The sequence below is a fragment of the Pipistrellus hanaki genome, assembly GCF_964339955.1.
Source record: "Pipistrellus hanaki genome assembly, chromosome: 1".
NCBI lineage: Eukaryota > Metazoa > Chordata > Mammalia > Chiroptera > Vespertilionidae > Pipistrellus > Pipistrellus hanaki.
In genome coordinates, this window is record NC_140503.1 from 168,723,453 (window position 1) to 168,830,092 (window position 106,640).

At 39.2% G+C, this 106,640-nt stretch overlaps 1 pseudogene across 1 annotated transcript; it reads right to left on the reverse strand.

Moving 5' to 3' along the window:
- Nucleotides 1-6,530: 6,530 nt before the first annotated feature.
- Nucleotides 6,531-67,043, reverse strand: LOC311621221 (mitochondrial intermembrane space import and assembly protein 40-like; annotated as a pseudogene). The gene is made up of 2 exons: nt 66,802-67,043; nt 6,531-7,035 (listed from the first exon to the last, which is right to left on the reverse strand). The product of its transcript is annotated as a mitochondrial intermembrane space import and assembly protein 40-like (transcript).
- Between the last annotated feature and the right edge of the window lie 39,597 nt (nt 67,044-106,640).

The following is a 106,640-nucleotide window of genomic DNA, read 5'->3' on the forward strand; positions in this document are numbered from 1 at the left end:
TAATGATTGAACAACACTGGCCAGGGCCTACTAGCTCTTTTAAATTTTAATTTAAAAATTTCTCATTATCAACTGGGAATGATTTTGAGTGTGTTGATTGAGAGAAAAGGGAGAATATGCAGTTTTTCTCCATGCTACTACATACCAACCAATGTAGTGCTAAATATTAGTGTTACATAGTATTAGTTTTTTTTCTCATTTTATTTTATTTTATTTTATTTATTTATTTTTCCATTTTGACATAGTATTAGTTTTGAAGTAAAGTGATCATATGATTAAAAATTCCAACAGAATTAAGATAAAACCAGTTAGAACTAAAATAAAAGTTTAGCACAGTTTTGGGTATAAGACCAATTTATAAAGATCAATAGTATTTTCTTGTACCAACAATTACTGACTAAGCCATATACATGAAATAAGATGCAATTTATAATATCATTCAATATAAATACATTTCTAGGAGCCTACCTAAAAAAAGAAATCCAATATCTTTGTGGAGGAATAATTAAAACTTCATTCAAAACATACAAGAAGTTTTGAATAAATGGATAGGCTGACTTAATGTAGTAAAGATGTCAATTTTTCTCAAATGAATCTACAAACTCAATACAATTTTCATCAAAATTCCATTTATATTTTTTGAAGAACTTGAAAAACTCTTTAAAAAATCTGTTTGGAAAAAATAGAAGTCCATGAATAACTAAGCCACATTTGAAAAAGAAAAGAGGATATTAAGACATGACAATTATTTGGGTTAAAAAACATTGTTGGTTATGAAACAAACACATAGATCCATGGATTAGAATAAAGAACTCAGAAATTGACCTGTATATATGGGGAGCTTATAAAAGTGACAATTAAAATATGATGCAAGATTATTTTAGTGGCATTTGGAAAATTCTCACTCATCTCCTTGGTGTCTGGGTACCAAAGGGCAGAAAGCAGTTAAGAATGCTTGACTTTGGGTAGTGAGCACATAGTGCAATATACAGATCTTGTAGCATAGAAACCCACATTGAAACCTATAAGGTCACATTGACCAATGTCACCCCAATAAATTTAATTTAAAAATAATACTATGTAACTCATAATGAAAAATTTATAAAAGAATGCTAGGTCATATATTTGTGGACTTTTTATTCAACAGAATCTTCTATGGCAGGAATAAAAGGATAAGTAAAAGTTGGAACAAAATAGTCTTGGATATTTGGTTTCTGGCCAATGTTAGTGTTGATATTGGTTCTATAACTTTAAATAGCTCTTTTAGCTCTAGCTTTAGTGGAATACTTGGCAGTAAAATACACCTTTTGGGGTTTTTTTTCATCTATAATCTATAATCTATCTTTAAACTATTTAACTGTGTTGCAAGTGACTTGTGCTCATAGAAATGCAAATAAATTTTGTCCAGTGAAGGTGATATTGTTTCTGTCCTATGGAGGTTGCAAATATTTCATCTATTAGCAATTTTTTAAAATTGAAGTAACATTAATTAATAACATTATATAAATTTCAGGTGTACAACGATATAATTCCACCACTGTAAACTCTATTGTGTGCTTACCACCAGCATCTAGCTTTCCCCTGTTACCATTAACAGTGTTTTATTCCTTTATCCATTTCTCCCTCCCTCAACTCCCCTTCTCCTTTGGTTGTCATTATTCTGTTGTCTTTATCTATGAGTTTGTTTTTCTTTTCATTTTGATTTGTTAGTTTGTTACTTTTTTGTTTTGTGTTCCAAATATGAGTGAAAACATAAGTTCGTTGTTCTTTTCCATCTGACTTATTTCACTTAGCATAATAATCTCAAGATCCGTCCATGTTGTCACAAATAGCAATATTTATTTCAGCATTCATAATCAACTGTATGTCTACTTAGAGGCCTGGTGCATGAAATTTGTGCACTTGAGGGGGAGGGGGGAGTTGTTCCTTAGCCCAGCCTGCACCCTCTCCAATCTGGGACCCCTTAGGGGATGTCTGATTGTCAGTTTACGGGGATTGGGCCTAAACTGGCAGTCGGACATCCCTCTCACAATCCGGGACTGCTGGCCTGATCACTCCCTAACTGCTCCCCTGTTGGCTCAATTAACACCTAACTGCTCCCCTGCTGGTCTGATTGCCCCCAACTGCCCTCCCCTTGCAGGCCTGGTCTCCCCCAACTGCCCTCCCCTGCCGGCCTGATGGACCCCAACCTCCCTCCCCTGCAGGCTTTGTCTCCTCCTTATCCCCCACCACTGCCCTCCTCTGCCAGCCTGGTTGCTCCCAACTGCTCTTCTCTGCTGGCTTGATCACCCCAAACTATTCTCCCCTTATGGCCTGATCTTGTCCCCAACTACCCTTTCCTGCTGGCTTGGTCACCCCTAACTGCCTCTGCTTGCCTGATCACCCCTAACTGCTCTCCCCTGCAGGCCTGATCTCACCCCCTACTGCCCTCCTCTGCCAGCCAATTTGGTTCTGATTGGTCAGTTTCTATACTTCCTAGGCAGACATTGGCTCCTCACAGTTCACTCAGATTTGGTTCTGATTGGTCGGTTTCTATGCTAGTCAGTGTCAAAAGCTCTGCCTCCTAGGCAGCCATTGGCTCCTCGCACTTCACCCAAATTTGGTTCTGATTTGTTGGTTTCTATGCCAGTGTCTCTGGGCCTATCAACTGGGCCTGATTAGAAAGGTAGGATTGATTGGCAGCCCTGGTGAAGGCCTGGAGATAAATGGAGGCATGGCTGCTGGCCAGGCCTGGAAAGAGAGAGACAAGTGCTGATCAACAGCTGCCACAGAGGCTATGAATCAGACATTGCTTCTCTCTTCAGGCCTTTCTCTGGGCCTGATTTGCAGCCCCCATCAGCAGTCAGTGCTGGGTCACTGTGCCTGCAGCCATAGCAGTCAGTGATGGGTTGCCACGGCAACCCAGTGCTGACTGCAGGACTGACTTCCAGTTGGTCAAGCCTCTGGTCATTGTGTATGTGATGGACTCAGGGTTTTTATATATTAGGATACTCAAAATTCTGTTAAACAGTTTTGAAGTTCTTCCTACTTCTTTCATTAATTAACAATTTAAATAAAACTCTTTAATACCTGTTCATTTAAATTTAAATGGCAATCATAATTTAGCCTAAAAAATATCCCTTTACTCATGGAGATATCAACTGAATCCACTAGACATAAGCAGAGGGACAGCATTGCAGGGGAAGTAAACCTCATGACCAGCTTTGTATGTCTCGGCCCTTTTGGGGGGGCTTCTGGAATGAATCCAAATGTCAATAGAACTTGAACTTTATGCATTCTCTGTTTCTATAGGGTTTTTCCTTCTTTGCTGATATTGAATTTTGGTTTTATTTTTTTAACAAAGCCAATACAGCCCCCTTATTGTGGTGATAATGATTGGGAATTTGATTTTATCATTTAACTATTTGAAAATCTCTGTATATGGACTGTAGAGATCAATTCATTGTTGGGTGAAAAATAATAGAGAACTCAATTTAGTTTTTGTTTGTCTACTCATCTATTTTGAACTCAAATAAAAAACTTCTATTGGGCTCCTTACTTATTATGGCAATATAGTTATTTGCAAATCAGCTGATAGACCATTAGACAAATTTTGGTGATCACTGTACTAGTTTCCTGAGACTGCTATATAAAAAAAGTAGCACCAACTGGGTAACTTGAAACAACAGAAATTTATTGTCTCACAGTTTTAGAGTCTAGAAGACTGAAATTAAGATGCCAGCAGGGCCGTGTTCTCTCTGGAGATTGGAGATTCCTTCCTTGCTGCTTCTAGCTTCTGTTATTTGCCAGCAGTCCTTGGCATTCCTCAACTTGCAGATGCATTCCTCCTGTCTCCGACTGTTACCAGATGGCTGCCTTTTCCTTGTGTGTCTTCGCCTTCCCTTCCCTCTGGGAATATCTGTATCCAAATCTTTTATTTTCATAAGGGCATCAGTTCTAACAGATTAGAGTCCCACTCTATTCCAGGATGACCTCATCATAACACAAGCTATTACACCTGCGGCAGCCCTGTTTCCAAATAAGGTCACATTGTAAGGTAATGGGAATTAGAACTTCAACATATGAATTTGTACAGGGGATTGGGTGAAAGGACATAATTCAACCCAGAACAAGGAGAAAGTTAGAATTCTAGAGGAAGGCAATTGCTAACTCATACCCAGAACCTTGGTAATTGTGTATGTTCTCTATTTTTGTTCAGGCCCTGAGTCAATAGAAACCTGGGTCTCTGAGTACTTTATTGCTGGCTGGCAGCTGTTTGGAGGGTGGGCAGGTCCATCGAAAGCATAATTCTATTCTCCAGGTGGTTTGGCCTATGAAGCTCACCATAGGTACAGACAGTGGTAATGCGTGGGAGCCAGCAGGAGAAGACCAGTCCAGACACAGGCTGAAAAGAACCTTTCTATTCTGTACTCACTCCCCAGAATGTCACAGAAAGCAGTTCCTACTGGACCCAGGAAAAGCTCATTCTCTTCCAATGGAATGTGACCCTCTCCTTTCAGAATCACAGATTTATGAGTTTCCTGTTGGTTTCTTTATTTTCATCTCCCTAGTTGCTCAGAACAAAATCAGAATAATTCTGACAGTAGAACTTTCAACCTAAGGTCTGGGGTTGTGGTTTTGAATATTACTCATGCATTCACATCCACAAAGTAAGCTTGAGTTTTGCTGAAATGTGGTCATTAATTAATCAACTGATCTAAGTAAAACTTTCCTGCTGGGAATTTCTTGTATCATCTTTATAGTGAGTTCGAAAGCAGGTTTCCAGTAATTTCTGATCAGAAGGATCCTCTGGCTTAGAACTCACAGTAGAAAAGATCATGGAAAGCCTAGGGTGTGAACTTATTTCCTGGCTGTGTACTGGCTGCTTTTAAATCCCTCTGCTTGCTTTGACTTTCTCACATTACCTCTTTATGTGGGTGTTATAGGAACCTTCCTTTCAGTGTCCAATACCCTTCCCACTCCATCTTGCTACAAAAGGTTGGAAAAACCCTATGGTATTCTTACCTTAAAATTAAGGCCAAAGGGTAGACAGAGTAACTAGGAAGGTGGAGTTAGAAGTGGTCATCATTTTTACATGAACTGTGCATCAGAAACAGCCAGGACTGGGCTACACAGATGGGCTGTCCCCGCATCTTGCGCCCCAACACTGCAAACAATTATTCTTGTGTGCAGCTCTGCAAGCAAGCCAACTTCACTTTCTGACCCAATGGCAGACAGTCCAGCTTCTCCCCAGAAATTGGATTTCAGAGAGATCGGGAGCTTGTCTCTCTTCGGGTTGAAGAAAGCAACGCCCCACCGCCAGCTGGAATCTGCTGCCAGCCCATATAGCACACTCCCCCGTATCTCATTTTTCGGCGCTTGTGTCCTAAATTCTCTTTTCTTCTAGTTGTAGAACTTCCACTCAGCCAGCTTTCCTATGGTTCTGGATGATAAACATTTTGTCTTTTAGTTGTAGTTTTGAAGTTGTTGTGCACGGCAGTAGTTTTAGATGTTTACCTACAATGCCATCTTGGATCTCCCCCTGCACTTGCCTTTTTTGTCAAATATTAATTGAGCATACTGGCTTGGGTCAATTTCTGGATTCTCTGTTTTATTCCATTGGTCTATATGTCTGTTCTTGTGCCAGTACCACGCAGTTTTGAAAACAGAGGTTTTGTATTTTAGCTTGATATCTGGTATTGTGATCCATCCAACATTATTCTTCTTTCTCAAGATTGCTGCATCTATTTTGGGTGTTTTTAAACTTAAGATAGAAAGTTTGTTTTAGGTCTGTGAAGTATGCCATTGGTATTTTAATGGAGATTGCATTGAATCTATAGATCACTTTGGGTAGTATGGACATTTTAATGATGTTGATTCTACCAATATATGAACATGGTATTTTCTTCCATTTGTTTATGTCTTCCTCTATTTCTTTTTTCAGTATCTTGTAATTTTATCTCCTTGGTTAATTTTATTCTAGGTATCTTATTTTTTTTGTTGCTATGGTAAATGGGATTGTCTTTTTGGTTTCTCTTTCTGTGAGTTCATTACCAGTGTATAAAAAAGCCATAGATTTCTGGGAGTTAATTTTGTATTCTGCCACATTACTGAATTCATTTATTAGTTCTAGGAATGGTGAAAATGGGCATCCCTGTTATGTTCCTGTTCTTAGGGAAAATGGTTTTATTTATTTATTTATTTTTAATTTTTTAAAAAAGGAAGATGCTTTTATTTCCATTTCATTTCCCAAACGGGTATAAAATCTACTAAAAGGGAGATAATGAATCAGAATAAATCAGGTCACTCACAAGAGACACTCCTAGATAATGATTTTTAGTTGCTGAGAGTATTCAGCACATTATTTCAAAGTGGCAAACTTAGAGGTAATCTCAGAGGAGAATTCGAAAGCAGTAGCCGCAGTCACTGGTAGAGTTATGTGAGATACACAGACATATAACCCCTTGTTTTTCAGTGTATATGATCATCAAAATGAGTTATTTTGTACATTACAGTGCACAGAACCATAGAGGGAAAGACTTCCCTGGAGAGTGACCAAAAGGCATTTGCAAAAGGTTCATGTCACTCTGAGTGGAAGACCCGGAGCCAGGGCTGCAGCACGGCCTTCATTAGCTTGACCCCTTCTCTTCTTTGGTTGCAGTGGCCTCAGCAGGAGCTGCCTTTTCTAAACATTCTGCTGGCTTCTTCTCTTCCTCCACCTCTTCCTCCTCATCTTGGGAATAGAGGTCTGGGTACTTCTGCATGCATTCCTGCATGGCCCGGAACTGGTCTACACAGTCAGATCCCTTGAGATCCTCCGTGCTATAGTGGAAGCAGGAAAAGGCTGACTTGAATTGTTCCCCACAGGGGCCACTAACCATTCCCCCAAGTCATGGGCAGTTCCAGCTAATGTCTCCATTGGGCAGGATCAATCCATGCTCCTCGTATGGATCATTGGGATCGTCAGCCACCAGCTCTACATTGCTTGGAGTTTCATGGTCTTCTTTGGTCACAAATATAATTCGATCCTTCCCTTCCTGCCGGCATAGGCCATGGCTGCAGCCCAGCGCTCAGACCTTGTGGTGGTAGAGGCAGCAGCTGCAGTGGTAGAGGGAGTGGCCGGTTTCACACCGTGACCTCTTCTCTGGTAGGGCAGCAGGCTCCGACAGGGGAAATGGTTTTAGTTTTTGCCCATTGAGTATGATATTGGCTGTAGGTTTGTCATAGAAGGCTTTATTATGTTGAGGTATGACCCCTCTATTCCCACTTTGCTCAGAGTTTTTACCAGGAAAGGGTGTTGGATTTTGTCAAATCCTTTTTTTCTGCATCAATTGATATGATCATGTGATTTTTGTCTCTCAGTTTGTTTATGTGATGTATATCGCATTTATTGATTTGCAGATATTGTATTATCCTTGCATCACTGGAATAAATCCCACTTGGTCATGGTGTATGATCTTTCTAATATAATGCTGGATCAGATTTGCTAGAATTTTGTTGAGGATTTTAGCATTTATGTTTATCAGGGATATTGGCCTGTAATTCTCTTTCTTTGTAGTGACATTATCTGGTTATCGGATTAGGGTAATGCTGGCTTCATAGAAAGAGTTTGGAAGTATGCCTTCCTCTCAAATTTTTTGGAGTAGTCTGGGAAGGATAGATTTTAGTTCTTTAAATGTTTGGTAAAACCCCCCTGTGCAGCCATCTGGCCCCAGGCTTTTGTTTGAAGGAAGCTTTCTGATGACTGCTTCAATTTCCTCCTTATTTATGGACCTGTTGAGATTTTTTAATTCTTCTTGATTGAGTTTAGAAAAGTTATATTTTCCTAGGATTATGTCCATTTCCTCTAGGATATTTAATTTGTGCGAATAGAGTTGTTCATAGTATTTTTTATTATTTTTTATTTAATTTTATAATCCCTTGTATTTCTGTGGGGTCTGTTGTTATTTTGCCTCTTTCATTTCTGATTTTGTTTATTTAGGTCCTCTCTCTTTGCTTTTTGGTGACCCTGGCTAGAGGTTCATCAATCTTGCTTATCCTTTCAAAGAACCAGCTCACCCAAGCTGGTTTGGCTCAGTGGATAGAGAATCGGCTGCTGACTGAAGGGTCCTAGGTTCAATTCTGGTCAGTGGCACATGCCTGGGTTGCAGGCTTGATCCCTAGTAGGGGAAGTGCAAGAGGCAGCTGATCAATGATTCTCTCTCATCATTGATGTTTCTATCTTTCTCTCCCTCTCTCTTCCTCTCTGAAATCAGTAAAAATACATTAAAAAAAAAAAAAAAAAGAACCAGCTTTGGTTTCATTGATCTTTTGTATTTTTTTGTTTCTACATCATTTATTTCTGCTCTGATCTTTATTATCCCCTTCCTTGTGGTCACTCTGGGCTTTTCTTGTTACTCTCTTTCTAATTCTTTAAGTAGTAGAGTTAGATAATTTATTACCAGTTTTAAAAAAATATATATATTTTATTGACTTTTCACAGAGAGAAAGGGAGAGAGACAGAGAGACAGAAACGTCGATGAGAGAGAAACATTGACCAGCTGCCTCCTGCACACCCCCAACCAGGGACGTGCCCGCAACCAACATACATGCCCCTGACCGGAATCGAACCTGGGACCCTTCAGTCTGCAGACCGATGCTCTACCACTGAGCCAAACCGGTTTCGGCTTGTTTTGTTTTTTGTTTTGTTTTTTGAGGTAGGCCTGTAATGCTTTGAACTTTTCTCTCAGGACTGCTTTCACTTTATCCCAGAGATTTTGGATTGTTGTGTTTACATTATCATTCGTTTCCAGGATGTTTTTAATTTATTCTTTAATCTCTTTGGTAACTCAATCATTATTTAATAGAATGCTATTCAGCCTCCAAGTGTTTGAATTTTTTATTGTTTTTATTGTAGTTTATTTATAATATTATGTCACTGTGGTCTGAGAAGATGCTTGATATTATTTCTATCTTCTTGAATTTGGAGAGACTTTGTTTCCCAATATGTGGTCTATCTTGAAAAGGTTGATGTGCACTTGAGAAGAATGTATAGTCTGTATCTTTGGGGCAAAATGTTCTGAAGATGTCAATTAAGTCCATTTGATCTAGTGAGTCATTTAGGATTGCTATTTCTTTGCTGATTTTCTGGTCTAGAGGATTTATCCAGTGATGTTAGTATTGTATGAAAGTCCCCTACTATGATTATATTGTTTTTGATCTCTCCCTTGATATCTTCTAGAAGTATTTTTTAATGTATTTAGGTGCTCCTGCACTGGATGCATATATGTTTACCAGAGTTATATCCTCTTGTTGTATTGATCCCTTTAGTGTTATGAAGTGGCCTTCCTTCTCTCTTGTTATGGCCTTCACTCTGAGGTCAATTTTGTCAGATAGAAGTATTGCTACCTCAGCTTTTTCCCCATTTCCATTTGCCTGAAATGTATTTTTCCATCCTTTCACTTTCAGTCTGTGTGAGTCCCTTGTTCTGAGGTGTGTCTCTTGTAGACATCATATATTTAGGTCATGTTTTCTTATCCATTCAGCCACTTGATGTCTTTTTATTTGAGTACTTATTTAATTTATGTTTAAAATTATTAATAGGTATTTACTTGTAGCCATTTTTATTTTTTTTGTGCCTGTGTTCCTTCTTCCCTTTTTATTTCTTCTTTTTATAACAGTCCGTTTAACGTTTCTTGCATTGTTGGCTTGGTAGTGATAAACTCCCTTATCCTTTTTTTGTTTGTTTGTTTGTTTGTGAAGCTCCTGATTTCCCCTCCAATTCTTGGATTCGATCCCTTCCTTTGCATCACTTTGTATATTTCCTTCCATTCCTTTTTATCCTTATGTGATTCTGTTGAGAAATCATTTGATAATCTAATGGGAGATCCCTTATAGGTAACTTTATGTCTCTCTCTCTTGCAACCTTTAAGATTTTCTCTTTGTCATTAATATTTACTGTCATAATTACAATGTGTCTTGGTGTGGGTCTTTTTGTGTTCATCTTGTTTGGAACTCTCTGTTCTTGTGTGACTTTTTCTTCCCTAATTCAGAGAAGTTTTATGACATTATATTTTCAAATAGGTTTTCTAACCCTTGCTCCACTTCTTGTCATTCTGGCTCCCTTATTATATATATGTTGCTTCGTTTCATATTGTCCCAAAGCTCTGTTAGGCTCTCCTCCTGTCTTTTAATTTTTTTCTCCTCCAATTGCAGTTCAGATTGGGTATGTTTTGCTGCCCTGTCTTTAAATTTGCTAAGTTGGTCCTCTGCTTCTTTTGTCCTACTGTTGAAACCTTCTGTAGTGTTTTATTTTTTATTTTTTATTTTTTATTGTAGCTATATCACTCTTTATTTCCTCTTGATTCTTATATAAGTTGTTGATTTTCTCATTCATCTAGTTTATAAACTGTATGGCCCATATTCTGAATTCTTTTTCTGACATATTGCATCCCCCAATTCATTTAGTTCCCTTTCTGGCAATGCCTCCTTATCTTTTCTTTGGGGGTTGTTTCTTTGTCTCTCTATTTTTGCTCTCACCAAGGGATCTAGGTGTTGTGTTGCTTGGGGTCTGTGTCTGCAGTGGTGTGCTTAGTGGCTACTCCATGGTTGCTGTGCCTGGGGTTTATGTGCCTCAGGCTTAGTGGTGGGTTTCATGGTCACCTGCCTTGGAGTCAAAGCAGCAGGCTTGGCTTGAGCAATGGCGGTAGCTGCTCCTTGTGCCTTTGCTCTTTGGTGGCTACGGTGATGGCTGCTTACATGACTGCTCACATGACCGCTCCTGCAGTGTTCTCGGTGGTGGCTGCAACAACATTGATTTTTTTCTTCTTCTCTCTCTTCCTCTCCTTTCCCTCTCTTAAATATATATTAATCTTGATAAGCACTGAGCACATTCTCTCAAGAGCCCTGGAAACAGGGGTTTCTGTCTCTGTCCTTCCCTTAACTAGTTGGAGGATTGAGTACAATGCCTTAGCCCTGTGAATCTCATTTGTTTTACCTAACCCTCTTTTCACATTAGCTCTGGTTCAGATAACTTTCTCATGGGTCTGTTCTATTGCTTGAAAGCTCTTTTGACCAAAATTTTGTTAAAATGCACATATATGCATTTGGGAGGAATATAATCAATGCTGTTATTAATACTGTTAATGGTATTGTGATTGTGTAATGGGGGGAAATCTGTGATGAGCACCACTATTTGAGTGCTTTATATCTGTTAAATTTTTTTTTAAATCCTTACAATGATCAGAAGAAGAGGTTTCTTTATCATTGACAGCTGGGGGGCTATTAACGTGTCTAAGTGGAAATGGATGGTTAAAAAGCCACACAGTCAGTAAACAGGGTCAGTGGAAAGGGGACTCTGATGGGCTAATGAAATCATAATGTGGGGAAGGCCTCTGGTGAGGGGTGGGCAAGTAGGAGCTCCCTTGTTCAGGAAAGAGGCAGGCTGGGAGGCATTTAGGGGACAGATAAGACTGCTGAGGATCTCTCATTGAAGGACCAAAAATGCAGGAGAAAGAATAGAAAAGGAAAGTGCTAGAAGACAAGATTTTCTTCACTAACTAATTATTTTTATTTCTCTTTTTATAATTTTGAATAACACTTGCACATTGAAGAATAATCATACTAAACACAAAAAAATGAAGGCAGGTGCTGAAAAAAATATATTTTAGACCTTTTGCCACAATTATTTTTATTATTGCATATTACCTTCTAGTTTTTGTCTAATACTGCCACATTCTTCAAGTTGCAATCTGCTTAACATAAAATAATGGACATTTCCCCATGTTGTTTCATAGTCTTTATCATCATTATCACTTTACATGGCAACATACTGGTTAATGACATTATGTTTAATAAACTGTATCCCCATGGTTGGTTACTGAGAGGGATGCTCTTTTATGGGTGACTTGAAATAGATTCTTTACAGGTGGTATTCTGATCCTTTTAGGGGGAATATGGTTTCTAGGAACCACCTTGGGTTCACTAGTCACATGAATTTGTCATAAATAAGAGTTATGATACTGGCCTGGTAGCTCATTTGGTTAGATCATTGTTCTATAAGCCAAGGTTGCAGGTTCAGTCCCTAGTCAGGGCACATATAGGAATCTACCAATGAATGTATAAATAAGTGAAACAATAAAAATAGTTTTTCTCTCTCTCTCCCTAAAATCAATAAATAAAAATTTTAAAAAAGAGAGTTACCCTATATTGATGCCATCAGCCATTTGTAGAAGATGAATACAGTATTAGAAAATTGATAACATGGGATTAGTATTCTAAAAAATAAAAAAAGAACCTATCCCTACAAAAAGAAATGACAAGTACTCTTTGGATGTCAAGGAGATTCAAAGAGAAATCAAAGGCCTTAGTGGAGAGATTAGTTACTGTAATAATGCATTTCTGTGTTCTGGATAAGAGGGCATTCGGCATGGTTTGAGCAAAATGAAGCCAGAATTCCAAGGAGAAATGCAATAACTTTAAGAAAACTTTTCTTGGCACTGTAAGCTCACACATGTACTTTTATATGCTACAAAGATGAAAAAATTAAATTCTGAAGTATCGAGGCCATAGCTATAAAAAATTAAGATTTTAAAGTAGACTTGTGAGTAAGAAAATATGTGTTATGATATGCTAAATGCTAAATGTTATTCTATACAGTATTTTTTCACGCTGGCAAATGTTCTACTTCTAGCAATGTGCACAATTATTTTTGCTGGCAAAAACAGTTCAAATAAAAACAGAAGCAAGCCACCATTTCTTAGCATAGTAAAGTTGAGCGTTCCAAACATTTAATGGAAATTATTTACACATTTATATCATTGTTATTCAAAGGAAGCAGTAGGAATTCCATGAAAGTTTGTATTTATGACAAAAGTAAATTGCTAGTGTAAAGGTATTTTGAGGTTAGAAGTATGATAAATAGGAGATGATTTAGAAAGAAACAAGGGTATCTATTTTTAAAAAATTATTATTCGCTTCAGCCTTCTCTGACCCTTAGACTAGGTAAGAATCTGGAAAAGACAGGGCAAATAGACTACCAAAGATTTATTCAGTTCTTTTTCTTCTTTAACAGAAACCAAATTTTGCTCACTGTGTCCATAGTCCAGTTAAAATACTTTCCCAGACTTGTTTGCAATTAGAGGTAACTCCATGACATTTTCAGCTGATGAAATAATCTAAGAAATCTGCTAGATTCTACTCTTTAACTCTTCCTTCTTCTTCTTCTTCTTTTTTTTTTAAGATATTTTTATTGATTTCAGAGAAGAAAAGAGAAGAAAGGAGAAGAAAGAAAAGAAAAGAAAAGAGAAGAAAAGAGAAGAGAGAGAGAGAGAGAGAGAGAGAGAGAGAGAGAGAGAGAGAGAGAGAGAGAGAGAGAGAAGAGAGAGAGAGAGGGAGAGAAACACCACTGATGAGTGAGAGAGAAACACCACTGATGAGAGAGAGAGAAAATCATCTATTGGCTGCCTTCTGCACACCCCCTACTGGGGATTGAGCCTTCAACCCAGGCATGTGCCATGACCAGGAATCGAACCCCAGACTCTTCATCCACAGGCTGAGGCTTTATCCACTGAGCCAAATTTCCTCCTCCTCCTCCTCCTCCTCCTTTTTTTTAAATGTATTTTTATTTATTTCAGAGAGGAAAGGAGAGGGAGAGAGAAATATCAATGATGAAAAAGAATTGGTGATTGGCTGCCTCCTGCATGCCCTCTACTGGGGATTGAACCCACAACCTGGGCATGTGCCCTTGACTGGAATCAAACCCAGGATCTTTCACTCTGCAGACCGACACTCTATCCACTGAGCAAACCAACTAGGATTACACTTCCTTCTTGTTCTTGCCTAAAGATAGTAGGTAATGAGGTTGAGGGTAACAGCCAATGTGAGAGTATCCCACAGCAACATTGAAGAATTAAGCTACATAATGAGGATGGGAGAGTGAAAGGAGGTAGGATCTTGGGGCACTGATGACTCTCTGGGACCACTGGGCTGCATATCTCTGCACTTTTTTTTAATGTGAAGCAAATTATATGAGGCTACATACTTGGTGAAGCTGCTATCATCAGATTCCTGTTACATTACAGTGCACACAAATTCTTCACGAGGCAGAGCCCTTGATATAGCCTCCTTTTATATCCTGTAATTTTATTTATAAACCAAAGGCCCAAATGCACAAAATTCGTGCAAGAGTAGGCCTTCACAACCACAATGGCTGCCTGGATCCCTCCCTCACAGTTGTTGTGACTGCATCGATTCCAGAAGGATGTCTGGTCTAATTAGCATATTACACTTTTATTATTATAGACTCTCCATTATGATAGTGATATGTTTAATGATTTTCATCCTCAACTTTTCTGAGCTATTAATTATATTGAAGAATTAAGATTTTCAAACATCCCCTCTTGCTCATCATTATATTTAATATCTTGTGTGCACTTAAATAAATATGTATTTTCAGGCAATTTGGAAAGTTCTTTTTTGTTGTTGTTTTTAAAAAAATATATTTTATTGAGTTTTTACAGTGAGGAAGAGAGAGGGATAGAAAGCTAGAAACATCGATGAGAGAGAAACATCAACCAGCTACCTCTAGCACATTCCCTGCTGGGGTTGTGCCTGCAACCAAGGTACATTCCCGTGACCGGAATCGAACCTGGGACCTTTCAGTCCACAGGCCGATGCTCTATCCACTGAGCCAAACCAGTTTCGGCTGGAAAGTTGTTTTAACTATATTCATGTATCTTTATAAAATGCATGTATATGCAAACATTTTATGTATTTACAAATTATATGTTTTAAAATAATTGTATGGCTTTAAAATATTCAGATTTTATTGAATTATCGGGTCTAGTAATAATTAATGTCGTTTTTAAACATTCGTTTAAAATCTTGCTTGGCGTTGACTTGTATTGACATAACCTTCAAACATGTGGTATCTACAGAACGTGTGAAGTGCAATTAACAAGTTTTGCTTGAAAAAGTTTGTGTTTGGTTTGGTTTTTGTTGCAGAACTAAGGCTAAGAAGATGGCGGATGAAGAGCATATTCGGCACTGCATGCTTTACGAGTTCCAATTAGGAAGAGAAGCAAGTGAGGCTGCAAAAAACATCTGTAGTGCTCTTGGTCAAGATGCAGTTAGCGCCAGAAAATGCCAGCGTTGGTTTGAGAAATTTCGCGAGGGAAATTTTTCGTTAGATGACAAGAGTGGTCAAGGCCGTGTGTCCAATTTTGATCAAGAAGCTCTTCAAGCTCTTTTGGTGCAAAATCCTCAAATTACCCAACAAGAGCTTGTGACAACTTTAAATTGTTCACAAAAAAACAATTTCCAATCAATTGCGTGCACTTGGCAAAGTCCAAAAGTTTGGAAAATGGGTTCCTCATGAGTTGACCGACAACAACCGTAATCAGAGTCACAATTTGCAGTTCGCTCCTCTCTCGTCAAAACCGTTTGCCGTTTTTAGAGCAAATTGTTACCGGAGATGAAAAATGGGTGCTGTATGTTAATGTGAAAAGGCGGCCTCAATGGTTGGACAAAAATGAGGCTCTGCAGCCCACGCCAAAACCTGACTTGCATGTGAAAAAAGTGATGTTGTGTGTTTGGTGGAATTTTAAAGGAATTCTTCATTATGAACTTTTACCATCTAACCAAACCATTACAAGTGCAGTGTATAGTGCCCAATTGGAAAGGTTAGCCCAAGCTTTAAGAGAAAAAGAACCCGCGCTGATTAATCGGAAGGGCGTAATTCTTCACCAAGATAACGCACGACCGCATACTGCAAGAATCACTGCTGAAAAACTGCGCCAGTTGGAATGGGAAGTTCTCCCTCAACCTGCATATTCTCCTGATATTGCCCCTTCCGATTGCCATTTGTTTCGTTCTTTGCAAAACTTTCTTCTTGGAAAAAAATTTAATAATGAAGAATGCCTCAAAAATGCATTGACCGAATTTTTTGCATCAAAATCACAAGAATTTTACAACAGAGGGATTAAAATGCTTCCTGAGCGTTGGGCACAAGTAGTAGAAAACAACGGCAACTATATTGTTGATTAAATTTTGTTGTATTGTTTAAATAAATTCGATTTAAAAAAGTATTAGAAAACGACATTAATTATTACTGGACCTATAGTGAATTATTCTATGCAAATAATTGCCACTATTTGTTTCCAATTAGGATTTGTATACTGCTGTAATGATATTTGTGTGTTGTAATGAACTCTAAGGTTTTAGAGAAATTATGAGAACTGATGTGGCTAACAGGGAGTTAAGAAACAGTGACTTCAGCAGTATTTGTCAAACCACTCGAATAAACATTCTGTAAAGACAAAAACTGAATTTTAAACTCAAGTAACTATTGGAAATGCAGCATGCTATACCAACTATTTTCTGATGTTTCATAGCCAACTAAAGTTGCTATAGTAATCTGTTTAACTTTGTTTAATCCAGCATTTTCTAATTTTAGGTGATTATGAAATCCTTTTATTCAAGTTACATCTGTTAATACCCACTGAAAATACTATGTCAGACATATTCTGTAACCCTGCAATATAGGAACCAGAAACATAAAAAATTACCACTATTGTTTAGTATAGACATATAATATCTAGTGCAATCCTATATAATAAATAGGTAATATGCAAATTGACTGTCACATCCTCACACAAGATGACCACCTCCATGTGGTGACAAGATGGCCACTATAAGATGAACTTTAGGGAAGGGAGGGCAGTTTGGGGGCACCAGGCCTTCAGGGAAGGGCAGATGTGGGTGACCAGACCAGCAGGGGAGGGCAGTTAGGGGTGACCAGGCCTGCAGGGAAGGGCAGTTGAGGGGAAAACCAGGCCTGCAGGAGAGAGCAGTTGGGGGCAACTGGGCTGGCAGGGGAGGGCAGTTGGGAGAGACCTGGCTGGCAGGGGAGGGCAGTTGGGGGTGATTGGGCTGGCAGGGGAGCAGTTAGGCATTGATCAGACTGGCAGGGGAGTGGTTAGGGGGTGATCAGGCTGGCAGGCAGAAGTGGTTAGGGGCAATCAGGCAGGCAGGCAGGCAAGTGGTTGGGAGCAAGCAGTCCCAGATTGTGAGAGGGATCCCAGATTGTAGAGGGTGCAGAATTTCATGCACCAGCTCTCTAGTTAGTAATAAGACAGATGGCTTTTGGAAAGAGAAAGAAATATTAAGACTTCCCCCTCCCCCCCCCCCCCCCAGAAGATAGGAATTTCTTTTTACTGTGGGAACAAGAAATTTATTTTGTTCCCCATTTTATCTCTGGTGTACAGAGTACCTATGTATAACATGTAGGTAGGTGCTCAATAAATTCTTGTTTGTTAATGGCAGGAAGGCTTGATAAAGAGAGGTAGGGCATCTTTTAGGAAATCTGTACTTTAGAGAAACACCGTAGGAAAATACTCAACAACTATGGCTTCATAAGCTTTCTGGAGATTTGAACATGCCTTTCATGTTGCTCTTTTTTCCAAATTCACATTGATTGAACTTTGGAGATATTTTTTACTCCAATGATAGAAAACATGTGGACTTGATAGCTATCAATCAGAATCCTGCCCAACATAGTACTCTAGGCAATTACTACCAATTGACTAGAGTAGATGAGAGAGGTAAAACTTGCCTTTTCTAATGTAAGCCTTGCTATTCTTTTCTGGTCAGGTGACTACCTATTTCATAATCACCTCAGCTTTCCAGCATTATCTGAAGACAGATTATTTACTTATTCCCTCCCTCTCCCCACAATGATGTGATTGTTTTCTATACATAAATTTTTAAAAATAATTTTTTTTATTGATTTCAGAGAGGAAGGGATATATATTTATATATATATCAATGATAAGAGAGAATCATTGATCAGTTGCCTCCTGTAAGTCCTACACTGGGGATCGAACCCACAACTTAGGCATGTGCCCTAACTGGGAATTGAACTGTGACCTCCTGATTCATAGGTCTATGCTCAACCACTGATCCACACTAGCTAGGCCTATTGTGATTTTAAAATGACCACACATTCTTTGATATTCCTTTCTTCAATAGCTGAAAGTTAATTCCCCTTACATTGAGTGTGGGTTGGAGTGGACTTAGTGAATCCTTTTCATGAAAGGATTATGATGGACATGACAGTGTGAGGCTTTGACGACTGGGTGTAAAAGGCACTATGATTTCCAAATTATTTATTCTTTCTCTCTCTCTCTCTCTCTCTCTCTCTCTCTCTCTCTCTCTCTCTCTTTCTCTCTCCCTCTCTCTCTCACTGTGGAGAAGCTAGCTGTATGCTAGGAGAAGGCTTATGACAAGGAAGAGGTCTCCTGTAAAAAGACATGTGAGTGAGTCATCTGGAAGGGTCTCCTCCAGCCCCAGTCAGGCCTTCAGATGAGACTGCATCCTAACAAAAACTTTTTGAGAGACTCTGACCAGAGCCATATGGATGAAATATAAGCTGTGTCTGGATTCCTGACCCATAGAAACAGAATAATATATATTTACTATTTAAGCCATCAAGTTTTGGGATAATTGGGATAATATATATATATAGATAACTAATAAGAATATAGATAACTAATAAAGATATATGAAAAATTGTTTTAAAAAATAGAACTTATTTATAGCCCCTTTAAAAACCCATCCTCCTGTATTCCCAATTTCACCACTTTGGTATGGCAAGTTAGTTAGTTGTCCATCAATACTTTTTTTTTTTTTTTCTTCTAAAGCAGAGATCAGAAAACCCTTTTCACACAGGGCCAGGTAGTAAATATTTTAGGCCTGTGGGTCATGTGGTCTGTCACAACTACTCAATTCTGCCCTTATAGCACAAAAATAGCTGTAGAGAATATTTAAATGAATGAGAGTGGCTGTGTTCTAATACAAGTTTATTTATGAACACTGAAATTTTTGAATTTTATATAATTTTCGTATCATGAAATATTATTCTCCTTTTGATTATTTTCAACCAATGAAATATGTAAAAACCATTATTAGTATGTAAGCCACTTAAAACCAGGCAGTGGGCCAGATTTGGCCTATGGCGGTAGTTTGTCAATTCCTGTACTAAGTTGATATAATTCTTGATTTTTAGCTGGCACATGGATGCCCAAAATAAAGATAACATTTCTCAGATAGTAGCTGGTAACCATGTATGGTTAATGTGTTGTAGTCAGGAATAATATGTGCAAATCCCAACTCATGCTCTTAAAGGGAAGTGGTGGGTTTCCCCATACCCCCAATTCCTTTTTTCCCACTTTTCACTGGCTGGAGTGAAGATCATCTTGGATGTGGATGACAGAAATGTCTTTGGGATGGCTAAACAAATAGAAAGAGCCAGAATTATTGCCTCTGGACTGTGCGCAGTCATACTGTTATGAGAGTTGGAAATAGACAGCAATCATGCTTAAACCTCAGTGTTTTAGGTCCCTTTTGCACATTACCAAATCTAACTACAATAATTCAGCTGGTCTTTGGCTGGCATCTCTCAATGTAATGACAGGTTAATGTGTTGTATGTTCAAGAAGCACTGCATTAGCTCTGCGTGGAGTTAAAAAAAACCATTTTTGGTTACTTATTAAGTCAGGATAGTCTGGACATCGGATAGCTTTAACTTTTTTTTTTTTTTTTTTTTTTTTTTTTAAACCAGAGTTTCTAAAAAATTACAGGCATTTGCCTTTTCTTCTGATTGCTGACTTCCTGCAGTTTGTAAGTGAACAAATGTGCCTTTGTAGCCCCACCTTGAACACATGTGTGGCGAAGGGAGGGACATTCTTAATTGGGAGAAACATAAACAATTCACTCCTTATAATCTCTGAAGAGGAATTAATTCACATTGTCTTTTTTGGAGCTAATGCACATAAATGAATGGGTTTGACCACCCCCTCCTCATATCCCATAGTCCTATAGCTTTTCTCAGTCATATGATAAATGAAAGAAATTGTATTCATAACAGACATACCTATTTTTTCATTTATTTTTTTGGCCACAATAGAACCTGGGGGTCTCAGGCTGTGAACAACAGCGGAAAAAGATCCCACAGTCTCGGAGTCTGGAGAGAAAGCGCTAGGAGAATTATGGACCATCACTTGGAAGCACCAGGGCACCGTCACTGTCCAAACACAATTGTTTGAGCTCATGCTGACACATAGTATTTCCCATTCATCTCTCTCCCCCTCTCTCCTTCCTCTCCCCACCAAAACCCCAGCTCGCTTTAAGTAGGCACAGTCTTCCAAGTCCTGGCGGCTAGTGTCCTCAAGAGATTTCAGGGAGAAGCAGTCTTGGCTGAGCGTGCAAGCTGAGGCCGGCCAGGGAAGGGAACAATGTCTGGGTTTTGAGAACAGCTGGAGCTTCGGAGGGGGAAAGCAGCCTGGCGACTGGGGAAAGAATGTGCTTGTCACTTCAAGAGGCAAGAAACTTCGATTTCCCTCCTGCCTCTGCCAGCAAGTGCTTATTGGAAAGGAAAGAGTGGTAGGGGGTGTGGGAGTGGTGATGGCAGGTGACTTTGGTGAGGATTTTAAGGAAATGTTCATGTTTATTTTACCTTTACAAAGAGCAGATACATGTACAAATCCCACAGTATAACTATCCTGAATTCTGTTCGTGTTTTTATTGGATAAGTGAGTGCTGTTCTTCAGAGTTATTTTTAAGAGTGCGGCCCCTGGCCCATTTTGAAGCTCTGCTTGCTTTTTCCTTTCCTGTAAGCTAGTATTTGTTATGGGTTTGTGGAGAAAAGGAGCAGAGGGTATGACACGGAATGTGAAGGGAGAAAAAAGATCTTACTCAGAACAGGAGCTGAATTTACAGTTGAGGGGTTCAGATGGGCCTTTTGAGACAAAATGAGAAAGTCTTATCTGAAACCAAGGTGAGCTTATGAAAAGTTGGTAAAGCTTGGGTGAAAATCGAGTTTTTAAGATGTCATATTCTTTGGTCGTGTTTTGATTTCTCTGTGTGTATTTTTCTTGGATTCTTATGGAAATGGATTGAACAACAGAGACCATTCCCCTATTTTAACTTCCGGTTGTTAGTCTTGGAGAGTGTGACCTGATTTTAAGTATCACTTATGAAGTGGATAAAAAGACAGTCCAATATCCATATTCAAGAGATAACAATCGTTACCATTTTAAGGTCTCTTGCCTCCTCCCTTTCTCAACTTGGAACATTTTTGTCTACTTTAAGGTTTTTCTTTAATTGTACCTGAATGCCTTTTTAAAAAAGAACTTGGCAGTGAGAATGTTATTTAATTGGATCTTGGGGGGGGGGGGGGGCAATAAATGCATTTAAAAGTTAAAATAGGAAATCAGAGACAAGCTTGAAAAGGGAACAGTTATTTCTTGAATTCTGTCCATATGACAGAGTCCTGTATTAGCTTCTTTGCTTATGCCCACTGTAAAGATGGGAGACATCATAACTTGTCTAATATTACATGACCAGAGGTCCGATGTATGAAATTCGTGCAAGAGTAGGCTTTCCTTACCCCGGCTTTCCTTTCCCTCTGCTGCTGGCACTGGCTTCCCTCTGTAACCTGGGACCTGGGCTTCCCCAGAAGCCCTGGCTTTGTCCAGAAAGTGGTCCTGAAGGACTTCTGGCCTAATTAGCATATTATCTTTTTATTAGTATAGATATTCCGTTAAATGGTAAAGTCATGGTATCTGGTTTAAGCATGATTGACTCCAAACACCATGTTCTCTCTACTGCCCTATTTTTGTCTATATAATAAAACCTCATTGATTAGGTTTAAATGGACTAATCATTAAAAATTGATTGATCAGCAGTAACCTCTGTACTGCCTATATTACGCAGTATGTTGTGATTCTAGATCATGAGACATTGTTGCAAGAATTGCAAAGGACCACAGAGTCACACTAAGTCCCCAAATTTCTAAGACTAGCATTAGTAGTTCTCAAGAGAAAAAAAAAATCTGATGTGCTCTGTTTGTTACTAACCACAATGAAGTTGCTGTCCTGTCAAGGTTTATACAAGCCACTTCATTTAAAAGTGGTGACTTGCCTTTAACCTGACCACTCTTCTCTGAGGCCAAAGTAGCAAATTTCACTCAGCATAGATGGTGTGAATTATAGCATCTTTTTTGCAAAAAGTGCCTCTTGAGATGCTACTCTTAAAAGGCTACTGTGAGCAAAACAGGAACTTAGAATTTCATAGACTCCTTCCCAGAACAACATGAAGAGACAAACTGATGGCAAGAAGTCCTTGAACTTCAAGGATTATCCTGGGAGCAATATCTATTGTGGTCTTTATCAACTCACGAAGATCAAGAGCATCTGTAGTGGGTTTACATATTTTTTGAGTGTCTACTTTGTGATAATTATGGTGAGACTATTAACAATTTTTTGAAATTAGAAAAATTCTTAACTCTCAGATTGTTACTTTGCTTTGCTGTGCTTACAAATACAGTAAAGTCTATACAAAAACTGCTAAGGAGCCCAGCCGGCATGGCTCAGTGGTTAAATGTCAACCTATGAACCAGGAGGTCAGGGTTTGATGGGTTGCAGACTTAGTCCCTAGTATGGGGCGTGCCAGAGGCAGCTGATCAATGACTCATCATTGATATTTCTATCTCTCTTTCCCTCTCCCTCTATGAAATCAATCTATATATATAAAAGTCAAGCAACTGGAATGACTGGAATGACCGGAACAACCAGAATGACCAGTAGCTATGATCTAGCACTGTGGCCAGTCAACTAGCCTGATCGGGGGCGGGGAAGGCCAGCCAACCTCCCTTGGCCCTTCTCCCCAGTCAGCCAGCCTGTCCCCAATTGCCCCCTCCCCACCCCCCCCGATTGGGGGCAGGGCTGGCTGGCCAACCTCCCGTGGCCCCTCCTCTTGGCCAGCCTGGTCCCAATTGGCCCTGATTGGGGCGGGCCAGCCAGACCCTACCCATGCACAAATTTGTGCACTGGGCCTCTAGTAAAAATCCTATGTAATAAAAGCCTAAATGGCATCATGCCCTTGTGCGACACCATCACATGACGTTGTCACAAGATGGCCACCCTCACATTGTCATAAGATGGCTGACATCATGTCATCACAAGATGGCCACCACAAGATGGCTGGCAGGGGAGGGCAATTGGGGGTGACCAGGCCTGTAGGGGAGAAAAGTTGGTGACCAGGCCAGCAGGGGAGGGCAGTTGGAAATGATTGGGCCAGGAGGGGAGCAGTTAGGAGCCAGCAGTCCTGGATTGTGAGAGGATTGTCCAACTGCTGGCCCACTCCCCATGGCAGTTGAACATCTCCTGAGGGGTCCCAGATTTGACAGGGTTCAGCTGGGCTAAGGGACACCCCCCAATGCACAAATTTCATGCACTGGGCCTCTAGTCCTATATAATAAAGAGGTAATATGCAAATTGACCCTCATGCCCTTGCACAAGATGGCCACCCCCATGTGGTCAAAGATGGCTGCCACAAGATGGCCAGCAGAGGAGGGTAGTTGGAGGAAACCAGGCCAACAGGGGAAGGCAGTAAGGGTGAAGTTAGGTGTGACCAGGCCAGAAGGGGGAGCAGTTGGGAGTGATCAGGCAAGCATGCAGGTGAGTGGTTAGGAGTCTGTAGTCCTGGATTGTGAAAGGGATGTCCGACTAAACTGGCAGTCGGCCAAGCCCCGAGGGGTCCCAGAGTGGAGAGGTGCAGGCTGAATTTCGTGCACTGGGCCACTATAATAATAATAATAATAATAATAATAATAATAATAATAATAACTGCTAGGGAGTGTGTTAACTATTGTGGAAATGTAGAAGTATTTCTTACAACCCCAAATATTTAATTAATCAGAACTCTCATTTCCTAAGCATTCTGATTGACTGATATTTCCCTTTGTGAGTTTCAGATGAAGGATCATTTGTTTTATGACATATCTGGGCTGTTTAGTACACTTTCTTCTGAATCTTTCTTTAACATTATGTGAAGTATACATTGGAAATGTGCATTTAAATAGTCATAGCAATGATCACAATGAATTCCAAGTGGAGAATGCATGCTCTAATTCTCATGAATTAAGGGGTAATATTTTTATTTTATTTTTTTCTATAATAAGACCGAAAAGCAGCTGCACATGTTTGGCAATTTAAAAGTTTTAATAAACCAATGCTTGATAATAATAGTGACCTATTTCTCCTAAGGATTACATAAATGGAATTTTTATTTTACAACTACTTTTAAAAATATCACCTGGCTGGTGTGGGTCAGTAGTTGAGCATCAACCTATGAACCAGGAGGTCACAGTTCCTGGTCAGGGCACATGTCTGGGTTGCAGGCTCATTTCCAATGGTGGCATTCAGAAGGAAGCTGATCAATGATTCTCTCTCATCAATGTTTCTATCCCTCCCTCTCTTTCTTCCTTTCTCTCTAAAATCAATAAAAACATATTTTAAAAATAGCATGTGTCATATAAAACTGATGCTATGGGTATAATATAATAGAGCTTTGCTGTTAAGTCAATGTGATGAAACATGTAAAATGTTTTCTCTTTTGACCAAAAGTCTTTTATATACAAAGTGGATCAGAATAGGTGTCCAGGGAGATACAACTTTACAGGCCCCATATTACTGTTGTCCTTATGGTGAAACTTAATTCAGGGTGGGGCAAAAGTAGGTTTATAGTTGTCCTTCCAGATATCCTTCCGGATGACTTTCTGGATGAAGCCGGGGCTGTGAGGGAAGCCCGTTCCAGCAGCTGGAAGAAGGAAGGCCTACTCTTGCATAAAATTCATGCACTGGGCCTCAAGTATTTTAATAATTATGTATGATGCAGAGGTGGGTACTAGACTTATTGAGAGAATCACTTTGTAATTATTTAAATGTCTAACCACTATATAGTATCTTACTAATGTAAGATAATATTGAATGTCAACTGTAATTGAATAAAAAAATAAAAAACACCTGACTTATAGATAGAATCAGTGCTCTTGATAACACAGACCCAATTGAAAGGCAGAGGACAAAAATAAACCTCTGTAATATAATGTTAAAAAATGGACTCATAGCCCAGTTGGCATGGCTCAATGGTTGAATGAAAACTTATGAACCAGGAAGTCATGGTTTGATACCTTGTCAGGGCACATGCCCAAGTTGAGGCTCAATCCCTAGTCGGAGGTATGCATGAGGCAACGTATCGATGTTTCTCACATCAATGTCTCTCTCTCTCTCTCTCTCTCTCTCTCTCTCTCTCTCTCTCTCTCTCTCTCTCTCTCTCTCTCTCTCTCTCTCTCCTTCTCCATTCCTCTCTCTTTAAAAATCAATAAAAACATATATTTCAAAAAAACAAACAAAAAAACCCCCTGACTTATAGAAATAGACTTCATAGATGCAGAGAGCATCTGATGGTTGCCAGATGGATCCCAGATGTAATATAGTTATTACAATATTATTGACTATATTTCTTACACTGTACCTCACACAGACACATTGATAGAGTCTACACAGGTTAGTGCTAAGGACACAGAGATGGAAGGAGAAGAGCAGATCTGAAGGGGCTCACTGAGAAAGCCAACATGTGTACCAAGATTCACTCAGGTATTAAGGGGGCAAATAGCTGCATTTCTTACGTTCTTCAGGGCCATGTAAGAATAAATGCCAAGTACCATCTATAATAATAAAAGGGTAATATACTAATTAGACCGGACATCTTCCAGACATCCTTCTGGACATCCTTTCTGATGAAGCTGGGGCTGGAGGGAAGCCAGCCCATGCCCCAGGTGCCTGCCGGTGGCCGGAGGAGGGAAGACCTACTCTTGCATTAATTTTCTTTTAAATATATTTTATTGATTTTTTTTTTTTTACAGAGAAGAAGGGAGAGGGACAGAGAGTTAGAAACATCGATGAGAGAGAAACATTGATCAGTTGCCTCCTGCACACCTCCCACTGGGGATGTGCCTGCAACCAAGGCACATGTCCCTGACCGGAATCAACCCTGGGACCCTTCAGTCCACAGGCTGACGCTCTATCCACTGAGCCAAACTGGCTAGGGCTTACATGAATTTTCTTGCATCAGGCCTTTAGTAGACAATAATACCCTACACTTGTGCCTCTCCTCATTAACTCTCTTCTATTCTAGCTATAATGCAGAGAGTGAAAAATAGAATATTAAAAACTAATGATTTTGATTTGTGTGCAGTTACATGTTTGGAAACTGCTGATGCTTCAGACCCACAGAGTGATAGTAATGCTAAGCTTCAAGAAAAGTTGACACATGATGTATGTCCTATGCCATAGATCTGATTGCAAAGAAGCAAAATGAAATGTACAGAAATTGCCAGTGTAAGGAAAGGAGTCTGGGAAAGAGCCTGTGCTGGAACTCACCACACATTTCCAAACATAAATCAGCTTTACAGTATCATTTTCCTTGAATATAGTGGTTGAAGAATGAATTGTCTCAGTTAGCTTATTTTATGAGCATCATCAGAATACTTTTATCACCATTTGGTTATTCTGAGAATTGTAATTAATTTTCTCTGCTTCAAATTGCCTTTTGTTCTACACGCTGTATTGTTAAAGCTGGGAGTAATTTCATGATGCTTTTATTTTGCTATTTTTAATGCAAGATTTTGCATGAAGGCAGATAGATAATTTTCAACAACAGTTTAGTGATTTATAGATTTGCCAGGAATTAGATGCAGTATGTATACACAGCAGTTTGACATATTTTATTGAAAAATAAAATAGAGAATTAAGAGGTTGGGAGAGAAATACATACAGGAGTAAAAACAAGAAAACAATATATGAGGGATGGCTAAAGAAATGGATAAGCTTAAAGAAGGGGTATTTGAAGAACAATTATATGAGAACTACTGACTAACTGGATCTTTCTCTTTGTTAAGGATTCAGGATAGTGAATGTTATGCATGTAAGTAAAGGATATAAATACTGGATTCAGAGATTTGGGTTAGAGTCCTACGTCCAAACATTCACCAGCAGTCTATAACTTCAGGCAGATTCCTTAACTTATCTGACCCTCAGTTTTCCCACATGGAAAATACAAATAATAACAGTAATTACCTTATGAGATTTTTGAGAGGATTAAATGAGTTCAGCTTTGCACCCTGATGGACACTGAATATCTAATAAATGTAAGCTATTTTCATTGTTTAAATTCAAGGACTTCTAAATATCGTAATGGGTCATCAAAGGAGAAGATCCTTCCCTTAAGAACCCTGAGAATACGACAGGGTCACCTCTGGCTGCAAGCAACGTTCTTCTTCTGATGATCCATTTATGTATCTTTTCAGCCCACCCTAGACCCGTGGTCAGCAAACTGCGGCTCTCAAGCCACATGCGGCTCTTTGGCTCCTCAAGTGTGGCTCTCCCACAAAATACCACGACCTGAGTGAGTCTATTTTGAAGAAGTGGCATTAGAAGTAGTTTAAGTTTAAAAAAATTTGGCTTTCTAAAGAAATTTTAATCGTTGTAATTTTAATTGTTGATATTTGGCTCTGTTGACTAATGAGTTTGCTGACCACTGCCCTAGACCTAAGCTATAAATAAGGAGCAGCTGTTGTAAAAACCCTTTTTACTCTGTCAGTGTTGGCTAGCTATTTCTGAGAAGGGAAGTTTTGCTATTTCAACGTCATGTTTGTCACTGAAAGTGGGTTGTAGTCAGTTCCTTGCTGCCTCGGGGGCTGTACCGCAGCTTCTGTGGGGAGTCGGTGCCTGGGGTGGTGCTGTTTTTGGTGCCCTGCTCTGTCCTTCAGGTGAGACTGGCCAAACCTGACATTTTTCCCAAAGCCATGGGGGCTACTCTGCCCAGGTATGTGTGGCAGGTGGAAGGGCCAGGGAATTGGCACTCACAGCAGCCCTCACAGTGACTCTCTGGAGTTGGTGGGTAAGTTCATAAACTCCTTTACTCCTCAGGTGAGAACATTTTTTCAGGAATCCATTCCAGTCACTTATGTGAGACGGGCTTGATAATTCACCTTTATTGGGTGCTCTCCTTCCTTCTTTCACTTCCCCACTTTCCCTCCAGTGGTTTTGGTATCACCTTTCCAAAAAATTACTTGCATTAAAAAACCTTGTTTCAGAGTCAGTTTTGGGGTGGGAGGAGGGGAGTCAAATTGAGGCAGAGTATTTTTCATGATTTATATATTCATTTTTTTCAACTTTTGGAGGTATACTTGACATGTAACACTGTGTAAGTATAAGGTGTCCAATGTGATGATTGGATACACATATATATTTTGTCTTTCATGTCTTCAGAGTAGTAAACATTGCAAGAGATTATGAAATTTGGAAAGAATGGGATTGGTGGGAGAATTGGGAAGATGGGTATCCATTCATTTAATTACAAGCATCTTGTTGAATACCAAGTTCTGGACACTGGGCTAACCCCTGGTTTAGCATAAGAGATGGGTTCTGATCTGGAGAAACAGACTCACATTGTCCTAGAAAGACAAACATGGCAATTCACACTAAGCTCCAAGGCAATCATGGCTTAAAGAAGTTGAGATGCAATGTGTGATGGCAGTACAGATGAGAGAGAAGCGCAAGGGGAGTATTTCAGATTCACCAAGTAAGTGGTATTTGTGCTAAAGTTGAGTAGGATTTCTTTGAAATAAAGTTGAGAGTCTTCTAGGTGGGAAAAAGTCTGCACAGAGCTTGAAGAAGCATGGATTGTTTAGGTGGACATTTGGAGAAATGGGTCGTTTGGGGCTAAAGAAGGGGCAGTGGATAAAGCTGTGAGAATGGGAAAGGTCTGATATGAAAATTCTTGTCTTCTTACCCTTAGATTGTAGAATAGATAATAGAAAGGTGAAAGGCTTGATGCATCAGAAAAAGCAAGTGCAGGGATTCATCCCAGTATCTTCTTTCTGTATGTCTCCAGGGTCAGGAGAGAAGAGAGAAGAGACTCCGAAGAGAGGCTCTGTATTTTCAGCTGCCCCAGACCCAATACCGCCAGTACACTTGGCCCTTTACAAACCGTATCCCTTTTCAGAGGTAGGACTATCTAGCCTTTGTACTGATGAGGCCATTGAGGCTTAGAAGAGGTCTGGAAAATTGTAAGGTTTGCAGCTCATGTCTGATTCCAAAGCCCTTCTTCATGACATTATAACATTATACAACTTCTCTGTTGGGAGAAGGGAATGGGGAGGGGACAGAAGCTGCTTGATCTTGTTGCCCGGAATGGATGACAGTACGTGGAGGCCACTGAAGGAAGGGGCCCACGGGCTGAGTTCTGCTCCTCTGGGAGCCACTAAAATCAGAAGAAAACAGGAGCAACCATCATGTTAAAGATATTCATTTCTATTATTGACTTCGGGGAAGTCTCCTGGAAGTATTTTGTATTTGGATTATTTGTATTTGAATCAGATTCAACCTTAGCAAGTGCTAAAAGCATCCGACAGAAGAGGAGCAAATCCAACATTACCTCAGCCCCGGCCATGGCAATGACAGTGCTGGACGTTCTGTGGGTTTTGGCCGCCGTCTCCTGGCACCATCATAATTCTGTACCACCTCAAAGTTTACCTTCCTTTTGTAAAAGCCTTGAATGCACAAGATCATAGCTTTTCTGCCATGCTCTCAACATTGCTGAACTATTAAATTTTAAAATATATATATATTTTTATTGATTTTTTACAGAGAGGAAGAGAGCGGGATAGAGAGTTAGAAACATCAATGAGAGAGAAACATTGATCAGCTGCCTCCTGCACACCCCCTACTGGGGATGTGCGTGCAACTAAGGTACATGCCCTTGACCAGAATCGAACCTGGGACCTTTCAGTCTGCAGGCTGATGCTCTATCCACTGAGCCAAACCGGTTTCGGCTTAAATTGTTTTTGAAGTTTAACATTTGTCTTCAGAACCCAGTTGCTTGAATGGCAATATGTGAGTTAATTGTCCATTAACACTTTTGGAGAACTTTGGGCCTAATTAATGGGTATGACTTTAAAATTTTTTTTCTATAAACATCATGGTTTAATTCAGATAGATGCAAAATAAAATGGATCATATCTTTTCATGATGAACAATAAAAAAACCAGACTTTTAGATGCTTAAGCACCTCACATCCTCATGCTACAATAGTGTAAAACAAGGGAGTAGTAGCGCTCAGACCGTCTAGGAAATGTGATGGTACCTTTAAACATGTGAGCAAAGCAGTAATGAAAAAGCTCTGTAAAATCCAGAATAATCAGTTACTCATCTTCTTTTGACCTAATCCTATTTATTACAGAAATCTAACATAATGCAACTTTTAACAGGTTTTTCAAATAAAACACTATTTGAAGCATTTTATTTCTACAATAGATTTTAAAATAGCCCTAAAAGTTACCGCCTTAGACTGATAAGAATATCATAGAATATGGGGAGTGGACATTTTGAGCAGAGGTTGTTTCAGGTAGTAATCTCTTAATAAGCACTTACATTATTTTTCCATCAGTGGCTTGACCCGTCTCCCTTGTAGAACTAGAACAATGTTCACTCTGTATCACAGACTGCCAAAGGTCTCTGAGAAACAAGCTGAAAATGTTAGCTTGATATTCCTGATGATGGTTGAGGTAATTCTTCTTTAGGCTGAAGAAGGAAAAAACCTGATGCATTCACCTATAAACTTTATTTGCTATGGGGATTTGCTTTGACTAATGCTGCTTTTAAGACCTGTTGGTTCACTCAAAGGTCAAGGAACATTTATGTAAGGAATCTTCCATAACATTCTTTCAGCTTGGCGAACAGTTTTCACCTCATTTGAGTATTAAGTTTGTGTATGGCTTCGTTTGAATTCTCACCAGATAGTGAAATTGTTTTCCAACTATGTGGATAACATCATGCAAAGTTAGAGACATTTGTTTTCCTTTCAGTGATTTTCGTTCTTGGTTTATCTAAAGTACTGTTTTAAAAACACTGATCATAACCAAAGCCTACATTATGAAACTTTTTCCCCCCAAAACAAATCAGTCTGCATCATGGATGCTCTCAGGGTCTGTTTATATGCACTTCCTAAAGTATGTTCTATAAACCTGGAGTTCTGAACACTGGTTGCCAGGATAGTAATGGGTGACATTCAGTGGAAGTGCTCTGTCATGTAAAATGTGTGTGATCCTTGGAGTGTGGATCCTACTCCTCCACTTCCAGTTTTAAGCTGCTGGACTCTCCTGAGCCAGATATCCACGGAGCCTGTGGGCCCTGGCTGGTGGGTGAAAATTTAGGCTCTGTGAGGTCCTTTTGGTAAAAACTGGTACAGGGCTTGCTTGGCTTATAGAGCACTTTGTAAGCCCTCGTTTGAAAGCGAGGGCACTTAATCCTGGGATTTCTTGGAGGAACACCCACCTCAATTTCAACAAGTGTGCTAGGTCACCCATCCTTCCACAGACCGAGAGAGATGAAAGGCTAATTTGCATCTGCCTTGCCATTCAGGGTGGGAGATTCAGGGAATTCCTGCAGGCCTGGTGCCCTGCCTGTCTGTCTCAGGACAGATCCTGAGACACTGTACCTCTTATACCTATAAATCCCACTGCCTTTATGCTATATGAACAATCATATATAATAAAAGTCTAATACGTAAATTGTCCCCTCGGGCAGGAGTTCGATTGACCAGGAGTTGATGTGTGCTGACCACTGGGTGGCAGCATGGAACATGGCAGTCATTAGCGACGTGGCACTGGCAGCGGGTGGCAGTGGAGGCAGCTGCTGGCCCCAATGGGCCCTGATAAGAGCAGGATCATAGCGGGATGGTGGAGCAGGTGAGCAGGCAGTGCCAGGCCAAGGTGGGTGTGAGTGGGGGCCCTGTTTGCCTCACTAGTCGCCCCCCAAAATGATGACTGGCAGCAGCGGTGGGGAGCAGGGCCAGCAAGCCGGCGGTGCCAGGCCAAGGCTGGTGTGAGCAGGAGCCCAAATCACCCCACCAGTCACCCCACCAGTCACCCCACAGACAGCAATTGGTGGTGGCAGGGGGCGGGGCTGGCAAGTGGACAGCACCAGGCCAAGGCAGGTGCTAGAAGGGGCCCTGCCTACCCTGCCAGTCTCCCTACAGATCAGCCTTGATCACCGGCCAGGCCCAAACATGAATTTTGTGCACCAGGCCACTAGTATAAGTCCCTAAGAAGCTGCAAAGAAAGATAGTAGCCCAGCTAAAAATGTCTAGGCACCCAAGAGAGAAGGAACAAGCTTAGCCATCAGAACACATGCCATGAAAATACAGAACTAGGAATCCTGGGAAGAGATTTTAGTTCAAGGTGGCAAAGTAGAAGCATCCTGGGTTCTCCTTTTCCCACAGGCACCAAATGTGCAGCTGCAAATGGAACAAACTCCTCTGAAAACAAACAAACAAACAAACAAACAAACAAACCTCCTAAAAGCTGTCTGAGCAACTCCTATGTGTTAGGATGTACTACCCCTGGCTCTCCTGTTTGGACATGTTTTCTGAAATATATTATTATAGCTTGAAGCAATCAGCCTGCAGCTGCTGAAGATAAGATACACTCTCCAACCAACCTGGGTGCTCCCCTCTGCCTGACTTGTGCCCACCAGTATCTTGCTATCTTCCAAGGATGTTCTTTTGTTCAGGCAGTGCCCCCAGCTGGCTGGTGCCATCCTGACCCAGTCCCTATATAAGAAAACATAAACACCCCCTAGGTGCTGACTCTGACACACTAGTTGTGGGAGAATGTAATATAATTTCTTAAACTCTTACAACATCTCTTGGCCTGGCTTCTGTTGGTGCGGACCTAACGAGGTGCACCTGGCAAAGGAGAGCCCACATGAAAGCAGGTAGGGGAGGCTGGGAGACCATCACACTGTAAACCCCATCCTCAGCACTGCAGCCCTCAACAGGAGGGAATTCAAAACTTGGAGCATCTCTCTGAGGAGTGAAAGGCTTGAACTCTACATCAGACATGCCAACTTTTAAGATCAGCACCTGAGAGATGAGTCCCCAAAGGTTTTCTAGCTTTGAAAACCAAGGGGACTCAATGTCTGTGAGATCCACAAGTCTTGAACCATCTGAGAAGTGACGCTAAAAGGGCTTGGGAGCTCAAGTCAGGGAAAAGATGAAGAGAGCAGGAATAAATAACGAGCAATTATTTATTGAACAATGATCCTTGCCATATTTTTGGATTCATTCATTCACTCAATAAATATATACTGTGTGCCTAATACATGCCAACAAAGTTGTCGACAATAAAGATACAATAATGAATAACATAGACAAGAATTAAGTCTCAATGATGAATATAATCATGGAATAATTAACAATGTTAGTTAAAGATGGCTTAACCACAGGGAACACACTATAATACAATAGATATTTAAATAAACACTAAACTATGCCAACAAAGCCCAAGAAAAGTGGGAGGGGAGAAGTGGATGCATTCCAAAAGCCTCATGGGGGACAGGGCAATGCCAGGTGTTGGGGAGGTGGAACTGATAGTCTTCTCAAAGTCTTTTCCCAATGCTGCTTCTTCCACTAAGGATCTAACTTCACATTCTTAAAGACCCAGGAATTCACTGATGTCCCAACCTTTCTGTAATCTCTTTTCCTTTCTAAGTCTCAACTTCCTCTTCCTGCTTATTGTTTTCCTTTTCTTATTCCCCCCATCCTTGTTCATTTGTTGCTATTGTCTTCAGCAAATTTTTAGTATATTGTGGCGTTTTCCAAGAAATAAATGAACATAGTAGTTTATTCTATATACAGGTCATATGTATCTTTTTTTACATTTGTTCATCTACTAACTGTCTTTGATGCAAAAGGAAAGGGCAAGATAACATTCATTTTATGGAGCAATAGACAAATGAAATAGTTGTTCACATTTACTGGTAAACATATTGAGTAATAAAGGTTTTTTTTTTTTTTTTTTTTTTTTTTTTTTTTTTTTTTTTTTACTCTGTGGTCCAAATAAAATTTACATAACTTAGTAAGGTAATATCATAGAATAAAAATTATCTGTGTAGTGCTGTAGCTTCCCTAGAAATAGGCTTTTCCCCAGAGAATAACATTTTATTGCTTATTTAATTATCCTATTTTCTATACCTCAAGAGTTCTAGAGCTGTCCAGATGTTAAATATGCCTTAAAAAAAAAGAAGTGTTTCATTATGAAATGACACACATGGCATATTTGCTTATAATGACACCATCTCCTCAAATTCCCAGAGCAGCAACAACAGAGTTTCTCAAGCCCCTTAACAGCTCATTTGTATTCTTTCACCATGATTCTGCTTATGCATGGCTTTCTTGTGTTGGCCAAGGTTATAACTGATTTATCTACTTTGCAGCCTCAGGTAGAGATAGAAACTTTATCTCCATGAGAAAAAGATCACGAATGAGACTTTCAATAATATTGTTTAAAATTAAAAAGATTTGACATAAAAATTTTAATGCTTCTCAAGTATTTAAATGCAAGAAAAAAAAGCAGTTGGTCCAGGATGAGTGGTGAAGACAACAATCTGATGAGCGCTTGTGCTCCTAAAAAGGAAGTGGCCATGGGGCCAATTCAAAAATAAACTTAAAAAAAAATCCTCACCCAAGAATATCTTTTTCATTCATTTCTAGAGAGAGTGGAAAGGAAATGAGGGAGAGAAAGAGAGAGAAACATCAATGTAAGAGAGACACATCAGTTGGTTGCCTCCCTCACATTGCAGGGGGTTAACCCTGCAACCCAGGTATGTGCCCTTGACCAAGAATCAAACCTGCGACCCTTTGGTCTGCAGGTTGACATTCTAACCACTATGCAAACCAGCCAGGGCTCAAGGATTAACTTTTGAGAAATATTTAATCATCTTTTAACCAATAACTTGAATCGCATTAGAAATGAGAATGGTATGCTCAAAGTTATCTTTGAGATTGTGCTGGGGGAAAATCACTCACCTTTTGCCAGAGGTTGAAGGAGAAAGGAATAGGGTTTTTTTGTTTTGTTTTTTTTTTTAAATTGAATATGGTGCTCTATAGTTGAGTTAGCATTTCTCTCTCCACAGGAACATTTTCTTCCTCCTGCTTCCCCAGCTTCATTAAGACTTGGATTGCATCTTATTTATTGTTGTATCTCCAGTACCTCACATTGGTCTTTGGATAAGATTGAATACTCAAGAAATATATGTTAAATTAAGCAAATTAAGCCGACTTCCTACTATTTATGTGCTATTTATTCTAGTTTTTGCTCATGCTGCTATATTATGGGATCTTAGAATTACTTAGATTGATATTCTTTTTTAAAAAGCAACTAAGCAGCAGTGACATAAATAGTAATGTCATCTGTTTTTATGAATCAGTATAGGAAAGAAGACTGAGAAGAAATTTTCAGATTGAATGTAGAACTTTTATCTCCATAATAAAGTTTAATGATACAGCTGCAGACACCCTGAATCTTTCTAGTGTCTCCCCCCAAAAGATAAAATGTTAATTTCCAATAAGTTCAGTCCACTTTGAACTTCTCAGAATTTCTTTCCTAAGTTTTCTCTTATAGCCGGTCAACAAAGAGCTATGCCCTTCTCTCTGCCTACTTGGACATTAGTGTTCTGCTTTACCACCTGAATTTGATTATTCCTAACATTGGCCTTATTAGGAGTTAGAACTAGAGATCAGAAGTTGCAAACTGAAGGTCTGTACTCAAATATGGTTTATAAAGTTGGTTTGTTTGGTATTTTTAAATTTAGTATCTGTATTTGGAAGCCCCTAAAACTTACCCTTGTGTTCAGTTGTTTGCTAGAAGGACTCACATAACAACAAAAATACCTATTATACTTGTGGTTACAGCTTATTACAGAAAAGTGATAAAGATTGGAATCAGCAATGAAAAAAGATGCATAGTGCAAAGTCCAGGAGACACCAGACACAAGCTTCCATTTGTCCCCTCCCAATATGGGGACAGTGTTTAATTCTCTATGCAGTGATATATGACAGCATGGGTGGAGTATTGCCAATCAGAGAACTCCACCTGAGTGTTGGGCCCAGTGTTTCTCTTAGTCACATAGGTGAGACTGACTGCTCATGTGGCTGACTTTAGGCTCCAGTCCCTCCAGAGGTCAAGCTGATATTGTTACCAGGAAACCCCATTTTGGGCTATTTTTTATCTCTACATAGTATTCCTTTGTGTAAAGTGGATGGTTTTTATACTTTAACTCTTTTGCTGATACTCATTTTGAAACATGCCAGTTTTCTTAACATAAAAATAATAATTAATAAAAAATTAATTATATTACATCGAACATATGGTTATACTGCAATAAACCATAATGAAAAACTAGTGCCCAGAATGTAGAGGTAAAAAAAACTGTTGGCTTATAGCAACTTATTTCACTGGCTTTGAGATTTGTTCTTCATAATAACAGGCAAAACAGTTGTAAAAATCTAAACAATATTGTGTTCATGTTAGTGTAATAATATACAAGTGAGGTCTTTCTCTTGAGTTAGTAATTATGAAGAACTGGAAGTTCCATTTATAGCTATGTCCTTAGAGCCAAATACATATCTATCAACAAATTGAATCTAAAAATCAAATGAACAAAAAAAAAAATCTGATGAACAGAATCAAGGGCATGGAAATAGAACAAACTGATAATTCTCAGAGGGAAGGGAGTGTTGGGGAGGGCAGGAAAGATTAGACAAAGATCTTATATGCATTATGCATTACCTATGGACTCAGACAATAGGGTGGTGAGGGAACCAGGTGGAGGGAAGCAATGGGTGGCGGGGGGGGGGGGGGGGGTGGAGGGGGGGAGAGGGGAGGAAGGAAAGACAGACATCTGTAATAATCTCAACAATAAAGATTAATTTTAAAAAGTCAACTTTATTACTGAAAGTCTTGAAGGAAAACAAAATTTGTTATTAAGACACTGGGATTCTCCAGTCCCCAATCTCTTTTTCCCTTCACTGAAACAATTGATTTTATAGCATGACTTTGGAAAACTAAAGTTTCTTCAAAACATAAGGATCATTTTATAATAGGTGGCACAATGTGACATTAATCCTATATAATAAAGAGGTAATATGCAAATTGACTGTCACTCCAGCATACAATATGGCTGCCCCTATGTGGACACAAGATGGCTGCCACAAGATGGCCAGCAGGGGAGGGCAGTTGTGGGTGATCAGGACTGCAAGGGAGGACAGTTGGGGGGGACCCAAGTCTGCAGGGGAGGGCAGTTGGGAGGGACCAGGCCTGCAAGGTAGGTCAGTTTGCGGGGGGACCCAGGCCTGCAGGGAGGGCAGTGTGGGGGATCAGGCCTTCAGGAGAGGGCAGTTGGGGGCAACCAAGCCTGCAGGGAGGGCAGTTAGGAGGGAAAAGGCCTGCAGAGGAGGACAGTTGAGGGGACTAGGCCTTTAGGGGAGGGTAGTTAGGGGCTACCAGGCTGGGGAGGGCAGTCTGGGGTGACAAGGTTGGCAGGGGAGGGCAGTCTGGGGTGATCAGGCTGGCAGGGGAGTGGTTAGGGGGTCAGCCTGGCAGGCAGAAGTGGTAAGGGGCAATCAGGTAGGCAGGCAGGTGAGCAGTTGGGAGCCAGCAGTCCTGGATTGTGTGAGGGTTGTTCGACTGCCTGTTTAGGCCCTGGAAGTCGGACATACCTCGAGGGATCCCAGATTGGAGAGGGTGCAGGCTGGGCTGAAGGACACCCTCTGCCCGGGCCTTTAGTAGTATATATGAGACTACAAAGGAGGTTTTGTGGTTATTTGAGCCATTTCCACAAAACCACCCACCTATTGACCCTCACTCCAATACACAATATGGCTGCCACCATGTGGTCAAAGATGGCTTACAAGCAGGCTTTTGGCTTATCAACAATTCATTCTTTTTTGATGTTTAAAAACAGAAGGATGATTTTTTTTTGTTGTTGTTTAAAATTTATATTAAGCGCCGAAACCGGTTTGGCTCAGTGGATGGAGTGTCAGTCTGCGGACTGAAAGGTCCCAGGTTCGATTCCGGTCAAGGGCATATACTTTGGTTGCGGGCACATCCCCGGTAGGGGGTGTGCAAGAGGCAACTGGTTGATGTTTCTCTCTCATCGATGTTTCTAGCTCTCTATCTCTCTCCCTTCCTCCTCTCTGTAAAATATCAATAAAATATATTTTTAAAAAAAAATTTATATTAAGCAAAAAATACTTGAGCCTATTTATTGTTACTGACATAAAATTAAATGTTACATTTTGATTACTTGCATATTCCATTGCATCGAATACACATATAATTATACCCCTGCATGGACTCTTACAAATGTTCTTTTCTTCTCTCAAGAGTTCTCCCCTTCACATATCCAAACTGCATTCATCTCAGGGTCCTCCTCTGTCTGCTCACACAGCAGCACTTGCAATGAAAGATACATGTGATAGGGAATGCATATAAAAATACAGTTGGCCAAGGAGCAGGGGCAAAAAAGGAGTGAAGGAAATTCTGTGCCAGGGAAAGGGATGTTTTATGTGCAGGAACTATGGAGGCAATACGATGTGGGGTAGGATTTCTCTGTCATTTGAAGGAATGTCATAAAATGTGTTAATCATTAAGGGAGCCAAAGGCTTTTGGATGCCTCCTTCATGTGTTATCTTTAAGTAAATCTGAAGCCGGTGCTTGTTCTGCTAGTGATTTCCTGTCTACAATGAGGAAAAAAAGAGTTACTATTTTTAATTATGTTATAGTGAAACCCTTGTCAGGAGGCACATTGCTTTCATTTGAGAACCGTTTTGCTGTTTTTATTTCAGGGATGTTAACAGCGTATTTTATCAGTTTTGAAAGGTTTCCAGTGTAAGTTTTAATGAGGGGTGGGGTGAGGCTCAGGGGTGAAAGGGACAAAGTAGAATAGGTTGCAAAATTCTCTTTTTCCTTTGCTGGCCAGAAAGTTCTCTGTACTTTGAATTTTTCCTCTAGACAGAGAATCAGAGGAAATGTGATATGTATCTTTTAAAACATGTATTGAATGAATAGGGAAATAATTCATAAAGTGCCAGTTACTTTTATATATCTATTTAAACAAAAAGAAGCATACTCCCACCATTTAAAGAGAACTGTCAGATCATCTTTAAAGTAAGTCTAATCTGTGTCAATCCATTGCTAGCATTTAAAAATTTTTAAAAATATATATTTTATTGATTTTTTACAGAGAGGAATGGAGAGAGATAGAGAGTTAGAAACATCGATGAGAGAGAAACATTGATCAGCTGCCTCCTGCACACCTCCTATTGGGGATGTGCCTGCAACCAAGTTACATGCCCTTGACCGGAATCAAACCTGAGATCTTTCAGTCTTAAATTTATTTTTCTGGGTATTCCACTGAGGAGCCTAGTAGTTCTCAAGCTTCCATCCAGTTGAGTAATGGTTATGGATAAGAGGACAAAATTGTGAGCTTGAAGAGAACACTAGCTGCATCATCTTCAGTTGTGTATTGCTAGCCCCTGGTGTGATGCCTGGTGTATGAGTATATACCCTGTTTCCCTGAAAATAAGGCAGTGTCTTATATTAATTTTTGCTCCCAAAGATGCACTAGGTCTTATTTTCAGGGAATGTCTTATTTTTCCATGAAGAAGAATATGGTACACATTTATTGTTAAATGAAAATAAAGGGAATTTATTACCTGTATAAGGTACGGTAGTACAGTAGTTGTCAACACAAACCAGATAAACTGTGAATCCTACAGTATCAAGAATTTACTCATTTATTCAATGGCAATCATGTCATCATCTTCTGGAACATCATCATAACAATCCAATTCCTGAATTTCCTGGTGAATTTCTTGTGACTCGATTTCTTTCAGAATCAGTGGACCAAATCTCTCATGTTTAGCAATAGCATTGTCTTTAAATGAGTACTTCTTGTCAAGGTAGCCTGCTTGCAGTGCATTTGCAATGCAACTAACTGTCAGTGATTCTCTCCCATGAATTCTTCACCCAAGTCACACTTATTTATTTATTTATTTATTTATTTATTTATTTATTTATTTTTAAATATATTTTTATTGATTTTGTACAGAGAGGAAGGGAGAGAGATAGAGAGCTAGAAACATTGATGAGAGAGAGTCATCGATCAGCTGCCTCTTGCACACTCCCAACCAGGGATATGCCCACAACCAAGGTACATGCCCTTGACTGGAATTGAATCCAGGACCTCTCAGTCCCCAAGCCAACACTCTATCCATTGAGCCAAACCAGTTTCGGCTCAAGTCACAACTTCTTGCAGTTTATGTTTCACAAAGTTTCCACGATGATTTCTCTCCATTCTATTTTCAATGTAGTCATTAATTTCCATGTGCAAATTGTCTTTGAATGGCTTGTTTATTGCAATATCAAGAGTCTGGAGATAGGCCGTCATTCCTGCGGGAATCATTTTCTGATCTATTTTTCTTTCGTGAAGAAATGTCTTCATGTCTTTAGGGCGGTGAGTGTTGGCTGCATCCCAGACTAGCACACCTCTTTGGCTCCCTCGCAAACAAGCGGCAACATTAAATCAACCCACTTCTTTCTAACTGCTTGTGTGGCCCAGTCTTTTTTAGTTTCAAGAATAAAAACACCCAAAACACGTTCAATCTTTTCCTTCTTGCCCTTAGAAATGATTAAAGGTGGGATTTTAGTGCCATCCAGAAGAATTGCCAAAATGCAGGAAACACATGCACTTTTGTAAACAGTGGAGGGAATGTACACTAAGGAGGCACCCCACTGTTCAATTGTTGTTTGAGATGATTAGCCCATAAACACTGCAGTTTCATCCATAGCAATCATGTTGGAAAGATTGTATTTAGAGAAGTCAGCATCATCAATAAAGAACTTGAATGCAAGTGCTTGCTTAATAACTTGAGTATCTTCCAACCTAAACAATGTTGTAGACCTTCTTAAAGACAGTTTGCTTCGCTGAAGGAAACTATCCAGCCAGTGTTGTGATGCTTTGAAGTCTTCGGGGGCTATGTCAAACTGTGGTGCCATTGCAAGGGCAACTTCTTGAATCTGAGCTCTATTCACAACCAAAGCCTTTGCTCTCCTGTCAACAACCCATTCACAGATCAGGTCTTCCAGCTTGGAAAATAATGGTTGCCGACCTAATCCACACTGTGTTTTTTATTTTTAGCATTTCCCTTGTCCACTTGTTCAATGAGGTTACTACTCTGCTCGCCATTTTCGGACCAATTGGATACTCAACATCTTCTCTTTGCAGAAAGCAGTAAGATTTTGGCCCCAAGAGTCTTCCACGATTCCTTTCTTGTACTCCACGGAGTAGCTTTTACTTTTTGCGCTCATTTCTAGGGGTAAAAAAAAGCAATTGGGGTATCAAGGTGGGGGGAGAGGGATCACTTAAAATGACACAGGGAAGGTCAGAGGGGGGAATCAAAATGGCACAGGAGAATCAGAGGGGGGATTACCATTTTAGTAACCCCTTTTGATCCTCCTGTGTCATTTTGATTGCCCCCTCTTATCCTCCTGTGTCATTTTAAGTGATCCCCCTCCCCCCACTCCTGTGTCACTGAACACCTTCACCAGACATCCCCCTTACCCCTTTATCAGACATTTACCCCTGGGGATTGTCACTGGGCTTGCTGGGGCCTGGATCTGGGCTGGAGCATGGTCTGCCACTGACTGAGAACCTTCAGTCATCATGAGGGCAGCCGCGAGCATCAGGTAGTGTCACCAGAGACAGATCAGCACTCACCACCTTCGCAGAGTCCTCCTGTTCTTCTACAGGCATCTGCAAAAGTCTCCTCCTCTCTCCCACCCTGTGCTCACCGCTCACTCTGACCTCAGCTCCGCCTCCACACAGCAGTGAGGTCAGGACTCCGAGTAATGTCACTGGTTGCTAGATGCCAGTCGGGGCGGCCCTAGCGACCAGTTTACGGTAAATTAATTTTCATTCTGAGACAGAGCCTAGAGGGGTCTTATTTTCAGGGGGATGCCTTATATTTCACTCAGAAGGAAACCTGTAAGTAGGTCTTATTTTCGGGGGAAACGTGGTAGTAGGAGTTTGATAAATGTTTAAGTTTGAATAACTGGAACTGAGGAATGCACAAATACTGTGATTGACATGCACAAAACCTTCTTGCATTTAATCCTCAAACCCCTCAACTAGGTAGCACTTTTATCTCTGGTTTATTAATGGTGAAACCTTGACAGGTGAGTTTTTGTAGTTTGCCCAAGGTCATATAAGTGGTGGAGCTGGAATTTGAAGGCAAATTCTTCAGCTTTCTGCTACATGAACTTACTTTTGCCACAGACTTCTGAATATTTAAACTTTTTTAGAAGGGAAGAAGGATTAATTGACAGAAGTTGCAATAAGCTGCTTTGGCTGCCCCAGCACAGTGATTGGTACATAAAATGTGCCCCAAAGATTTTCAATGTATGTATTAATGCTCCGAGTTTCTGCTTTGGATAGGGGATTTTTTTTTTTTTCAATGCAAACCTTTCCAAATGGGAAAAGGAAGGAAAAATCTTAACATCTATATTCTCTCTTAAAAAGCCTCCTGAGTAGATGGGAAGAAAAATCTCAGCCACGTGAGTCAGAGGCTCAGATGCGGATGCCCAGGGCTTTGAGAGGTCCAATTACACTATTTATTCTAACAATGACACCAACTTATTTTCTTTTCATTTTCTGCTCGCTTTTCTGTTCTAAGTTTAGATTTTTGTAACATTAAACCATTTCTAAAGCAGTTTCTAAGGAAACCTCTCAGGAGAGGCACTTAAGTCAATAATTAGAAAGTTAGTGTGTGCAAATTAAGTGAAGCAGGCTGTGTGCCCTGAGGAACAGATGGGAAGGGGCAGTTTCAGAGAGTTCAGCTAGATTGGCCTACATATTTTCCTCTTTTCCAGAGATCTTTGCAAGGTCCTCAAGGATGTTCAAGGTCAACAATGTTTTAGTTATCAAAATGTGTGTGCCTTCTCGGACCCCCAGTGATCTTACAGGCTCACCTCACCCCAGAACTGCGCCTTCCCCCAATCCCTCTCTTTTTGCAATAGGGAGGGGTGAGAGTACCCCATATTTGGATAGTCTCCAAGTACTCCAGTTCCTGGGATTATTTTGCCTGTTAGATGTAACTGAAATTCATGCAACTCTCTTCCTCTAACCTTGCATCACATCTTCGGTGGGAACTCACAACCAGTCCCAATATTTTGGGCAAAAGATTTTTTTGTGTGCAAGGCGGGAGGGTAGAGATTATTTCCCAGGTTTCTTGTGGCTTTGAATTCCTGCCTTGCCACTCCTGATCTCTCTCTCTCTCCTCCCCCTCTGCATTTGCTTCTTTTTACCCCATGTTTTGCTCATTTGTCTCAAATAAAACAGTAATCCTATTCTGTCACTCAGAGCAATTAAACTTTCTGCAGCCATGCCTGTAAACTTCACTCCAAGCCTATTTTAGTATATTAAAAGCAAGAAAAAGCTTTCTGAGCAAAGTTTCTGTGCTCTGTTAGTGGCGTGAAGCACCCTCAGCTTTGAAATGATAGCTTTCCCTCTATCTTGGGCCAGCTCAAGCTCTTGGGTAGGACTTTCTCCTTTGAAAGGGAGGAGGCTACCTAAGTATTGTTTGTTTTTTGCTAATGTAGAATACTTAATCCCCAGGTTTCTTGTTCCAGGCAGAAGGACAAACATTAAAGTAACATATTTGGTCTCTCCTTGTCCCTTTGTTCCAATTTTTGGTCTACAAACAACTGGGCATGTGTGGCCTATATCCTTCCTCATCAGAACTTGATGTTTGCTGGCTCCAAGGGGGTGAGAACACATACTGCCCTCCCCTCCCATGATGTCACTTTTAGGGGGCAGGTCCTTTCCTTTGAGAAGATGTGATGTTTTGCAGGCTGCCTGTGGCTGGATGGGTAAGTCTAATCCTAGAATTTTATGTATTAAAAGCATGTTTTCCCTGCTGCCCTAAGGCATGTTCTCACATAGCTCCCAAAGTAACACAGAATATTTTGATTTCTACTTATTTTATTTTTACATGTCAATCTCTTAGTTAGGTTCAAACCCATATGGAGAAAGGAGGGGCTATTTGTTGGTTAATGGGCCTTGGAAAGGCTACCTTGGCTTTAACCAGCCATTCAAGCACAGGCGTCTGAAACATGGCATTCTAAATCAGCCCCCCATTTGCTGCTGCTGTTTCTCTTTGTATTAATGTTCCAGTCCCTCTGATTTGCTGAACAGCATCACTGGGTTTGATTCTGGCTTCATCTTTTGTTGCCATTCATGCAGGTCATTCAAGTAAACTGCAGTGATTCTTCTACATCATGGGAGGAAAACTTCATCTCACCACACTCAGTGCTATAAATGGCTAAGTTAAAAAATAAAACAACAACAACAACAACAACAACAACAACAACAAACAGTTAAAGTGGGACACATCCATATTGTTCTGGGATCTCCATGTTATATCTCTTTAACTGGCCGTCACACAGAGCCAATTTTAAAAGGCAAAAATTATCAATAGTATTCCCTTTCACTCTCAAAAACATCTTGATTTGGCTGGTACTTTATAAAGTCACCCTCCTTAAAATTCACCCAACTTAAGTGATAGGGAGAGTGGAGAGAGAATGGATTCTAATTTCAGCCTTTGAAATGCTTAAACCTATCCTCCCTCACCTGAGGTCCTGGCATTGAGGCAAGGTTACAAATCATTGACCATCTCTTTCTGTCCACTTGAGTGACTTTTTCAGAGCACTTGCTATACTTTATAGATAGTTGGCACCTCCTCAGCCCTGCAGAGATATTCTATTTGCATTGAATCCTAAAAGGTGGGAATGAGTCTGTCTTTTTCACAGAGTGAAAATCTTCTAATGTGAATTAAGTGCCATTTCTCTGGTGTGCTTGAATTCTGCATGCCAGGAGTACTGTACTATTCAGCCAGCTCTGGAAACCCCCGCTTTACCTTCTACCTTATATCCCAGGATTAAAATAGTCTAGTGATGAGATTCAGCCAAGAATGAAGATCTGTCCCAGGTTATAGGTCATCATCACTGAGAGACTTAGAAGCAGCTCACAACTTTTGAATGGCAGTTTCTTGAGCTTTTATTCACATACAATATATACATTATTACACATACTCATTCATAGATGTAAGCATAGAAACAAGTCTGGAAGCTTATTTATCAAAAGATACTATAAAAGCTGATTGTTTTCAAATCAGACTAAAGAATAAAAAACACATAATATTCATCATGGTGACATTTTTATCAGCAAATATTTTTTTTGTGTACCAGCTGTTTGCTAGGCACTAATTGAATGGTTGTGATTTTAAGTGACATAAACAATAAAATGATGTAATTTAGGCAAAAGTTGAATCTCTTTTGGTTTTGTAGCTCTCTGATCAAGTTAATTTTACATTTATCTTCCCACGGAGCATCATACTGCCAGTACAGCATATATCACAGTGTAATAGAGCTATTTCCATCTGTTTTTATTGCCTCTGCCAGGTGGTGATATCCTTGAGGGATGTTCCATCTCTTCATCTTTATAATTGAAATGAAATATCCTTATGACTTTGACTAAATTTACTTCTAAATCTTAGCTCTAAAAATCACCTCTCTCTCTCTCCCTCCCTCCCTCCCTCTCTCTCTCTCTCTCTCTCTCTCTCTCTCTCTCTATATATATATATATATATATATATATATATATATATATATATACCCCTCCGTGATGTATCCTTTTCTCTGGATAATCAGCATCCTCCAGACCAATGGTCATACTGCCTGGACTTCTGGCAGGCTAAATATCACATCTTTTCTTTTTTTTTTAAAAAAATAAATCTTTATTGTTCATTTTATTACAAATGTTCTCATTTCCCCCCCTCCATTGCTCCCCTCCACCAGGTTCCCACCCCACCCTCTGCCCTTTCCCCACCCCTAATTGTCCTCATCCATAGGTGCACAGTTTTTGTTCAGGCTCTTCCCACATCCCCAACTCCCCTTTCCCCCGAGAATCATCAGTCCACTGCCCTTCCATACCTCTGATTCTATTATATTCACTAGTTAATATTGTTCATCAGGTTTTTTAATCCCCTTGGCTTTTAGTTTCACTTGTTGATAGTTATGTATTTGTTGATCATAATTTTTATCTATATCTTCTTCCTCTTCCTAAAGAACCCCTTTCAGCAATTCATATAATTCTGGCTTGGCGGTGATGAACTCCTTTAGCTTTTTTTTATTTGTGAAGCTCTTTATCTGGCCTTCGATTCTGAGTGATAGCTTTGCTAGGTAGAGTATTTTTTTAAATAAGTTTTTATTGTTCATATTATTACAAATGTTCCTTCCCCCCCCCCCCACCATTGCTCTCCTCCACCAGGTTCCCACCCCACCCTCTGCCCTTTCCCCACTCCCCATTGTCCTCATCCATAGGTGCACAGTTTATGTTCAGTCTCGTCCCACGCCCCCCTCTCCCCTTTTCCCCAAGAATCGTCAGTTCACTCCTCTTCCATACCTCTGATTCTATTATATTCAACAGTTAATATTGTTCATCAGATTTTTTTAAATTTCCTTGGTTTTTAGATTCACTTGTTGATAGTTACGTATTTGTTGTTCATAATTTTTATCTTTATTTACTTTCTCTTCTGAAAGAACCCCCTTCAGCAATTCATATAATTCTGGTTTGGTGGTGATGAACTCCTTTAGCTTTTTTTTTTTTTTTATTAGTGAAGCTCTTTATCTGACCTTCGATTCTGAGTGATAGCTTTGCTGGATAGATTATCTTTGGCTGTAGGTTCTTACTATTCATCACCTTGAATATTTCTTGCCATTCCCGTCTGGCCTGCATGGTTTCTGTTGAGAAGTCAGCTGACAATCGTATAGGTGCTCCTTTATAGGTAACTACCTTCTTTGCTCTTGCTGCTTGTAATATTCTCTCTTTGTCTTTTGCTCTTGGAATTTTAATTATGATGTGTCTTGGTGTGGTCCTCTTTGGATTCCTTTTGTTTGGAGTTCTGTGCGCTTCCTGGACTTGTAAGTCTAATTCTTTCACCAGGTGGGGGAAGTTTTCTGTCACTATTTCTTTCAGTATGTTTTCGATATCTTGCTCTCTCTCATCTTCTGGGACCCCCATAATTCTGATGTTGTTTTGCTTGAAGTTGTCCCAGAGGTTTCTTACATTATCTTCAATTTTCTGGATTCTCTTGCCTTCTAGCTTCTGCGGAGGAGTGTCTTCTGGTTCTTTATGTTCCAAATCTTTGACTTGATTCTTGCTATCTTCCATTCTGTTTTTAGGACTCTGTATAATATTTTTTATTTCAGACAATGTATTCTTTATTTCTTGTTGATCCCTTATCATTTCTTGTTGACTCCTTATTAATTCTAGTTGATCTCTTTTCATATCCTCATAGGTCTTATCCATCTTTTCTAGGAAATTCTTGAAAAACCTTATAAGTGTAGATTTGAACTCTATATCCAGTTGCTTTTTGTCCTCCATTTCTTTCGTTTGTGATCTATTTCGTTGTCGCATTTCGCAGCTACAGATGGGATGGGGTTTCAGGGTGGAGCCTACAGCCTTGGCTTCCTCAGCCCTGCCCTATTCGGTCTCAGTAATCCCCGGGGTCCTTCAGTACTCGCTGCAAAACATCTCTGAGAGATAGGTGCCCTCGATTTTCGCCTGCTGCCAAACAGTCTATGCTCTCCCCCAATGAGCCCAGTATTGGGGTTCAGTTCAGTTGGAAGTGGAGTTGGAGGTGGCGTTCAGTGCAGACTGGAGCCCCAGTCTCCTTCCGGCCAGGGCAATCCCGCAGCACAGCCGACCATCCCTTTTCTGTGCACAATGTGCACGCCGCTGGGACCTCCTTTCGCCGCTTCCCCGGAGTTCCGCCTTACAACCCAGCTCCCTCTGTGTGAGCCTGGGTCCCCGGGGTCTGGCCTAGAACTGGGGTTCAGAGCAGTCAGAACTGGGGCCCAACACAGTCGGAGTTTTATCTCCTTCCCTCTAGGGAACATCAGCCAGGCACTCGGCCTCCCTCCTCTCCGGCTCTGTCCTCTCCGCGCACCTCGTGTCTCCGTACCTTGGGCTTTTACAGCTCCTCCGCGCTTCCTTCTGGTTATCTCCTTGCTTCTCGTTGTAGAATTTCCAGTCAGTCGACTTCCCTGTAGTTCTGGGTAATGTCCATTTTATATTTTAGTTGTATTTTATTTGAAATTGTTGTGTGCGGCTGCGGCTAGGTGTTTACCTGGGCACAGCCATCTTGGATCCTCTAGGTAGAGTATTTTTGGCTGTAGGTTCTTGCTATTCATCACCTTGAATATTTATTTTTTAAAAAATATATTTTATTGATTTTTTACAGAGAGGATGAGAGAGGGATAGAGAGCTAGAAATGTTGATGAGAGAGAAACATCGATCAGCTGTCTCTTGCACACCCCCTACCAGGGATATGCCCACAACCAATGTACATGCCCTTGACCAGAATTGAACCTGGGACCTTTCAGTCTGCAGACCAACGCTCTACCACTGAGCCAACACGGTTTTGGCTACCTTGAATATTTCTTGCTATTCCCATCTGGCCTGCATGGTTCTGTTGAGAAATCAGCTGACAATTGTATGGGTGCTGTTTTATAGGTAACTACCTGTTTTTCTCTTGCTGCTTTTAATATTCTCTCTGTCTTTTACTCTTAGAATTTTAATTATGATGTGTCTTGGTGTGGTCCTCTTTGGATTCCTTTTGTTTGGGGTTCTGTGCACTTCCTGGACTTGTAAGTCTATTTCTTTCCCCAGGTAAGGGAAGTTTTCTGTCACTATTTCTTCCAGTATTCTTTCGGTATCTTGCTTTTTCTCTTCTTCTGGGACTGCCATAATTCTAATGTTGGTTAGTTTGAAATTGTCCCAGAGGTTTCTTACACTATCTTCAACTTTCTGGATTCTCTTATCTTCTTGCTTCTGTGGAGGAGTGTCCTCTGGCTTTTTGTGTTCCAAATCTTTGACTTGATTCTTGCGATCTTTCATTCTGTTTTTAGGACTCTGTTTAATATTTTTTATTTCGGACAATGTATTCTTTATGTCTAGTTGATCCCTTTTCATATCCTCATAGGTCTCGTTTATTTTATAGGCCTTTTCTAGGAAATTCTTGAAAAACCTTATAAGCATGGTTTTGAACTCTATATCCAGTCGCTTCTTGTCCTCCATTTCTTTTGTGTGTGATCTGTTTTCTTGTCTCGGCATTTTTTACAGCTTCCCTGAGTTGGTAGGGTGGCTTTGTGTGCTAAGGTGTTCTATATGGTACAGTGGGTCAGCCTCCCAGTTACCTGAGGTGGACAGTCTTGGTGTAGCCCTTTGTGGGCTATGTGTGCAGTCTTGTTGTTAAGCCTTGCTTGTTGTTGGTATCACTGGCAAGCGTTGATCTCCAAGCCAATTGGCTATGAGGATCAGCAGTGTCTCAGCTAGGAGGGTTTCTGTATTCCGCTTGGATGGGGCAGAGTCTCAGGGTGGCACAGACAAGCTTTTGTGAATCCCGCAAGATTGGATGCAGGCGCACACACCTCTTTGGTATAGGTGCAGACAAGCTTGATGAGTCCCCTAAGATTGGTTGCAGGTGCGTGCACCTCTTTAGTATATGTGCAGACTAGCTTTGATTCCTGTTTGTCCCTCCCTAGGAGAGTCCTATACATGGCGAACGAGAAAGCTAGCCACTGGAAGGGCTTCTGTGCTTCACTTGGATGGGGAGGAGTCTCGGGGTGGTGCAGACAAGCTTTGGTCAGCCCCTCCCTTCGAGGGTCTGGTTTCTGAGTCCCCCAGTAATGGAAGCTGGTTTCACATACCTCTGAGAGATCTCTGCCCACTGCCTGACAGTCCAGCCTCTCCCTGACTGCGGCCGTCTATCAGAGCAATAGGGTGGTTCTGTTTTCCTCCCAAACAAGAAAGCTAGCCGCTGCACATTAGCTGTCCGCCCTCTCAGCGCGCAGGGAGTAAGCCAGTAGCAAATTCGGCCTGCCCTCTCCGCACTCCGCAAGCAAGCCAGCAGCGAAGTCTGGTGGCTACCTTTTCGCGCGCACAGTTCTTTGCACCTTCACAGTTCCTGAGGTTCAGTGTGCCTTCTCTCTCCTTCCCAGATGGTAGAGCCTCCTCTCATCCAGCTGTCCAGCGCTTCAAGGTGATGTTTCCCCTGTTTTCCAGTTCTAAATTCAAATTTGTTATGGTAGGCTGCACTCAGATGTCTACCCTATGCCGTCATCTTGGTTTCTCTTCTAAAGATCCCATCTTGACCTAAGTTATGTTTCAGCTCCTGAGCCTTAAGGTGGATTGGACCCCTGGCTACTTTCCTATGAGACCAGGCAGAGAAATTCTGGAAAAAACCTGAGAGCTGTACTCAACACCTGAAGGAACGATTCATTACCCTTACCTCACCTCTGACCAATCAGCTCCCAGCAAGACCCTGAACCCTTACCCAGAGTGTCTTATGATTTTGTCCTATAGAATCTGTAACCTATACACTGTCAGGGAGTTGGGTATTAAGAGTATTAGCTCCCTGCCTCCAGGTTGGCCAATTCATATTTTATTTTTCTACACTGCAAACTTTACTCATGCATTTCCTTGGGCCAGGAGATACAGACAGACAGAACCAAGGAAAAACATTGGGGTCCTGGTAACATAATGTCAACTCCTAGCCCAGTTTCTGGTCTATAGTAGGTGTAAAATTTTTCCCCACTTGAAGCTAGTTTCTTAATTTTTCCTTATATAAGCCAATATAGAGCTAAAATAACTGAGCAGAGTTAAAATCTGTGTGGAATGACTTCAGTAGCAGGCTAAGAAAAAAAAATACAATTACAGAAATGGTTTTCTAAGGGAATTGAATTGAAAATAAACTTCCAGGCCTTGATGTAAAATTAGCTTGAAATTAAGAGGACAGTGTGTAAGCTTCAGAATCATGATAGGTGCCAGCAAACTTATCAGAGTTGTCATTTGATGAATTTTAAGTTTATTTTGTATAAGAGTCATGTTTTAACATCTCTGATTTGTCCATAGTAGCTTAGAGCAGGTGCTAAATAAATGCTGATATAATGAATGGATTTACATTTATCATAGAATTTGAATTAAATATTTCATTGGAAATAATATTTGTTTTGATGTTTAATGCTTATCTATTAATAAGGAAAACTATTGCTGATTATAAATAAAGCATATGCTTAGGAGTTAATATTTCCTTGTGAGCACAGCAATTATTGTGTTCAATAAATATTTGGCAAAATAAAAAAATCATGTGACCATAGTTCTCTCCTCTGTCACTGGACTAACAAAATTGGACATTTGCCCTACTGTCTTTCTTAGTCTGTGTCTATTATAGTTCTTATTTTCATGCTGATATTACCTATAGTTATTTACTTACTTGTCACGGGCACCCTTCAAGGATCAGTGTGTGGCAGCCTAGGATTATGGCACAGCCATATTCTGGCTCTGTGTCCTTTGAGTCAGTACTCAACCTCTGAGAGTCTCAGTGTCCACATCTATAATGTGGAGAAAATAATACCGTACCCACCTCATGGGAGGGCTGTGAAGAATTAATGAGATAGTATGTGAATAAGCAACTTTGTGTCACCTACTTTTTCAGCTCTTTACCTTCCATTAACAACAGTAATAATGATAATAAAAATCCTCAAGCTCCATTAGATAAAATGGAAAACCCAGTACCTTACTAATATTTCTGTGGATTCCCAAGGAAGCTTTGGGAGAATTCACATTCTCCTTCTCACATTTGAAATCCCTGGCTCCAAGCTTGTGGCCCAATCTTAATTTGAACTGCTGTTCCCTCATGTTCTCAAAGTTGCTGGTCTCTCTACACCCAGGTGTGAACAGCTCCCCTTTCCTCTGAAGTACCATTCACACATGGTATTGTGAATAGCAGATTTTCAATGGTTTCATTGGTGCCTTTTTTTATTATGGGGCTGGGGTATTAAGTGCCACACAGAGCAGGAAACAGCAAATTCTTAGCCTTGATACCTTTGCCTACCTTAGAAAGTTTTGATAGCCGGTGTATGCTGCATCTTAGGCCTTTATCTCCCACCAGGTCTGCTGAGTCCACAATCATGAATAGGGTGTGTGCAAGCATGTGCTGTGGGAGGGTTGATGGAGGAAAGGATGACTTCTAATGTTTTAATGATCTCAGCCTTGGAATTTAACTCTGCTTTTGAATGACCCTTCCAAGTGCAAATCATTGTTCTTGGATGTGCAGTCTCATATACCAGCGTTTTTCTACCGCTGTTCCGCGGCACACTAGTGTGCCGCGAGATGTTGCCTGGTGTGCCGTAGGTGCAGACAAGACAAGAATTTTATAATTTTTCACTATTTTGTTTACTTAATATTTCATAATAAAGTAATTATAAAATACTTTCTTTGTGTTTATTTGATTCCTATTCAAGAGAATTACTTTATATATAGTCAATATAGGCACAGAGTTAATTTTTTTAACATTTTCTAATGGTGGTGTGCCTCGTGATTTTTTTCATGAAACAAGTGTGCCTTTGCCCAAAAAAGGTTGAAAAACACTGTCATATACTATTCCTTTAATCTTTTTAAGTATTCTGTGAGTTCCCAGTATCTGTTTACAAAAATACTTTCTTGAGGTGTAATTTATATTCAATATAATTTACACATTTTAAGTTCTGAGTTCATGAGTTTTGACAACTATGTACCAGTGTGTAACCACCACCCCTTCTAAAAGTTCTCTTGTGAACCTTTGCAGACAGTCACTCACTCCCCCACCAAGCCCCAGCTCCAGGTAACCACAAATGTGCTTTCTGTCATTATAAATTACATTTCTTTTTTCTAGATATTTATGTGACTAAATTGTTCTGGCTTCTTTCTCTCATCATATTATTTTTGAAATTAATTCATGGTGTTGCATGTACCAGATCATTTTTTTTTATTGTCTAAAGTTTTACATGTCTCATTTTCCTCCAATTGACCTCCCCCCAGTTATTTCCCTTCACCCCCACCCCCTGTAAGCCCCACTTCTTCAGTTTCTATGTCTATTGGTCATGCTAATATGCATGCATACAAGTCCTTTGGTTGTTCTCTAACACCCCCCCCCCCACCCTACCCCACCCCATTTGTCTCTGGATCTATTGTTCATCAAATTATGTTGGTCATTATATCTCACATATGAGTGAGATCATGTGGTATTTATCCTTCTCTGTCTGGCTTATTTTACTTAGCATAATGCTTTCCGCTTCCATCCATGCCGTTGCAAATGGTAAAAGTTCCTTCTTTTTTATAGCGGTATAGTATTCCATTGTATAGATGTACCATAGTTTTTTAATCCACTCATCTGCTGATAGGCACTTAGGCTGTTTCCAAATCTTAGCTATTGTAAATTGTGCTGATATGAATATAGGAGTGCATATGTCCTTTCTGATTGGTATTTCTGGTTTCTTGAGCTATATCAAAATAAAAAGCTTCTGCACATCAAAAGAAACTATCAACAAAACAATAAGAAAGCCCACTGCATGGGAGAACATATTTGCCAATGATATTTTTGATAAGTATTTAATCTCTAAAATTTACAGAGAACTCATACAACTTAAAAAATAAATAAATAAACAATCCAATAAAAAATTGGCAAAGGATCTAAATTAGGGGTGTCGAACTCAATCAGAGAAGGGGCCAAAATCTAAAATCCAGCCTAAATCGCAGGCCGAATAGTTTACTGAACAGTCATAAACTGACAATGTCATAAACTGACAGCGGAGTGCAGTAATGACAGCGCGGTGCGGGCCACATTGCAAGGCCTGGCGGGCTGGATTTGGCCCGCGGGCCTTGTGTTTGACACATGTGATCTAAATAGACACTTTTTGAAAGAGGACATACAGAAAGCCCAAAGACACATGAAAACATACTCAAGGTCACTAATCATCTGAGAGATGTAAATCAAACAACAATGAGATGCCATATCACACCTGTCAGAATGGCTATCATCAACAAATTGACAAAGACAAGTGCTGGCGAAGATTCAGAAAAAAAGGAACCCTCATACACTGCTGGTGGGAATGCAGACTGGTGTGGCCACTATGGAGGACAGTATGGAGTTTCCTCAAAAAGTTAAAAATGAAACTACCATTTGACCCAGATCATTCTTTTTATTGCTTAACTAGAGGCCCAGTGCATGAAATTGTGCACCAGTGGGGTCCCTCAGCCTGGCCTGTGGATGGGGATGAAACCAGCTCTCTGGCATTCCCCTAGGGGTCCTGGATTGCAAGAGGGCACAAGCCAGGCTGAGGGACCCCATCGGATCAGGGCCGGGGAGGGACGTGGGAGGTTGGCCAGCCAGAGAAGGATCTTGGGAGGGCTCCAGGGTGTATCCAGTCCGTCTCACTCAGTCCTGATCAGCTGGATCCCAGCAGCAAGCTAACATACCTGTCAGAGTGCCTTCCCCTGGGCAATCAGTGTATGTCATAGCAAGCAGTTGAGCAACCTTATCATATCATTAGCATATTGCATTTTGATTGGTTGAATGGACAACTGACGACTGGACACTTAGCATTTTAGGCTTTTTTTTTTAATATATTTTATTGATTTTTTACAGAGAGGAAGGGAGAAGGATAGAGAGCTAGAAACATCGATGAGAGAGAAACATCGACCAGCTGCCTCTTGCACACCCCCTACTGGGGATGTGCCCGCAACCAATGCACATGCCCTTGACCGGAATCGAACCCGGGACCTTTCAGTCCGCAGACCAACGCTCTACCACTGAGCCAAACTGGTTTCGGCGCATTTTAGGCTTTTATTATATAGAATGATATTACATTGTACAGATATACTAAATTTTTATACTAGCTGGTGGACATTTGAATTGTTTCCAGTTTTGAACTATTACGAACAAAGATGTTTTGAACATAAATGTACCAGACTTTGAATAGTGATATGTTTTTATTTCTTTGTTAAATATCCGGGAGTAGAATTACTCAACTATATGTTGAGTATATATTAAACTTTATGAAAAACTGGCAGACTTTTCCATAATGGTGATACCATTTTAAATCACCACTAGCAATATATGAGAGTACTACTGGTTCTATATTCTCATTAATTCTCGATATTGTTAGGTATTAAAATTCTAGACATTCCAGTGGGTGTATAGTGGTATACCATTTGGTGGTTTTAATTTGCATTATGCTGACAACCAACGATGTTGAGCACCTTTTCATATGTTTTTTGGCAATTTATGCATCTTCTGTTATGAAGTAGCTACAAAATCTCTCTAAATACAATTGGATCCTTGTTATATATTCTGTTCCTCTTCTCATAATGTTTATGCTTTCCTCTAATCTTCTTGAGCATATGGAGCATATTTAAAATAACTTATAATGTCCTTGTCTGCTAATTCCATTAACTCTGTTATTTCTGGGCTGGTTTCTATCGATTGGCATTTTTCCTGTGTATGCATCATATTTTCCTTTTCTTCTCATACCTAGTAATTTTTGTTTTGATGCCAGACATGAATTTTATGTCGTTGATTGTTGGATTTTGTTGAATTCTTTTAAATATATGTGGGCTTTGTTTTGGCAGGCAGGTAAGTGATTTGGAATGTGCTTGACCTGGTTGAGGCCTGCTTTTAAAGCTTTAAACTAAGGCTATGAAGGTGTACTTCTGAGGACTCTATATCTACTGATCCCTGTATTATCAGATCCTTCCAATCTGGCTTGTGGGACAAAACCCATTCCTCATGCTGAGTGAGCTCTGGGAATTGTTTGATTGTTTGGCACACCACTTTTTGGTGGCTCTAAACCCCACTTTGTGGAGTGTGACTCCTTGCAAGCACAGTTCAGTACTCAGCCAAAGATTTAAGAGGATTCTCCTCCACATATTCTAGGGGCTTTCACCTCCCCTCTTCTTATCTCTGTTTCCTCATCTAGCAGAGATGGCAGGGCTCTATGCTTCTCTTCCCTGTACTGAGATGTGAAAACTTTTCTAGGCAGGAAACTAGGGCTTGTCGCCTTCATTTTCATTTTGTCGGAGATCACAGTCCTATCCTATTTCTTTTTCAAAGGCTGACAGCAATGGCTGACATATTTTGTCTAGGTTCTAGTTTAATGTGGGAGGGTGAATTTAGTTCCTGTTCATTCTTCCTGGCCAGGAGCAGAGTTCATGTATTAAAGTCATTTTAAAAGTTGAGGACTGTAAAAAGATTAAAAACTCTTAATTTACTGATTAAGAAAACAAAAGGAAAAGTTATACTTCTTATCAACTTTATTTCAGAAAAGAGGATATTTAACTGCAAACATTTAAGAAATACTTATTCTTACATAGATAATAATTCCTATTAAATAGATTGAGCTCATGAAATATTTGCATTATTCATTTTCCCCTCATTTTGACACATATGAATGGAGTTTACTTTTGAACCAAATCTAATCTGTTGATTTGTGGTCAGGACCACTGATTGAAGCTATGCTTTCCTTTTCTTTTCCTATGCTGGTTTTATAGATAAATCAATGAGAAATTGATTAATATATACAATATGTAGCCAAGTCTAAAATTTAGATATCCCGACTTTTAGTCAGGATGGCAGAGCAGATACAGGCAGGGAAAAATCAGAAAAGTCATCAGAGAAAAGCAGTTAGTTACATACAAGGGAGTTCCCTTGAGGCTGTCAGCTGATTTCTCAACTGACACTTTACAGGCCAGAAGGAATTGGCATGAAATATTCAAAGTGATGTAAAGCGAGAACCTCCAATCTAGATTTCACTTCCCAGCAAGGCTATCTTCTAGAATCAAAGGAGAGAGAAAGCTTCCCAGAGAAGAAAAAGCTAAAGTAGTTCATCACCACTAGACCAACTTTACAAGAAATGTTAAAGAAGAAGGAAAAAAATAAGATAAAAATATAAATAATAAAACAGCAATATCTACATACCTATCAATAATAACTTTAAATGGAAATAGATTAAATGTCCCAATCAAAAGACATGGTGGCTGGATGAATAAGAAAATATGTGTCTTATTTTCTTATGTACCCACTTCAGATAAAAAGATACACACAGATGGAGAAAGATATTTCATGCAAATATAAATGAAAAAGAATCTGGGGTATCAATATTTGTATAAAAAATAAACTTTAAAACAAAGGCTTTAATGAGATAAAGAAGAACATTTCATATGCAATGGCCAAGATATGGAAACAGCCTAAGCGTGCATTGGTAAATGACGTGGTACATATATGCAATGGAGTATTATCAACCATAAAAAGGATGAAATCTTGCTATTTGCAACAAAGTGGATGGACCTAGATGGTATTATGAGAAGTGAAATAAGTCAGGCAGAGAAAGACAAATACTATATGATTTCACTTATATAAGGAATAAAAAAAAAACACCCTAAAATAAATGAAAAAACAAAACAAAAACAAACTTATGGATACATGGACTATTTTGATGGTTGAGAGATGGAAGGAGGGTTGGGGGATGGGAGTAAGTTGTACACATTGCCAATTATAAAAACAGTCATGGGGATGTAAAATACAGCATAAGATATATAGCCAATTTTTAAATAACTATGGATTATTTCTGAAAGTTATATAAATGTCTAATTACTATATTATACATTCAAAAATAATATATTTTATGTTAATTCTATTTGAAAAATTTTAGAGAAATTAAAATATATTAAATTCAGTATAAAGATCTAAGCAAAAGTAGTTCTGAATTAAGAATACAAGATACTCTAAAATAAGACTTTTTATGTTAATAGTACTTCTTTGTTGGAATTAAAAGTAGTATATGTCCATGTAATGCATTAATCATTATATTGATAAAGGAAAGAAATGTAAATCAAGCTTAAATAAAATCTACATGTACATAACATCTTTAAATAAGATATCCCATTTTTCAGAATTACACCTTATATTTTTTATGTATTTTATGGAAGTGAACATTAATACTATTGAGGATTTAAAAAATATATTTTTTATTGATTTCAGAGAGGAAGGGGGAGAGAGAGAGAGATCAATAATACAAGGGAATCATTGATCAGCTGCCTCCTCCATGTCCCCTACTGGGGATCAAGCCTGCAACCCGGGCATATGCCTGACCTGACTGAATTGAACCATGACCTCCTGGTTCATAGATCAACACTCAACCACTGAACCACACTGGCCGGGTTATTGAGGTATTTTAAGAATTTGTCTTTTTACCATTAATTAACATGGATTTTGCCATTCACTTAACAAGATGGCACTGTGGTTTGGCAGTGCAAGCAATAAGCATTTGCAGCATGGCTTTTATTATTCCCTAGGCAGCCATGAAACCAAATAAAGCAAAAGATGAGACCCAGTGTTTTGAATATTCCCTCTTTTCTGATGTGCAAAATGGTCTGGATTAGTGAGAAAATGTTACCCTGAAATCTTCGAAAATGTTCAGATGGACTGAACCTTAAGGAAAAATAGAGAAGGAAAAAGAAAGATGCATTTTAACAATATGAGTAAAAAAAAGCATAAGTTTAGTTAGTTCTCAACTGGGGCATATTGCATATTTCAATGAATTCTATTATGGCTTTTGAAATAAATTTGGGTAGCTGCCTTGATACGTGAGGAGACAATATTAGTGAAATTGATCATGTAGGTACTAAAACCCAACCTTGGCTTTACCATCTGCGTTGTCTGGGCTTTTCCACCCATCTCAGGTATGCTTGTAATAGCGGGGGATTCTGGGATCGATTTCCTATGCTTCACATAGCCAAAAGCCAAATAGTATTCATATTTCATTCCCAGTTTCACCACAAGTCCAAGCTTTTGCCAAACATCCCAGTATGGAACTCCAGAGTATGTTCCTTTCAGACTTCCTTTTTCATAAGTTTTATTTTTTTATAAGGTTAGACTGACTTGGGTTTGGATCACATGACTTCTAATTCAACCAGAAGGTCATAGCAATACACTCGATGCTACTTGGGAGACTGTCTCTATGAGAACAGTGGTCACTTGAGAAAGAATCAGACAGGCATGTGTAGGAACAGGATGCCAATTCCTCACAATAAACTCAGACTTCTTGGCAAACGAGTTCTGGGTAATATGGAGCTGACAAGGCCTTTTTACTTACAGATCAGAGGGGTCCAGCTGATCTGCTGGCTGACCCACCACAGTCCTTTTGAACAATAAGGGAAATAAATCCAAGAAGGTGATGTGTGGGGGAGACTGTTGTGCTTTCCCCCAAATAGGCAGCAACAAATACCAGTGCCAGTGGGAATGGACAGCTCTGAGAGCTACTTTGGTTTCTTGTCGGGGCTAAGAGAGGAAGGCCGAGTAACATGTTTATGTCAAAGGGTGATGCTTAATAGAATTAGACTAAATCTTATAGAAAAGGGGAAGTGGAGGCTTGTAGTTTCATTTGTTACAGAATTTTTGCCTTGTTTTTAAAGACATGATGATATTCATATGGGGCAAGAAGCAATAGTGAGGGTAAAATAGTAATTTTCCTAAGCTGCTTTCCTCCTTTTTTGTCAAGTTCTTCCCTCCTTCCCCATCATCCCAAGGCTTTATCCTTCCTGTGTCTTTTCCCCTGAGGCTCTTCCAGATTCTAACGATAAAACCAAGATATCTATTTCGGTGATAATGTGGGTGACCAAATATTGATCAGTGCGTTATTCCTCCTAGATCAGTGGTCGGCAAACTCATTCGTCAACAGAGCCAAATATCAACAGTACAATGATTGAAATTTCTTTTAAGAGCCAAATTTTTTAAACTTAAACTATTTAGGTAGGTACATTGTTATTAACTTAATTAGGGTACATGGTATTTTGTGGAAGAGCCAAACTCAAGGAGCCAAAGAGCCACATGTGGCTCTTGAGCCGCAGTTTGCTGACCACTGTCCTAGGTAATATGGGTGATTTAAAAATAGTTTTCTGCACCTCTGTTCAAAGGAACGGCCCACAACCATACCTTGAACCCAAAAAACAGATAGATTGAAATATGTTTCTAGGTCTTAGAATTAATTTAATATTAAATTTAATTATAACCCACTACTTGCCAGGAACTGTTCTAGCATATGAAAACAAGAATAAGTAAAATACACCTCTTGCCCTCAGTGAGCCACGGAAGATGTTACTGGAAGGAAAGTGTGATAGTCGTCTGAGCATCTAAGCACCTCAAGTGTGGAGGAAGTCATTCACTGTGAGAATGTGAAGAAATTAAGTTAGAGGCAAGAGTTGTAAGAACCCATGGGCCGTGTGAATCACTGCTCTGTTTACCACTGCACCACCAACGCCCCACCTCCCCACTGTACTGGGAGGTTCTTGCCCAAGAAGCAAGTCTTACTCATGTCCATACTTTTGGTACTTGCAGTCAGAAAGCCAATCTGACTGTTTAGACTAGGGGTGTCGAACTCAATCAGAGAAGGGGCCAAAATCTAAAATCCAGCCTAAATCGCGGGCCGAATGGTTTACTGAACAGTCACAAACTGACAATGTCATAAACTGACAGCGGAGTGCAGTGATGACAGCGCGGTGCGGGCCACATTGCAATTCCTGGCGGGCTGGATTTGGCCCGCGGGCCTTGTGTTTGACACATGTGGTTTAGACCTTGGCTCTACCGCCTGCCGACTGTGACCTTGAACACATTATTTACCTCCTCAAGACCTAATTTCCTCATTCACGAAAATGATGAAATGATAATCTCTAAAAAAATTCCTTATTGGGGAGGCTTTAATTAGATAAGTCATGCAAAGTATGTAATGCAATTCCCAGCACTTAGTGAGCACTCAAAAAATCTTGGCAAATCTAACATAAATAAAAAGTGATGTATCACTTGGTTCAGTCTTTACACAGAATTAAATAAAAGGAAATAGAAATTCAACTCCAGAAGGCTTGATGAGTTATGTAGGTATCATTTTCTTAAAGTAGCCCAGGGGTTTTACAGTCTTACATGTAAGAAGCTCCCGAGAAATGCTATAGAGTATTTCTAGTCATTTGTTCCGCTGTCTCCCCAAATTTTAATGCATTCATAACAGCTGCTAAAAACCGCTCTCACTTTTTCAGCTAAATTTGTCTTCTCATTAACTCCCTTCTCTCCCCTTCCCTGAAAAGGCAACTCACTGTTCATGTTCATGCTTGTGCTTCCCACGTTCAGGCACTGCCTCCCACCCAAGAGGCATGTCTGTTCCGACCATGCAGTCCTTCAGAAACATAGGTTTTCATTTGGGTTTATTTTCTCTTGAATCAAATGTTATATCTTATTGTATAGTGCTAATAACACTGATGGTTAGTAGATGAATAATTAACACATGACTTTACTGTGGTAGCATGAAAGGAGGTGTAGATAAAATACGTAAATGAATGGGGTGTGCCAAGTAAAACAATATTTCCCCCCAAATTATAGCCTGGCTGGTATTGCTCAGTGGTTGAGCATCAACCCATGCATCAAGAGGTCACAGGTTTGATTCCTGGTCAGGACGCGTGCCCAGGTTGTAGGTTTGGTCCCTGGTGGAGTGTGGTGGCATGTGCAGGAGGCAGCTAATTGATGTTGATGTTTCTCTCTAAGCAATGTTTCTATCTCTCTCCCCTTCTCCCTCTCTCTCTCTTTCAAAATCAATACAAACTTATTAAAACAAACAAATACTCCCCCTCCCCCCGGTAGTTATAATTTGCTGATCCCTGATGTAGAGGCTTATTGGCTATTGTAAGGACTTTGGTTTAGGATGCTGTTAGAGGGTTCAGGGCAAAAGGGGATGTAATCTTACATTCTGAAAGGATCACACTGGGTCTGTGTTGAGAATTTACTATAGGGAAACAAAGGTAGAATGAGGAGAACATGTTGTGGGATTATTGCAACAGAACGATGGCTTGAAGGTGAGCAGTTATGGGATTCTGGAAATATTTTGAAGATACAGTAAATATTTACAGGATTTGCTGATGGATTGTAAAAGTTTGGGAGTAGGACAGTTGGCTAGAAAGCAGCTAGGTACTCCAGATGAAGGGTGACACTGACCTAAAGTAAGGGGGTGGCTTATTGTTTTCATGCAAAAAGCTGGCTTTGTGTAGTTGTGGAGTGTAGGTGGGGCAGGCAATTAGTCCCTGATACTCTTTTTACATGGGGAAATCTATTGATCTACCTCTTCTCATATCTGTTACTTCTGAGCTGCTAAAGCCACTTGAAGAAACTTGAGAGAAAATGTGAGGGATTGCTAATAACATCCCTTCCAGCTAGCTCTGTTGCCTGCAAATTCAAGTATGAGTGATGAGAATCATCTTAGCCTGTAGGGGGTGATGGTTGCATGCCTAATAAAAAGGAAGTAGGCTAACATAGACTTATTTTCAAGTCTTTATTTCACAGTTTAGTATATGGAGAGCTGAACCTTATTTACAGTCCTACGAGATGTAAATTTTGTCAGATTTACAATCCTCTGATTATATAATGCACCTTCATTTTCTACCTACTACAAAAGAAAAAAAAAACTATTGCCAATTAAATTGAAACATAATTCTTCTTATCTTTTCAATTATAAGATACATCCTGACTTTAGAGTTGTCAAAATGTTTAAAAAAATCAATGAAATATAGCACTCTAAGAAACAACAGTGTAAACTGAAAATCACATGGGTATGGTGCTCACAGTGCTCTGATTGCTCTTTGGAAACTCCAGTATTGATCAAACATGGATTTTCAAAACAACTGGTATAATCTAGAAAGCCCAACTACATTGCATTTTAAGGGGATATCTTGTTAAAATATATTATACATTTTAATTAATGCTACCACCTTTTATCAATGACTTTCAGTGATGATTATAAATACCATCTGGTTTCCATACTTGAATTTGCAGACACAGAGCTAGCTGGAAGGGATGTTATTAGCAATCCCTCACATTTTCTCGTAAGTGTCTTCAAGTTGCTTTAGCAGCTCAGAAGAAACAGATATGAGATGAGGGAGATCAGTAGATTTCCCCATGTAAAAATAAAAAGAGTATCAGGGACTAATTGCCTGCTCCACCTGCACTCATTGTTTTACTCTTACTTTAGCGGCTGACCTTCTCTGTCTCCTCTGAGGGTTCCTTCTCATTCTCCAGTTCCTAAACGTTCTGGTGCGCCAGGTTCAGGCCTTGCACACCCAGGCCTCTCTTTCCGCTCCTGGTCCTCAGGTGAGCCTATAACGTAAGAATTTTAAATACTTTGAACATTGCCAGTCAGAACCTTTCTGTGAACTTCTCGCTTACATCCAATTATACAGTTGTCTCTTTCACTTGGATTCCTAATGAGCATCTCAAACCTGACATCTCCAAACAAATCCCTCATTGCCTTCCTAAAAACTCTTCTTCCTGCAGTCATTTTTATTTCAGCAAATGACATTACCATTATTCCAGTTGCTCAGGCAAAAAAAATTTTTTTGAGTTATCTTTGACTCCTTTCTTCCTCTCACTACAGGTATCTGAGCCATCAATAAGTTTTTTTCATTCTATCTTCAAAATATATTCAGAACCCACCATTTCTTACCACCTTCACCATGATCACTATGAACTCTCACTGCTGGATGGTGATGATTTACATACTAGATAAAAAGGGAATAGGCTAATGTTGACTTTGTTTCTTGTCTTTTTTTTTTTTTTTAAATATATTTTATTGATTTTTAACAGAGAGAAAGGGAGAGAGATAGAGAGCTAGAAACGTCAATGAGAGAGAAACATTGACCAGCTGCCTCTTGCACACAGGGATGTGCCCGCAACCAAGATACATGCCCTTGACCAGAATCAAACCTAGGACCTTTCAGTCCGCAGACCGACGCTCTACCACTGAGCCAAACCGGCTTTGACAGTTTCTTGTCTTTATTTCACAGTTTAGTATTGGAATTCAATAGCCTCTCCCTGTTTCCACTCTTGCTTTCCTAGCACCATTCTCTATGTGGTGGTTATAGGGATCCTTTCAAAATGTGATCAGACTATGTCCCTTCTCTGGTCAAACCCTCCAATGGCTTTACAACTCCCTCAGAGTAAAATCCAGAGTTGTTACTATTATCTATAAGGTTTCCCGTGGACTTGGCCTTCACTTTCTCTGTAACTTCATCTATAGAAGTGGTTCTCAACCTCTCTAATGCCACGACCCTTAAATACAGTTCCTCATGCTGTGGTCACCCCCAACCATAAAATTATTTTCGCTGCTAATTCATAACTGTAATTTTGCTACTGTTAATGAATTGTAATGTAAATATCTGTGTTTTCCGATAGTCTTAGGCCCTACAGCAGCGCTTCTCAACCTGAGGGTCACGATTCACAGGTTGAGAACCACTAGCAGGGTTGCCTAAGACCATTGGAAAACACAGATATTTACATTACGATTCATAAAAGTAGCAAAATTACACTTATGAAGTAGCAGCAAAAATAATTTTATAGTTGGGGGTGACCACAGCATGAGGAACTGTATTAATGGGTTGTGGCATTAAAGAGGTTGAGAACCACTGATCTATAGTCTCTCTTTCATTGACTGACTTTGTTTCGTTATTGGTTTCCTCTGTGTGCTTCTAATACATGACTCCAGAATCTTGGCACAATTGGCGTAAGCTTTGTTATGGAGGGGTTGTCCTGTAAATTGTAAGACACCGTATTTTTCGGCGTATAAGACGACTTTTGAACCGAAAAAAAGTCAACTGAAAATCGGGGGCAAAAGACCAAAATTGCACAAAAATTACCTGCAGATTTTGACGGCAAAGTAAGTCTTTTCTTTGAAGTGGGGGGTAGTCTTATACAGGGAATATAGGCCTAAACCTATGTTTTAACTGTAAAATTAGGGGTAGTCTTATACGCCGAAAAATACGGTATTTTGGTAGCATCTCTCTCTACTAGCCACTAGATGACGATAACATTCCTTCCTGTGCAGTGCAATAAAAAAATATCTCCAGACATTGCCAAATGTCCTTTGTGGGTGTGAGTGGGGGTTGGACCCTGCTCAGTAACCACTGCTATAACCATCAAGCATGCTTCTTCCTCAGCATGAGTCTTCTGTTCTCTTTCCTTTCTCCCACCTAACACATGGCTTGCTCTCTTAACTCGGTCAGGTCTCTGTTTCAAGTACCATCTTAACATAAACTAGCCATGCCACTCTCCTTCCGACAACTTTACATGGTTTCATTTTTCTCTGTTCCATTTACTGTTGCCTTGTGCTACATCCAGGTGTTTCCTTTAACATGGAAAGAATACAATTAGGATAACACACTTGGTCTCTTTGTTTACTCCACCCCAGGGAGGTGGGATGACTTATCTGATTGGCATATTGTTAAGAACAAATTGGATGTTTTGGCTCTGTCCTCAAATTTGTTTTTCTCTCGGAGGCATGTTCCTCTGCAAAAGCACTGTGCCCTTCGGTGCTTTCTGTGACTCCGTGGGTGAGTTTGCCTCAATCTGAGGTTCAATGACTTCTGAGCCAGACCTTCTTATTTAGCTTTTATCAGTAACAAAGGTGCTATTGTGGGCTCTGCATGCTTTGTCATCTCAGTTTACTCAGAACTTTGGGTAAAGGAGTGATATTTCCAGAATCTTTGTGACACCAATGTTGAATGCATTGAAAAATAAAGGACTAGAAATTGGGATAAATACTAATTGGGGTAAGTACTAATAGGTGAACAATTGAGGATTCTGGTTTCTCTTCACTTCTTGCTTCTCCAGAGGAGTGTCCTTTGCCTCTTTGTATTCCAAATCTTTGACTTGATTCTTGTGTTCCTTTTCATATCCTCAAGGGTCTCATTAAATTTATTGGCCTTTTCTAGGAAATTCTTGAAAAACCTTATAACCGTGATTTTGAACTCCACATCCAATCTTTTGTTCTCCATTTCTTTTGTTTAAGATCTCTTTCCTTGTCTTGGCATTTTTGCTGCTTCCCTAAGTTGGTAGGGTGGCTTTGTGTGCTTGGTGTCCTATATGGTCTGGTGGGTCAGCCTCCCCAGTTACCTGAGGTAGACACTCTTGGTGTTCCCCTTTGTGTACTGCGTGTACAGCCTTGTTGTAGTTAAGTCTTGATTGTTGTTGGTATCACTGGGAGGAATTGACCTCCAGACCTATTGGATGTATCAGCTGTGACTACACCAGGATACCTTCTGTATTGGAGACAGTCTTATATGATCAGACTTGCAAAAGCCTCTGAGTTCAGCTTGGATGGGGCAGAGACTCAGGGCTGAGCTGCCAGTCTTGGCTTCCCGTCAGTCCTGCCCTTGTGTGCACACCTCAGACCTCTCCTTACACGGATTCCCTGAGTTTCTGCCTGACAGTCCAGATTCCCCTTGTAAGAGTGTGGGTGCCCCAGGGTCTCGCCCTGAACTGGGTTTCAGTGCTCAGTGCGGGGATTCAGGGCAGTTAGGAGCTTCAAACTCCATCCGCTATGTAGTGGCCACAGCAACCTCTGTAATCAGACCTCTCTGCGCACAATCACTCACACGCTGGGGCTCCCAGCTCCCCTGGTCTCCCAGTCTGGTCAGACCTCTCCACGCACTCACTCGCGCGCTATAGCTCCCAGCTCCCCCAAATCTCCCAGTCTCTGAGTCTCCGGATGCCTTTCTCTATAGTCCAGACTCCACCCGTATGAGCCTGGGTCCACGGGGTTTTGGCCGGGGCTGGGTTTCAGTGCAGTTGGAACGGGTTCAGCAAAGTCAGGGGCTTCCTTTCCCCTCCCTCCAGCCTAGCACTTGGCCGCCCTTCCTCTCTGCATGAGCATCTTCCTATCTCAGCACTTTGTAGCTCCAGATCCGATTCGTGAGCCTCTCTCCTTCTTTCTAGTTGTAGATTTCCTGCTCATACAGGTTTTGGATGATGTCAGTTCTGTCTTTCAGTTGTTATTTTGAAATTGTTGTGCGAGGCGGCAGTTTAGGTGCTTACCTAGGCTGCCATCTTGGTTCTCTCCGTCATGGCCTCTGCATTTAGATAACAAGTTCTGCATGACCAGTTTCCTCCTCATCGTCCTTCCCCCCTCCCCCCCAATGCCTTGTCCCACAAGCTTCTTTTAGCCTTGTGGAGCAGCAAGTCTGCAGAGGGTGTTTCTGGTATCCAGGTGTTCAGTCCTGCAACCTTGAGAGCAGTGTGGGTGATGATGATATGAGGTCCTCTCTAGGTAGGAGTCAGTCCTTGGGTGGTCTTTACCCAAGCAGAGTCACCAGGTTAGAAGGGATGGACCTGATCAGAAGTTGTCTCAGAGGTGCTTCTGGATTGCTCTCTGCGTAGAGAGAGTTAATGGATTTCAGCTTTTCCCCACCAGAATTGGTAGAGGCTCCACTGGTTTCTAGGGCAGTCTTCTGGGCCACTTTGTCTGCCTGGTTCCCTCTTGCCTCAATGGAGTCCCCATACCCTGCAACAGCACTCAGCACATGAGCTGTTGCATTCATATATCTGCCACTGATTCTTCTCTTGCCCACCAGAGAGCCTGAATAAGGGCAATCAACTCAGCCTTCTATGCCAAAGTCCTGCGGGCAAGTGCCTGAGATCAGATGGTTTGGTCCAAAGCAACCACCATTGCCCCAGCATACCTGACTCCTCCCTGGACAGAACTGCTCCCGTCCATGAATAGTATCTCATCCGGCAATGCCAGTGGGGTGTCAGTGAGGCCCAGGTGAACTGTCTTTACAAAGTCATCAATTTCTAAGCAGTTATGAAGAGCTTCCTCAGGGTCATCATCAGGAAGGATGCTGGTAGCAGAAGAGCCTGAAACTGGATGACTCGAGCATTTGACATCCAGTGCTAGGTGTGCTCCTGAGCAAAGCTTCAACTGAATAGCTGTGGCCACCACCCCCCAGAGGCAAGCAGGCTAACTGGATGCAACAGGGTCGACAAGTAAGCTACTGGTCTTTTCCAAGGCCCAAAACTTTGGGGGAGGACCCTTTGGCTATGCCCCTTCTCTCACATACACTTCTGGTAGTGCCAGTTGGTCCATCACCCTTGCTCTGCTCATGTCTGTCTTACTGCCTAAAATATTATTACCTCAAGGATCCTGGCTCTGAATTCCTTCAGGGAAAATGGGCATTGAAATTCTCTTCTGTAATTACTTCCATGCCGAGATGGGTCAGAAGTTTCTCTCAGAGCCAAGAGATCCTTGCTGTCTGTCAGAGGGACGATGAGGCCTAGGCACAGAAGGAGGTGGGCTTGCGACCTGGCAGAGACAAACTGTAGCAATTAGAATAGTAAGAGTCACAACATCCTTGTCTCTCCGGAGCCATGTCCATGAAGACAAAGGCATCTTCTAAGTCTATTATACAGTTTTCTGCAGGCCACTGTCAGGGCTGTGCATGGCGTCTGGTTCCTCTTTCCAACCACAAACACAGTTTGTCCTATATGACTGGGCTTGGACCTCTGCCTAGCAATCTGCAGTCTACTAAATTCAATATGCAGCCTCCAGTCCACTCAACCTAACAGGGTCTCAGCCTGTCCCTCAGTCAGACTTCTTCTCTCTTGGCTCCAGGTCCAGGGAGAGCGCCTTTCCTTTGCCCTTTTGTTAACCCTGTTTACTACCCTGTTTCCCCAAAAATAAGACAGTGTCTTATATTAATTTTTGCTCCCAAAGATGCACTAGGTCTTATTTTCAGGGGATGTCTTATTTTTCCATGAAGAAGAATAAGGTACACATTTATTGTTAAATGAAAATAAAGGAAATTTATTACCTGTATACGGTACTGTAGTACGGTAGTTGTCAACACAAACCAGACAAACTGTGAATCCTACAGTATCAAGAATTTACTCATCTATTCAATGACAATCATGTCATTATCTTCTGGAACATCATCATAATAATCCAATTCCTGAATTTCCTGGTGAATTTCTTGTGACTCCATTTCTTTCAGAATCAGTGGACCAAATCTCTCATGTTTAGCAATAGAATTGTCTTTAAATGAGTACTTCTTGTCAAGGTAGCCTGCTTGCAGTGCATTTGCAATGCAACTAACTGTCAGTGATTTTCTCCCATGAATTCTTCACCCAAGTCACAACTTCATGCAGTTAAGGTTCCACAAAGTTTCCACGCTGATTTCTCTCCATTCTATTTTCAATGTAGTAATTAATTTTCATGTGCAAATTGCCTTTGAATGGCTTGTTTATTGCAATATCAAGAGTCTGGAGATAGGCCGTCATTCCTGCAAGAATCATTATCTGATCTATTTTTCTTTCCTGAAGAAATGTCTTCATGTCTTTAGTGCGGTGAGTGCTGGCTGCATCCCAGATAGCAGACCTCTTTGACTCCCTCGCATAACAAGCAGCAGCATTAAATCGACCCACTTCCTTATAACTGCTTGTGTGGCTCAGGCTTTTTCAGTTTCAAGAATAAAAACGTCCAAAACACGTTCAATCTTTTCCTTCTTGCCCTTAGAAATGATTAAAGATGGATTTTAGTGCCATCCAGATGAATTGCCAAAATACAGGAAACATGTGCACTTTCGTAAGCAGTGGAGGGAATGTACACTAAGGAGGCACCCCACTGTTCAATTGTTGTTTGAGATGATTAGCCCATAAACACTGCAGTTTCATCCATAGAAATCATGTTGGAAATATTGTATTTAGAGAAGTCAGCATCATCATTAAAGGACTTGAATGCAAGTAATAACTTTTTTTTTTTTTTTTAAAGAAAAGCTTTCTTTTTTTAAATTTTTTAAAACATTTTTTAAAATATATTTTATTGATTTTTGTACAGAGAGGAAGGGAGAGAGATAGTGAGTTAGAAACATCCATGAGAAAGAGTCATCGATCAGCTGCCTCTTGCACACCCCCTACTGGGGATGTGCCCGCAACCAAGGTACATACCCTTGACCAGAATCGAACCTGGGACCCTTCAGTCCCCAAGCCGATGCTCTATCCACTGAGCCAAACCGGTTTCGGCTCGCTAAATAACCTGAGTATCTTCCAACCTAAACAATGTTATAGATCTTAAAGACAGTTCACTTTGCTGAAGGAAACTATCCAGCCAGTGTTGTGATGCTTTGAAGTCTTCGGGGGCTATGTCAAACTGTGGTGCCATTGGAAGGGCAAATTCTTGAATCTGAGCCCTATTCACAACCAAAGCCTTTGCTCTCCTGTCAACAACCCATTCACAGATCAGGTCTTCCAGCTCTGAAAAATAATGGTTGCCGACCTGATCCACACTTGCGCTTTTTAGCATTTCCCTTGATTGCAGCCTTTTGAGATACCCTCAATTGGAGGGCAGCTGAGCCATGCTTGGATTCCTGACCCATAGAAACTGTGAGCTAATAAATGTGTGCTGTCTTAAGCCTTTTAGTTTTGGGGAACTTTATCACTCACTGATGGGTAACTACATCCTAAGTCTATTATGAAAAATTATATTTAATAATGCATTAACTTACATTTCTTTCAATTTTAGTTAAAAGTAAAGAAAAGGAAATTATTTGACTTGTAAGGATTTGTTGCCCAGTCATTAGAATCATTTCCTTTGTCAGTTTCTGAGAATCATACACAAAAAGGTTTTACCAAAACTTAACAAATAATTATTGGTAATATGTGCTACTTTTCATTTAAAAGTTCCTTGTTTAGTCCAACATATTAAAAATATGGGACATTTGGAATATCTCAAATATTGCATTTTTGTCAATATAATTACATTTTTAATTTAATCTTTTTATCTTTTCACATTGCTTGAAGTATATGTTTTTTTGAAATCTTAAGTTGCAAATTTAACCCATTCAATTTATAGAATATATTTGCCAGAAACATCAAAGTATTTGAAAACTTATCTTTATGTTAACCAAACCACATTTACTTTCTGTTGGAAAAAGCCTGACTATTTATTTAAAAATTTAAACATTTTAAGAATATTACCTAAAACCAACTAAGAAATTGTGTGCTGGGAAAATTGGACAGATACATGCAAAAAAAAATGAAACTAGATACAAAAAAATAAGCTCAAAATGGATAAAGGACTAAAGGTAAGGTTGGAAACCGTAAAAATCCTAGAAGAAGCCATAATTAGCAAAATAGCAGACATTTGTCATAGCAATATCTTTACTGATACTACTCCTAGGGCAATGGACACTCAGGAGAAAATAAACAAATGGGACCACATCAAAATAAAAAGAAATCATCAATAAAACAACAAGAAAGTCCACTGCATGGGAAAACATATTTGCCAATGTTATATCCGATAAGGGTTTAAACTCCAAAATTTATAGGGAACTCATACAACTTAGCAAAAGGAAGATAAATAATCCAATAAAAAAAAATGGCAAAGGACCTAAATAGACACTTTTCGAAAGAAGACTTAAGGAAGGCCAAGAAACATGAAAATAAGCTCAAAGTCACTAATTATCTGAGAGATGCAAATCAAAACAACAATGCCATACCATCTCATACCTGTAAGAATAGCTATCATCAACAAATCAAGAAAGTGTGGAGAGGATGCGGAGAAAAAGGGACTCTTGTGCACTGCTGGTTTTGAATGCAGACTGGTGCAGCCACTGTAGAAAATAGTATAGCATTTCCTCAAAAAGTTTAAAATGGAACTTCCATTTGACCCAGTAATTCCACTTGTAGGAATATATCCCAAGAAAACAGAAACACCAATCAGAAAGATATATGTACCCCTATGTTCATAGCAGCACAATTCACCATAGCTAAGATCTGGAAACAACCTAAGTGCGCATCAGCACATTATTGGATTAGAAGACTGTGGTACATCTATACAACGGAATACTATGCTGCTATTAAAAAGAAGGAATTCTTACCATTTGCAACAGCATGGGTGGAACTGGAGAGCATTATGCCCGAGTGAAATAAGCTAGTCAGAGAAAGATAAATATCACATGATGTCACTCATTTGTGGAATATAATGAACAACATAAATTGATTAATAAAAATAAAAACAGAGTCATAGAAGCATCGAACAGACTGTCCAACCTATGATGGAAGGCAGGGGCTGACAGGGTTAAGAGATCAACCAAAGGACTAGTATGCATGCTAATGAGTATAACCAATGAACACAGATGCGGGGGGAGGGAGCATGTAAGGGTATGTGCTCAGGGGTGGGGGTGGCCAGAGAGAGGTCAATCAGGGGGGAAAAAGAGACTTATGTAATACTTTAAACAATAAGGAATTTAAATTAAAAAAAGAGAAATAAATTGTGGGGCACATGTTGTAAGATCCTATTCAAGAACCAGTTAGAGAGAGTCAGGTTTATTTTTGCCTCAAAAATAAAAAAGACACATTGGTCTCTGATGGAGGAGGGAGAAGAATGTGTATATCAGGAATTTACCTAAGAAATTGAAATCCAGGAAGAATTTCCCTAATGACTACTAGAGAATGTTAACTTTCTTATCACCAGTGTCACAATGTATAAATTTTCTGGTAAAGCTCAAATCTCTTTGGCATTTCTGTCTTTGGGGAAAACAAATTTGTTGTGTAAAAAAAACCTGCTATTCATCTTATTCATAAAAATAAATTATTATAGCTATTCTATGGAGAAAGACTTCCATAAAATAAGGAGGCATCCAGCATGAACATATATAATAATTTATTTTCTCATATTTTAGGAATTAGGTGGTATGTTCTACTTGAAAATGCCTATAGTAAGTATTACTAACACTTTCTAAGTACCTTTTTTTTTTTTTTTTAATGTTTTGATTTAAGACCATTAGTCTGTTTTATCTGAAGGTAAAGTTAATAGCAACAAGGGGTCAGGTTGTCTGGGGATCAGAGATGGGAGCAAAGCTTTGAGGTTGTTCAAGATATTTCAACCTTCGTAGTTTATAATAAAAAAATAACATGATGTTTAAGAGTCTAGATTTCCCTTCTAGAAAGAAAAGAGCATTGGCCCTTAAGATAACAGGGGGAGGAAGCTGGCTGACCTGAGGGCTAAACGTTGGAATGGGCCACTACGTGAGGTTGTGCAATCCCATCCTCTGGCTGCTGACAGGAATATAGTATTTTCTCATCTGTCTGGTATGTAAGACAGAGAAGGGATTGGGGTGCAGGAGAATGGAGATGACCTCTCAAGGTCCATCTAATCCTAAAATTGAAAAATTTTTGCAAAGGAATGCATAGTGTTGGGTAATAGGGAAACAAAAACATCTCTTATCTAGAAGGCATTTTACAAATTAGAATTTGTAATTCTTGGGAATTTCCTCAGGAAGTGATAGTAGGATACAGTCTACTTTTATACCCTTGTACATTTTGATTTGTACACGATCTTACTGTGCATCCTGTTGTAATTAGTGTTTACACAGATCCCCTTTATCTACTAACCTGGGAACTCTTCTACCTGGTACCATGACTTCTTTATCTTTCTATTCCTGGAGTCTGGCACAGTCCTGGAACATAATAGGGGCTTGAGAACTTGCGATGGACCAAACTGGTCTAGACAGACCTAACCTGACCCTGCGCCATTAACATTCTGTACTTTTTCGTGTAGCTTTAATTTACTTAGTTTTGGGTCATTGTCATTCCTGTTTACCTTAACCTTCAATATTAAGCTCTACTCTTATGTGTCTAAGAGAAACAGTGCATTTTAGTGGCCAGAGCATATTCTGTGCCAGACTAAAAATCTGCTTGGGTAATCTGCTGTGTAACCTTGTGCAATTTAGTTAATCTCTCTTAATCTTCGTCAATGTATTCATCTGTAAAATGGGGATAGTTGGCAGTCCTTCATTCGATAGGGTTTTGTGGAGGGCTAAGTGTGATGAAATGTCTAATGAGTTTAACACAGTAACTTGTGGGTGATGTATTCAACAAATGATATCTATTATTAATTTACCTTGTAGGCTCATAAGCACCTAATTCCCTTTAAGTGAGTGGCATGGAGTCCACATTGCATTGAAATGTCAGGATTTGGGATTGAAATGATCAATGGCTGAAGTGGGTGGAGGTTTGTAAGAGATAATTACTAAGTTAATGTTTGACTTAGTATTAAATATATTTTAATTATCATAATTTTATTTATTTTAGAAAAAGATACTCTTATTAAATCCTCATCAAGCCTTTCTATATTCTATAAGATATGTACAAATTCACTTAATAGCAAGTGTTTCCATGTGAGTTTTATGAAATTAGTACCTTATGTATTTATAGAAAACCTGTTCTCACAAGCTATCACAGAATCCAAGGATTTCGTTCAGAGAAGCATAATTAGTATAACATATGGTGCACATTATGATGCTACATAAATAAAAAAATATCTAGTGTAGATTTTCCCATGGCTTCACTCTGGGAGTAGCTTTGAAACAGGTTTTGTTTTGAAGATAGGAATAGTTCATATATAAGTACTGCTACTATTCATACATTAATCTTTAAAAGTTAAACAATTGCAAGTCAATGTAGCCCTTTGCATTTTAATGTCCCAAAAGACATTAAAAACAAAGATGAGGGTGGGAGATGAGATGATTTATACCATGGGAATGTTATCAATGATGAGCTGCTCAGAGTGGCCTATTTGCTTTCAGATTCTTTTCCCATCTCCCCTCCACCCACTCTTACTTTTTGGAATGTCTTGAAAATGCTTCCTGGCCAGGTTTGGCCAATGGAAGGCACTAGTGGGATATTAGAGGACAAGATGCCTGCATATTCTCACCCTCCCTCATTTTCTTGGGTTGGGCTGTGTCTCATTATAGCTTTTGCAGGACTGGCCCTCCATCATTGTTCCAGCTAACCCTGGGCAGTCAACTCATGGACCTAGCTCTTACTGCACAGCTTGGCTTTTGTCATTGATCCTTTCATCTCTGGTTTTAGTTCCTGTAGACCTAGAGGTGGTTAGAGATTTTTGTTGCTAATTCCTGGGTTGCCTCAAAAACCCATCTTTGAATTTCAGCTCTTCCAAACACCTTTCAGATCCTTCTGTTGGATTACCTGACAATGGACTTTGATGTTTACAGTAGGCTATTTAGGGATTTTAGCATCTTGGATAGATAAGCAGAGACTGCATTTTTATCTGTGTGAAGTAGGTACATAGTACTAGGTGTTTCAGTTTGCTACAGCTGCTGTAACAAAATGCCACAGACTGGGTGGCTCATAAACAACAGAAAATGATATCTCACAGTTCTGGAAGCTGTGAAGTCCAAGATCAGGGTATCTGCCTGGTTGCATTCTGGTGCGACCTTCTTCCTGGTCACAGCCAATGTCTTCTCACTTCTTCCTCACATCGTACAGGGGACTAGAGAGCTCTGTGGTCTCTTATTTAAGAGCACTAGTTCCATTTATGAGGGCACCACCTGACCTAAGCACCTAAGCACCTCCCATATACCTCACCTAATAATACCATCACCTTGGGCATTAAGCTTTTAATATATGAATTGGGGGGGGGAGGGTACACAAATATTTCAAAAATGCAGAAGTTTTTGGAACTTGGTTCCTTCGAGTTCAGGGAGTAAAGCTTTGTTTCTCAGATCACTTCTGAGGCCTTAGATGCTTTAGACAAAGATTTATTAGGCTGCAGCTCTTCCCTTATAAAAATTCCTGTATCGCATTTCTGTAGCTGAAATTTTTATAACCTTTTATTTATTTTTTAGTTGATAAGCAACAGGACAGAGGAAAGAGAACATGGAGGCTCTCTTGCCAGTTCAGAAAATTTACTTCAACCTCAGGGTCTTCTGCACTGATCTTAAATTTTCATGGAATAAGGAGTAGCTTTTTTTCCAAAAGGGGTAGGAATATTAGAGAACTGTTTGGTGCTGGTGAGTGTAATGCATTCTAGGAAGGAGGTTCATCATAGGTATGAAAGATCTTTCTCCTCCTGCTCTGATCTTCTCTTTTACACAGAAGAATATTAAAAACACTGATTTATACCATGGGAAAGTTATCAGCAATGAACTGCTTAGTGTTCTGTATATATGCACTAATCTTCAGCAAAGGAAGTACTAGAAGCAAGGTTCAAGAAAACCAAGTAACTGCTTGGCCAAATAATTGTCTTCTTTACTGTTATTAAATTGATGTCGTGCCAGGAATTGGCTTGAGAACATTTGCTGCCTCCAGACTCTAAAAAAAAAAAATTTTTTTAAATTGATTTCAGAGAGGAAGGGAGAGGGAGAGATAGAAACATCAATGATGAGAGAGAATCATTGATCAGCTGCCTCCTGCATGCCCCGCACTGGGGTCTGAGCCACCCAGGCATGTGCCCTGACTGGGAATTGAACCATGACTTCCTGGTTCATAGGTCAGTGATCAACCACTAAGCCATGCTGGTCAGGCTCCAGATTCTACTTTTGATTGCTTTTAATTCTTTTCAGCTCCTTTAAAACAACACAAAGTCAGATAACCACACATGGTGATTTCAACCAGAGAGGGTTAATTTCTTCCATTTAATAATGTCATTCTTGATAAAAGAAAATGCTATTTGGAGACAAAAAGCCAGAGAGAGTGCATCTATTAATTGCCAAGATACTCAAGATTCATAGCCCAGCACATAATTTCTTGTGGAAAAACTCACAACTACTACTAAACAAAATTCTCCTAAGTCTCAATGAGAGAATGTGTCCTGGTAGTAACTTCATGACCCTCACATAACTTTAACTTATGGTTTGAGAATTTTTTTGAAGGGAAAAATAAATTGATACTGAACTCTGGCATTCATCCCATGTTTCATGGACATCTTTTGTAAACATTTTTTTAAAGGCTGTTGGGAAACATTCTTTATAACTAAATTAGCCCAGGGTCAAGAGCTGTCTTTCAGTCTACATTAAAAAAAAAAAAAAAAATTGAGAATCTTATTTGGGAAAGTCATCCAGAACACTTGTGGTGTTTCTATTGAACTAAATGCTTAGAAGTAAAAGTTCAAATCACAAAACATTTGCTTATTACCTACTTTGTGTTAGGCATTTTGGATATAAGATGAGTAAGGCTAGCCTTTTGGACAGCGGGTTCTCAATTTTTTTTTTAATTTTTTTTTTTTGCTTGTCAGAATCACCTGCAGGGCTTGCTGGGTCTCACCTTCAAGTTTCTGATTCAGCAATTGTGAGGCAGGAACCTAAAATGTGCATATCTAAAAAGTCCCCAAGTGATGCTGATGTTGTTTGTCTGTGGACCAAAAAAGGAATACAAAGAAACATGATAAAATGTGATCTGTATGCTGAAGAATTCACAAGAATACATAAGGTGGGGTTGGTGAGAGAATAATTAAGTCTATTGTATGCAGGTTGGAGGGAGGTGGTGATCAGGAATGACATCTGAGCAGGATCTGGTAACATGAATGGGAATTCCAAGAGGAACAAGAGGAAATAGAGAGGAAATTTTTGTAATGTATTACCAACATATAGAAATGTACAGAGGCATGGCAGGGCATAATTTATTCATTCATTAAACACATGTTGCAAATATCTATTACATTCTGAGAATAAAATGGTGAAAAATGATGTGTTACAGAAACAAGTCATTGGCTGATCCCTTGGCTGGAGTATGAGTAGCAGAGTGCTGTGACAGGGGATTGGCCTGGAGAAGGGGGGGCGGGGGGCACTAGTAATTCAAGGATGACATGTGCCATCCTGGAGAGTATTTTGGGAAGATCAGTCTGGCAGCAATGTAGAGAATAGATTAGAGGAAATACAATAGAACAAGACTGGAGTAAGGAAGACCAATAAGAAAGCTTATTGCCATAATCTGGGAAGAGATGATGGAGGACTCAGCAAAATTTTACTTCATTTTTTAGTCATAATACATTCAAACTTAGTTTTTATGAATTTCCCCTTTTTCTCCCCCCCCCCCCCAAACCCACCACCTATCTCCCTCTCCTATTAGAATGTTAATTGTTTAGGGACTAGATGATTAGTTTGTTTGTTTTTTTAATCAAAGGTTGTATGATTACAGATGGGCTCAATTAGAATGCATGAAAGTTTATTCTTGCATAATCACATATGCAAGTAACAGGGAGTAATTGAGACAATAAGGAAAATAAAATTGATTAGGTATTTTTTTGATATCTTAAAAAGCATCCTTAAATAATTTATTTCCCGGTAAGTTCTTGTTTCTAAGTTTAGCATCTGGCTCTATTTTCACTCTAAATTTAAAACTATCTTCTGATATGACAGAAAAGTTTAGGGCATTAGAAAAATTCTATGTAGAGTACAGAACACAAAGCCTGTTATTTCTTCTGCTGGCTCCAAGGAATAACCAAAGTGATGAGACTCACACAGGATACCTTTCTCATACCCAAATTCTTCTAGGCCAATATATGTTTTTGATTATATTTTTAGTTCTTGCTATGCCAAAATAGCTCATTTAGTGAAAACATGGCTTCAATATTTGTGGTAAGCAGAATTTCTAAAATGGCCTTTCAAAAATATTCTGCCCTAATCCCTCGAACCCCTGAGTCTGAATTGTCACCCCCTCGACTATATTAGGTTATATAGCATAGCTGACCATAAGATGAGGATATTTTCTTTCTGGACTGGACCTAATCACACAAGCCCTTAAAAGCAGAGTTTTGTTTTTTTCTTCTTCTTTCTCCCCGCCCCCCCCCCCTCCCCCCCCCCAGCAGATAGCAGAAGGAAAGCCAAAGAGGTTCACAATATAAATATTCAAGACTGGTAGAAGATGAAAGGAGTCATGTGAGAAGGAACATGGGTGTCCTAGGAGCAGTGAGTGGCTCCCTGTTGACAACCATTAAGAAAAAGAGGTTCTCAGTTCTGCAAAGAACTAGATTCATAGTAGACATATGTAGTAATTAAATTAAAATGAGATCATTAAAATTATTAAATTAAAATAATCTGTAACAATAAAAGCGAAACATGCTAATTAGATTGGACAGCTGAACGACCTTTCAGAGGTCATTGCGGACTTCCTTCCTGTTGAAGCTGGGTGGTGGGGGCCGAGCAGAGGCAGTTAGGGGTGATCAGGCAGACAGGCAAGCAGTTAGGGGCAATTCAGGCAGGCAGGATGAGGGGTTAGGGGCAATCAGTCAGCAAGGCAGAGATAGTTCGGGGTGATCAGGCAGGCAGGCAAGTGGTTAAGGGTGATCAGGCAGGCAGGTGAGTGGTTAGAGGCAATCAGGCAGGCAGGGGAGTGGTTAGGGGTGGTCAGGCAGGCATGCAGAGTGGTTAGGGGCAATCAGGCAGGCAGGCAAGCAGTTAGGGGAGATTAGGCAGGCAGGCAGAGTGGTTAGGGGCAATCAGGCAGGCAGGCAAGCAGTTAAGGGAGATCAGGCAGGCAGGCAGAATGGTTAGGGGTGGATGAGGCAGGCAGGCAAGCAGTTAGGGGTGATCAGGCAGGCAGGTGAGTGGTTAGAGGCAATCAGGCAGGCAGGCATGCAGAGTGGTTAGGGGCAATCAGGCAGGCAGGCAAGCAGTTAGGGGAGATTATGCAGGCAGGCAGAGTGGTTAGGGGCAATCAGGCAGGCAGGCAAGTGAGCAGTTAGGGGCAATCAAATAGGCAGGCAGAATGGTTAGGGGTGATCAGGCAGGCAGACAGAGTGGTTAGGGGTGGATGAGGCAGGCAGGCAAAGGGCTAGGAGCTAGCAGTCCCAGATTGCAAGAGCTTTAGGCCTGATTGGGCCTATACCAGCAGTCAGACATCCCCTGAGGGTTCCAGATTGCAAGATGGTGCAGGCTGGGCTAAGGGATCTCCCCTCCCCCAATACATGAATTTTGTGCACTGAGCCTCTAGTTTCCTTATAAGAAGAGGAAATTAGGCCACAGGCATGTACCGAGGGTAAAACCAAGGGAATAAAGGAGAAAATGGCCATCTGCAACCCAAGGAAAGGAGCCTCAGAAGAAACCAGCTCTTCTGACACTGTGATCTTGTACTCGTAGCTTCCAGAATTGTGAAAGAATTAATTTCTGTTGTTTAAACCACTGAGTCTGAGATCTTTGTTATTGCAATCCTAGCAAACTTGGATTTCTCCCCAGCCAGGCTGACACCATGATTTTGGGCTTGGGAGACCATGAACAGAGAACCTAGAGGAGCCCATCTGAACTTCTGACCTATAGAATTTTGGGATAATAAATGGATATTTTAAGTTACTATGTTTGGGGTAACCTGCTATGTAGTAATAAAAAATGAATGCAGTATCCTAAATTATTAATTTGTTAATGTATCACTTAAGTATTTAAAAATTTTTAAATCTTAAAGATGTCAGTAGAAAATATTATTTATTTCTTGTGGAAGTTTAGCTGGTTTTTTATGAGTTTTTTAAAATTAGAAAAATATGACATTTTTCTCTATGGTAAGAATAAATGAACTACTGAGTACATCATACAGTCTTTATTGCTGTAAAACAAGTTTATACCTAGGCTGCAAAATTTAAAAAAAAATAAACATCAGAAATTTATTTCTCACAGTTCTGGCAGCTAGAAGACAGAGATGAGGGTACTAGCCTGGTCAGGTGAGAGCATTCTTCTGAGTCCCAAACTTCTCATTGTGTCCTCATACGGCAGAGGCTTCTTATGGAAGTTAGTGATGCTTATCTGAATCCAGGTTGACTTGAAACAAGTCAGGATTTGAGGTAGAGATTTGTACTAGATAATTGCTAAACTAACATTTAACTCCCCATAAGTCAACATGTTTTAATTATTCTCATCATCTCATTATTACTTTTTAAAGATTAAACTCAGAAATCACAAACTACTGCATTGGATAAATTAAAAAAAAAAATGACATCCTGGAGTGAACATCTCTCCCAGGGTCCATGCATACCAGTTTTGTAAAGTCATACATTGAAGTGTATCATCTATGACATGTAGCTTTCCGAGAATTTCCTTCTATAACCTGTTACAGCCATGAGGATTAGGTGGTTGACCCCGTACACCAAGTTAAAAATAAATTTGTAGTATTAGAAGTGAAAACCAATGATCAAGGAGCACTTTTATTTCCAGAATAAATCACCACTGCAAAAGAGATAAATGGGATCAAGTGCAGAGTTTGTAGGACTTTGGGGAATATTTGAGTTTTTGCCACATATTGCAATTTCCTCTAAATAATTGTGGAGTCCGGTTAAGCAAGTCATAGACATTTATCAAAATAACATGTCTGTCTCATTTTTCCTAAAAAATGAATTATTAGTTTTTGACATATATTTTGGAGTAACTATTTTTTTTTAATTTCTTTTTTTTTACTTCCCAACCATTGTTCACAGAAGGTTGAGAAATTTCATTTAACTATTTTCATATGTTTATACACTTTGTGGATTATTAGGCATAATTGCTCATTTCTCACACTCTGTGTTTGAGTACTTTCTTGGTTATGAACTTTCTCACCAGATTTCAGGCAAGAGAAAATGAGGGTGAAAAATGTAACTGGCCATTCTGAAGAATAACGACAGCTCTAGAAGAGGTTCGAGATGATAGGACCATTAGCATTGGCTTACCTCTGTTCACTGATGTATTATTACCACCTAAAATAGCACATAGAAGGCACATGGTATTTATTGCACAAATGAATGGGAATTCTGAATCACTTGTGGGATTTAAAAAAAAAATCATTGTTCAGTTTGCATAGTTTCTCATATTCATATTGCTCATATTTTCTCTCTTGTGAATTTTATATTCACATCCTTTGTCATTTCACTGATTGATGCTTTTATTATTAATCTGTAAAACATTTTACATATATAGGTGTCCCTCTAAAAATTTATGCACACTTTAACAGCTGATAACTCACTTAATTTTCACTCCTTTTCAGATTTAACTGAGTTGAAATAATGGGGTAAGCCAGACTAAGCTTTGAACAAAGAAAATTTATACTAAACTACCATTAGACTTTTTTTTTTTGATGGGGATACATAAAAGGTAAAATTTACAGTATAAAATGGCAACTGTCAGGGAATTGAGGGCACACAAATATTGAACAAATGATTCTTTTAAAAATATATATATATATTTTATTTACTTTTTTTACAGAGAGGAAAGGAGAGAGATAGAGAGCTAGAAATATCGATGAGAGAGCCAATGATCTCTTTTTTTCTGCTTTTTGGGTTTTCTTCAGGCCCTCAGTGGATTAGTTGATGCTGACATACATTGGGAATGGCTCTGTTGTACTCACTCTGCCATTTCAAATGTTGATCGCATCCAGAAACTCTCTCAAGGACACACTCCCAAATTTTGTTTAACCAAATACGTGGGCTCTCTGTGACCTAGTCAGGTTGACATGAAAGTAATCATCACGATTAGGTTAATCAAGTTAAAGATAGGGAGATGTGTGGGCTCTAATTTTTTGAAATTTTTGCTTCTCCATTTATTCAACAAACATTTGTTGAACACCTGTAGTTACCAAATACTGTTCTCCATGATAGAGATAGGAAGGTAAACATAAACAAGACTTCTGCTGTCAATGGAACTTACATCGTAGCCAGGACGAGCTGACATATGCACCTAAACATCTGTAGTGCAGACAATTAAATGGGCAAATTAGCAGAGCATGACAGGTGGATCCTGAATTGAATGCATGGCCAGGGAAGCTCCTCTAAGAAGCTGACATTTGGCTTGAGCTCTGAATAACAAGAAATGGATGTATGTACTCTTCATGTGACATTTTCCATGTCCAGAGTATCCAAAGTTCTTCAATATTTGCTTAAAAAATCTGAAACTGTAACATGTCCTAAGTGATTTATCAACTTTGAGGCAAATTGACTTATCAAATTATTACTCTAAATAGTAGTAATTTTTATGTATGTATCAGTAATAATGGATTAAGTAATTTATCAACTTCATCTCCCTAAAGTTTACATCACTTTGGTTCTCAACTTTCTTTTATATCCCAGACACATAAAATCTAAAAAGGCACAACTATTTTTCTAAAGAATATTTCAATAAGTGTATAAAGCAAACCATTAGCTTTGTATGAGCATATGTTTACCTGGGAATGGGGGGATACCATGGGGAAATTGATGACTTATCGCCGAAACCGGTTTGGCTTAATGGATAGAGCGTCGGCTTGGGGACTGAAGGGTCCCGGGTTCAATTCTGGTCAAGGGCATGTACCTTGGTTGCGGGCATATCCCCAGTAGGGGATGTGCAAGAGGCAGCTGATCGATGACTCTCTCTCATCGATGTTTCTAACTCTTTATCTCTCTCCCTTCCTCTCTGTACAAAATCAATTATATATATATATATATATATATATATATATATATATATATATATAAAGAAAATTGATGACTTATGAATGGAAAAACATGAAAGTAAATCCAAATTGTGCAACTAAAACCAGCGAGTAATTTTCATTTTTAGTAGCACATCTTCAAAATAAGGCTGATGCTGTTTGGTTTAATGGGGTGGACTTTGACATAGCCATGTATGTCATCTTCAGTCTTGAATTTATTATAAATATTTATGTTTTTTAAGTCAAAATTTCTGGAATTCCTGACTCACAGATGTATATAAAAGCAAGCAGAATCAAAACTCATAAGTTTTTTTTAAAATATATATTTTTTATTGATTTTTTACAGAGAGGAAAGGAGAGGGACAGAGAGTTAGAAACATTGATGAGAGAATCATCAATCAGCTGCTTCTTGCACGCCCCCAACTGGGGATGTGCCTGCAACCCAGGTACATGCCCTTGAGTGGAATCGAACCTGGGACCTTTCAGTCCACAGGCTGACACTCCATCCACTGAGCAAACCGGTTTCGGCAAAACTCATAAGTTTTGCTCAGTTTTTTTTTAAGAGTAAGCTGATGTTGGAGCATGACAATGGAATAAAGTACCTCGTGTTGAATTGAGGTCACCCATTTATTTCATTCTCAAGGCATTAGGGTTATCTTTAATAACATTTGCATTCTTTTTTAAAAACTATATTTTGTTGATACCGGGGATGTGCCTGCAACCAAGGTACATGCCCTTGACCGGAATCGAACCTGGGACCTTTCAGTCCACAGGCCGACGCTCTTTCCACTGAGCCAAACCGGTGCCGGTGACATTTGCATTCTTAATACCATGTCAGCAAGGAGTGGATTACAGATGCCCATTTCAATATGAAGTCTGAAGAAACAGTCTGCAAGGTTTCCAACTCTGCCTACTGAGAAATCGACCATGTCAGTCTCAACTTCACCCTGCGAAGCACTTCCTTGGGCATCTTGGCCAAAAATTGCTCATGAGTTTTCAGCAGCAGGGCCCTGGAGCAGAAGATTTACCTCCTGCCCGTGGCCAAAAATACTTTCCAAGTAAGCCAAGCAATGAATGAATATCTCCCTTTCAAATGGTTCTGAGTGGGCTTTTATTTTTCTCTCTCTCTGAACTTGAAACGCGTGCAGTGACTTTGGCCCCTGGAATGCCAACACGTATCCATAGAGTAGAAAAACTTACAATCTTATTCCACTTTTTGACATAATTTCTTTAAAAAGCGGCGATTCAAGGATCTGGCTCTGATGAAGTTGACCACTGTCACAGCAGCAGAAAGAGCTCCTTTCAGGGTTATTGGCTCAAGTCTTTGATACTAATATGTAGAAGCCAATCCATACAGTAGTTCATTCCAAAGTGATGGGTTGCTTCTCTCTTCACCAAAGCAACATAGCTAGGTGAGTTTCCAAGGATCACAGGTGCTCCGTTTTGCAAAAAAACACCAGCATTTCCTCTCAGTTGAAGTGTTTCTTGACAAAGAAACCATGCTGACTACCCCTGAAGTTTCTAAAAGGGGCTCACAAAACAGGATTTCTTACAAGCGCTCATTTCTCCTTACCAGATATAAGTATAATAGTTTTTTATCTGATTGAGTGCTGAGTAAAAATAATTTTCCACCCTGATTGGAAACACTGGAAGACATGTCAGTGGTTTTTTTATTGGATGATAGGATTTTATAGCGACACACTTGATTTTAATTCTTTGTTTACATATCAGCTCAACAGTATGTGTGTCAACACGGCCTCTCTAATCACTCTGTGCTGCCTGCCTACCAGTGCAATTGGTAACCTTGTAGGTTACTTCAGGAAAAGCCTTGAGTGTAGAGGCCAAGTGATGCTGCAGAAAAACTGTATCTTTTTCAAGTTGAGCCTTCTTTTCATGATGAAAATCCACTCTGCCCTGTGAATTTTCAGAATGAAGTTCATGAAGAATTATTTAAACTTCTTTGGCTAAATACCACCATTGGTAAGAACCTTGGCATGTAGTACCACTGAAAATTTATGTTTCATCAAGTTAAAAGCTGAAAGTAAACCAAAGGGTATATAAACACCCCCTTCTTCCCCTCTCCCTCCCATCCTTCCTTTCCCTCCTTCTCTCCCTTTCTATTTTTAGTTAGGCCTAGTCATCATCATAATTATGCAAATAGAAATGAATATTTCATGAGTGCCCACTCTATCGGGTTAGGTACTGTTATCATTCTCACTTTACAGATGAGGAACATGAAGCACAGAGGTCAAGTAACTTGACATAGTGACCTATGATTTCATACCTGTTGAAATCACACAGGTAGTGAATGATCAGGTTGGTATTCCAATACAGTAGACTGGCTCCTATCCTCTCTGCCCATGGCTAAAAATACTTTCCAAGTAAGCCAAGCAATGAATGAATATCTATATAATAGCATCACTATTATCTTGCCATGTATAGGAGCAACCTCTGCCACCCTATGCACGTTGGAATAAACATGATCTTAGTAGTGTAGTTTCCTTTAAAATCTTTTTTTAACAAAACCATTTCAAAGTAACATCAGGGGGAAAGAAAACATTTTTTTATTCCTTGTGGACCACAGATTAAAAATTTAGGCCATAGAATTTTCTTTCCAGAATAGCCTTCCTTGGTAATTGGCTGATGCTGAGGCACTGGAACCATATTCTGTTTGGGGATTATAGCTATGAACTTCCAAAAATCATGGTTGATTACAAGTGCATTCCCATAGTTTGCAATCGATGTTTTGTAATATTGGCTACACTATTGCCTTTCTGACAGCCAGCAAGTCTCTTTGAAATGTTTTCATTTTAAAACAGAGTCCTAGAATTCCTAGGGAGAATCCAGACCTATCTCCGTCCTAAGTGAGACAGCGTATCATCCAGTTTGATTAGCATAAACACATACAGCAGTCTTTGGCTCTTGCTGATGAATAAAAAATGCCAGTGTATTTTTGCAGCCCTTTCGAATTTTTATCATAGTTTCCACTGTTAATTTGACACAACCTGGAATAGAACCTTACAAATAAGTGATTACACTGGAAATTTGTTTGTTTTCTTGTAACGATGACAGTATGCATTCATTTTAGGTTTTTAAATAAGTCCTCATAAATAAATTACTTCTACATTTAGAGAGGCTTAAAGATCTCCTGCCTTTTCTAAATTTCTTTAAATCAGCTAATGCTAAACTTGATAGTGCTCTTTCATGAGTTTTATCCAGTTTGGTAGACCTATATTTTTTAAAATTCTCATTCAAGGATATGTTCTTATTATATCCTTGAATATAATAAGAGAGAGAGAGGAGAGAGAAAGACATCGATGAAGGAGAGAAACATTGATTGGTTGCCTCCCATGGATCAAACCTGCAATCTAGGTCCTCATATGTGCCCTGACCAGGAATTGAACCTGCAATGTTTTTTTTTGTGTACTAATGCTTCAACCAACTAAGCCACCTGGCCAGGGCTAGAATTGTGTGTGTGTGTGTGTGTGTGTGTGTGTGTGTGTGTGTGTGTATATATATATATATATATATATATATATATATATATATATATATATATATATATATTAGAATTGTATATATTAAAACTGTTTTGTTATTTCCTTTATTACAATTTCTCCATTTAGTAAATTAAATTTCATAGTTTTGATCATTAAATCAGAATAAATAAAAGGTCTAAAACGGAAGTGTTGATTTTGCTGCAGTCTCGGCTCCTCCTGTGATTTTGCCCATCTTAGATGATGGAACTTTCCTTTTGCAGTCTACTTTTCATCCATTATCCAATCCTGCCGCTTCCATGTTTTAAGTTTTATCCAGAATTTGACTGTTTCTGACTATCTTCCATTCCCATCTTGGACTGAGTCACCAACATATTTGCTTGATTTAAGTTATTAAATTCTTAACCGATCTCCATGTTTCCACCTCTGCTCCCCTAATCTGTCCTTCACCCAGCAACAGCATTGTGCTTTAACAAGGTAAGCTGCATCATATCATTCCTTTGGCTTCAGGCCTCATTTAAAATAGGACTGATAGGTGGTTTTGTTCATGGCTACTTTTTAATTTAGTCAGGTTCCCACTGCAATATTGTTGCATAATAAACAACCCCCAAAATATCTGTAGCTCAACAATACGTATTTGCTTCTCTCTGTGGCAGGTTTGCAGGTGAGCTCAGGCAGCTCTCTTGCAGGCTGTGAGGCGAGATTGGCTCCCTCATTCTGGGACCAGTGACTCCCCAGGGCCTGATACTTATGGCAGATAACAGGAGTGCTGGAGGCCACAGCAAGTGTGAAAGCCTTCCAAAGCCTCTGCCTGAGGCATGCTGGCTAACACTCTACCTCTTGACACTTTTCCCTCCTAATTGCCTTATTGCTTCAGTGAATGTAGCTATTATAAGTATTAAAATCAGATTGTGCATTCCACCCACTTAACTCCTTATAGAATGCTTGGGCTACTCTAGTTCCTTTATCTTTTCACATAAACGTTAAGATACATTTTTTTAAAAAAAATAGAAATTGCATAGAAGCTATAGGTCAGTTAAGCGAGAAGTGACATCTTTATTATCTTATATAATATAAGCTGGCTGCCTATGACCAGGCCCACAAGAGGGGTTAGTGAGGAATGACCAAATGACTGAACAAGCAGGCTGAGTGGGGCAACCAGGCTGGCAGGGGGGTTAGTGAGGGATATCAAACGACTCTATGTGGGTTTGACCAGGCTGGCAGGGGAAGTTAGTGAGGGATGACCAAATGACTGAACAGCAGACTACATATGTGGAGTGGCCTGGCCAGCAGGGGGAGCAGTTGGGGTGACCAGGCTGGCAGGAGGGGAAAGTTGGGGGTTGCCAGGCCAGTGGGGGTACAGTTGGGGACAAGCAGGTTGACAGGGAGAGCAGTTGGGGGTGATTAGGCTGGTGGTGGGGGGGGCGGACAGTGAGGGGTGACTAGGCCGGCATGGGGGCAATTGGGGGTGATCAGGCAAGCACACAGAGGCAGTGAGGAGCGATCAGGTGGTGGTGGGGGGGCGGCAGTTAGGGGCGACCAGGCAGGCAGGCAGGCAAGTGATTAGGAGCCAGTGGTCCAGGATTTTGAGAGGGATGTCCGACTGCTAGTTTAGGCCAGGATCGGACCTAAACCAGCAGTCAGACATCTCTCAAGAGGTCCTGGATTCGAGAGGGTGCAGGCTAGGCTGAGGAGACCCTCCCATGCACAAATTTTGTGCGCCAGGCCTCTAGTATATTCAGATGTTATATACTAAGATATTTGATCCATGACAAAGATCTCTGATTTCTTTCATCAGGTTTTGTGGTTTCCATCATACAGATTCTATTCGTTTTTGGTTAGTTTATGTCTAAGGTTTTTTATATATATCCCCCCACTCCCCCCACCCCCCAAATATATATATATATATATATAATAATTATAAAAAAGGCAGTATTTATTAAAATACATTTCATTTTCAAAACTGAGCTACCACCTGTTAAAGTAGGTATGCATTTTTAGGGACATTGTGTATATTATGGAGACATAGTGTTATACTCTCATGGTATACCAGTCATGGTATGACGTTTTTTTCCATGTCTCCTTTCTTAAACATTAATGGTTGTTCAGTTTATGGGGTGATAGCCATGTTTTCTTGTGTGAAGTGACTTCTGAACAAATGGGAAAATGGACCTGGGATGCAGCTAGAAATCAACATACCAGTTTTATTGTGAGAAGTCTGAAATGGACAAGGCAACTGGAGACCACAATTGAATGGCTCACTCTTTCCACAGAATAAGGGGGACTTTTGAATACAGTTGTAGGTATTAAAGTAGGAACCCTCAGACCTTCCCTGCAGGGCAGAGCCTGCCGCTGCAACTTCCTGCAGGAGAAGGAAGACTATGTTCCCATGTTATAACCAACTAGTCTGGAGGTGAAGGAAGATTGGACAATGTGACACTTGTGCAGACACATTTTTTGTTTGTTTTAACAATCTGATAAATCACTGTTTCTTCCTTGAAAAGCTCTCTGAAAGTGTGTGTGTTGTATGTTTTTAACTTTGAAGGTTGTCCATTTTGATGTACACATATCCTCCAAATATGTGTATATTTGGATGATTAATTCTCCTCTTGTTCCACAAAAAATAGTCATCAGTTCTTCATACACCTTTAATGATCATGACTGCCCCAACCCTAACTCCTCATGTTTATATCTAAACCTTGCTGATGGTTCATTTAGATCTTTCCTACTTATGTGGTTCTCATTCCAGTTTTTGTTCATGTGGCAGAAACATTTTAGCAAAAAGAAAATGATTACAAGAATCATAATAAGGAAATATTTTTTTAGGTTTAGAAACATATGATATGAGACTATTTCTTAAACTTAGGAAGCATGCATCCTCTAGACTCTAGAGGAGTTACAGGTATAGTGAGAGGTGCAGTAATGAACTTTTCTTGTAAAACATGCCATACTTTCATACTGACTCTTGTGCTAGGATTTCTAATGGAAATAGAATTTCATCAGGTCTCAGAATATTGGCACTGGTAGGCCTTGTATTTGACAGGAGTCTAAAGCTTATTTTGGGAGGAGTATTCTGAAATCTGAAAAGATTTGTGATTCTGAGTAGAAAGTCTGATAAAAGTAGGGTATTTTTTAGTATTCTCAAATGAATCTCAGCTGAGTTGTGGGAAGGCTTCTGAGACTGAGAAACTGAATTAAGTTTAAACCTTTTTGTTTATAAGACTACTAGCAGCCTGGTGCATGAATTCGTGCACAGGTGGGATCCAGCCAGCCCACCCTGGCCACTCATGGGGAGGGGCCTCAGGAGGTTGGCGAGCAGCTCCACTCACATCGGGCCAGTTAGCCAACCACAGTGTGTGTCATAGTGACTGGTCATTCCAGTCACTTGGCTTTTATATATAGATTTTTAAAAATCCAAACCTGATGTATCCATGCCTGATTAGGACTTTAGCTATAATATTTCTTCTACTTTGAAAATGTCCTCCCCAGTGTGAGATCCTTCTTTTGATATGCAGCAAGGTAGAGAGATCTGGTTTGCAATGGGAAAAAAAGCAAGGGATAATGAGCACTTTATGTCATTTCAGGCCTGGAAGGCAAGAAATTACTGAGTGGATGAATCAAAATAATGAGCTCCTCCTGTTTGCAGAGAACGATTCAAGCCCCAATGGGGAATATAGAATAGTCTATTAGTTCACATTATCTTCTTCTTCAAACACCTATTTTTTTATTGAAAACTCAGCATAAATAGAAAAATTCTTGTATTAGCCTGCTTGGTTATATTCTTAGATGTTGATTGATATTCTAACTTCTGGAATATACTATACATGTCATCTATCCAGTCTTCAACATCACTCAATTTCTTGTAGTAGTTGGGGTTTTCTTATTCTAGATTCACAGATGCTTTCTAGGTGAGCCCTAAGAACATACAATATAACCCATCCGAGTATCTCTTTTACTCTCTCAGTTGGAAAAATATCTACAGTCATTAGGACTGAGTCTGACTTTCCACTGCCTGACCCAAATCCAAAGTCTACATTTCACTCAGTTACTATACTGGTTGTATAACTCCTCTTTCCCAGTCTCACTTGAGGATATTTTTTCCCCTTCACTTGAGGATATTTTTTCCATAGCTTTTCAGAGAGAGTGGAATGGAGGGAAGTAGGGGGAGAGAGAGAGGAACATCAATGTTACAGAGACATATTTTAAATCTATATATAAAAGCCAAGTGACTGGAATGACCAGTCACTATGACACACACTGTGGTTGGCTTGTCTTGCTTCCCACATGAGTCCCAATGTGGCAGGGAGTGAACCCAAAACCCAGGTATGAGATCTTGATGTGAATCAAACTTGAGACCCTTCAGTAATCAAGGCCAACACTCTAACCACTGAGAAACACTGGCCAGTACCTTTTTTCCCCTCAAGAAATCCATCAGAGCATTGACATACATGCTGAACAACTTACCAATTTCTTCATTCATGTGCTCAATAGTATTTATTGAGTACCTTTCATGTCTGAGCATGAGTGGTACAAAGATGAGTAATATAAAGTCTCTTGAAACACCAACTATCTGGTGAGTGGAACAGACATAAGAATGAGCAGTGACAGGACAATTTGATGTGCGAGGTATGTACAAAGAAGGCGTCACCTGCCTTGGTTTTGTCTTAGACCAAACACAGGGTGTATCCCAAGTAGAAGGGGAACCTAGGGAGAGGAATATGTGCTTAGGAATCTTGTTAATTATTTAGCCTTTCAGAGCATTGTTTCTCTGGGGGGTAGATGAACAGCATGTGTTTAATTTAGAAATTCATAAACATTTAACAGCAGGGTTTCTTCCCATTGGAGTGAGGTCCCTGGAGCAAAAGAGAGGAGAATAATGGTTCTTATCTAGCAAAACATTGCAAAATCAAGCAAGCTAAAGACAGTTTCCTATTTATGCATTTGGATACTTGTTTTTCACGTTTAGTTTGTTTACCAAGTTCTAATTTAAAATTACTTCAAGGACCAAATATTTCTTTGGTTGTGCATATGTTATTGAACTGGGACAGTATGACTAGCATAATCTTGTTTGACCATATCTTTATTTGATTTTTCTCTCTTTCCTCCAGGATTATACACAGTGTGTGAGCAGCCAGACCAAAACCTCTGTGTGGCCAAGAACAAGAACTGAGTGAGCCAAGAGTGAAGGGCAAGAGATGTTAGACGGCGGTGTGGTCAAGCCAACAGCACGCTTGGCTGCATTGCCATGAGTGATTGATGAATTCTTTAGAATAGAGGAACTTGGGTAAATGAGTGCTCTTGTACTCAACTGACCACTCTGATGATTTGTGCGGCCACTAGTCCCAACCTATTTTGGATAGACTGAGAACCCTAGGGGACAGAGAAACCTGAAACCTAGTGCTGTTTTTGCTTTCTTAGTGAACTAAGTGCATTGTTGTGGTGGCTTAAATTTGTCTTGAAGCATCTTTCTCATTCCTAAGATTTCCCTTCTCTTTCCTATTAAAACGGAAACTCTTCACATGAGTGTATAGGTCATTGGATGCTGCTGAGTGGAATAGAATGGAAAGCGTACTATTTGTTGTTTATCTTAAAATATAGTTAATATTTTGGGTGGTGAATAGATTGGGTTGGCTAAGACATTGGCATGTGAACATCTTTGCTCGAAATGTGTTAGTTGAGAGGGAACATAACATGTCAGAATATTCATGAGTTGATTTTACTCTGAAAAAAGGTGCTGGTGCATTGAATTGATAATACCAGCAAGAAAAATTTATATCTGAAGTATTTCCACCCCCTTCCCACAACCTCATAGGCACATTCTTGTTTACCCTGACTGATTGTAATGTTACTCCATAATCCCCCTGTATCCATAAGTCACAGGTAAAAGTTGCTCTCAAAACACCAGAGTACTTTTCATTTAATAAATAATAAATTCAGGCTACTTTTTTTCCTCATCTTTATTAGGGCAACTGTCATTTCTACCCCCTGAGGAAAAAAAAAACTAATAAAAAAAATCTATTTACCATCGCAACAAAAAAATTAAGATACCCAGGAATAAACTTAACCGAGGAGGTAAAGGACCTGAACTCAGAAAATTACAGGACATTGAAAAAAAGAGATAGAGTAAGACATAAACAAATGGAAGAATATACTGTATCCATGGATTGCTAGAATCAACATCATTAAAATGTCCAAAGCAATCTATAGATTCAATGCAATCCTCATTAAAATACCAACGGCATATTTCACAGACCTAGTACAAAGTCTCCAAAAATTCATCTGGAATAAAAAAAGACCCAGAATAACCACAGCAATCTTGATAAAGAAGAACAAAGTTGGGAGGATCACAATACCATATATCAAGCTATATAACAAAGCCACTATTCTCAAAACTGCCTGGTACTGGTACTGGCACAAGAACAGACATATAGACCAATGGAACAGAACAGAGAACCCAGAAATGGACCTAAGCCATTACGCTCAATTAATATTTGACAAAAGATGCAAGAGCATACAATGGAGTCAAGACAGATTCTTCAACAAATGGTGTTGGGAAAATTGGACAGATACATGTAAAAAATGAAACTAGCCAACTAACTTACACTATATACAAAAGTGAATATATATATATATCTTTAGAAAACAAGATCACATGACCCACTGTTCAATTCCTATAACAATTTTAACTCTCAAATAACTTTGAGTTTTCCAATGAGGAAACTGAAGCTAAGAGATTTTAAGTAATTTTCCCAAGATCCGTGGAGTTGCTGAAGCTTGAATTCAGTAACTTTGGACTCTCAACCATATGCAATAACCTTTTTTTTTTTTTTTTTTTTAATTCTCACCTGAAGATATTTTTTCCATTGATTTTTTTTTTTAGAGAGAGGGAGGGAGGTGGAAAGGAGAGAGAGAGGAAACATCAGTGTGAGAGACTTACATCGATTTGTTGCCTCCTGCATAGCTGGGCCAGGGATCAACCTGTAACCCAGCTAAATGCCCTTGATGAGGATTCAAACTGGCACATGGGTCAAAACCCAACTAACTGAGCCACACTGGCCAGGGCTGCTACAAATAACTTTTTATTTTAGTGGGGGAGAAAATTACTTTCCTGACTGTGTTTAATTGGAAAACAAAAACACAAAGCAAACAAACAAAAAAACCTTATAAAATTACTTTTATTCTTTTGATTTTATAAAGAAGACTGATTTAAGTGTACTTACAGCTACTGTCCTTACTTTCAAAGACATGAAGTCAGGTAGCTATGGTAAATTAAGCAACTGTATGGAGACTCAAGTGACTAACCTTTGGCTGGACCTCCCATCTGGTCCTGGGCCACAGTAAATATGCCCCCGGCTGAACTCAGAGAGTCAAAACATTCAGTCTTTGCACATTAGCAGATTCCTGCTTTGTACATGCAAGTGTGGATTTTGCAAAACGCACAATGCAAATATGCATTATATTTTTCAGAGGAATATTTTGTATGTTGGGGATATTTTATCTTCAAATTATGTTAAATTGTACAGTGTTAGGTTATTAGGTAGAACAAATGAAAACTTTCAAATACTATGTAAATTAGAAATAAAAAAAATAATATAATAAGAATGGCTATCACAATTCCCATAAAAAGAGAATATTCAATGCTAAATAATAAAAGGTGCTATGTTTTGATGCTTAGTTTATAAGGCCACCTGACACTTACTAGCTATGTGATATTGAATCCATTTAATCTCTCTTTGACTTAGTTACTTCTATAAAAAGACAACAGTGACACCAATATCATGCAGTTATTATGAGTATTAACTTAGATAATATATAAAAAACATGCACAGAGTGCCTGGCTCATAGTAAGACCTCAGTAAAGGTTTGCAATTGTTGCATTTTTGAGAATGTGTATTATAGATAGATACTGTTTGTCCTAATTGGGCCATGAGTGACTTCAACCAATAAGAACTTATTAATGAGTCATTTGTTTATATGAACTATCAATACTCAACCAATTAATTTGAGGTGATAGCTAATATTGTATAGATATCCTTACAGAGTGAATTACCATGGTGGGTGTTTATGATGCAATTAAAAAGTATATTCCCTCACATGAAGTTCTGTGAATAGGTGATTCTATGATAAGGCTAGGAAAAAAATGAATCAGTATGTGCATAGTGGGAAAGTGAGATAACTGGAAAAATACAGTTTGTCTCATGTCAGACATTTGCCTAGAGCCAGGCTAGTCTAGAGTGACCTCTAGCTTTAATAATTTTAGTCTATATTTTGCTGGATAGGCAGACATTTTGAGTTCAAAGATATTTTTGTCTTAGATGATGATAATAATTTATGGGCCTTAAAAATCTTTGCTGAGCTGCCCCAGAAAAATATACTTCCAGTCGTACCTGTAAATGTCAGCAATTTATGAGAAATATTTTTGTATTATATATTTCATATAAATATGTTAAATTCTTTAATTAAAAGTAGAGGTGCCCTGGCTGTTGTGGATCAGTTGATTGTAATCCCTAGGTTGTGGGCTCAGTCCCTGGTCAAGGAATGTACAGGAGGCAAATCTACATTTCTCAAATCTACATTTCCCAAAGTTCTCTTACTTTCCCACTATGCACATACTGATTCATTTTTGAGAAATCTACATTTCTCTCTCTCTCTCTCTCTCTCTCTCTCTCTCTCTCTCTCTCTCTCTCTCTCCAATGGAAAAGCATATCCCCAGGTGAGGATTTAAAAAAAAAAAAGTAGATTGGAGGTGATGATACTAAAAAGGACTGCGAAGTTCCATGTTTTGTGCACTGGTAATCGGTGCACAAAATCACTTCAAAATTTCAGACTAAAATTTAAATGCTGCATATTTTATCTGCTATGCACTAACATTTATAAATGATTACTAACTAAAAATAAATAAATGGATATAGAAGGCAAGAAAGGTTTCTTTCCTATGTCACAAGTGTATTTCAAAAAAAGCTAATTAAGTCTCCCAAAAATTCAGACTACTAATAGAAAGTATAAAAATTAATAAACTTATATAGAATTCTTGCTTTATTACACTGCCATGGCTTTGACTGGAATGGTTGCCACATGCAACTTAGAATCTTTCGGTCTTAGTCTGTGTACTGATTTTCCTCTTGTGTTAGAAAGCTGCACCAACATCCAAGTTAGGGATATAACTCCTGCTTACTTGAATACCCCAGAATTAATTTTATATAACTGTGGATTTATGGCTCCTGGTCACATTATAGGGAAGCATCTGGAATGCAGAAGTAAAGGGACTTCTGTGACAAAGTTGAGCAATATACGGGGATGAGAGTGGGCTGGTCCCTCGGAGGACGTGCTTACAGGGCTTGGAATGTATACCACATGCACTGCCAGGGTGACTTAGACTTCTTTTCCAAACTCTACTGTTGTTGTGTCTGCTCACATCTTAGCTGTTGCCATCTTTTGGGTGTGGTGTACATATGTTAGTTTGGAGAAAAGAGAAACTAAGAACTAAGAAACCATTCACACCATCTAAGCTAATGCTCCATAAACAACATTGTTCTTGAGAGGAGAGATGAGGACTAAGTTGTATCAAGTGGAATCTACAATGGCGGAAGCACCCTGCTCATCCAATTGTGTGTATCCTTTGGTAGACAAAACAGAACAATAAAGACCTTTTTTCAATGCTAAGCCAAAATTAACACGTTAGGCTCAATAGAGCCATCTTTAAAAGGACTGACACCTGGAGGAAGTTTGTGATTCGGTGAAAAGAAAAACCGATTCAGGACTCCCCTTACTCTCAGGGAGTTAGCAGCAACATTACCCAGGCTTCTTTAGTAAATCCATACACGCTGGAAAGGGAGAGTGTCCCTTTGCCCTTAGATAGCATTGCAATGTTTCTTAATGTGTATAATTAATTGTATTTTATTGCTTAGTATACACACTACCAAAATGAGGTGACAAGGATGATCCTACAGTGAAAGACCAAGGAAAGAAAAAATAATCTAACAAATCTGCCTACTTTGTGCTAGGCACGAAGCTAAGTGCTTTTATCTTCTGTTTTAGTGTATCCACAATGTAAAAGGCCCATTCTATTGATATTACTCATAAATCGCTGATGTATTAGCACTTTTGGATCTACTTTTGTTCAGTTTAGAAAACATTTAGTATGGATTAAAAGTTATTATTGTACGCAGTAGTGGCTACTACTAATTAAATTTTACAAATGAAGATGCTGAAGCTAAGAGAGATTGAATAAATTGCTGGAAATTTTATAGCTAGTGTTTGATTCTGAAACTGAATATACCAATTGACAATCACCAGACCATGTATAATAATTAAACTCTGATCCACAGCCTGCAGCAACTAGCCCAGGAAGCCTGCAGTATTGCAGACTCCAGGAAGAGTTACTGTCACATTTTCTTCTAAAAGTTTTTTCTTTTACATTGATATCTATGATACATTTTTGAGTTAATTTTGTGTTTGTTTTAGGAAGGGTTCCAACATTTGTGTGTGTGTGTGTGTGTGTGTGTGTGTGTGTGTATCCAGTTGTCCCAGCAGCAATTGTTGAAAACACTATTTTTCCTCATTGAATTGTCTTAGAACCCTTGTTGAAAATCCATTAACTATAAATATGAGCTTTTTTTTTTTTTTTTTTTTCCTGGACCCTTAATCTATTCCGTTGATCTATATGTCTAACATTGTTCTGGAACCACACTTGTGTGATTATTTTATAATACACAAGTGATTATTTTAGTACATTTTGAAATTGTAGCTTTGTAGTACATTTTGAAATTGGGAAGTGTGTGCAGGAGGCAGCCAATCAATGACTCTCTGTATACAACTAAATATATATATTCATTGATTGGCTGCCTTCTGCATGCCTCACACTGGGGATTGAGCCTGCAACCTGGGCATGTACCCTGACTGGGAATCAAACCTTGACCTCTTAGTTTATAGGTTAATGCTCAACCACTGAGCCACGCTGGTTAGGCATAAGCACAACTAATTATAGAATAAACACCCCTGGGAACAACCTGAAGACTAGCTGAACAGAAATCCTATAACCAAGAATATAAAGAATATATATAATTCGTTGTATTTTAATGTGGTAGTGGGAGGAAGTGAACATAGCATTTATCTACTCTGAAATTTGGGCCCCTTTGAAAGGGAAATTTTTGAGGTTGCTCTTTAAGGTTTGTTTTTGACTCCAGGAAGGCTCTTCCTAACTGTATCTTTCTTTGGTTCTCTTTGGTAAACATCTGATATATGGTTTAGTTAGTTGCTCTGTGGAGCCAATAGCATATTCTTAATTGCTTACCACCAAAGCCCCTATTGTTTTTTTATAGTCCCCACTCCTTTATTCCTAGTAAAGTCAGTTCCTTTAAGGAACAATTGGGAACTCTTCATTCTTAAATCCATAAGTATATTTACCTGTCTCCTGGTCAAAACCTCTGCACCACTGCCCCAGACTTCAGGGAAGAGATAGTGGCCTGCTTTTCAAATAGCTACTAATATTTACAAGTAGCATGCTGGGCATGGGCCATGCCTCTGGGTCTTCAAAGACTACCTTTCCTGTCATGCAGCCTTCGACCTGTGAGTGAACTGGAATAATATTCTTGTTCTGCTAATGTGTGTTGAGTGGAAGAAGAGAGGCTCATACCCCTCTACTGTTTTTACCTGCAATTGGATATTTGAAACATGGACTTAAGGGTGTAGAGAAGAAAACTGCTGGTGGCCTGACTCTCCTGGGGAGATACTGTAATCTTTGGCTGGCAATTTGATAGGAAAAAGAGCCTATATTCATGGCTGCTCCGACTCAGAGTGGCTTTTTCCATCAGACTGAGCTGGGAGGTAGAGATGGAGCAGATTGTGGTTCAAATACTATAGACTCTCATTCTTGTCGTCGAGATTTTCTTCAACAAATGTATGCCCTTAGGGAAATTTCTAGGAAGTTTAAGTGGTATTAAAAATAATTCTTTTTTGCAGGGGGTGAAAAAGTCATGGATCTTTTGCTGGGGATTATATCTGTGGAAGCCTTTATGCTGCTGCCTTTGTAGATGTTATCCACCGTTAGTCCTTTTTGATTTTTCTCTTTACATTTTTGGCAGTCCCATTCTTATTGATTGGCTAGTTTTTCAGATGCAATTCTATTTTAAATGCAATGTAAATTATATTCACTTGGCTTCTCCAAAGATAGTTCATCTAATTGTAAATTGTATCTATAAGAGATTTTTGTAAAGGTTGACAATGTACCTCCATGAAATGAGAATATTAAACATTTAATAATTCAATTGCTATACATTATGTGGTCATTTCTTCTTGAATAATCTAATGTTACAGAGATTAATTGACTTCATTAAAGTTATAACTGAGTAAGATGAAATCATGTTTATTAAAAAGATCTTTAGAGAATAGAAAAGACTTTAAAACCTAAAATGAAACTGGAACTCCGAGTCTAAGGAAATATATATATATATATATATTTTTTTTGCTAATCCAACTTTTTTTAAAAATTTTTTAAAATTTTTTAAAATATATTTTATTGATTTTTTTTTGCCCCCCTCCCTCCCTCCCACACATCCCCTCCCTTCCCAGAGTTTTGTGTCCATTGGTTGTACTTATATGCATGTATAAAAGTCCTTCGGTTGATCTATTATCTCCCCCAGATCTTCCTCCCCTCCCTGCTGTAATTTGACAGTCTACGTGTTGATATACTGTCTCTATATCTATCTTTTGGTTCATCAGTTTATAATGCTCTTTATTATCCACAAATGAGTGAGGTCATGTGGTGTTTCTTTTTCATTGATTGGCTTATTTCACTCAGCATGATGTTCTCCAATTCCATCCAGGTTGCTGCAAATGATGAGAATTCCTTCTTTTTTATGGCAGCATAGTATTCCATTGTGTAGATGTGCCATAGTTTTTGGATCCAATCATCTGCTGACGGACACTTAGGCTGTTTCCAAATTCTGGCTATTGTAGATTGTGCTGCTATAAACATAGGGGTGCATATATCCTTTCTGATTGGTGTTTCTAGTTTCTTGGGATATATTCCTAGAAGTGGGATTACTGGGTCAAATGGGAGTTCCATTTTCAGTTTTTTGAGGAAACTCCACACTGTTCTCCACAGTGGTAAGGAAATATTTTTAAAAAATATATATATTTTATTGATTTTTTACAGAGAGGAAGAGAGAGGGATAGAGAGTTAGAAAGATCGATGAGAGAGAATCATCAATCAGCTGCCTCCTGCACACCCCCTACTGGGGATGTGCCCGAAACCAAGGTACATGCCCTTGATCGGAATCGAACCCGGGACCTTTCAATCCACAGGCTGATGCTCTATCCACTGGCAAAACTGGTTTCAGCAAGGAAATACTTCTTATATTGTTGATACACTTCTATGGATCATGAGCCTGCAAAATGATCAGGAAGGAAATTCAAATAGAAAGGAGAAATGACCAAAAAAGTGTTGGAGGAATATATCAGTTAGGTGTTGTTGTGTAACAAAATTTAATGGCTTAAAACAGTACTTATTTATTATTTTTTCATGATTCTGAAAGTCATCTTACCTAGGCTGAGACCTGATAGACAGTTTTGACACTCTTGGGTGAATATACATTATTGTCTACAGTTGGCTAGGGTTGGCTGTGCTCCATGTATTTCTTATTGTCTTCTTATGACCAGCACCTAGTCCCAAGATGTTCTTCTTAAGATGATGGAAGAGACATAAGAGAGTAATTGGAAACATGCAAGGCCTCTTGAGGTCTAAGTTTGAAACTGGATACCACAATGTCTACTTCATTCTTCTGGCCAAAGCAAATCACATTGGGGGTGGAAATGTGCTTTGCTTTAAGGGGAGGAACTCAAAACTCATGTAATAGAGAAAGTATAGAATTAGGGTTAATAGTGCAATCAGTCTACCTCAAGCAAGTAGGAAGGGAAGAGTTTCCCCTGCTAAGTTAACTTTGTCAAATGGAAGTTAATAGTTCCATTTTTATTAGACTATAAAAGAGGAGCAACCTCCTGCCAAATATACTAATTCTGTCTTGTTGTAGGAATGTGTGCAATATAGAAAAGTACAGAAGCATGAGATGGAGCTCACCAGCTATCTTACAAGTGAGCAGACTGATCCTTACATATGTGTCCTTTCATAGCAAATGCTTATTTTATACTTTCTTATGTTGCCAATTTTTGTATGGGCAGAGTGAAGATTTCTGTGGAAAGCAGATAACTAAGCATTTCTAATTTTTGAGAGGTTTAATCTTTACTTTTCTCAGGAATGTGCCGCATTAGCAGGTTGTTTGTCTTTAAAATGGGGAGGCTCCTAGCGAAGCTGACTATAGTCTCCGCAAATAACTTAAAACTGTGGAACTTTCCCTCTGGAATTATTACATGTGAATGGATTCCTACATTTTACAATGGAAAAGCATGAAATCATAGCCGGTTTGGCTACTGCTATTATTCATTTAGCAGGTTTTATTCTTTTAACAGTTAAACTTCCATTATGTTTTACTATTTGTTACATACCATTTTTATGTGTTTCACAGTTTTATGCATTTTGCAGTTAACTATTTGAAAGGATGTTTGGTATTTGAAAGTGAGAGTAACTTACCATTCTTGTGCTTTTGTCTTTTCTAAATGCTATATGTAGTTTTTAAAAGGATACCAATGAATTCTGCTATTAAAACAAGTCTAATAATACTACTGTTCTTGCAACCTATAGCAAGTCCTAATGTTTTAAATGTGGGGATGTGTATGTGGGGATGTGTGCTTAAGAATATATATATATATATATATATATATATATATATATATATATATATATGTTAGAGGTCTGGTGCACGAAATTTGTGCACAGGCGGGGGCGGGGGGATGTGTCCCTCAACCTGGCCTGCACCCTCTCCAATCTGGTACTCCTCAGGGGATGTCTGACTGCAGGTTTAGGCCCTATCCCACAGTCAGACATCCCTCGCGCAATCCAGGACCACTGGCTCCTAACCATTTACCTGCCTACCGGCTTGATTGCCACCTAACTGCTCCCCTTCTGGCCTGATGGCCCCCAACTGCTCTTCCCTGCTGGCCTGATCCTCCCTAACCACCTCTGCCTCAGCCCCCACCAGTGTGGCTTTGTCTGGAAGGAAGTTGGAGAGTAGGAAGAAGTCTGGTCTCCCAGTCTAATTAGCATATTACCCTTTTATTAGTATGTATATATATCATACATACCTGCAAATGTTAGGTGCTGTATCAAACCATGAGAGAAGGAACGGAAAATTTTGGTAATCATTACTTAGATTTTGGAAAAACACACACATACACATTCAAACAAAAGGCTAAGTTGATAACAATATTCTGTATGCTAAGTATAGCAGAAAGTAAATATAATTTGAGGAAATTCTTATTTACTTACCCGAAGTTTTATTTGCATTTAAAATTAATGACACTGAGTTTTAAGAGCAGATTGATTCAGGTATTAGAAACGACTTGTTTACTTGAAGAATAGATGTGTCTATGCATTGTAACAATGATGTTCAAAATTAAAAGAAAGTAAAATGTTTTCTTCTATTAGATTTATTTTTATATGCTAATATATGTAAAGTGACACCAAAGTAATGAAAATATTACACTTTAAAAAATAACAAACATCTTAGAATGCATACTTCAAAATATGTGTTGCCCATCAGTCCATCAAAGAAAGAAATCAAATCTTTTCTGAAATATATTGTTATGAGAAAATAATATGTGAAAAGAAAATCATTCTAATTTTCTATCTTACCCTTAAATATTACTCAGCCTGTTTTTCACTTTATTCTTCAGTGTTTACTTGAGTTGTAAAAACCTTAATTTTGTTAATGGTAAATACATTCACATGATTTTCAGACCCAGAAGTTACCAAAAATTTCTTTCATAGATATCCTTTTAGACGTATTTTAGCAAATACAAATACAAATGCACCTTTCTTGTATTTTTCAACATAATAGTAATATACTAATGAGCAATTTCTCCAATTTACTTTGTTTTATCAGGGAAATCAAATTATCCATACATGGCTTCCACAATTTTTCCCCATAGCTGTAGAGTACTCAAGTGTGTAAAATGGTCCCCATTAATGGGCAGGTATTAATGAATAATGTTGTATTCAAATGACATGATTATTTTTAAAACCAAATACATTTTCAAGGAACAAGAATTCTCAGCACTGTGGGTATTAAGAAGAATGTATAACATATTCTGAAATGAACTAAAATATTATGAAAAATAGTAACATAACAAAGCCATGTATATAATAATAATAATAATAATAATTATTATTATTATATGCTAATAATAATTATTATTATAATTATTATTATATATCTAGCATGTATTTTAAAAATAATTATCCTAATTTTACATTATATCTCTTCTTTTTCATGTGTCCTATCCCTAAATAAAACATACTTTTCTTTTCTTTCTTTCTTTTTTTTTTTTTTTTTAATTTGTGGTTATTCATTTGGAATATTGTTTTTTTTCTTCTTTTTTTATTGATTTTTTACAGAGAGGAAATGAGAGTGACAGAGAGTTAGAAATATCGATGAGAGAGAGACATCGATCAGCTGCCTCCTGCACACCCCCTACTGGGGATGTGCCCACAACTGAGGCACATGCCCCTGACCAGAATCCAACCCGGGACCTTTCAGTTCGCAGGCCGAAGCTCTATCCACTGAGCCAAACAGGTTTTGGCTCTTTCTTTCTTTCTGCTTTTCTTGGGGAATACAAATTATTTCTACCTTATTACAAGATATACTTTAAAATTTTTTTTTATTTTATTTTACAGTCTATGAAGTGCTAAAGGAACCTGAAGGGGGTTTAGTTATGTTGTCTTTTTTCCATTTTTTGGGGGGAGGGGGAGGAACCTCTCTAAGATTTAGAGAGAATGAATAATTTGTTCATGTCACAGAGCTAGAAATTGACAGTGTCAAGATTAGAATTCTCTTCATAAACTAAAATGAATTAGTACTGTGTGTGTATGTTTTTCATAAGAATAACTAGAGAATGTGGCTGATAGAATGAAAATATTTAGATGAACACAGAATCTAGTAAGATATCATCAGAATTAAACAAAACATGATAATGATCCAGAATCCAGTTAGAGAGCAGTAAGATTTTATTTTATATATATATATATATATATATATATATATATATATATATATATATATATTATATATTATATATTATTGATATTTCACGGAGAGGAGGAAGGGAGAGAGAGGAGGAGGGGAGAGAGATAGAGAGCTAGAAACGTCGATGAGAGAGAAACATCGACCAGCTGCCTCTTGCACACCCCCTACCGAGGATGTGCCCACAACCAATGTACATGCCCTTGACCTGAATCGAACCTGGGACCCTTCAGTCCGCAGACCGATGCTCTACCACTGAGCCAAACCGGCTTTGGCGAGAACAGTAAGATTTTAATCTAATCAATTGTGGAAGTAATTAGCAACAAGAATGAGAATTTCAACCCAATAACTTCAGCCTATATGAGATAGTAAGTTCTTCCCCTAAATTAGTTAAATGATTTAACCCTAGCACAATTTTAAATTAAAAATATAGATAATGATAAATCAAACCTGTAACTTTAGTACTTTTTGTGTTAAATTCAAGATAATCTGTGTTTGTCATGTAAAGTATTTGGTGACTTTAAGAGAATCTGATATTTGTGATATTAAGTTTAAAGTATAAGAGAATGAATGTTTTTAAAAGTAATAGTGGAATAAAAACTAATATACTTAAAAATTTACCTAATATAGTTAAAAGTTTAAAAAGTATTACCTAAGTAGTTTCGAAAGTTTTGACTTGTTAGAATTGTAAATTTGTTCTTTCTGATACATGATAAAAACATGTCGTGATGTAAGTATATTTTTCACTCATTGTCCACGGAACTTATTAGGCAATTTCAGTCCAGAAAATTTTATGGAGAATCTTCTTGAATTACTTTACGAATAAATTTTTCCTGTTGTTTTTATTCTCTCTTTCTTGGCCTCTTATTATCGACTACTGAATCTTTTTCTATTTGTCACTTATTTTTACTCTTTCCCCACTCTATTTTCTATTCTTTTTTTTTATTTACTTTTTGGAAACTTTTCTCTATTTCCCTCTCCAACTTCTCTCTTAGTTCTTCAGTTCTGCTATCATAATTTTAATTTCCAAGAATTCCTTTTTTTATTTTTTTATTTTGTGTATTAAAAGAAATATCATGTTCTTGTTTCACAAATGCCAACTCTTCTCTTAGCTCTCTGAGAACTTTAATGAAAGAATTTGGTTAGCTCATAGTCTTTATTTTCTTCAAGTCACTTATTTCTGTGTGAGCTTCTATCTTGCACTTAAGAGACCTTCTACAGTGCCTATGCATTTTAGCTGTAGGCAAAGTCTGTTGGCTATTGCTAGTATATAAGGTATTCCAGTACTGCTTGGAAGCTTTGTACAAATAGATAGAGCTTGTAGATCTGGGTGTCATTATTAAGTGATTTAGCTGAGTCATTTCAAAGGAGAACTTCCAATGTCAATATTTGCTGGCCTTTTCTCTTGGACAGGTAGATTCCCCAGAGAAGATTCTCCTGAACTCTTGTCTGGAGCTGAATCCTCATTGTCAACAACTAGGGTGCCTTGTGTCTGGTGTGCTCTGACCTGATAGAATTTTTCAGAGAAGAAACCTTCAGTTTTATGTGGAGGAGAGCTATGAAATAGACCTGGTGATTGAATTGCTTCTTATATCTTCAGCAAATATTTCTGGTTTTAGTTTTACCTCTACCCTTTCATCCATCTAGATGTATGAAGTCCAAGTATTTTATGGACTATGTTTTGCTTCTAAGATCTACTTTCTTGGGTCTCTTAAGGCAGCTGCGTTTCATCTATCTCTTTATTGCTTTTGCCATAGACTCCTCTTGCAGTCTCTTGGTCCTTGTGGATTTTTGCATTGTTGTTTTATCACTTTACTATCATTTTAGTGATGTTTTATGAGTGAGTATGAGTTTATCCATTATATTTAATGGGAAGTTTTGCAGTAGTTTTCAGACATGCTCATATTTCTGAATAAAAGATTTTCTAACTAGTCTTAATAATGAACATTTACTTCCTTAACAACACTATTTATTATTCTGTATATTCTCAACACTATTTGTACATTTGGCAGTAGCCATATATTTGTAGACATGCACAATGTGTTAGACTTATGTGAGTAGTTATATCAACATGGTTGATGGCAGACACATTTAATATTATCGTCAGTCATTTGAATGATGGCCAAGTATATGAAGTGCACATGCATTAAATTTGGTGATAGCATGGGCCACTGGTTACTTGGAAAATAGTGTCATAAAGTAGAAACAAACATTAACTAGTTGAACAAAGAGGCAAAGGACAGAGGATCATAAAAGGAAAAATTAAATCCATATTTATTCATTAGTGAGCATTGGCTATGCTTGAAAATTGAAGGAAAATATTGTTAAGTAATGACAAACTAAACATGAATCAGCAATATATAAACTTTTAAATATATTTTTATATATTAAGGCAAGTTGCTGGTTTTTGTCAGCAAGAAAACAATCTAATAAAAAAAAAGCAGCTCATTAATCCTTCTAAACTCAACATTAGTCAGGCTTTTATTGCACTTTTGTTTAGGGGCCCACAATTTTAGCAAGATGTGGGGATCTTGGAAAGACTTCAGAAGAAAGCAGTGAAAAGAATTAAATCATCCGGAATTACAGTTGGAGAGGACAGCATAAAAGAATCCCAGTCATTTCATCTGGTGAGGACAAGGCCAAGAAGGAATAGGACAACAGTGTTTATACATACACAAAACATTAAGTTTTAGGGAGGCAAAGCACTATTTCCCCTCCTCTCTTTCCCCTCCCCGCCACTTACATTACAGATTAGAGTAGAGGGACATTCCTAGCCTATAATCTTCTTACTTTGTCTTGAAGTAAGAGGTGCATAGTCCTATGAGGACAAGGAGTGTGCAATGAGTTACTAACTGGGTAGGGGCAGCAGGAGACATAGGGAGCCATCCGATGGGAAGAATACTGAACATGAAGTTGAGAGGCTCAGGTTGATTTCTTTGTCTGGCATGAACTACTTGCATGATCTTTAGTGAACCACTTAATATCCTAATGATCTCCCCTCCCCCTCTTCAAGGCAAGAAAACAGCCCTGAACCCCATTTTGTAAAGCGTCATTGTGATAGGGAAATGTAGATGATAGCAAGGGAATTTCATATCTGCCACCTGATGGAAATGGAGAAATCCACGCCCCCCCTTTTTTTTTCCAGGCAGGCTTTGAATAGGAATCCAAACTCAGAGGAGACTTTGCCAAACCAGGCTGAATGACAGGGCAATTAAGAACAGAGGTTCTGAGAGCATTATACTATCATACTTCAGGTCTATATCCTGGCTTAGCTTCTTCCTGGATGGGTATCTCTAGACAAGTTATTTTAACAGTGGTTGGCAAACTCATTTAGTCAACAGAGCTA